This window comes from Staurois parvus, unplaced genomic scaffold (genome assembly GCF_062004578.1).
Source record: "Staurois parvus isolate SC_StPar_1 unplaced genomic scaffold, SC_StPar_1.0 ptg000562l, whole genome shotgun sequence".
Taxonomy (NCBI): Eukaryota; Metazoa; Chordata; class Amphibia; order Anura; family Ranidae; genus Staurois; species Staurois parvus.
In genome coordinates this window covers 6145177-6289355 of record NW_028318358.1, presented here as the reverse complement: position 1 = coordinate 6289355, position 144179 = coordinate 6145177, and the positions used below count along the sequence as shown (strand labels likewise).

The 144179-nt window shown below is 41.5% G+C and overlaps 1 protein-coding gene across 2 annotated transcripts; it reads right to left on the bottom strand.

The window, feature by feature from the left end:
- Positions 1–74460: 74460 nt before the first annotated feature.
- On the bottom strand, positions 74461–107254 carry SMUG1 (single-strand-selective monofunctional uracil-DNA glycosylase 1). Of its 2 annotated transcripts, XM_089691419.1 has the most exons (4): positions 107171–107223; positions 99739–99921; positions 90964–91246; positions 74461–81584 (listed from the first exon to the last, which is right to left on the bottom strand). In XM_089691419.1, the coding sequence occupies exons 3-4, from the start codon at positions 91225–91227 to the stop codon at positions 81060–81062; spliced, it is 789 nt and encodes a 262-aa protein (XP_089547545.1). In that variant the 5' UTR covers positions 91228–91246; positions 99739–99921; positions 107171–107223; the 3' UTR covers positions 74461–81059. The 2 variants fall into 2 exon arrangements, with proteins under 2 accessions (XP_089547545.1, XP_089547544.1); XM_089691418.1 differs by lacking the exon at positions 99739–99921 and having other exon boundaries at positions 107171–107254.
- Between the last annotated feature and the right edge of the window lie 36925 nt (positions 107255–144179).

The window sequence follows — 144179 nt, the reverse complement described above, 5'->3', positions numbered from 1 at the left end:
TACCAGCACTTTATCCATCACATTTGTTCCACTTCCAGCCTATTCCCCCCTTATAGCGTAACCCCCATAGGCACACCAATCAACAACAGAAAAGATATCCATTTCATGCAAGAGTTTGTCTTGGGTATTTTCAACCATCAGTGGTAACTACTGCCTTGTCGCCATAACCCGTTAATAGAAAGCGAATCTCCAAACAGTTCCCAGGACTTCAATATACAGAGTCAGTGCCCACAGAGGTATAATAGAAATGCCAGAGAGAGGTACTGCCACGCACAGTTATACACACTGATATCTCTGGGACCCATTTGGACAAAAACTATAATAAGCATGCTACTTAAAAACACAATTAAAGTGACAAATTACTAATAAACAAGATAAGATCTTAATAAAAGTAACTAGTACGACAAAGCAGGAAAGACTAACTGCAAACAGTGAAAAACTTATCAGCCCAAGTAGCCGTATAAATAAAAAGTACAATTTAATGTATAACAGACATCTGTGGAAAAGAAGGAAGTTTGTACAAATTCGCCCAGCTGCTTATCTAATCCATGATCCTAAACAAATGGAAAATAAAGTTTATGTTGCAAATAAAATTAATCGGGAAACAGTAATGTGCTGCACATATTTTTCTGTAATGTGGTCTTCGATAACAAACTGCTCTAGCCGTGACTGCTTCTCTCTATGGAGGACATAAATAGGCCCAGTGTTATACTATCACATTTTTCTGGGATAGTGGAGTAGAAATATGATTATCTACGGGATCGGGTATAAATATTTCAGTAGTATGAATACCGTTGGACATTTCTAAACAGTTATAATATGTGTACAGCATGGAAGAGAACATCATATACCACTGATCCTCTACTGGTGGCCCCGGGGCCACAGGTCTCTCCAAACTTCCCCTGTTTTCTTGAGGCCATGTTTTTATTCATCGTATTTATTGTATTACTACATTCACTCACCAGTTTCTACTGTAAGGTGGTGAAAAGAGCAAGACAAGGGGCAGTATTCAGCACCCTTACTGCTCTTTTGTGGCCTTTATTAGTTTGACAGTTTGTCACGGGATTTTTAGAATTTTGTGTTTGTGAAGATATCAGGACATTTGCCTGAGGTCATGTTATTAACCATAATGAAAACCACAACAACAATAAAGCCCATTTACACCAAGAATTTTGGAGCTTGAAAGCAGTATTAAACCCAAAACCAAAAAATGTAACATATTGCAGGTTACCAATCATTAGACATGGTGGCTACATTAGTTTTCTTTTCTTTTAGTCTTTTTTCCCCTCTGTTTTCACCTGGTGATCTGACCAGTAACACTCCTCCTGTATTAGAGTGCCTCCACTCTGGATGAAGGTGCACAAGGACACCTTTGGGCAGCAGCAGGGGCGGACTGACCATTTGGAAACTTGGGCACTGCCCGAGGGCCCGGGGTCAGTAGGGGGCCCCATGAGATGCCCCTGGTACCTTTTTCATAGGCTTTTTTGAGTTTGGGCAAGGACACAGGGGCCCCATGATCCCCTATTGCCCGGGGGCCCCATGAGTTGTCAGTCCACCCCTGGGCAGCAGCATTGTCAGTCTGGTGGTAGGGGAGTAGTAGATGTATTAGCAGATTTAAATACACCATCAAATTGCAGCCAAACTCCTCTTAATACTTTATAAGCAGGTACAGCAGCAGTTTTAAATAAACAAACGAAACCAGCGCTGGAGTCTTCATGCAGACTAGGATAACTTTAAATGCCATGCGTTGAGGTGCAGCCCTTATAAGATCGGGAAATGTTGGTACTAGTGGACAAAAGTAAAACAGGGTGCACGCTCATCGTGCATTACCGTGGTGAAACACAAATTTATTTAAAAGCATATACATGCATACTCACAAACCAAAGGGGGATAAAAACAGAGAAGAAGAGCCAGTAATAACAGTCCAAAGTGACAGTAGACCCTTGGTGAGGTAAGCTAACGCGTTTCGGAAGACGTACTCCCTTCTTCAGAGCTACTCCCCGGAACCGTTTGCTTACCCCTCCGTCTACCGTCATTTTGGACTGTTATTACGGACTCTTCTCTGTTTTTATCCCCCTTTGGTTTGTGAGTATGCATGTATAGGCTGTTAAATAAATTTGTGTTTCATCACGGTAATGCACAATGAGAGTGCGCCCTGTTTTGCTTTTGTTCACAGCAACCGTTTTGTTTTCTTTTTAGGATAAAAGTTTTACATAAACCAATAAAAGCTGATTATTGTAAGCACTAAATGGTTTATCTCATTCCTGTAACTGATACATCTGCAGGAAAGCTTGTTCTTTTAAAGAACAACAAACCTACTGGCTGGATCACCGGGGGGAAAATAAAAGGAAGAAAGCCTAAATAAGAAAATAAAAGCAGCCATCACATCTAAGAACTGGTACGCTGCAATATAATAAATGTTTGCTTTTGGGGTTAATGCCACTTGAAGCTCCAAAATTCTTAATATCCAAAATCCCATAGTTTTTAATTGTGCTTGTTCACGTGTGCACAGTGCTGCTTGAAGCTTGTGGCTTGAAGAAGGTACATGAGTTTCTTTTGAGTTACAAACTTCAAGCATTTTTGGCCCCAATAGACTTCAATAGGAGTGCCTAAAAACATGTGAACACAAGCAAAAAAAATGCGCCTACAGTATCACTAATTTTTTCCATAGTAACTAGTCTCTTATTGGCTAAAAACTATTACAAATTAAAATAATAAAACCTCAGGCCCAAGCAAAAAACGCCCGTACAATCGCTAAAATAAAAAAGCTTGCAAAATGACTAAAGATGCTCAGATCAAGTGTAGCCAATTTAGAATGACCCCAGTATTCTAGATGAATACCACAAATCAGCTGCAGATTCAATAATAAATGTATAAATACTGTGTATATTTAATGGATACCACTAATGGCAATTAAACAAAATTGTTAATACTATGCATATCAACAGAATACTGCAGCTAGTAAAGTGAATCTAAACCCTAACTAGATATTTGCTTGGATCTAATGCACTAAAGCACAGTGCATCCTAAAAATGTTTAAAACTTTTAAATTTTTGGGGTAAAAAAGATTTCACCAAAAGAAAGCCTTATCCCACCACCACCCAAAAAAAATCTACTTATCAGTTTGGTATCATGAGTCAGGCCTCAAAATTTCCACTCGCCTGCTCACATTTATTTCTCCTAGAGGGTGGTAGGCAGGGCAGTTTGTGTGGGGTCCCCTCTGATCACCCCCCTGAAATCCTCCTAGCTGAGGGTCTCCTTATTTTGGAGAGGATTGAGCAGGGGGGTATGTGTGGGGGTCCCTTCTGATCACCCCCTGCAGTCCTCCTAGCAGTGGGTCTTAGTTTACTGGAGAAGGGTAGGTATGTGTGTGGCTCCCCTCTGATCACCCTCTGCAGTCTTCCTAGCTGGGGGTCTCCTTCTCCTGGGGGGGTCTGTCAGTGGGGGCAGTAGTTGGGGGGTGGGGTCTGTCAGTGGTGGACTAGAGGAGAAAATGGGATGGAGAAGATGGTACTGGAGGAGGACATGGAATGGATGATATGGGACTGCAGGAGGACATGGGATGGAGGAGATGGGACTGGAGGAGGACATGGGATAGGGGAGATGAGACTGGAAGAGGAGGATGACATGGGATACATTGCTTTATGTTAATATTGTTAAAGTTGTTGTTGTTAATATTTTTCTTTTTGTAACTTTACTCTGCGTAAAACATTTAACAGTGTAAATTCATGAGATAATTTACAAGGGTGTGTTTGGGGCAGAATTAGGGGCAGGGCAGGGGTTGGGTGGGGCAACTGGTGGCTAGTATCTCGGGACTTGAAATTTTGAGCCCTGTCATAATTAATAATAAAAAAGTTTTTACCAAAGTCAATAAGCACATACTGTATCTAAATTGGAAAGACTGATCTAATACACAAAGGGTTAACAACTGCCACTCCTAAAGTGGTTGTAACATTAGCAATTTATCAGAACTGAAATATTAAAGCCCAGCTGCAGGAAACTTGAAAATTCTCTCTTGCGGTGGGGTTGTGCTCACACTGCATGGGTTAGCTACGCGTTTAGTCTAAAGGAGTGTAAAAGCACTTTTACTTACCGCATCCTCTGCTCCCTTGGCAGAAGGCAATCATTGTCCCTAGATGTCCTCATGTCCAGTGCAAGGCTATGGACCCTGCATCAGTCTTGACAACATCAGAACTGCCTGAGTATGGGGGAGAAGACATTGTGGGGACTGGTCTAACAGCAGGGGACCAGTCTAGAAACTGCAGCAGTTCAGTCCACATGGCACAAACCTGTAGTTAGTACTTCCAATGTCCTGACTCTTGGGGTGCTGTAATACACAAATATCAATACTTCCGAAGGGTCAGTGTTCACAAGCTTTAGTTTGCTTCACAACTGCTATTCTCCCCACATGATGGGAACGCAAAAGCAGCTTGAGGTTGGTCAAATGCATGTGAAATGCACATGTCAAAGAATTCTGAATGATGTCCAAACAGATCCTCTAATATCCTGGAGTTGGACTTACTATTTCTCGATATCATTTTTAATGAAAGAAAATAATAAATTATGCAAGGTAATATTTACAGAAAAAGAATATTACAACAGGATTTATTATGTTTCGAAATTCCTTCTAGCTGACCTGTCAATCTGTCTTCAAGCTGGACTCTATGGTATGGGCAGCACAGTGGTTAAATGGTTAGAACTTCTGCCAGGCAGTACTAGGGTCATTGGTTTGAATCCCAGCCACAGCACCACCTGCCTGGAGTTTGCATGTTTTCCCTGTGCCTGCGTGGGTTTCCTCCGGGTACTCCAGTTTCCTCCCACACTCCAAAGACATGCTGGTATGTTAATTGGATCCTGTCTAAATTGTCCCTAGTATGTGTATGTATGAATGTGAGTTAGGAACTTTAGATTGTACACCCCTTGAGGGTTAGGGACTGATGTGAATGTACAATATATGTGTAAAGTGCTGCATAAATTGACGGCGCTATATAAGTACCTGAAATAAATAAATAAATACAGTGTTACTTTCCTAAATGCCTAGCACAAACGTGAGCTTTAAATCTGACCGTTTTTATTATTGACTTCCAAATTTTGGAAAAACAAGGGTGGCATTGTGTTTGATATGATTTTCCCATTCTCTCAACTCGTTTTGGGGTACAAGACGTGATTATTGTCACACCCAGGATTGAAGACACCCATGAAACTGAAGAAGACATCAAAAAGTATGTGATCATTGTAGTGCTGCAGACTGTTCAATACCTTTAGTGTGCTGACATGTTTACTAAAAAAAAATCAATAAATGAGAAATACTACATTATATACAGACCATGTGTGCCCATGGCCAGGCTACAAACACAGTGCGATGTGCAGCCAAGCAGTAAGATCGCTCTATTCACTTCAAGGCAGCTTGTAAAGAGGACACATACATATGTTAATATAATGAATGAAGCGATCTCCCTGCACCAATCCCACAAATGATCATAGTAAATGCATGGAGAGAAGCATACAGGGAGATCACTCATTCATCACATTAATATATTTATGTGTCAGGAAACTACCCGTGCTAAACCCTCTCCCAAAACAAGGAAACCTATTTAGCGCAGGAGATGTAATGGAGATGAGATCAGAATGGATGAGTGAGTAGTGTGGCAGTCTAGGCAATATTAATAGTTTACATATTTAAAAAAAATAATAAGGAATCCAGTCAGGATAAAAAAAAATCAATACACATGCAGTACATATTGTCAGGTGGGGAGCATTCAGTGGTTCTTTATATAGTATAATAATCCTTAAAATATATACTTCCAAAATTCTCTAAATGTTTTATCATTGGAAGATAGCTTTCCTATCTGTCATGCCTACCCCATTTTCACATTGTTATGTTTCCTATTTAATGTGTTTCGTTTACCTTTATGTAACACCCTCCTAGATAGGTGCCAAGTTAGGTAAATGTAGTCAATAGCTCAATGTAATCAGTTGAGCTGCTTGTGATTGTTGTGGGCTGTTCTGTATCTCACTGGTAAGAAGAGTTGAAATTGAAGCGCCACACCACTGTTAAGAGGTCCAGATACAATTTTGTTATATTAAAGGTCAGGGAACAATTTATAATTTGAGAAGTAGCCAATGCATTTTAGGGGTCCAAGTACCGCCTTCGTCAGGGGTTGACTGGTGAACAGACCAGAAGTGAACTGGACCTACAATGGTATTTATTCCAGTGTGAATTAAATGCAAAGGCCTAATCGGCAGCTTGTCTGGCAGCCTGTAGCTCAGTGGTTGCAGGTTTGACAGTTTCCCCCTGCTTTCTGGAGGATTCTACTGCTACCATAGACGAGGTTGCTAAACTTTTTCTAATGCCCACCAAACAACCTGGCCTCTGGATCCTGTTCCCTTGCAAATGCTACGGTCACCCACTGATTCTATCCTACACTCTCTAACACACATGTTCAATCTCTCCCTCTTGGCATCTTCCCCAACTTTCTAAAACATGCACTAGTCACCCCTATACCTAAAAAGCCCACACTGGACCCCATCAATTTTAACAACCTACGCCACATCTCCATGCTCCTCTTTTCCTCCAAACTCTTTGAAGGTCTGTTCTACAACCAACTGAGCAACCACCTCACTGAGAACAACCTTCTTGATCCCCTTTAGTCTGGATTTTGTCCTCAACACATCACAGAAACTGCTCTCCTAAAACTCACAAACATTCTACTGATTGCCAAAACCAATAGACACTCTTCTATACTCCCACTCCTGGACCCTTCTGCTACCTTTCACACGGTGAACCACTCCCTCCTCAAAAAAAAAAAACTCTTCTCCTTTAGTCTTTGTGATTGTACTCTTCATTGGTTCTCATCCTACCTATCCTACTGCACCTTCAGTGTAACATACAATTCTACTTCCTCTTCCTTGCTCTTTAGGGTCCCCCAAAGTTCTGTTCTTGGACATCACCGATTCTCGATCTACACTTCCTCCCTGGGTTGGTTAAAAATCTCCCATGGCTTCAAATACTATTTCTATGCTGGTGACACCCAAATCTATCTCTCTACCCCACAGCTCACTCTATCAGTCTCCTCATGCATCACTAATTTACTAACGGACATATCAGACTGGATGTCACACCACTTTCTCAATCTATCCAAAACCGAGCTCATAATATTTCCTCTTGGGACCTATACAGTGGGCCCTTTGGGGAGTTAGTTCTACATTTACAACTTAAAAAAAGCAGCTTTCAGTACCTTCTCTGCCTAAATGCCAATAAGTTCTGACTGGGCAAAGCTTTGGCATTTCCTGTTAGCACCAAAGCTTGCTCACCCCTTCCACCTCCAATACATATTGGCCATCGAGGTAGACCATCCTGCTAATGGGCCAACAGGAATGCATGAGGCTGGAAGGAAATCAGAACTGCCTAGCTATCTGGCTTAGAAGGTGCACTGAAAGCTACGGCAGATGTGTACAGGCACCTATAGGTACCTACTCTACATACCTATCTGCAGCTTTTTTTTAAAGTGACAAAGTCACTTAGGCACATGTAATAATGAATAAGTAAAACAAATGTCAGAGCAGAGATTTGCTTTTCAGGTAGCACCTTCAAAATAATTCAATAACATCTTGCAGCAGTCTTTACACTACTAGAGTTGATATATCAAGTTATCCAGCCAAATGTGCCTATTTATTTGGCAGTAGTGATATATGCTAGGTTGCTGGCTGCACCCATCCAGAAATTACTCAGCTGATACTTAGCAAATATACCAGATCATACTTAGCATATTTGAAAAGCGTTTGTAGTTAACCGGGTTTTTGTTCCAAACATTAAATGCCATTTAATAGGAGGGTAGGGTATTGTTTAAAGGAGATCAAACTTTGTAGAGTTGAACGTTTAATAGATATTCCAAATGTCATCACACATTTTTTATATCCTGAGTAGGGTATTTTAACCATAGAAGCTCCTGGATACAAAAACAATGGCTCAAACATACCTAAAAATTAACTTGTGTCCTGAGTACTGTGGCCCAAATTGTGGGCCACATTATACATGACTTTAAGGGCTGGTTCACACTATACAAACACAGTCCACATGCATTCTGGATGTTTTTTTTGCATGCGTGTTTTTTACGTGTTTTTTATGTGTTCCAGTGCATTTTTTATGCATTCCAGTTAATTTTTCCTCTCTTTCTCTTTTTCTTTATTTAAATAGAGACATGTTCGTTCCAGTGCGTATTTGGTGTGTTTTTATGCGTTCCAGTGCATTTTACAGTTCTGTACAGAAAAAATGCAGCCTATTCTACTTTTCTGCACCCAGAACGCACTGGAACTGCAAGCACTGATGTGAACTATGACATTGACAACCATATAACCTACTTTCTGTGCATTCTGGATGCAGAAAAAAATGCAACTGAAACACATGTAGTGTGAAGCAGGCCTAAAGGAAAACTCCACTTTCACTTAAAATTATATAATATTTTTAAGCCGCACAGTTTTGTAATTATACTTATTAAAAATTACTTTCACATTTCAAACCGCAGCCACTATGATCCTAAAGCATACAAAAAATTCAATGTTGCTACCATGCATTTATAGCAACCAGTTGATAAAAGGAACAGTGTGTGTGCAAACTGCCCCCATGCTACCTCCAACAAAAACAAAAAAAAAACACCACATTTTCCTCTCATGGTTGGCTCACTGCTTCTCCAAATGTCTGCAGAAGTCAAATTATTTGAATCCCCTGCAATAAAAGATTTTTTATAAGAAAATGTCAAAGAATCATTCAAACTAAAAACAAGCTGTTGGTGCTATATAAATCCTGTATAATATTGATAATTATTATTTTTTTGGGACAAGTGATGGAATGAGATATGTGAAAATGTAAGAATGAATAAGGCCCTTTTCACATGGGGCAGACTCCAATTAGATCAGTAAGGGATCAGTAAGGGATCATTTTGTAAAGCGCTGCACAAACTGTTGGTGCTATATAGATCCTGTATAATAATAATCATCATTGAGCGGCCCTACTAAATAGGAAGTAGAGGTTGGTATGTAATGAGTAATAATGACTATCGCCTTGAAAATATATTATTTCACCTTGTATATAGAAATCATTCTTTTAAATATCTTTGGCGTGGTGGGAGGAGATTGCACATTTGCCTCAACCTTATAAGTTTGGGCTTCTTACAGGGCTGCAGCGGCTTATCTAGAAGATGGGCAGGTTCAGCAAACATTTGACCAGAGAGTACAGTACCTGCTAACCAGCTTTCCTCTGTATCACGGTAAACAATAGTATCTAAAAAGTGAATCTGTTGCTAATTTTAAACTCATAAAAAGTTAAATCCTTCCTTTATTGGCATGAAACTCTCCTCTATGTGCTCTCTTGATTTTATTCTGGATATTTAACAATGGTTTTCGCATACAATTCCAATGTGTGTTGATATTTAAAAGAAACCTCCCACTTTACATGCAGTCATGGTAAGGCTAGGTTCTCATATGTGCCGGTGGTGTGGCTGCGGATCCGCACGAAACTCTGTGCAGCCGCACCACCCGCACAGTGGAACGTGGACCCGCGGGCGGGTGCCATTAGTTCTAATGGCACGCCACCCACACTGGAAAATGCAACCGTACTAGGAACTGAGGTTCTTGTGGGGGCTGCGTTTTCAGGTGAAGTGCAGGGACTTCCCTACATGTCACGGGGCACGGGAGTCCATTCAAATGAATGGGTTCTCGTGCCCACGCAAAACGTGGCCAGCACGGCCGCATATATGTGAACCACCTCCTGCCTGGAGTTTGCATGTTCTCCCTGTGCCTGTGTGGGTTTCCTCCGGGTATTCCGGTTTCCTCCCACACTCCAAAGACATGCTGGTAGGTTAATTGGATCCTGTCTAAATTGGCCCTAGTATATGTATGAATGTAAGTTAGGGACCTTAGATTGTACATCCCTTGAGGGTTAGGGACCGATGTGAATGTACAATATATATGTAAATCGCTGTGTAAATTGACGGCGCTATATAAGTACCTGAAATAAATAAATAAATACGGTGTTACTTTCCTAAATGCCTAGCACAAACGTGAGCTTTAAATCTGACCTTTTATATTATTGACTTCCAAATTTTGGAAAAACAAGGGTGGAATTGTGTTCAATATGATTTCCCCATTCTCTCAACTCGTTTTGGGGTACAAGACATGATTATTGTCACACCCAGGATTGAAGACACCCATGAAACTGAAAAAGACATCAAAAAGTAAACCAGGGGTAAGACTTCAGTTTCATTTAGAACAGAGTGGGTAAGAGTCTGCAGTAAAGTTTGCTGAAATCCTGGAGCGGAAAAAAACGATGCTAAGGCTAGGTTCATGTGTATGTGTTAATAATTAATAGTGCTCTTGTGATTATGGTATGTGTCAAGCGTGTTGATTGATATACAATATATCTACTATAAATCAAACATCATTTGTTAAAACACTAAAATAGTTGCAGCAGTCTTTAGGGTGTATACTACCACCAAAACGTAAAAAATATATATGCTTAGACCGCGCATCTCAATTAGATCTGTGAATAAGTGCCCGTGTTCCAACTTAATTACAGTGCTTCACTTATTCAGTTTGGTAAGTGTTCTTGCATGGCAAGACCACCTACTGTTATCTCACATATATATTCTTATTATTATAGCAAAGTTTACCACCCTAACTCCTCCCACAGTTTTTACACTACATAGACAGTAATATACCGAAACGTGCAGATTGTTCCCGATTGGTGTGCTATTACTTTGTGGAACGTTTCGCGGAATGGTTCACGAAATATCAGCGTTTTTGTGGTGAAATTGGTCCCATAGGAATGAATGGCAGAATGTTCAAAACTACAGTGGGAGCTGATAAAAGCTAGAGTGTGAGCTGAAAAATCAGGACATGATTTCTAAACTGCCACCACTCCCTCATTTTTAAGCCTACCTACACAAATCTTATATCAAAATGTTCAGCTTTTTAAGAATGGTCCAAACAGTTGTTTTGGCCACGCCTAATGTTTTTGCTATCTCTCTGATGGGTTTGTTTTGTTTTTTCAGCCTAATGATGGCTCGCTTCACTGATAGTGACAGCTCTTTGGATCTCATCTTGAGAGTTGACAGCAACAGATTCCAAATGCAAATAGCACACTTGAAATGAACTCTGGACCTTTTATCTGCTCATTGTAATTGGGATAATGAGGGAAAAACACACACCTGGCCATGGAACAGCTGAGAAGCCAATTGTCCCATTACTTTTGGTCCCTTAACAAGTGGGAGGCACATATGCAAACTGTTGTAATTCCTACACCGTTCACCTGATTTGGATGTAAATATCCTCAAATTAAAGCTGACAGTCTGCAGTTAAAGCACATCTTGTTCGTTTCATTTCAAATCCATTGTGGTGGTGTATAGAGCCAAAAATGTTAGAATTGTGTCGATGTCCCAATATTCATGGACCTGACTGTAACTAACTATTTCAGACATTTTGAGAAAAATAGAGAGAGCAGAAGCAGAGAGAGCAGTATGTGTTGAGGTGTCTTTTCTGGTTGTATTCACTATGGAACCCATCATGAGCATAATGCAGCACGTTCTACCAATTTTTCCTTCACTCAAAACCTGGAACTGACTGCGCTGGTGTACCGGGTCCTTTTGAATACATGGAAAACACTTTGCATGCATTTCTGATGATGAAAAAAGGCTCTGAACAGCATCTGGATATGGAGCAGTTAAAAAACACTTCTAAACACAAACGCTTATAAACACGGTTAGCCACATTTACACGCATTTACAAGCGCTTGAAACGCTGATAAAATCTAATCCTGAACGCAAGTTTGGTGCGTTCAAAAAAACGACTGTAAACTCAACTGCCTGTAAATGACATAGTGTACATAGACACATAGGAAAACATTAGGGAGAGTTAAGGGGCTGCTAAAAAAACAAAAACAAAAACAAAAAAACGCAGAAAAACTCCTGAACATGAGTTTATCAGCTGCAGTGTACATGAGCCCTAAGGGGAACTATTTTGCATGAATAAATGAAATCTGATCATTTTAATTACCCCTGCCAGTGTTAAATGATTTGGCTTATGCCTGTAAACGGATCCATTCTGCTGGAGAACTTGAGCTTTTGAAAAACAACTGACTTACTGGCTGGATCACAAGGTGTAAGTAGAAGAAAGCCTAAAAAAAGAAAATGAATGCAGCCATTACATCTAAGAATTGGTAAGGTGCAATATATTACAGGTTTACTTTTAGGTGTAATACTGCTGTAGCAAAACGCTCATTACATTACTAACCATGCGTTAGCACATCACAAACATTTGAACCTGGCCTAAAAGGGTATGTGACATTTACTAAATACTAGCATTACATGTATTAACCACATTCAGCTTTTAGAATACAACATTTCATGCTTGTGGGCATCTAAATATTTCTCTTCCTTAAATATTTGTAGTCTAGAGGCCATTAAATGATAATATAAATTAACCAAACATTCCAGAAAAAAATGGGAATTTTATGTTTAATTTTAAATCAAGGTGCATAAATTTTCAATCATGATAAAAACAGGACTCTCCCTGGAAATTAGGGGCAGTTAACGATTATTTGATAAGCACTAGGGAAGATACAAATCCGCTATGGGCTCTGGGGCAAATTTAGAATGAATGTATACAATCTCTCCATGTTGATGTACAACATAACAAAGTAACAGAGCTCTAGGAATGGAATCGATAGGCAACCCGTATAACACACAGATATTGTGCTGTACTGTGACAGCAAGACCAATGGCCCAATTTAACTCTTTAATGAGAGGCCTTGCGTTTCAATCTGCTCATGCATTCTCTTCTCTATCTATAATATATATCTTTTATTTCATTATTTATGTGTCTTTAATGGATTTCATATTCACCATGCTGTGACATTAGCAAAGTCAAAGTGCATAACTGAAATCCTCTCATGTTAACAGTCAGTAAAGAAAATCTGGATATATTTAAGGGTAATTATTTTTTGGTCATATAAGGTATGGCTGTATCTGATATCAGATAGCAGTTTTTTTAATTAAAAATCACACGGGCTTATTTACTAAAGCTGGAGAGTGCAAAATTAGGCTCATGTATGCATAGAAACCAATCAGCTTCCAGGTTTTAGGCTCCATGCACATGGGGCGTTTTAATAACGCTGGTAACGTTAGCTATGTAGTCACGTTAAAAACATGAGTTTTTCAGTGTTTTTGTATTAGTGTTTAGCAGCGTTTTTTGCTTTTGTTAGCATTTTATTTGCTCAAAAAAAGGTCCAAAAATGCTGGTTTGCCACAATTTACTGAGTTTTTCCACGTTAGAGCATTTTTACAGTTAAAAAACTCCTCTAGAAACCCACTAGTCCTGGGTTTTTTTTCCTGCCAAAAAAACACCCCTGCCAAAAAACGCCGATTACAGTCTATGTGTACATGGACACATAGGATAACATGCTGGGGAGTTTACTGGCTGTAGAAAAAAACATCAAAGCCAAAAACAGCCACTGTAAAACTGTCCAGTGTGCATGAGAACTTAGGCCAGCCATACATGGGTCAATTTCCGAGCGATTTTTCATTCAAAAATCAGACCTAAGAATAATCGACTGATTTTCGGTCACATCAAAGCCGATTTTAAAATTGTGTGACTTACAGTGAAGTTGCACGATTTCAAAATCGAGTGACCTGCCGATTCCCTTGCGATTTGTAAAACATTTGACACAGATGTCTACGCAAATCACAACAAAAGTAGTGCATGCGCTACTTTAGAAATCGTAGGTCCTGGGGCAGGGGCGGACTGACAACTCATGGGACCCCCTGGCAATAGGAGATCATGGGGCCCCCTGTGTCCCTGCCCACTCAAGCCGCACCCTCACAAAGCCCCACCTACATATTACACTGCCCGCAATACATGCATTTGTCACAGAATTTCTCTACAGTATGTTCAAAATAAATGTTTATTACACAAAATAAAGAAAAAAAAAAAGCTTAAAGAGAGCGCAACAATGGTACATTTCAAAATGAAGGTTTTATGAATTTTTCCTATTCCTTCCACTGACACCAATGACGGCACTATTCCTCCTGCCGCGACTCTGCCCCGTTGCAACACTTCCTTTTTTCCTCTTTTCAGCAGCGGCATATCCAGAGGACAGACTGAGCCTCTCATGGGGCCCTCTAGTGACCCCGGGCCCTCAGGCAGTGCCCAAGTGCCCGAATGGTCAGTCCGCCCCTGTCCTGGGGGTGTAGAGGTACTCACACTGTCTCTTTAATCCTGCTGCTTTAGATAAGACTGCTGTTTGGGCTTTCTACTGTGCTAGTCTTCCAATGTTCGACAGGGTGTCTCTTGAATAATGCCCCGTACACGCTATAAGAAAATTGTACGAATATTTTCGTATGAGGACCGATCGTCCGATAATCGGATCATTAGTACACAGCTTTCGAGAGCCGATCACGACAATTCGTACGACAATATCCGAAGGGACAAGCGCAAAAATTGTTCTCGTACAGTACCAGATCATACGATTTTCGTGTAATCAGTACAGTAGTCGTCTGAAAATACAATACAAATACAATACAATACATGACATCACTTTCAAAATTCTTTTCTTTCATAGGAGAATTTTTGTATCTTTAGTAACCTTTTCACTTTCGATGTGAGACTAGCAGGCGAAAAAAAAACGGGCGATCGTTCGTCCGATATTCTCATCGTGTGCATAGGGCTTAAGACTGTAGGATAGTGAAGATCCCTTTCTCCAGTTTCCTCTCCTTCCTTCCTCAGCTCCATGTAGATTACAGTCTATGTGTGCATGGACACATAGGATAACATGCTGGGGAGTTTACTGGCTGTAGAAAAAAACATCAAAAGCCAAAAACAGCAGCTGTAAAAATGTCCAGTGTGCATGAGGACTTAGGCCAGCCATACATGGGTCGATTTCCGAACAATTTTTTGTTCGAAAATTGGACCTAAGAATAATCGACCAATTTTCGGTGACATCAAAGCCAATTTTGAAATCGTGTAACGTACAGTGAAGTTGCACGGTTTCAAAATGGGGTGATCTGCCGATTCCCTTGCGATTTGTAAAACATTTGACACAGATGTCTATGCAAATCGCAACAAACGTAGTACATGCAATACTTTAGAAATTGGTGTAGCTCCGACCAAGTCAGAACCGCACCGATATGACCGCTCTAATAGCGGACAATAGGGCGCGACTTGGCATAAGATTTGCAAATCGCATGCCAAGTCGCACCTGATGTGACCAGGGTGTTATTGCCAAAGCTGAGGTTAGAAGTTGATTGGCTACCATACACAGCTGCGCCAGATTCTGAGTGCACTAGTTTGAGTAAATCCACCCCACAGTGTCTTTCACTGGATGAGCTGATGAATCCTGCATCGATGCAGGCCATACACGGGTTGTTTATCGGCCGAATTTTCGTCCGAACGAAAAATCAACCAATATTCACACCGTTAGTGGGGCAATGCCGTCGTCCATTTTTCACAGATCTTCTTGTTTCTTGTTATCAGTCATGCTGGAAAATCTACGAAAAACGGCCATTTTTCGTAAGCATTGGTGGCAGCATCCATGGCAGCAAGGACCGATTTTTCGTTTATCGGCTGACAATTCGGCAGATATACGGCCAGCCTTAAAAGTTTAAATTGGGATTGCTTTAGAGAGGTCATACAGGTGTGTGACAGGGGGGAATTGTTTCAAAATATATCACCTGCAACATTTTATGAAAATGATCGTTCTCCCCTATGCTTGTGTGATGGGAGTGGGATCACAGTTCAACCTATTCTGACTTAATGTGACATTCATTTGCTCAGTGGGAGAAAGGATATGGCAGCTTTTCATTTTGACAGTCTCATAAATATCCATCTGACAACATCCTACCACCTAACATCGAACTAAATGAAAAACGTTTTTTCATGTTGGGTGGAGTAAGGGAGGGTTAGCCTGTGTTTTTCCGAAACACGATGCATAGGTGTTCCGTGCATCCACGTGCAAGCAGACCCATTCATGTTGATTGTGACGTAGATCCTGTACAGTCACAGCCGCTCCTTCCGATTTGATATCAGTGCAGGCGCATGCAGGTCCCAGAACACAGACACTGTGGGCCTGGGGACCCTCGCACCCGAATGCACCCACATGAATGTCAAATTGGGAGCAGCAGCTGTGTCTGTGCAGGAGCTGCATCACTATTGACATGAATGGGTATTCCTGCATGTTGATGCTCATGTAGTGCTACCCCCTTGATGGCTGGATTATTGGGACCCCCTATTCCTGTATATCCAGGAAACACACATTTTTCAACAAAAAAACTTGGATGGGGATAGAGGAATATGGGATGCCCAGCTTGACTTGGTAGAACAATCTCAGGACAATCTTCCTTTTCTATGCACACAAAAATGCAGATCCTGGACTATACTCCCTCCGGAATAACACCAGTCTCTAACAGATCAATTTCAAAGATTCTATAAGGAACTCCCTGTCCCCTGGGTGAAACTCACAAAGTTCCAATACTTTGCAGAAAATACCAGCCAACCTGGCTACCTTGTGAAGTGTCCCAGAGCAAGGGATTTAGGTTAGCTGTGACACTGTCTCAATGAAAGCATGCTGGATATTGCATCTGGCAGCCTTCTCCCTTGTAGGTCCTGGGGGTGCAGAGGTACTCACACTGTCTCTTGAATCCTGCTGCTTTGGATAAGACTGCTGTTCGGGCCTTCTACTGTGCTAGTCTTCCAACATTCAACAGAGTGTCTCCTGAATAAGACTGTAGGGTAGCGAAGATCCCTTTCTCCAGCTTCCTCTCCTTCCTTCCTCAGCTCCAGCCTGGAGGCAGAGATCCCCTTCCCTGGGGTCCCCTCCCAGGCCTCACGATCCTCGACACTCCATCTCCCATCCGACCACAGACTAGACTGACACAGGCCAGGCTCTTCAATATTTATGAGCAGATCTTACCACCATGCCAGGCCTCCTTCCTGGGGATTGGTCAAACTCCCATAAATACTCAGATCCCTGCCTTTGTACCTCCCCCCACTAGTTTCTAGAAGTTTCCATGGACCTCCAGAACCAGGGGGAGGCAACAGAGGCCAGGTCTGCAGAGCCTTCCAGTCTGGACTTAACCACTGCCCGTCCGGCCCATGTAAATAAACGGCCAGATGGGAGCAGTGCAGGGTGGGTGGCCATTTATAAACGTCCTCCCTGCTCCCTGCTTGTGCACGCTCCCTGGGAGCACGCGCACCGCGATCTGTGTGAGGTCCCAATCACATGAAGAGTAGTAAGCAAGATGTCACTTCTGACATCATTGCTTACTACATGTGAAATCTGTGAATGATCACAGAGATCACATGGTACAAGGCTATTCACAACAGCCTTGTACCATGTGACAAGCTGTGACCAATCACAGCTCACACAGTATATCTCAATGGCTGCAAGAATGCAGCCAGAGAGGAGAAACAATTGCTTTTATAGCCTTTATAGGTGTAAAAGCAATCAGTGTAAAAAAAAAATAATTTTCAACAACCCCCACAAGTAGTACAGTATCACTATGGTGACACTACTGCTAGGGTGACAGTATGTTAAAAAAAAAAAACATAAAAAACATAAATAATAATATAAAAAAAAAATAAAAATGTAAAACAATTTTTGAAAAATTATAATTTTGGGTTATAAAATAATTTGGGTTATTTTTTTTTTACTAAAAAGATAACTGAATAAATTTTGGCCAAGATTTATGAAGAAAGATTATTTATTTGCAAAATTTTATAAGAAAAACACTTTTTTAAAAACATTTTTGGATTTTTTCATTTATATAGCAAAAAAAAAAAAAATCCCAGTGGTGAATAAATACCACCAAAATAAAGTTTTATCTGTCTTAATAAAAAGCTAAAAAATTCATATGGGTACAGTGTTGCATGACCGCGCAATTGTCATTCAAAGTGTCATTTTCACTGAAAGCTGAAAATTGCACTGGACTGGAAGATGGTGAAAGTGTCTGGACATGAAGTGGTTAATGACTAATGTGAGTCAGCATAAATTTACCTAACCTAACTGTACACTAGAGGGTACTACACTCTGAACCCCTGTGAATCCCACATGGGTTTCCGTTAAGTAGGCTCATGTGAACGAGGCCTAACTCTCCCTTACTCTATTCAAAATGAAAAATGTTTTTCATTTAGTTCATTCGGTTATAGGATGTTGCCAGATGAAAGTTTTATGGGGCTGTCAAAATAAAAAGCTACCATGTCTTTTCTCCTGCTGAGTTCACACTGTCTGCATTCAGGAACCCACACACACCTGCACCTATACAGATGTCAAATTAGGTGCAGCGGCTGTGTCCATGCAGCTACTGCGTTCCAATTTTCTGTCCAATTTCTGCCCAATTTCCTTTAGATTTACGTTCATCTATGTAGTGCAAGGGCCTGCCTAATTGGATACAATTGAAAGTATTGTTAGGTTTGACCTCCTATTATATGTTTTTTGGTAAATCTGAACCAAAAATCTCAAAAAAATTGTATAATGTATGGCCAGACTTAAGTATGCCCGTGTGAATGAGCCCTTATAACTCCAGTCAGATTATTTTTTGCCCTCTGTGTCAGCGTTTCAATCTAATAGATGACAGTTGAGAAGCTGGGTTTGACATACTGTACTTTGCACTTTGGATGCAGCATATCTTATGGAGGTGCTTTTGAACTACAGGCAAAGCAGACAAATGCAGCCTTTTCTTGCCAAATGACGTGTTTTCCATTCAAATTAGAGTATTTGAGCAGCAGTGCATTCAAATAGAAAACATGTCTATCTACATACAGTGCCTTGAAAAAGTATTCACACCCTTGAAACTTTCCACATTTTGTCATGTTACAGCCAAAAACGTAAATGTATTTTATTGGGATTTTATGTGATAGACCAACACAAAGTGGCACATAATTGTGAAGTGGAAGGAAAATGAGAAATGGTTTTCAACATTTTTTACAAATAAATCTGTGAAAAGTGTGGCGTGCATTTGTATCCAGCCCCCGAGTCAATACTTTGTAGAACCACCTTTCGCTGCAATTACAGCTGCAAGTCTTTTTGGGGATGTCTCTACCAGCTTTGCACAGCTAGAGAGGGACATTTTTGCCCATTCTTCTTTGCAAAATAGCTCAAGCTCTGTCAGATTGGATGGAGAGCGTCTGTGAACAGCGATTTTCAAGTCTTGCCACAGATTCTCAATTGGATTTAGGTCTGGACTTTGACTGGGCCATTCTAACACATGAATATGCTTTGATCTAAACCATTCCATTATAGCTGGCTGCATGTTTAGGGCCGTGGTCCTGCTGGAAGGTGAACCTCCGCTCCAGTCTCAAGTCTTTTGCAGACTCTAACAGGTTTTCTTCTAAGATTGCCCTGTATTTGGCTCCATCCATCTTCCCATCAACTCTGACCAGCTTCCCTGTCCCTGCTGGAGAAAAGCATCCCCACAACATGATGCTGCCACCAACATGTTTCACGGTGGGGATGGTGTATTCAAGGTGATGTGCAGTGTTAGTTTTCTGCCACACATAGCATTTTGCTTTGAGGCCAAAAAGTTAAATTTTGGTCTCATCTGGCCAGAGCATCTTCTTCCACATGTTTGCTGGGTCCCCCACATGGCTTCTCGCAAACTGTAAATGGGACTTCTTATAGCTTTCTTTCAACAATGGCTTTCTTCTTGCCACTATTTAATAAAGGCCATATTTGTGGAGTGCATGCCTAATAGTTGTCCTGTGGACAAATTCTCCCACCTGAGCTGTGGATCTCTGCAACTCCTCCAGAGTTACCATGGGCCTCTTGGCTGCTTCTCTGATTAATGATCGCCTTCCCCTGTCAGTTTAGGCGGATGGCCATGTCTTGGTAGGTTTGCAGTTGTGCCATACTCTTTCCATTTTCAGATGATGGATTGCACAGTGCTTTGTGAGATGTTCACAGCTTGGGATATATTTTTATAACCTAACCCTGCTTTAAACTTCTCCACAACTTTATCTCTGACCTGTCTGGTGTGTTCTTTGGCCTTCATGATTCTGTTTCTTCACTAATATTCTGTAACAAACCTCTGAAGGCTTCACAGAACAGCTGTATTTATACTGAGATGAAATTACACACAGGTGGACTCTATTTACTAATTAGGTGGCTTCTGAAGGCAATTGGTTCCACTAGATTTTAGCTAGGGGTATCAGAGTAAAGGGGGCTGAATACAAATGCACGCCACATATTTCAGATTTTTTTTGTAAAAAATTGAAAACCATTTATTATTTTCCTTTCAATTCACAATTATGTGCCACTTTATGTTGGTCTATCACATAAAAGCCTAATAAAATACATTTATGTTTTTGGTTGGAACATGACAAAATGTGGAAAATGTCAAGAGGTATGAATAGTGTTTCAAGGCTCTGTAAGTACCCAAGCTGCACAATTTGACTTTGCTCCAACTTCCAAGTGTATACAGCTTGAGCAACTTAGTAGTTAACCACTTGTTGCACACCACAGTACATTTATTGTGGCAGGGTGGCAAATGCAGGCACAGTCGTGTATATATACATGAGTCAGCCTGTTCTGAGTAAGGAACTCTCCCCTCCTGGGACCGCTGTGTCTACCAGACACAGTGGATTACTGTTACCGGTAATCAGGTATCGTGTGATTGCTATGATAGGTAGCAATGCAAACAACCTGTCATGAATGGCTTTCCATTCAAGAAACAGCTTGCTTACCGTTGTGATCTGTGATTGGCTCACAGAAATCACATGGTATCTGGCTACCTGTGCCATGTGATTAGATGTAGCCAATCACAGATCATAATCATAAGCAAGCTGTTCATGAATGCGAAATTCATTCATGACAGCTAAAACTTTTGCTTATACAATATATAAGCAATACCATTGTAAAATCCCTGATAACCCCCAGAGTAGTACAATGTAAAAAAAAGTAAAAAAAAAGAAAAACAATTAAAAAAAAAAAAAAAAAAAAATAGAATGTATAAAAAAAGTAATAAAAATGGTTTAATCTTAGTTTTTTTTTTACACACTGTCACCTGTCAGTATCCCTGATTGTTGCCATATCAGTCATATGATGATGCTGTACTGCATTCGTTACAGTATGTATAAAATATTTGTGAACAAAAAAACTAATTTTATTTAATTTCTTCTATTTCAAAAAAATTGTGACAAAAAATTACAACTTCAAAAAGATCGCCATGCCTCTTATTAAAGACCGCACGCTGTCTACTTTCCAAAAGGGGGTCCTTTGGGGGGGGGGGGGTATTTGTACTGTTCTGGCATGTTAGGGCCTCAGGAAATGAGATAGGCCATCAGTACATCAGGACTGATCAATTTTCAAATACAGTGTATGTATATATCCTAGTTTGTAGACTCTATAACTTTCACACAAATTAATATACACTTACTGTGATTTATTTTACCAAAGACATGTAGCAGAATACATTTTGGCCTAAATTTATGAAGAATTTAAATTTTTTTATCGGAAATGTCTTTTAACAGAAAGTAGAAAACGGGTTTTTTTCAAAATTTTCGGTCTTTTTTGTTTATTTAATAAAAAAAATTTAAAACCCAGTGGTGATCAAATATCACCAAATGTAAGCACTATTTGTATGAGAAAAATTATTATAAATTTCATTTGGGTACAGTTTTGCATGACCGCACCATTGTCAGTTAAAGTAGCACAGTGCTGAATATCAAAAAATGCCCTCGTCATGAAGGAGGTGAAACCTTCCAGAGGGCAAGTGGTCAAAGCAGAACTAAAGTCCAGCATAAAAAATTGCCAGCAGTTGTATATTTCCCCCATCCTGCTAGCAAGTCCAAGAATGAGTGAGCAGCCAGAAATGATGAAACTCATATGTAGAAGTTATATCAGTGGCCATCTGATGGTCCAAGGAGTGTCGTAAGCAGGTCTCAGTGTTGAACGGAGTGGCCTGAACTTGTCATTACAGTAAATGGGCACACTGAGAAGTGACTGGCAAAATGTGCAAGAATAATTGTAAGTATGGCAACAGGTCACCCAAACACATCAGAGTTCAGCTCCATTTTAAAGAAAAGATGGAAGTGGAAGTCAACACATACACATTGAACAGTGCATGTGGATGTTGGTTAAATGGATGATCATCTGATGGAAGATATCTTGGAAAATAATTATTTCCCAAGCTGTGTGATTCTTTCCAATATAGCTGGTTTTATGTGGAATAATGGATTGTGATTCACTCAAAGAGTAGTTCCACCTTTTCTAGAAATGGTATATAGTGTGTCAAGACTATCAACTCTGAAAATGACAATGATGGCTTATTGTGCCAAGTTATGTCTGTGCAGCCTCAGTATTAAAATATTGCTTGTTGGCACAATGATTTTCTTCACAGTTTTTCCATTTATCTACATGGTCCCACTGTGAAAAATTATCATGCTACCAAAAGTTTTCTATAAGCACCCAGCCATAAAGTCCATGCAGATATTACAGATGCACAAACAAAAAATAAAATACATCTAACATACAGAAAATGTGACATACTTATGTGTTATATCTATACAAACAGAATAAGGATGTATATCAAGAATATTTCTGTGGGGACTAGCAGTGCATTGTTTACTTGTAAGGATCCATGTACATGGGACACTTCTGAACAATGGAAAATGTAGGTTAAAAAACTGTTTAGCCACATTTGCATACCGCGTTTATGCTCATTTATGAGCGTTTGCATTTAGAAGTGTTTTTTAAAGATAACCTCAGGAGACCTTCCAAAATGCCCAGAATGCACTGAAAAACATTACAAAATTAACTATTTCAGACATTTTGAGAGAAAGCAGAAGCAGAGAGAGCAGTATTTGTTGAGATTAGTTACGGACGGCCACCTACTGTATATCTTCCCTGGCGGATTGATTCTTATGTAGAGCTGCTCTGCTCCCTCAGTAAGTCCCGGAGCTGCAGCCTGAGACTGATGCCGGGTGGTCGAGGGCCGCAGAAAGGACTAATCCCAGCAGTGGGTGACAGTACACTGGCTGACACACTAATCTGGATAGAATCCTCAAAGTCCCTGTGTGCTTATGATCATTGTTATGATGATCCCAGCACAGCGGGTGGTCTATGGCTCTGTCACAGTGTCACATGGTTGTTGGGTGCTGACGTTGTGAACTGTAAGGCCCCAAGTACATGGGACACTTCTGAACAATGGAAACTGCTGGAAAACGTAGGTTAAAAAACGTCTGTTTAGCCGCGTTTGCGTTTAGAAGCGTTTTTTAAAGATAACCTCAGGAGACCTTCCAAAATGCCCAGAATGCATAAAAAAAACCAGTAAAAATCAACCATTTCAGACATTTTGAGAGAAATAGAGCAGAAGCAGGGAGAGCAGTATGTGTTGAGATTACCTGTCTTTTTTTTTGTTTATTATTTGGATGTGTTGCAGCTCATTTCTGTGCAGAAATTATTGCAGCAGTGTCTAACATATTTTCTTTCATGTGAAACCTCAAAGTATGGTGTACCAGGTTCATTTGAGTACTGGGAAAATGCTTTACATGCATTTTACATGAAAAAAGGCTCTGGACAGCATCTGGAAATGGAAGAGTTAAAAAATGTTTCAAACGCAAACGCTTATAAATGTGGTCAGCCGCATTTAGCCGCTTTTACAAGCATTTTGCTTTTGAAATACTGATAAAATCTACTCCTGAACGCAGGTCTTCTGCGTTAAAAAAAAACAACTGTAAAGTCAACTGCCTGTAAATGACGATGTGTACATGGACACATAGGAAAACATTAGGGAGAGTTCAGGGGCTGCTGAAAAAAAATGCAGAAAAGCTCCTAAACATGAGTTTATCAGCTGCAGTGTACATGAGCCCTAACACAATAAAGCCATAACAAAATCAGTACCCAACAACTATGTGACACTGTAATTAATTGTAAGCCCTCCACTGGCTTCCACTAACCCAGCGTATAAAATTCAAAATACTAACCACAGCTTACAAAGCCATCCACAACACTGTCCCTAGCTACATCACCAACCTCATCCACAGATACCGGCCAAATCGCCCACTCCGCTCCTCCCATCTTCCTCTCTAGCTCCCTCATCACCTCCTCCCACACTCGCCTCCAGGACTTCTCCAGAGCCTCTCCCATCCTCTGGAACTCCCTACCACAGCATGTCCGGTCAGCCCCCACCCTGTCTGCCTTTAGGCGATCTTTGAAAACTCACTTCTTCAGGGAAGCCTACCCCACCTCTACCTAAGAACTGTACTTTAATCACCTCCACCAGATCATCCCCCGCAGCTATCACCTTTTGTATCACCTACCTTTAGATTGTAAGCTCCACGAGCAGGGCCCTCCTTTTCCTTCTGTACTGAAATATACTGTATTTGTACTGTCTCCCGTTATATTGTAAAGTGCTGTGCAAACTGTTGGCGCTATATAAATCCTGTACAATAATAATAATAATAAATAATAATTAATTCAAGTAGGACATCACCGAAGGCCTAGGTGTGAAATGTAGGGCACGCCACTGGAACGCACACATTGAAAAAAAATTAATATTTAGGGTAACTTATACCTTAACCACTTGCCCTCCTGAGGATTTACCCCCCTTCATGACCAGGCCATTTTTTTTGTTACGGCGCTACGTTAATTTAATTGACGATTGTGCGGTCATGCAACACTGCACCCAAATGAAATTTACGTTCTTTTTTCCCCACAAATTGAGCTTTCTTTCACTGGTATTTGATTGTCTGTGCATTTTTTATTTTTGGCACTATAAGCAAAAAATAAGAGCCAATTTTGAGAAAAAAACTATATTTTGGACTTTTTGCTATTAAACATGTCTAGTAAAAAAATTTTTAAAAATCTAATTTCGTCATAAATTTACACCAAAATGTATTCTGTGGCATGTCTTTGTTAAAAAAAAATCCCAATACGTGTAAATTAATTGGTTTACGTGAAAGTTCTAACAGTATAGATAATGGGATTTTTGTGGGGGGCGTTCAAAGGGTTAACTGTGTGCTGAGAGTGTTTTACTAGGAGGTAGGGGGGTGTGTTCTTCACTGTAAGCACACTGATCGGGATGGCTGTACTGTGCGCAGCCATCCTGAGCAGGGTGCTCGAGCTGACAGGGAGGAAGATTGTTTGTAAACAAAACAATCTTCCTCCATGTCGGTGATCGCTGGTAATCACCGGACACTGGCAGGTAATTGCTGGCTGGGACCCAGTGATTGACATCTGCGGCCGCAAATGGCAGCACGGGTAGGGCGCTGGCACACGCTCCTTACCCGGAAATGCGAAATGACGTATATATACACGTGATTCTGTGCACAAGTGCCGCCCTGTTAGTAGTATATCTGCTATAAGGCCAGGGGTAGACTCATGGGGCCTCCCGGCAATAGGGAGTCATGGGGCCCCTGTGTCCTTGCCCACACTCAAAAAAAGCCTATAAAAAAGGTACCAGGGGCATTTCATGAGGCCCCCTACGGACCCCGGCCCTCGGGCAGTGCCCGAGTGCTCGAATGGTCAGTCCGCCCCTGTATAGGGCTGTCCTTAAGCTGTTAATTCTTGTTAGAATTTGTTGCTCACTCTTGCATAAAAAAGGTTATAGGCAGTGTGGCTCTGATGCCAATAGAGGGAACTGCTGGACAGCCTGCATGTAGTTAAACTTTTTTTTTTAAATTACAATCTAGTGCTGCTCTCCACCAACAATAAAAAGCAATATAAAAAACAAACTTAAATCATCTACAAATAAATGTCCATGCAACAATATAATCCATAGTTTATATCCACTGATGTGCAGAGATTGAATGCTTCTTAGTTCACCTCGTGCAATATAACCAATATGTGTACACCTCCACCGGTTGTGCTCTCACCTTGTGTACATAACCAAACCACTAAGTGAGGTCATATATGGTATGTATCCCTTAGGTGGACTATGGTAGGATGGTTGTGCTGTCCAATGGATCTGGGTCTACTTCACTGTCCTATGTGGGGGTTAGCTCAGGTAGGGGATCACCTTCCCTAGGTGGTGTTTGGGAAGGTCTCCTGGGGTTATCTTTAAAAAACACTTCAAAACATAAACGCGCATAAACGCGGTATGCAAACGCGGCTAAACAGACGTTTTTTAACCTACGTTTTCCAGCAGTCAGTTTCCATCATTCAGAAGTGTCTCATGTACATGGGGCTTTACAGTTCACAACGTCAGCACCCAACAACCATGTGACACTGTAACAGAGCCATAGACCACCCGCTGTGCTGTGATCATCATAACAATGATCATAAGCACACAGGGATTTTGAGGATTCTATCCAGATTAGTGTGTCAGCCAGGTACTGTCACCCACTGCTGGGATTAGTCCTTTCTACGGCCCTCGACCACCCGGCATCAGTCTCAGGCTGCAGCTCCGGGACTTACGGAGGGAGCAGAGCAGCTCTACATAAGAATTATTATCTGCCTGCACCCAAAAATGAAAAAAAAAAGTACCTTTTCTCCTCTCTCTGACCAGTCATCCAATGAAGGGACATGTCGCCAACTAAATCTGATTGGTTAAAGCTACAGTTTCATTGCCATTAACTGTAAACTACAGAAATTACCGCTGTTGATTCTGAAGGCCTCAAGGTAGATTTCTTTGACCCTAGCAACACATGACAGCAATCATGGCAGGAATATGACTAGATAAAAGCTCTAATATAAACATACTCTTTTGGAAACAGTAAAACCAAGCGAAAAGCTATGAAATGAAGAGAATAGACTACTGGAATAACACATTCATGGGAAAAATATATTAAAATGTAAGTCAGTGATTTTGATAGTGTAGTGCTAGCCTTGTGAGGACCGCTGTAAGACATGGGCCCCCAAAGGTTGCCCTGACCTTGCAAGCCACCCAACACCTCTGACACCTTGGGTTCAGACATAATGCACACAGGAAATAATTGCACAGACACTGGAATACAGTAATGCAATTGAGTATTTACTAAGAATTATTCAGTCAGTATACAGTAAATAACATTTATGAGAATACCTCTTTAGGCAGTAAACACCTTGCTGAGAACTTGAAATGTGAACACAGGTGCAATTCAAAAAATGTCAGCAACAGGAAAATACAAAAATCTTCTTTATTGCCTAAAGGAGTCAAAATATTATTATTATTATACAGGAAAATATTCCATGGCAAACTTACACTAACGCGTTTCAGTCTAAAAAACAGACCTTCTAGCTCATGAAGCTATGAATAAGGTCTGTTTTAGATTGAAATGCATTAGTGTAAGTTTGCCATGGAATATTTTTACTCCTTTATCCAATAAAGATTTTCGTATTTAGCTGTTACTGACATTTTTGGACTTGGACTTGTACTTATAAGCAGATGGAGACTGCTAGTCGGGCGCAGTGAGCTTATATGCTTTAAGCCTAATACAATTGACCGGTAGTAGCAAACCACTTCTGTTTGGATTTGCAAGTGAACACAGGTGGACTTGACAGAGATACACACAATAAATCAAACAGGGTTTCAAATATGATTAGTAAGGGGCCTCTGACTTCAGGGAGAAAAAAGGGAAGAGGAAGAATTTATGGTGCCAGCCTACTCCCTCCGAATCCCGATGCCACAGGTCCTGAAAACAGCACACTCAATATATTAAATGTATGAGCTATGCTATAAACAGTTTTAAATAGAGTCCCTCTTTAACATATGTACAAGATAACTACAGAGTTCTGGGATTGAGGAGTATCAAGGAGAGTCCTGGTGGAAATGATGTCTTTGGTCTTCAGTTAGCTCAACAAGGGCCCAAAGGATTGCTGTGCAATGGCGACCAGCAATAATAGTTATTTTATGTAGATGATTCCAGGTAAAGGTGTCAAACTTGTAAGCAGGTGTAAAGTATAAAAGGTGTCTGCATGCAGTGTCCCTTAGTGAAAAGTGTACACAGTGTGGGCTTCTGTCCACTCACCAATCCTGATGATATTGTGGCTCAAGAGATCTGGGGTGTCCTGGAAGGCTCCAGCAGAATCTGCACCCGGCAAGGGACGCTCGGCCTAGCACCTAGTGACACTGGGATTCTGCTATGGATGAGACGGTGACAATGCACACATCTTGGCTTGGTCGCATCTGCCAACAGGAAACTGCAGATGGGTGCTCTGGTGGATAGTCTGTAGCTGCCATGCCAAAGACTCCCGTTCCGTCTGGACTGCGTGGTCTGCTCAGCTCTCCACAACAGCCGGGCCTCTGCTTGCAGCTTCAGCCTGTAGTCCCAAGAGGAAGAGCATTCTCTGGAGTCCGCCTTATATATCCTCCCCCAGCATTCACCTCTCCTCCTCCAGCCAGCTGGAACCTGTAGTTCCCAGCAGCATCGGTTCCTATTAAATCTCTCACATCCAGACTACATGTGCCACAATCCTTGGCTCTCGGTGGGATCCTCCTCTCTTAAGGTGCCACCGAACACAATGTCACTTTTACAGCTGGACACAAGAGGGGGCATTAATTCAACACAGTCATTATCATCAATGTCTGGTGGTGGCACAGATAAGTTGACCAGCTCTGGGTTACAATAGTTTAGCCAGTGTTTAGACCAACAGAAAGGCCTTGCTGGCCTTGACAGCCCACCAGGGGTGTGTTCACATATGTGTATTTTAAAAATGATAGTCTCCATCAATTTCATGTATTTCTTCCATCTGAAGTACTTTGTTGATTCCTGCCAGTCACTTTTATTCTGTTCTAAACTGATCACACAAAGCACAGAAGCTGATTGGTGTAATTGTGGTCAGTTTTCATCCCCTGGCCAATCATTCAGAGGTACAGGACACTGTGCTTACACACAGCATTGGGTAGTCTGTTCATCCACCACACCCCCCTCCCAATTACATCCTGCCTCTTGCTCACCCCCCCTCCTAATCACAACCTACCTCTTGAACATGCCCCCTGCTCAAGCACAGCCTGCATCTTGCCTCAGCCTGAACAGACTAAGGAATACAATCACGCTGTGTCTTTACACTGTACTGTAACCCGGCCCCCACTATCTGGAAGAAGAGATGCATGGTCACATGACAGAAATTTTTAACCTTGTAAAAAAAGGTAAGAAAGATAATTTCTGAAACTAAGCTAAAGCAGTTATAGTGTCTGCATAGTATTAGAAAGTGTATATAACATTGTAGGTTCATAACTATTTTAACAATGAGGGCAAATATAGGATAAAAGCAATCTAACAAGTAAAGTCTGAAATGTGATAACTGCTTGAGTGAACATAACTGGTGTTTTTTCTCAGAGTGAAAAAGGTAAGTTATATTTTATAAATTGCAGCTCTGCAGGCAAGTGCAGAATAAACAGTAGGCTGACAGGGTAATATATGCAATTCGGAAAATGAATTAGTAGGGAGGATAGCATTTGCTCTAAAAAATAGGGCATCAGCAACATCTAACAACTGTCAGCTCTGCTGCCTCATTTTAAAAATGGAGAGAGAAGTGACTTAATCCCCTCTTCCATGTGACTGTGTTCAAGTCTAACGATTGACCAAATACTGCATCATGGTAGGAGCTCCAACCATACATGGAAGCAGTGGAGACTTTACACTGGCTGTAACAGAGACAAGGGTGGGTGGAGGAATCACCGGAGAGGTGAGTATAAGTGAGCTCACTTTGTCTTGAATTAGCAAAGTGACAAAGTCTTTTTAATAGTAGTAACAGCCTATAGAGTTAACCAAAGGATGTCAACAATAGCAACTCACCAGCAACCAATCATTTGTCTAGCTAATTTTCTTTAAGTGTATTTTCACTTTTGCAATCAAATTTGAGAACCCCCCACCATATATGTGTTATATGTTCTCATCCCATGGCATGCCTAAAAATAATTAAAGAATGATTTCTTACTTTTCTAGTCATTTATTTGGAGCAGGTTTATATACAGGATTCAGGCAGCTTGATTTGTTCAGAGTAGCTTCCAATGTGCAATTAGGGCACCTATAGAGGAACCATTTGCATTACCATGCAGAGTACCATACACATCTTCAGATCTTTAACCCTTTATTACAACTGATAATGTGATCTGCCAGCACAGTACAGGCAGAGTTGTTTTGGGTAAACATAACTTCCCAAGCCCCTCCTGAACATAGATGAGGAAAGCTAGGTAAGATTTTTAAATAAAAAAGTAAGCAGCCATTTATAAATATTTTTAAGCTATGCTATTGTACTGCCTTCCAGGTTAGTTAGGTAGCTTTATGTTAGATAGAGGCCTGGGGATGAGTCATTCTGCACAATCTCAAGGCACCCCATTCTAAAATGTAAAAAACTATTCTAATAGTTTTACATAATGCAACAACATCCACATGCGTAGAACACCCAATGTTAGAGGCGATTTATTCTTCCAAAGCAAATATTCCTTTGCAAACTGGTAGTAACTTGTATTCCAGTGTTTCTCCCTTAGTTTCTCTCCTTCGCTCAGCCAATGTGACCTCACTGCTGATAAAGAGGGGTGGGGAGGACCACACAAGGATGCTGTGCAGGTGCCTAACATCCTTCTTATCATCTAATGATGTAATTAGTTGTTAGGATGCTGGCAATTGACAGGCTGTAAAAGTGCGCAATGAAAACCTATGGCTTCGTGTAACTAAAAGGCAGGCTTGATCCACCTACTAGCTTTTGTACAATATGTGGGCAGTTTTTAAGCATATTGCCAAGGCACCCCTGAAAAAGCCTGAAGGCACCCATCAAAAAGCCTGAAGGCACCCCAGGGTGCCTGGGCACCCTGGTTATGAAAAACTGCTCTAACAGATTAGGGTTTCTGGAGCCCTCCCACCTTTCCAGAAACCTGAGAGCTTTCTGGAAGAGGGGTGGAGGAGAGGAGGAAGCCAAGATTTGCATGTTTGAGGGACCCTGGGGAATCCCCTGGTAGGAGGCAACCCTAAAATGTGGCAGAGCCTGGTGGGAGATGTGCAGTGTCAGGTGGAAGATGGATTGAGAAAGGCTGGAGTGTGGAACCTGGGAGAAGGCCCCAGGGAGGGGAGCCCACGTACAGGCAGGTCGCTGGGAAAGAGGATCTCCACTGCCTCAACGTTATCCAGGGAGGATAGCCCGTGAAGCAGGGAAGGAGCCAGCCCAGCATAATGTCTGAAGGCAGCCACTAACCCACCAAGCTAACAGGAGAGGACAGTGCGAGTACTCCTACACCCCCTGGGCCGGATAAGAGGAAAGGGCAGTCAGGTGCAAGACCCAACTAGATTCTTATCTTGGACGTTTCTAACTTAACAGCTCTTGGGCCCCCTTGCCCAGGGAATACCCTCAGTACAGGTGGGTGAAGAGGAGATACACTAGAAAGAGCACTTAGTACTCTTCAAAAAGAGACCGGTGCTATCCACATTTTTCATGCATAGTTGCTAAGGAGTTTGTCCTCAACTTCTGCAGTTCCTCGGCATCCAATATACTCCTAGACCTCATCCCATTTCTTAACCCCTTAATAAAATCACAAAACCAAGCTCAAGGACTGTTTAACTGACTCCAGTGTGCAAGGTGTTGCTTGGCCGTACAGGGCTTAGGGGGACCCAATCAAATCCAGCGACCATTACGAGGGTAGTGCTACACTATGTGAGTGGGAGTATATAACAAATATAAGTTAGGTATTATCCCAATTTTGTTGCAAAAATGGAAATACACTTTAAATTGATATTTGCTTATTACCAAATACGAAAGCAGAACCCAAGTTGAAGATAACATTTATACTGATATCTGTGAAGGAACTACAAGTCCCAGACTGCCAGGACCCTTTTTTAGTCCACTTCATGGTAAACTTCCTCGGCATCCTTCGGCCGTGAGCACTGGCAGCATACCTGATTATTAACGGGCAGTAGCATAATTCTTCCACCATTTATCCTAACAACAGGGAAAAGGTTTTGTCTTGTTTTTAGCTGTAGATTGGGGGGAGGATAGAGACTGGTGAAAAATGAGGCCAAGTGCCAAATCATGTAATAAAACTAACTTTGCATATTACTTGAAGCTGCCATTCCTTCTAATTTGCATGAATCACAGATCCATTCCGCTGAGCTCGGCATTTTGATGCAGTTATGGATGAGATGGAAAATGTAGCAAGACAATGCTTTAGTGAAGAGGGCTCTTGTGCTGGCTCCCTGTGCCGCTTCTGTCTTCCATTTAGATTTCCACCTTCTCCTGGCATCATCCATTTTATTTTGCTGCTTGGAATCATCAGTCCTTCCCCTTTGTATCTCAGTCAACTATTTCCTTTTTATCTATCTTTTCTACTTTGTCCCTCTCAGTGTCTTATTGGGAACGTGGTCCACAATCTATTCCTGAGTCTCCCGATGTTTCTATTCAGGCTCTCCCTCTATTATTCTGCCAACATTTTATTCTGGTTTAATATATACCTGTAAAATGAATCCTCTACATAAGCCTTCATTTATTAAAATACTCCCGCTTAAATAAGTTGAAAATAATAGAAAAAATGCAGCATGCAATTGTTTTCACAATTTCCTATGATCCAACCAAAGGAATAATAAATCACAAGGTGTATAAAGAAATGAGGAGGAAATACTGGAACATGCACATAGAGTTGACTATAGCAATCACCTACATACTGTGAAATAGCTGTTTTGTGGGCATAACCAGTGACACGAGAAGACAACTTATAAATTCCACAGGCAGAGGTGTAAATAAAGCCACAGGAGCCCTTCTACAAGATTTAAATTAGAGTTTTCTCCTAGAAATAAAAAAAACCTTTGGCTGACCTGTTTAACCCTCAAGATGCCACTAAAGTATTGTAAAACTTAAAGTAGATCTAAATGGGTGACATTTAGTTAGGATTATGCATGTTAAATAACTGCTTTGATTTTTTTAAAAAGATAAAAACAAATAATTTTACCTATTATATGAAAAAAATAAATTTCACATATTAAAATTAAATAAAAATATTTAACTTATTTTGCTTATCTTCATTCACTTCCGGTCTACATGTACTCAAGCACTGGCTGCACATTCATCCTTTTCTTGTCTACATGCACCCAATCCAACATTGGTTACTTGTGATCAGGCTGAAGTGTGGTGTTTCGGCGAGCAGAGATCACAAAGAGGCCGAGGTGAGTGAGAACAGTGTATTACAGAAAGTTCCAACAAGGTACAACCAAGCTCTGTGGGTAGACACAGCTGCCCGGAACCACTTACAAAACTGTAGCAATGAGAAGTGGGAATGCGGTCTGGCCGGTCCACACCCAAACGGTTGCTTCCTAAAGCAGAGGATAGGTGTAGTACCTATGCTGTCTCTACACCTCCAGAACCTCTCTCTAATTCTCAATACTCTCCCTTACAGATGGGGAACCTGTCCCTACAATAACCACTCACAAAATGCATGGCAACCTAGGGAGCCAGTGCCTTAAATAAGTACTGCCTGCACTAAAGATGGCCATGGGGGTCAATCAGGGCACCAACGTCCAATCAGACAGCTGATGACAGCAGGAAGTCGTAGAGAACTTAAGTTCCTCAAACCCTCCTTCCCCTTCTGCATCGTTGCTAAGCCAAACACCACCTACAGAAAGGAGTATAGACTGCACCTGCCTAAATGTTCATTCATCTACTTCTTGTCTACATGCACGCTCTCCAGCATTGGCTGGCAATTCATTCACTCCCTGTCTATATACACTCTCTCCAGCATTGGCTAGTATTCATCCACTTCCTGTCTACATGCACCATACTCCAGCATCTGCTGTACATCATTCTTTGTATCAATCGTGAAAGTGACGATGGTAGACCATACCTGTACAATGTGTGTCCATACGGCCATCTGTAGTCTCAATCAGGGGTGCTTGTGACAGGATAACAACTCTGACACGCAAGATGGAGATTTCCATTTTGTTTAACTGATGATATGTGGTCTACTATGCCAAAACTTTACTTAGCCAATCCTTTGTAGTATAGTCCAATGATTCTTATTCTAGTTTTATGTATTTATTTGTCTATTCAGTTCACTAGGCACCAACATTAGTCCCAGAGCATTGTAAACTGACAGACCTGTTCAGACAAACCCTCTCCCTCTTCCAATGTGTTTGTAAACAACTGACTTTATCAGGGGTCTCCCTTGATAAAGCCTGCTATTGACAAAACAGGGGGCTATACTATACACATATGTGGATTCTTCTTTTGGTCCTGGTTCCTAAGAGTAAGTCACCTTGTCCTACCTTGCAGGGTGTTAATACGCATATGCAAGGAGCAGAGCCCTCCTATCCCTCTTGTATTGAACTGTATTGTTGCTGTATTGTCTCCCATTATAGTGTAAAGTGTTGAGCAAACTGTTGGCGCTATATAAATCCTGTATAATAATAATAATATGCAATATAACCTGAGTCTGCTCCCTTAGCCTCATCATTCTGGTACGTGGGTACCATACCACCTCCCCCAACTCAGCCTGCACCTTTCCTCCCTCCGATTTTTCCCTTATTCTCTTCCTCCCACCTCTTTTCCTCCACACTACACTTCCCTCCCATATTACTTTCCCGTATCCATCTTGCCACAACATATCCTCATAGCTCTTTACATCCTTTACAACCTTTCACTTAGTGAACTGATACAAAAGTAGCTTTGTCCTCACTATTCTTAACCTTAACTATGGAACAATCATATAAAACATATGGCCCTTATCTCTCTTACATTTAATAATGGTAAACCCTATAACTCATATCATCATCATTATTCTTATCCTTAAAACAGAAATATGTTTTTTTTGTTTTTTGTTTTATTTTTTGAAATCATACTTACCTAGGTGGATTCAGCAAAGATCCAGTGCTGCATCTGTCCCCCCCCCCGCTGGCTCTAAAATCAAACACCATTGATTGCACAGTTCTCAGTGCTCTGTGAGCAGAGAGCTGGTGACTGGCAGTCACCGCTCTCTGCTTTTCCCTCTCCTCCCCTCCCGTGCTCACTGGAGTGCGGGGCTGTAGAGGAGGCTTAGGCTCTTAGAGGATTGCTGAAAGGCTGAGCCAGGTGCCAGTGGAGGCTCCTGGGTGGTTCCGACCATATGGTCGCCTGAAATGGCTTTGTGATGACAGCCGACAGAGGACTTTAGCCGGCTGTCAGCTGAAAATGGGTCAAAGGAGTGCAGAACGAACAGCCAAAGCTTGTACCTCTCCTTTAACATTAGATTCCAACACCATCAATACAGCATATTATATTCATTTCCACAATGTTAGGTTGTTTATTATTTTGTCGTATAAGCAATTTATGTCTTTTCATATTTATGTAATTGTAAAGTGGAAACTGTATCGTATTGGAAATAATTTTGTCAAATGTTTTAAACTGTATGTGGGATACTAAATAAACATAAAAAAAAAAGAAGAAGCTGGTGGGGCATTTCTGCATATGTAAATGTGAGTGAAATTATTTTTATTATTTTTATTAAATGGTTTTTAAAATGTTACACTGTAAGACATTTTTTTTTCTTTGCCTTAGCTGAGACTGCAAGCATTTAAGATCCATATTAAGGAGTACAAACAAGCACTAAAAGACCTTTTTACAACAGAAAAGGTCATTTTGCTCCGGTGAGTTTTCTGTGTGCACAGGGTGTGGGATTCTCACACTAACAGATTGGATTTGCATGGTGGTGAAGTCATATCATTGTTTACAAGAACACACAGAGATTGTCCTTTGCCTAGCTGTGAAGAGTTGCAAGAATTTTCAGAGACTTCTGGATGATTTAAACTTTCGAGTTACATTCATATATAAAGGAGATGTAATATTTCATAGAAGAGCTTTCTTTTATTACACAGTAACAGGATTGTTGTCACATTTGTTTCCTAATCTGTCACCTGTCTACCCCCAGCCTTCACACTAGACAATGAGTTAGCATCATCGCTGTGAACAGTAATGCTAAAAAAGTAAAAAATTTGGCAAAATTATAAATAATCTGCCAGTTAAAACAGTATGTGTATATTATATATATTGTTATTTATATTTGAAATATGTATTTAGCTCTTTTTCCAGAGCTCTACTTAAAGCTTAAGTTTACTCAAAAACAAAAAAAAATCAGCACAAGGGACATTTCTTATGATCAGTGCCGTATGTCCTTGTGCTGCTATCTCCTCCTTTAGTAGAAATCCTCCTGTCATTACCCCCCTACATTGCAATTTTTTGGTGCGTCAGAGGTTAATGGAGTTCATGGAGCTGTGACAGAGCCTCAACAAGAGTGTCAACTGTGCACGTCTTTTCTGTCCACCTCCTCCATTCATAGAAGTTGTACTATAGTTTCTATGAATTAAACAGGATCTATGAATAGAGAGGCAGTCATTTCAGTCATCCACCCTTCTTCCATTCATAGTTCATGTTTCTTTCATAGAAGCTGAAGTTACGGAGGGAGGTGGAATGGTCTGCATAGTCAGCACTCTTGATGAGTGCCTGTCACAGTTCCATTAGCTTCACGAACCTCCGTCAAACTGGAAGATTCCAGTGGTAGATGGATGGGGGGATAATTGGAAGAGTAATATTTTTACTAAAGGCATAAACAATAAATAGCACAAGGGACACATGGCATAATTAATTTCCCTTGTGCTGATTTTTTTTCTTTTAAGTAATCTCATGCTTTATATACGAGGTTGTTCTATACGTTAGTGCATGAAGTGCTTACTGGGCAGTCTAATAATAATTGCCCAGTACTATTGATGACTCATGATCTACGGGGCTGTGTCCCTCCATTGAGTCATTCAGACGACTTTTGCAAAGAAAAAAAAATGTTAAAACGTAAAGAAACGTGTAGAGAACAGTTCATCAGTTTTCCTTGATAGCATCATGTGTGGTTGGTATAGGTACACAGATCATCGTTCTTGTAATTATTATCATTATTATAAAATGTTGATGATGGGATTCACACTTTTTACTTATTTATAACTGGCCTATCTTATGTTCTATTCATGTCATTTTCTCATACTGTTTCAGATTCCATATTTAATCTATAAAGGGTTCAGCCTAGAGGACAATGTTGATTTGGTTTTGCTCTCATAATCAGGGAAAACCTTTAGTTCATCTTGTATTCAATATACATAATCAGTATACAGACACCTAGACGCATAAAAATTTTGCAGTAACCTAGAGGTTAATCTTTTTGAACCAAGGCCAGATGTAAATTTATAAATAAAAATAATAATTACCGGTATAGAATTCATTTTCCAGACATTTTTGAAATACGGAGACAAACATGTAAACTGTTAATAATTTTTTCTTTTAAACTGCTTTCACACTGCCCCATTGCAAAAACACAGTAAAAAGGCATATGCGTTTTTGCCGTGTTTTTTGTGTGTTTTCTGGGTGATTACCCAGCATGCCCCGGTGAAACTTGGACATATTATTCAAAAAAAGCACAAAAAAACAATGCAGGTGTACTTTTAATGTGCTTTTGCATCATTTTTGATGCATTTTCTGTTAATTTCAATGGGGACCTGAGTTTTTTCTGCGGTTTTGAAAACCACACCAAAGATGCAGCATGCAGGACTTTTCAAACTGCACCGCACCCGCAGGATTTAAAGGGATTGCATTTTTTGTGTTTTTAACACGGTAAAAACGCATCACAAACGCATCAGTGTGAAAGCAGCCTTAAAGGTGAAAACGTATTTTAGGAAATTATTAGGAAATAAATAGTTAGAACTCTTTAAGTTTTATTTCTGTCTGTTTCACCTTTCTGAATTTTTTTTATTTGTTCTGTGACCATTTCCACTGGTACTGAAATTGAGGGAAAATCGCAGATTTTGAACAGGCACAAGGGGAAATCTTCCAACGGGGACCTTTGAGGTGACAACTGTATAAAAGGGCATTTTCTTCACTTAGGAGTGTTTTTCTTTCACTTCATGTTGTGTCTACAGGACAGTTAGTGAAGGAAAATCTTTCAAATGAGACACAGATGGTTATAATATACTGTGAGGGAATTTAACTATTGTCTACTCCAGAGTCTCCAAACTACGATATCCAGCCCACAGCTAGGGTCAGTGGCATATCCTTAATGTATACAGATTGAGGATTCAAGTAAGCAGAAGGTTCCCTGTGGACTCCACTCCCCCCCAAAGTCTCCAGCATGGGTTCCACCCTGCTGCACTTTCATCTTCTCCTTCGTTGGTTGCTAGGACCTCCGGCATCTTAGGAACAAATGATGTTCTTACCCTAGCATTCATAGGTCCTCTGTCCAGACCTGCTCCACTTCCCAGTTCTGCTGCTACAGCCACACTGTAAGTCTTGCAATGGTAAGGGGAACTCTAATGGTGACTCTAACGTAAGGGGTGACTCCGGTGGGGACCCTGATGTAAAGAGGAACTCTGATGAACACCTTGATGTAAGGGAGGACTCATTCATTTAAAAAAAGTTTTTTTTGGCCTACAAATATTTGTAAAATATACAATGTGGTCCTTGTACTGAAACTTTTGGAGACCCCTGCTCTACAGCTTGAAGATGAAAAAAAAAAAAAAGAAATGCGCTTATAGGTATACTTTAGTAGTGTATCCTCTGATGTAAGGGGGACTCTAATGGAAACCCTAATGTAAATACCTCTGATGTAAGCGGAATATTGATAGGGACTTTAATGTAAGGGAGAACTCATTCATTTCACCTCTTCTTGACAATGCTATAGCCAAAAGACAGCTACAGCGTGGTCGTTCAGTTCTGGGAGGGCGTTTGTAGACGTCTTCCCAGAGCCATGCCCCCCTGCGTGACCTCTCGGACAAAGCTGATCCCAGATCACGGTAAAGGGCCAATCACAGCGGCCCTTTACCATGTGCTAAGCTTTGTCTAATCACATTGATCATGTTGTAAACAGACTTGCTGGTTATCGGCGGTTGTTGCTGCATGCATTGTCACAGCGTGAGGAGAGCTAGTAACCAGCAATTCACACAGGGGACATTTACACTGATAATCAGGGCACTGATTATCTGTACCCTGATTATCAGTGCAGCCCCATCAGTGCCTATCAGTGCTGCCTAATAGTGCCCATAAGTGCTGCCTCATCAGTGCAGCCTATCAGTATCCATCAGTGCAGCCTCATCAGAGAACAAAAGTGAAAAAGAAAAATTACATAATTGCTAAATTTTATAACAGAAACGAGGTAAAACTTTTTCAAAAATGTCTGGTTTTTTTTTTTGTGTGTGTTTAAGCAAAAATGAAAAAAAAACAGTGGTGAATAAATACCACCAAAAGAAAACTCTATCTGTCTCAAGAAAATGATAACAATTTTGTTTGGGTACAGTGTTGCATGACCGCACAATTGTTATTCAAAGTGCAACAGCGCTAAAAGCTGAAAATTGGCCTGGGCAGGAAGGGGGTAAAAAGTGCCCAATATTGCAGTGGTTAAAAACAGACTTTTTAAAAATATCCAATGGGGGACCTTGTACTGGAAAGTTTGCAGACCCCTGTTCTATTCTATCAAGAATGAAAAAAGTTTTGGCCATAGATGTACTTTAGGAACATAAAGATTAACTTGATGCGGACAAAACAATACTGCTTAATTTAGTTATGTATTCAGAATGTACTGTGTGAAGATTTCCTATTCCTTTAGTAAATTAGTCTCATCTTGTAAACACCATCAGGGAAAATGAATAACTGCATGAATATGTACTCTTTTTGTTTTACATGAGTGATAGTAATAGGGATAGAAGGCAAACAATAGTGAAAAAAGTATTAAAAAGTATATGTATTGAGGTGTAAGTGTGGCAGCAATGGGGTAAAAGTTATTACCGGCAGTGATAGAATTATTTATTTGTACTGGAAAGGGCTGGCTGAAAATGGTCAACTATCCAGTGCCGATTAATTGGGCAAATAATAATATGTCTAGGAAGCTAGACTGATACACCCTGAGGTAAAATGCAATCTAGTGCACCAAGTAGATCCCTGGAAGGTGAGCAGAAAACACCTGAGTGGCTAATTGGCCAGCTTGGCATTTTGTCCAGTTTGCATACCCAGTGCAGCACTGGTTATGGTAGGAAGGCCTTAGAGGTTCAAGGAAACCATTGTGTAGGAAAAAAACTCTGTGAAGTGATACTAAACACATGCTGTTTAATTTACATTATCCTTTACTCTTTCTGTATGTGTATGATGGAAGTACCTTTTTCCTAATTGATATACAGCTGTCACATGACCCAGCTCTTTCCCAGCCTATCTATAGGGAAACAGTGGCAGGAGGAGCTGCTAGTCCTCTGCTGCTGCTCACAGGTCAAAATAAAAAAAAAAACAGCTTTTGGGATACAGAGTATAAATAAATATTTAATGTCAATAGACCATTTTAAATTGTTATACAAATATATATTTGAAATAAAATCTTTATTCTTTTTGGCATTAATTTGGTGTGAGCGGATTTCTGCCAGCCACAGGCTTTGTCTCACTCCTCCAGCCTGTTTCCTAGAATAACATGGAGGTGAAACCTCCTTCACCCAAGATGTAATATCCCACCCCATAGTGTTTAGCTCATTAGTGGGCATAGAGGAGGCAGGAAGTGGACTGTCATTTACCACTGTGTATACATCCCCATGTGTGACTCTGTAGTCACATGGGCTGCGCAGATGTGATAAGAAGGAAATGCTCAGGGTACAAAATACACTGCAAATTGAGGCTGTGCACTAGCTGCCAACACTGCATTGCAAAATCCCCAACTGCAGTGGGGACATGGACAGAATAGGGAGATAGAGAACAGCAGGATCAGCCAGGTTTTCTGCAGAAAACAAATCCCATGGTAACGGAGTATGAACAGAATGTAATACATCATGTATTGCTAGTTTTTAATGATATGAGTTTAATGACACTTCAGTGGTTAAGAAGCGTGCTTTATTGTAGCAAGGGAGCTAGAAAAAAAGATTTCCATCATGTCAAACCATATTTCAGAGTTCTGCTACTATTACTTGTGTTGCTGATTTTTGCAGTGCTGGCACAGGGGTAGACCGCAAAGGTGGTGGATGTGGGAAAGGGCATCCTAAATGTAAGAAGAATCTCCAATTTTGCTACTATAGTGATGGTCTAAAACGATGGTTATCTGCTATCCCAGTCTCTCTAAAATAGTGTTGATATTTCTATTAGTTGGAAACAAGCAAAGGTGCAGCGGGCCAACTTTGTATATTCTAAGGATGACCATAGATCACAGGTGTCAAACTGGTCAGCCCTCCAACTGTTGCCAAACTACAAGTCCCAAGAGGCATTGCAAGACTGACAGTTACAAACATGACTCACAAAAGCAGAGGCATGATGGGGCTTGTAGTTTCGCAGCAGCTGGAGGACTGCCAGCTTGACACCCCTGCCATAGATGGATCTTTTTTTTGGATCAATCAGCCAATGGTTTCCCTCATCCACACTATCGAGGTGGATGAAGGAATCCTACCAGAATTGCTGCTGTATTCTGATAACAGGACTCCTCCGCTGCCTAAATACACTTATCAGCACTGCAGCTGACTGGTTGCATGCACTGATCGAACACAAATTTTTCAATAGTCCCATTCCGGATGAGTCAATCACTAGGTCGACTCCTCTTGAATGGGAATGGCCATAGATGTATTCAATCCATATAAGGCCAGCTTAAGACCACAATTGCGTTATTCCCTACCCCCCTGTGATAGTGTGCAGGGATTCCTTACTGCTGCAGCCGCTAACACATTGAAAATTGTCTTGGCTATGCAGGGCTCCACCCATATAGCCATGTCATTCATTCACAATGGATCTGTGAATGTATAATAACTCCTGTCTGCCATGGAGTTCTTAATCACCTACAAGTGTAGTAATTAATGCACTCGTAGTCCATTGACACTTCTTCAGCTCCCTAACTGAAAACTTACAGAAGAGTATGCAGGAGCCTGACATTGCACCCGCGAGCCACTGATTGTGGGTACAAAGTTGAACTTAGCCTTATGGAGTTGATAATGTTCCTGCTATAGTTCTTCCTGTTGATGAAACTAGTCTTTTCTTTGAAAGGACCTTAACCAGTGCCATATTTCTCTGATCAGATGCCAACACATGAGCTCAGAGAAGCAGAGCTCGAGGCTGTCTGATAGATAAGGATGTCACAATCCAATCGAGAGCAAGCACGGGTCTAGAGTAGGGGTCTTCATACGTTCCAAAAAAAGGGCCAGTTTACGGTCCTTCACTTTACGGGGGTGGGGGTGGGGGATGGATTTTGACCAGTGGGGGGAAATGTCCCTGGAAAATGTCCCTAGCCCAGCATCAGTAAGATGGGATGAGAGTAAAAAATTTCTCAGGTGTGGAGTTCAGTTGCATTGTGCCTGTGGTCAGTAGGAGGAATAGTGCTTTATTATTTGTATTAATGAGACAAATAGGGCCCCATCGTTGTAGTCAATGGGAATAATAGTGCCCCATCATTGTTATCAGTGGGAGGAATAGTGCAAAGTGCTACAGTTGGAGACCACTGGTCTAAACCCTTACCAAAATCCTACCTTTAATCCGATTGGACAGGCTGGGAGAGTGGCAGCTCTATTGTGGTCACTAAGGTATAAAAATGACTTAGCGGCTGTCGGCTTCTATTTTTCAATGAATTACCACGGCGCTGTGGAGCACCGTGGTAGTTCACTGAAGCTTCCTGTCAGTATATCTGCTTGACCGTACATCCCGTACAGCAAGCAGATATTCTGACAGGTCTGCAGGAGACCTGCATGGCATCAGCAATCTACTGATCGCTGGTGCAATGCTTTCCAGGCTCCTTTGGACAAAAATAATAAATGCAAATTTTTTGACCTACAAATCTTTATCATTTATGTCCAAAAGGTGAATGTATCCTTTAAATATAAAATTAAAACCTGGTTTCTGATTGACCAAAAGAATGCACAAATCTTAAGAGACTATCAGGGGGATTTACTAAAACTGGTTCAAACAAAATCCGGTGTAGCCAATCAGCTTCTCAATTCAGCTTGTTCAATTAGGCTTTGACAATGAAAACCTAGAGGCTGATTGGTTTCTATGCAGAGCTGCCCCAGATTCTGTGTGCACCAGTATTAGTAAATACCCCCCCCCCCGGTGAGTTAGTGTCTGCACTAACTATAAGTGATATTTCTTGGGTTAGCCAACTGCTAGTGAGAGCAAAGTGTGTGATCTGTGAAGGTCTGTGGGCCAGTCTGCTTCAGTATAGAGTATCCTGACTGGAAGTTCAGGCATAAAGTTTCTCACAAGCCTATAAGTTGTAAATGGTGGCAGCTTGGATATTAGTGCCTATGTGTTATATATGGTCCTTTCCTGTGTTCAATTTGAAGAATTTGGGGTTCTTGTGATAATCTGCCAGAGTGCTGGTCAGTTTCTGAGGACAAGTGGCAGATACCAATACCCTGCCCATTGATCGACCTTCCTTGTCCCTCAACCCTCAATATCGTGATCCATGACAGAGAAGACTGCCTAAAGCCTGTTGTTACACCTACACTAGCAGATAAAAAAATTTAGTTCATATTCACATCTTGAAAACCAAAAGTATTAGTTTAGTTGTCCATTTTTCCTTCTACTGTTTCTTCCCTCAGAAATGTTCTTGGAGATTCTTTCCCACAATCTTCTTGAATTGCCAAACCACAGCATTTCCAGATATATTCTCAATACGCCAAAATATCACTCCATATTTACTGCTAAAAACAGTGCCTTATCTCATGAAAAGCTTATTTTTTTAAATAGGTATATTTCTTCTACTAATTATAAATGTAAAGGTTCTAGGTTACCTTCCACCTTTTGGCCACTAGATCACTGCAAAGGCAATTTCTGTTATTGTAATAGACACCAATATGTGAAAGTACAAAAAATGGCCACTGCCCCAGTCTATAACTGGCCTTCACAGCAAGGAGGACATGGAAGGACAACACATGTCAAACAACAAAAGAGAAAAATTCCCAGCTCAAATTGTCAACCAGCCTGCAAACAAACCGAAATAACTTGTCTATCAGTATGCGTTAAAAACAGGTTTATTTATCACACATTTGCAAATACATGCGTAAGCTACAGAGCCTCGTCACGGCACCCCAGTATTATTATTATACAGGATTTATATAGCGCCAACAGTTTGCTCAGCGCTTTACAATATAACAGGAGACAATACAGCAACAATACAGTTCAATACAAGAGGGATAGGAGGGCCCTGCTCCTTGGAGCTTACAATCTAGGAGAAATTCTGTAGTTCCTAACTCTACAAATTTTAAGAGCCCCCATAGTAGAGGTACATGTATTTAATTGATGGACCAAGGGCAGGTGGACCTGAGGGAACCCACCCCTCCTTAAAAGGTACAGGAGCGCACTGGACACCCAGCATGTAGCACAATGGCATCTAAGGTGTCCAGTGCACCCCCTCACCAACAATTCAACAGTACAAAAAAATGGCCACTGCCTCAATCTATAACTGGTCTTCACAGCAAGGAGCACATGAAAGGGCGACGCATGTCAAACAACAAAAGAGAAAAATTCCCAGCTCAAATTCCCAACCAGCCTGCAAACAAACCGAATGAACCTGTCTAACAGTATACATTAAAAACAGGGGTTTAGTTAGCACACATTTGCAAATACATGTGTAAGCTACAGAGCCACATCACGGCACCCCAATATTCTGTAGTTCCTAACTCTACAAATTTTAAAAGCCCCCCATAGTAGAGGCACATGTATTTAATGGATAGACCAAGGGCAGGTGGACCTGAGGGAACCCACCCCTCCTTAAAGGTACAGGATCACACTGGACACCCAGCATATAGCACAATGGCATCTAAGGTGTTCAGTGCACCCCCTCACCCAATATGTGAAAGTAACCAGTATGACATAGAACCAAACTCTGTCATTCACCAATCACTGAGTGCCTATTTAACCCCCTTATCTGACTTCAGCAATTCCCATACCACACTACAACCAGACCGTCTTCAGGTTTAAGAATGGACAATTACAATACAGCTTACTGGAATTCCCCACCAAAGGGAGATATCTTTCCATTTTAAATAATATATGGAGCACATAGCAAAGCTATTAGCATCATTTGTTTACCACATGTTTATTAGTCAGACCGGAGATATAGACATTACTTGTGTGATTGCCATATATCTGTACGTGTACTATTTGCCTTTATGGTATACTTCATGTAAAACTAACAAAATAACCACTTGTTTACTTATAAAGCAATGTGAGTACATAATATTACCAATACATTAAACTATACCTAATAGATTTCCCATGGTATAATATACAAATGATTTTGAATCTATGATTTATTTATTATTACAGGTACTAGTGCAGTCAATTTACACAGTGCTTTACAAATATATTGCACATTAACACCAGTCCCTGCCCTTAAGGAGCTTACAAACTAAGGTCCCTACCTCACATTAATTTAAAAAAAAAAAGAACCTCACAACCACCTGCCAGGGTTGTGGGGAAGAGGTCCTTGTCCCCATCAACATAGGGACAAGGTGCTTTGGAGGGGGGAGATCCCCTGCCCCACAGCACCCCCCTCCATGTTGAGGTATGTGGATTGGTATGGTTCAGAAGTGGGGGGTGTTAGGTTGTTCTCCCCTTTCCTAACCTGCCGGGCTGCATGCTAGGGGTCCGGTACAGATTTTGGGGGGTACCCTGCGCCATTTAAAAAAAAAAATTGGCGTGGGGGTTCCCCTCAGAAATTCATACCAGACCCGAAGGGCTTGGTATAGATGGGGTTACTTTCAGCTGTCAGTGGGGAACCCCGTTAACAGCTGAAATATTAACGCATGTTTTCACTTAACCACTTGCCCTCCAGAGGATTTACCCCCCTTCCTGACCAGGCCATTTTTTGCGTTATGGCACTGCGTTACTTTAACTGACAATTGCGCGGTCATGCAGGGCTGCACCCAAATTAAATTTATGTCCTTTTTTCCCACAAATAGAGCTTACTTTCAGTGGTATTTGATCACCTGTGTGGTTTTTTTTATTTTTTGCGCTATAAATAAAAAAAAAGACCGACAATTTTAAGAAAAAACAATATTTTTAACTTTTTGTTATTAATTTATTATCATAAATTTAGGCCAAAATGTATTCTTTTATATGTCTTTGCTAAAAAAAATTCCAAGACGTGTAAATGAATTGGTTTACGTGAAAGTGATAGCGTTTACAAATGGCGGTATATATACTGGGATTTTTAAACATTTTTTACTAGTAATGGCGGCGATCAGCGACTTATAGCGGGACTGCAGCGGGCATTCTGACACTGGGGGAAACTGACTTGGTGTCACTGACCTCCACAGTGACACAAATACAGTAATCAGTGCTAATAAAAAGCCCTGACACTGTACTAATGGCACTGGCCAGGAAGGGGTTCACATGAGGGGCGATCAAAGGGTTAACCGTGTGCTGTTTTACAGTGTGCTGTGTGTATGCTTCACTGTAAGCACACTGCTATGCATGGCTCTACTATGCAAAGCCATGCATAGCAGTGTGCAGGAGCTGACAGGGGAGAGAACTTTATTGTTAACTTACAGTTCTCTCCCCGGTCGGTAATGTTCCTCGATCACCGGGTGCTGGTGGCACCCAATGATTGACAGCCGAGGCCGGGAATAGCGGCGTGGGCAAGTCGCGCAGCCCCCTACCCAGAAATGGATAATCATGTGTACTCTACAGCGCTCCAGGAAATAAATTGCCAAAGGGAGGCCAAGGGAACCAGGACAGGAATGGCCTACAGAAAATGCTTCAGGGATACAGCCCTCCTCAGACGGGGTAAATCAACCACTGTGGAAAAGAGCAGACAGGTGGCACAAACACCTAGTGCATTATCCAAGATTTATTAAACGATGTAAAAGACAAAAACATGCTCACAGACATAGCATGTATAAAAAGGTTTGCATAATGGAGATGGCCGCAACAACGGGCAAGGTGTTGTTGTCCTTGTCAAGTATATATACATATTACTGCTATAGGGCCTAGAGCAGCAGTTCTCGAACGACACTTTCCCAGGGGTCGCCTAAGACCATCGGAAAACACATATTTCCGATGGCCTTAGGAACCGAGACACCGCTCCTCTGTCCGTCTCCAGGTGTGGGCGGGATGACATGCAGTCCCTGTCATCCGGACACACCCCCGGGATCAATCCTCGTCGGTGATTGGCCGCCGGAACTGTAGCTCAGGAGAGGCACACAGGCGGCCAATCACCGGCGAGGAGGTGGAGCTTGGAAAGGAGGAGCCGAGCGGCACCGCGAAGATCGAGCGAGTGAAGAGGAGGAGAGCGGCCGGAGAAGGAAGACATCTGACCGGTAAGTGTCTGTACCATGGGAGAGGGAGGGAGCGAGCGAGCCCAGGCTGGAGCAGGGGTCAGCAAGGTAAGTATCATTGGTGTCAGTGGGAGGAATAGTGCCCAATCATTGGTGTCACTAATACCAATGATGGGGCACTATTCCTCCCCCCACTGACACCAACGATGGGGCACTATTCCTCCCCCCACTGACACCAACGATGGGGCACTATTCCTCCCCCTTTGACACCAACGATGGGGCACTATTCCTCCCACTGATACCAACGATGGGGCACTATTCCTCCCACTGACACCAATGTTGGGGCACTATTGCTCCCCCTGATACCAACGATGGGGCAGTATTCCTCCCACTGACACCAACGATGGGGCACTATTCCTCCCACTGACACCAACGATGGGGCACTATTCCTCCCACTGACCCCAACGATGGGGCACTATTCCTCCCACTGACACCAACGATGGGGCACTATTCCTCCCACTGACACCAACGATGGGGCACTATTCCTCCCACTGACATCAACGATGGGGCACTATTCCTCCCACTGACACCAACGATGGGGCACTATACTTCCCACTGATACCAACGATGGGGCACTATTGCTCCCCCTGATACCAACGATGGGGCAGTATTCCTCCCACTGACACCAACGATGGGGCACTATTCCTCCCACTGACACCAACGATGGGGCACTATTCCTCCCACTGACACCAACGATGGGGCACTATTCCTCCCACTAACACCAACGATGGGGCACTATACTTCCCACTGATACCAACGATGCGGCACTATTGCTCCCCCTGATACCAATGATGGGGCACTATTCCTCCCACTGACACCAATGATGGGGGCACTATTCCTCCCACTGATACCAATGATGGGGGCACTATTCCTCCCACTGACACCAATGATGGGGCACTATTCCTCCCACTGATACCAATGATGGGGCACTATTCCTCCCACTGATACCAATGATGGGGGCACTATTCCTCCCACTGACACCAATGATGGGGCACTATTCCTCCCACTGATACCAATGATGGGGCACTATTCCTCCCACTGACACCAGTGTTGGGGCACTATTCCTCCCACTGACACCAGTGATGGGACACTTTTCCTCCCACTGACATCAGTGATGGGACACTATTCCTCCCACTGACACCAGTGATGGGGCACTATTCCTCCCACTGACACCAATGATGGGGCACTATTCCCCCCACTGACACCAATGATGGGGCACTATTCCCCCCACTGACACCAATGATGGGGCACTATTCCCCCCACTGACACCAATGATGGGGCACTATTCCCCCCACTGACACCAATGATGGGGCACTATTCCCCCCACTGACACCAACGATGGGGCACTATTCCTCCCCCCACTGACACCAACGATGGGGCACTATTCCTCCCACTGACACCAATGATGGGGCACTATTCCTCCCACTGATACCAACGATGGGGCACTATTCCTCCCACTGACACCAACGATGGGGCACTATTCCTCCCACTGACACCAACGATGGGGCACTATTCCTCCCACTGATACCAACGATGGGGCACTATTCCTCCCACTGACACCAACGATGGGGCACTATACTTCCCACTGACACCAACGATGGGGCACTATTCCTCCCACTGACACCAATGTTGGGGCACTATTGCTCCCCCTGATACCAATGATGGGGCACTATTGCTCCCCCTGATACCAATGATGGGGCACTATTCCTCCCACTGACACCAATGATGTGGGCACTATTCCTCCCACTGATACCAACGATGGGGCACTATTCCTCCCACTGACACCAATGTTGGGGCACTATTGCTCCCCCTGATACCAACGATGGGGCAGTATTCCTCCCACTGACACCAACGATGGGGCACTATTCCTCCCACTGACACCAACGATGGGGCACTATTCCTCCCACTGACACCAACGATGGGGCACTACTCCCCCCACTGACACCAACGATGGGGCACTATTCCTCCCACTGACACCAGTGATGTGGCACTATTCCTCCCCCTGACACCAACGATGGGGCACTATTCCTCCCCCTGACACCAACGATGGGGCACTATTCCTCCCCCTGACACCAACGATGGGGCACTATTCCTCCCACTGATACCAACGATGGGGCACTATTCCTCCCACTGACACCAACGATGGGGCACTATACTTCCCACTGACACCAACGATGGGGCACTATTCCTCCCACTGACACCAATGTTGGGGCACTATTGCTCCCCCTGATACCAATGATGGGGCACTATTGCTCCCCCTGATACCAATGATGGGGCACTATTCCTCCCACTGACACCAATGATGGGGGCACTATTCCTCCCACTGATACCAATGATGGGGGCACTATTCCTCCTACTGACACTAATGATGGGGCACTATTCCTCCCACTGATACCAATGATGGGGCACTATTCCTCCCACTGACACCAGTGTTGGGGCACTATTCCTCCCACTGACACCAGTGATGGGACACTTTTCCTCCCACTGACACCAGTGATGGGGCACTATTCCTCCCACTGACACCAATGATGGGGCACTATTCCCCCCACTGACACCAATGATGGGGCACTATTCCCCCCACTGACACCAATGATGGGGCACTATTCCCCCCACTGACACCAATGATGGGGCACTATTCCCCCCACTGACACCAATGATGGGGCACTATTCCCCCCACTGACACCAATGATGGGGCACTATTCCCCCCACTGACACCTATGATGTGGCACTATTCCTCCCACTGACACCAATGATGGGGCACTATTCCTCCCACTGACACCTATGATGGGGCACTATTCCTCCCACTGACACCAATGATGGGGCACTATTCCTCCCACTGACACCAATGATGGGGCACTATTCCTCCCACTGACACCAATGATGGGGCACTATTCCCCCCACTGACACCTATGATGGGGCACTATTCCTCCCACTGACACCAATGATGGGGCACTATTCCTACCACTGACACCAATGATGGGGCACTATTCCTACCACTGATACCAATGATGGGGCACTATTCCTCCCATTGACATCAGTGACGGGACACTATTCCTCCCACTGACACCAATGACGTGGCACTATTCCTCCCACTGATACCAATGATGGGGCACTATTCCTCCCATTGACATCAGTGATGGGACACTATTCCTCCCACTGACACCAATGACGTGGCACTACTCCTCCCACTGCAAAATTACAGTTATGAAGTAGCAACGAAAATAATTTTATGGTTGGGGGTCACCACAACATGAGGAACTGTATTAAGGGGTCGTGGCATTAGAAAGGTTGAGAACCACTGGCCTAGAGGAAGTGGTTAATAAAATAACTCATGTGGTATTTTAGTAGTGGTTTTTAGTGGATGCTGTTCTTTTTAAAAAAATGTTGTGCGGTATCTTACCGCATACTCGGATGCGGTAGGATATCACTTAGGGAATTGTCCTCAACGACCCAAAGCACTCGTCAAAAAAAACCTAGAAATGGTTTCAGACAAAGTGCTGGAGAGTACTGAATGGCCAGCAATGAGTCCAGATAAGAATCCCATAGAGCACCTGTGGAGAGATCTCCAAACAGCAGTTGGGAAAAGAAACCCTTCTAATCTGAGAGACCTGGAGCAGTTGGTGAACAAAAGAAATACACATGAGCATGCCTAAACATTTGTAATTGCAACAATTTTCTGGGCGAAATGGTGCATTATCTGACAGAAATGCAGGGCTGCCAATATTTTTGGCCATGACTGTACATATACTAGGGCCAATTTATATAGGAGCCACTTAACCTACCAACATGTCTTTGGAATGTGGGAGGAAACCCACACAGGCATAGAGGGAATATGCAAGTAGTGCCGTGGTTGGGATTTGAACTGACAACCCTAGTGCTGCTAGACGGAAGTGCTAAAAAACTTAGCCACTGTGCTGCCCATTTGTTATTTGATTTGATTAGACAGTAACATTAGAAATAAGAAATGTTATATAAATATGCTACTTATTATTGTTAGTTATTTGTTTGGGTGTGTAATAATATGCAGTATTTGATAATATGTGTTAACACTGTCAGTTTGATGATTGGGGTTACAGAAACAGATAGATCGGCCGTACATGGGTCAAAATTCAACCGATTTTTTGTCTGGACCAAAGAATAATCAGCTGATGTTCGCTTTATTAGTGGGTCAATGGCACTGGCCGATTTTCGTGGTTCTTCCCCTTTTCAGTGATCGGGCATGTTGGAAGATTTGTGAAAAATGACAGATTTTTGACTGAATGATGGTCAAATCGTACGATCGTTTTTCTGAAAATAATATGCGCATGAGCCACGACCTGGAAGAAATAGAAGTTTCGCCTGTTATATGGGGTGAACTTTATGACTTGGTCGGCCAATTTTCAAAATCATTGATGGCACCATCGGCTTACGGAGCGAACAACGTTTCTGATTTTTGGACGAAAAATAATTCGAAATTCGAACAATGTATGGTCTGCATTACTCTTGGAAGAACAACCACCCACCTGCTGATAACCTTCCCCATGCTTATTCTGCTGCTCCACTCCACTACTAAAGCCATGAGTCTAAATCTCAAGTAATCTTTTTGTCAGATGGAATCAGAACTTACATGGGGTTATCTTCTTCCTTCTTTTTATACAATAAATTTTGGGTCTGGCAACTGGCTGCTCTGGTTGGAGCACTGCATCCTAAGAAGAGGTCACATGCTCCCCCATACTCAGAAGTTGTGGGTCTTCACTGAGTGCTCAGCAAAACATGGCAAAGGTCTCAGCAGGTGAGGAGTTTCTCTGACAAGAGGACCTGTCACTTTGCCCATCCTCTTTAAGTAAGACCTTCATAATAAAATGATGCATCTAGCACAGTTGTTGAACAAACACATTAAAAATGAAATCAATTCATAAACTGAATTAGGATTAAGATTTTTTTCTTCCAGCTAATTTCCAGCTGAAAGATGCATAATTACACATTAGTACAGCATGCAAGAAGATGAAAAAGCAGAAATATGCCCCTAAACTGAGTACATTTACAGCTTTTGTTACCTTGGTTACCATGAATATGCACGGTGTTATTATTCATCCTTTTTGTATGTGACCTCCATAATTTTGGCAGCCTTAACAGTCGGTTGACATAGCGCAGCTTACTTAATCAGAGAGCAAAAAGTAAATTGTATGAATTAACTTTGTTTCATTTCCAGGTGACATTCTGGCAACAAAGCATGAGAAATTGAGCGCCCTCTAGATGAAAATCTAGTCCATCGCCTTGGTATTTCATCAAGCTGCTACACGGTATAGTTGATTAAATGGTATACACAGGCATCAGAAGTTCAAAAGAATAATAACCAGAGGCAAGAAGCTGAAACACACTTGAAAGTAATCCTGTTGGCTAATACATGTGCATTGCTGCCATCTGTCCATGATTTCCAGGGCCATTCCTTGATTTTAAGGATTTGTTTGTGGAAATGTTTTAACCTTGAAATGTCCCTGGTTTTTAAAACTTTAGAGCTATGGCATAAAAGTCTCCATTTTTTGGAAATCAAAGCTAAATCCTTATACATAAAGCCTTTTTTTTTTATAGAGTAGTTTTTTGGAGGGGGGGGCTATTGCTGTGTTCTATAGGGGAGATTTTTCTTCATGTCCTGTCCCCTCATCGCCTGTTAGGTCCCATGCAGACTAATGCAGACCATAGACGGGGCGAAAACCAGATGTTTTTTTTTAAAAAACAAAACAAAAATCGGTCGTTCAATCGGCCAACATTACCGCCAACGGTAAAAAAGATTTTTGTCCCGTCTACAGCCAGCAAATATAATATCGGAGTATTACTTATGTCCCTGCAGAGAGCTCCGCTATTATATTTGACATTAAAAAGTATTGCGGTTGCAACATTGTATCTATTTGTATCCATTTTGGATACAGATGTTTTTATTCAGATACAAATAGATACATTGTTGCAACCGCAATACTTTTTAATGTCAAATATAATAGCGGACTGGAATTCTTTTTCTTCTTCTTTTTTTCTTCTTTTACTTCTTTTTCTTGCAGGTCACGGCTCATGCACAGATTTTTTATCGGTAAAAAGATTGGCCGATTTGCCGATCATTGCCGTGAAAATCGGCTGATTTTTTTCCAACTTTACCGAGAAAAAAATGTGCCAAAATCCCGAAAAATGGCTGACCTATTACCCACTAACGATCCGAAAATCGGCAGATTTTTTTTTCAGCCGCAAAATCAGCCGATTTTGACCCATCTATGACCTGCATAAGCATTTAGCCCTGATGCATGAGGCTCTGGTGTTTCGGTGCAGGTGGTGACCACAAGTGTACCATCTAGAGCCGCTGCTGGCAGCCTGTCAAACTCTATGACAGGCTGACCGCTACTGCAGCTGGATGTTGCACCCAGTGGTACTACCATCTAGAGGAGTATGCCCCCAGCGACAAATGCCCCAAATGCAGACTGCTTGCATTCAGGGCATCAGTCCCTGGGTGCATACTATCCTAAACATAAGTACTACCAGTTGCACTGTACAGGCACGACAGCTGACAGCCTCTCAGAGCTTTACAGGCTGCTGACAGTGGGGCTGGACAGTGCACCTGTGTCCACCATAAGCACCTTATTGCCAGAGCCTCATGCACTGGGTTTTAGGACTCTTCCACCTAAGTGCTTATTATGATATACCTAAAATATTCTTCTGTCTCCAAGTCTGGCAACCTTAAAGAGGTCATAAAGCCTATTTTTTGTTCTCATAAAATAAACATGGTATACTTACCTACTCTGTGCATTTGTTTTGCGCAGTGTCCCTAAACCTCCTCTTCTGGGGTCCCCGATCAGCGCTCTAGGCTCCTCCTATTCTGTGTGCACCACCATAGCACGCGGCTAGCTATGGGAGAACGTGTGTGGGCTCACTGCCAAGTCAGGCCGTGTGCATCCATAGATGCACACAGTGAGGTTCGGCCCTGACCTCCCACAGGCTTTGGCTGACAGCAGCAAGAGCCAATGACTCCAGCTGCTGCCTAATCTCCTGTGAGAAGTGAGAGAAGGGAGAAGAGCAGATGGGTCTCATCCCTTTAAAACTGAACACATTTCACAGATTCTGTGGCTGATTAAGGTGGTAAATAAACTCACGTGGTGCCTTATCTGCATTCAATTAGCCCCAGAACCCGTGTAATGAATATGTATTCGGTTTTAAAGGGATGAGGTGGCAACCCTAGATGGTTACAGCGCTGGATCAAGATTGGGTTCAGGTAACTGTTTAAAAAGGATTTTTACAGAGAATGCATTAGAGAATAAGCTCACCTTTGGGAACGTGTTACTTGTTCCACCCATTTTTAGGGTGGAACTGTAACATGTTTCCAATGCTGCACCCGCTGCCTGCTGCCCCCCTCCCTGTGACAGAAGTATGGGGAGAAGTTCCCCATACTAACTGTCACTTTTTAAAAACAGTGCGGCCGTTCGGGGCTCTACCCACATGATCACATTATTCATTCAGTGTTCTGTGAATGAATGAACTACAAGTCCTGACAGATTTAGTGGCTGTCAACTTGTAGTTCTCAATAAACTACCATTACACTGTGGAGTGCCATGGTAGTTCAGGGGTGTCCAAACTTTTATCAAAGAGGGCCAGATTTGATGAAGTGAACATGCGTGAGGGCCGACTATTTTGCAGCAAAAAAAAATAAATGGGTAAAGGAGCGGCTGATACTGGTCATGACATATTTGAAATCTGTACTTGTTTCTCCCCTTAAAAAAAAAAGCGAAATTACTCTCACTGATTTCCTTCAATGCTTGAGAAGGGAGCGCACCTTTGCCTTTCATTGACCTCGGGCATACTCCAAAACGCGTCGCATTGCATGCTGGACATCCCTACATCATCACGCTGACATCAACGTTGAGCTCCAGGGTGGACTCCAAACACCAACTTTGGATTTCACACATGCCGGCCGGCTCCCTGTGAACATCCTGAGTCTCGTCCAGTGCTTACTACAGCGTATACATTGAGGACACGTCCTTCGCTGTCGCCACATATGCCTAAGCCTTTCGTTTTCTTTCATCATGTGTTTCTCATTATGTTCCTCAATAAATGTACCACATATTGTACTTAGAGGAGCTTTTTTTCCTTTTTAGATATTGCCAAATTACCTGTGGGGCCGTATTAAACTGGAACAGGGGCCGCAATTGGCCCGTGGGCCCGGCTTTGGACATGCCTGCTCTTGTCAGTATATCTGCTTCTCTGTACATCCTGTATGGATGTACATCAGATATACTGACAGGTCTGCAGGAGACCTGCCTGGCACCAGCGATCTACTGAGTGCTGGTGCAATGCTTTACAGGCTCCTGCAACCAAAAATAATAAATGCACGTTTTTCTACCTGCAAAAAATGTGCATTTATTATTTTTGGTCAAAAGTTGAACTTATCCTTTAAAGTAAAAAAACGTTTGCCTTTACAACCACTTCAAGGTGCAAATAAACAGTTTTTTTATTTTCTTTCTTTTTTTGCATAGATGTACAGTAAAGTGTCAGTAAAGATCCCAAATAATGGGGTCAAGTAATAAGGCCCAGTATTTACATTCAGTTTAACCCCTTCTACGCATCCCCTGACTTTGGCTCTATGCGGCACAAACAGCCATGGTAGAGTCATAGTTAATCTCCCTTCTTCTGGAATTTGCATACTCATTACCAGAGACAGCTTGGCTGTTAATTGTAAACATGTAACGAGCTGCGGTGCAGATTGCAGAGCACCCAGCCACTGCCAGCTCTGCATCTTCATCTGTGATAACATTTTATTCCAGTGCCAGATTAACCCTTTGCCATCGGTGACCTGACTATCCAACAGCAAAGACCCCCCCCTCCACCCTAGTTAAAGCCATAACTGGCAGAGAAGAGCGCAGCTTTAATTGTTACACCTGCTAAAGAGACAGCTGTTGGCTATGATTTGTTAATTACACTGATTCCAATCTTATATACCCTGGACAAGATCTCAGGATCGCATGAATGAGAATCTAAAATCCCGCTAATGGGGTAGGAAGAAAGACTTTGTGGCAGAAATAGATTGATTATTGAAACGTTGAAGGCTAAAAGCCTTGTGCCCATAGTGTGACGAGGCTCCTTGTCATTTCCGAACAGAAATATATCAATAATATAGAATTCTGGGGAATAGGGGTATATTGCTTTTATATTACCTGCCAGTATGAACATATATATTTAATGGAAGTCACAAAAGTCTAATAAACCCTCTCTTTTAAATATGATGGAACATGATAAGATTGATGAATTATTAAAATGCTGGACATTATTGCACTGAGAATTTAACATTTTGTTCCGGGGAGAAAATTGTATCTGGTACCCAATCGGTTAACTGCTGTACTATGGTCGATTTTTTGCAGAATATCAGAAAGCAGAGCATTACAGTCTCCTCTGGCAAAGAAGTGGAATAGCTGCTTGTGACCTGAATTTCACCCCGCACCTATGAAATTCAGTGCACACTCCTTCTGTAGAGACATTGCTTCCAAACGAGTCAGAGAGGAGGTGAGCTGCATGCTAAGCAAGGCCGCTGCAAGCATCTGCCAGCAGCCTCGCTCTGTGTTACTGGCACATCCCAGCATTCTCTCTTATTTTCAGATCAAGTGCTGAGAATGCAGCCTGAATTACATTTATTTGGGGGCTTTGTTTACACAGAGAGCGCCTGCATATTAAACTCCAGTATCTCATCTCTGCAAACATGCATTTCTTTGCCAAGTTGTGCATTTACAAACAGGCATTTAATAGCATAAGCCAGAGGGGATGAACCACCCCCCCCCCCCCTTCCGTCAGCATTATTCAGACAGGTTTGTCCTGTCTGCAAGCCGTCCATCATGCCAGGCTGTAGCTGTGACATATTTGTAATGTTGAAACCCTGTGCACTGAATTGTTCAATGCCAATGGAATATTTCTTTATTAAATGTCCGACATAATGACTACAACAAAGTGCATTGCTGTCAGAGAAATTAAAGGAGCGGTATCATCAAACAAAAATTAAAAAATACAAATTGGCTTAACCTATGTTTGCTTTCTTATATGTCTATATCTGTTTAATTGCATATTTGCTTTTATGGAAACATTTAAATATATAGGCGTTAACTAGACAGCTACATCTCAGCCTACACATTTACATTTTTAAGAATCACATTCCAAAATTATGGTGAAATAGAATAGCGTTACCCAGCTGTCCACATTTTTGGATGACTTTAGATCAGAAGGTTAATTTAAGACAAGAAAAAAATGATGGTGTTACAGAAAAAAAAAATGATGAGTTATTATCGAATAACATCTTTTCCTTGAATCCTCCAGGGTGGTTCACGAGATGGCTCTGCACCCTGCAAGAAACACAATGGGGTAGATTTACTAAAGCTGACCATACATGGTTCGATTTCCAAAATAATTTTCTTTGGAAAAACTTTTCTAAGAACTTTCGTTCGAATTTCGCACCATCTCTTAGATTGTAAGCTCCAAGGAGCAGGGTGGTTCACGAGATGGCTCTGCGCCCTGCAAGAAACAATGGGGTAGATTTACTAAAGCCGACTATACATGTTCGATTTCCGAAATAACTTCCTTTCGAAAATCTTTTCTAAGAATTTTCGTTCGAATTTACACCATCTCTTAGATTGTAAGCTCCAAGAAGCAGGGTGGTTCATGAGATGGCTCTGCACCCTGCAAGAAACACAATGGGGTAGATTTACTAAAGCCAACCATACATGGTTCGATTTCCGAAATAATTTCCTTTCGAAAATCTTTTCTAAGAATTTTCGTTTCAATTTCGCACCATCTCTTAGATTGTAAGCTCCAAGGAGCAGGGTGGTTCACGAGATGGCTCTGCGCCCTGCAAGAAACACAATGGGGTAGATTTACTAAAGCCGACTATACATGGTTCGATTTCCGAAATAACTTCCTTTCGAAAATCTTTTCTAAGAATTTTCGTTCGAATTTTGCACCATCTCTTAGATTGTAAGCTCCAAGAAGCAGGGTGGTTTATGAGATGGCTCTGCACCCTGCAAGAAACACAATAGGGTAGATTTACTAAAGCCAACCATACATGGTTCGATTTCCGAAATAATTTCCTTTCGAAAATCTTTTCTAAGAATTTTCGTTTCAATTTCGCACCATCTCTCAGATTGTAAGCTCCAAGGAGCAGGGTGGTTCACGAGATGGCTCTGCACCCTGCAAGAAACACAATGGGGTATATTTACTAAAGCCAACCATACATGCTTCAATTTCCGAAATAATTTCCTTTCGAAAATCTTTTCTAAGAATGTTTGCTTGAATTTCGCACTATCTCTTAGATTGTAAGCTTCAAGGAGCAGGGCCCTCCTAACCCTCATGTATTGAACTGTATTGTTGCTGTATTGTCTCCAGTTATATTGTAAAGCGCTGAGCAAACTGTTGGCACTATAAAAATCCTGTATAATAATTAGTGCCTGTATAATAATTAGTGGTTTACAGAAATGAATGATTTTCATGTGACCATCGAATTTGAGTTACAGACATGTTGGAAATTTTTTAAAAAATTAATGAATTTCGAATCAATGATGGGAGAATTGTGCGGGAAATATAAATGAAAAAGAAATTAACATGAGATGTGACCTGGAAAGATAAGAAAATTCTTGGCCGTGAAAATTCTTTTCTGTAGCAGCATGAGGTGAAATAAAGGCTTGGTTGTTTGAATTTTGAAAACAATGGTGGCACCATTGGATTACAAAACACACAAAATTTCGGATTTTCTAAAGAAAATTTGGTCAGAATTCGACCCATGTATGACCTGCATAAAGTTGGTTCATTCAGAATCTTGTGCACCTGTGCATGGTAGCCAATCAGCTTCTAACCTCAGCTTATTCAATTAGTCTTTAGCAATAAAACCTGGAAGCTGATTGGTTTCCATGCAGAAGTGCACGTGCTTCTGAGTGAACCAGCTTTAAATAAACTCCAATGTAAGAGAGTTTTAGACTCCTTTCACACTGATGCGATTTTGCTGCGCTTTTCCAGGGCAACAAAAGCACATGAAAACTATTCCCCATTAAATACAGTCATGCTCAAAAGATTCCACACCCTGGCAGAAATCATGAAACATTGATATTTATATTGCAAATCTGACTGATGCTAAAAAATTGTTTTATTTAAAAATAGTGATCATTTGAAGTCATTTATTATCACATAGTTATCTCAGGTTAAAATGGCAAATAAAGGTTAATTTCCCACATGTGTGACTTTTTAAATTGCAGTTAGTGTCTGTGTATAAATAGTTGATGAATTTGTTAGCTCACATGGGTGCACCAAGCAGGCTAGATACTGAGCCACGGGGAGTAAAAAAGAACTTTATAAAGATGGAAAAGGATATAAAAAGATATCCAAAGCCTTGATTATGCCAGTCAGTACTGTCCAATCACTTATTAAGAAGTGGAAAGCTTGGGGATCTCTTGATACCAAGCCAAGGTCAGGTAGAGCACAAAAGATTTCAGCCACAACTGCCAGAGGAATTGCTCTGGACACAAAGAAAAATCCACAGGTAATCACAGGAGAAATACAGGCTGCTTTAGAAAAGGATGGTGTGGTTGTTTTAAGGAGCACATAATGACAATACTTGAACAAAAATGAGCTGCATGATCATGTTGCCTGAAAGAAGCCTTTAGTGCACCAATGCCATAAAAAAGCCAGATGAGGCACGTCAAGGTGTTGTCGGGCATATTGTAACCGGGGTATGGTCTTGTGACCCTAGTGACTGGCTTCCAGGTTTGTAGCAGAGTATTGATCACTTCTTCAGGCAGCCTTTTGTCCTTATGAATTGCCCATTTAGGATCCAGGTTGTCAATTGGTGTGAGATGTGATGCTAAGGATGGAGCTATACCTTGTTTTGTAGTAGAAACAGAGGTTCTTCTGCCATGGCATGGAGGATTGAGAACCAAGATCCCCTCATCTATAGTAAAGTGATCAGGATGACTTTTCAGTATTCCATGCTGACCTTCTTGGTTACTATTTCTAGGTGCGCCTCTGTTTAGGGCTGCCAGGTCCCAATTGGCCACAATTAAAGCCTTTGGCTGTCAAGAGGGAGGCCCTCGAACAACTGCAGCTAACCCGAGGGGGAAGAAAGAAACAAACTAGGCGCTGGTTCACTAGAGTGTAGGAGACACGAAACACATGAAAACACATTAACTGAAGGGGACAGCTTACTGGGTACCTTTTAAACGCTCTCATCTGGATCCTGGAGGATGAATTGGAAAAACAACTTTTTGTGTGGAGGACATGAATGATAATGCAGGGGTACTGAGAAAACAATCACATGGGATCTAGAGCAGTGGAAAATTCCAAATGGCCAGTTTTGATGACTGTACCACTCTGTACCTGCTATGCACTGCAGCTAATAACAGGGGTCAACAAACATATACAAAATATTTTATTTACTGTATATATTACAGATGTACAGAGGCATCCATAGTGGTTTAAGCCTTTTTTCAAATCTCAGATATCCATGTTTGGACATCATAAGCTGTTCAGACTTTAGAAAGCATGAATTGTTTGATACAGATATGTATGCACCTGATGGTAGACGAGACTGTATATGTAAGGGAGGCTGGGCAGGCAGTTTAAATGGAATAGTTTAAATTATTATTATTATTATTATACAGTATTTATAAAGCGCCAATAGTTCGCTCAGCGCTGTACATTATAAAGGGGGACAGAACATGTGACAGAACAATACCAATACAATGCAAAACATGAGGGGATCGAGGGCCCTGCTCTTTCAAGCTTACAATCTAGGAGAGAGGGGATGGTGGCACAGGAGGAGATAGCTGTGGGGGATGGAGTGGTAGGAAGAGTGGAGGAGGTCGGCAAGTTAGCAGGGGGCGGGGTAGGCTTCCCTGAAGAGATGGGTTTTCAGGGTGCGCCTAAAGGAGAGGAGAGTAGGTGATAATCTGATGGGTTGGGGCAGGGAGTTCCAGAGGATGGGTGACACCCTGGAGAAGTCCTGGAGGCGGGCATGGGAGGAGGAGACCAGGGAACTAGAGAGGAGGTCTTGTGAGGAGCGGAGTGTGCGTGTTGGGCGGTACTTGGATATTAGGTCAGAGATGTAGTTCGGGGCAGTATGGTGGACAGCTTTGTACGTCAGCGTTAGGATTTTGAATTTGATCCGTTGCGCAATCGGAAGCCAGTGGAGGGATTGGCAGAGGGGGGTGGCAGAAACGGAGCGGTTGGAAAGGTGAATGAGTCTGGCAGCCGTATTCAGGATGGACTGAAGCGGGGATAGCCAGCGGTGAGGCAGGCCAGTGAGGAGGGAGTTGCAGTAGTCGAGTCGTGATATGATGAGGGAGTGGATGAGCTGTTTAGTGGTTTCTGGAGTTAGGAACGTGCGGATTTTGGCGATGTTGCGGAGGTGGAGTCTGCACGAGTTTGTTAAAGAGTGGACTTGGGGCTGGAAGGATAGGTTGGAGTCCAAAATGACACCAAGTACTCTGGCCTGCGGGGCGGGTTTGATGGTGGCGTTGTTGGACATGATGGAGAAGTCAATGGGGGGTGGTGTCCGGGCTGGAGGGAAGACAAGAAACTCGGTTTTGGAGAGGTTCAGTTTAAGGAAGTGGAGCGACATCCAGTCTGATATGTCGCTCAACAGGTGTGTGATTCGGGTGGAGACCGAGGGGGTGAGGTGGGGGGTTGAGAGATAGATTTGTGTGTCGTCGGCATAGAGGTGGTAGTTGAAGCCGTGAGAGTGTATGAGTTGGCCAAGGGAGGAGGTGTAGATGGAGAAGAGAAGGGGCCCGAGGACAGAGCCTTGAGGGACCCCAACAGAGAGGGGGAGTGAGAGGGAGGTGGTGGCATTATAGGTAACGCTGAAAGAGCGTTGTGACAGGTAGGATGAGAGCCAGGAGAGAGCAGAATCTCTGAGGCCGAGGGAGTGTAGTTTTTTGAGGAGGAGGGGGTGGTCGACTGTGTCGAAGGCCGCAGAGAGGTCAAGGAGTAGGAGCACTGAATAGTGGCCATTAGCTTTGGCGGTTAGCAGGTCGTTGGAGAGTTTGAGTAAGGCAGTTTCGGTGGAGTGTAGGGGACGGAAGCCGGACTGTAGGGCATCGAGGAGGTTGTTGTCGTTGAGGTGAGAGCATAGGCGGGTGTAGACTAGGCGCTCGAGGAGTTTAGATGTAAATGGGAGCAGGGAGATGGGTCTGAGGTTGTTCGGGTCATTGGGGTCCAGGGAGGGCTTTTTAAGTATGGGGGTGATGTGTGCATGTTTCAGAGGGGAAGGGAAAGTGCCGGAGGAGAGGGAGAGATTGAAGATGTAAGTGAGGGAGCGTAGGATGGAGGGGGAGGGAGGTTGTAGGAGTTGTGAGGGGATAGGGTCAAGGGGGCAGGTGGTGAGGCGGGCATCAGAGAGGATCTTATACTTTTCATGAAAAAGTCAAGCTTTTGCCCAAAACTTAGTGAGTGAGATGAAGCTCTACTGATGTCCATCATCCAGTCATGTACAAGCAAAATAGTGCTTTGGATTTTTTATTTTTATATATTTTCCACATCACCAAGCTCTGGGAAAAATGTCCTTGTAAAGTATTTCCCTGGAAAGTGAACAACCTATTTGCCTTTATCAAATCAACTGCAGGTAGGACAAAGAATTTTGTAAAGATAAAAATTGAGATTCCTATATAAATCCAATAAATTTATCTCTGAATCTATTGATCATTTTGATATAATTTTGTAAACCAGACAAAGCATGGTTTGGCTGTTATTAATAAATTATTCTCAAAATGCAAGTGGCAGCAATGTGTGTGTATGTGATAAAACTACCTGCCATCTTGTTAGTTCAGAGTTAACATTTACAGCATTTACTTGCACATCAGTCCTCTTAACTGTACATTAGTGTATTTTATATGATATGACCTATACTATAATGTCTTAAATCTCTTTATCCATTACATCCACATACATGCTTCCCCTACAGCTTTTCTGTCACATATCCATGTGAAATGTGATCAGATAAAGTTAAGAAATCAATATATGATTGCATTGTCAGTAAATGGTTCCCAGATCAGCTATGTGCCTCTGAGCACTTTGATAATATATAATAGATTTGGCTGCAACTTTTGTTTTAGGATCTCATCTGTCGTCATGTGGCCAGATTACATCCTACATTAGAAAATCTACTGATTTTAGCCAGACAAAGCTCAAAAGGCAGAACACCTATACATCCGTAATAAATGCAAGCAAAATTATGACATTTTGATAATTTCCAGTACAAAAAAGTGCCAAATGTATGTTTTCCATTTTTATTTATTTTTCTTTTTTAGTAAGAATATGTTTTTGGAAGGCTGCAATATGTATGTTTTGTACCATGTTGTGTCATCACAGGTTGACTAGAGATTCCTCTGCCGATCTTTCATCAGATCGCGGCATGCCTCAGTAAACATACATTTTATGTGGCACAAAGTGAACAAGACATGTGCACAAAGGAAACAAAATACACTCATGTGCATTCACTGTACCATGAGCATTTAAAGATCTAGCAAACACAAGGAAGAAACCCTCCTTTCTCTAAAGAGTCTGTTTAGCCTAAACGTAAAGTGTTACTAAACCCAGGACCCTGCATTCACTCTATCTGGTCTCCCACAGTACACACAACATGGAAATGCAATTATTTTAATAAATATTAACTACAGTTAGATCAGTCTTTTGCCTTCCATCAGTGTCCAGCAGAGCACTGGTTAAAGCTTGTAGGAAGAATTTTCTTTCTGCTTTAGGAGGATGCAGAACCCCTGACCTCTATCTGGGCAGTGCTGATTGGCCCTGTGCTGATCACATACACTCTCCCGCCCCCCCCCAACAAAAAAAAAAACCTCTCTAGCAATACAAGCCAAACTGAGAATGTGCAGAGTGTCTCCACATAGTATGTCTTATCAAGAGATCAGAGGGGGACACTGGAAGAAGGGGAGGATTAGAAAAGTCAGGATCAAACAGCATTTTTGCACAATGCAGAGGATTAACCCCTTAGATTCCACAGTGAGTATAACAAGCATGCTTTACTATATGTATAGACTGATTTTACTGTTGTGGGTTTAGTAACACTTTAAAGTGGTTCTAAAGGCTCAAGGTTTTTTTACCTTCATGCATTCTATGCATGAAGGTAAAAAACCTTCTCTGTGCAGCATCCCCCCAGCCCCTCCTACAACTCAAGTAGGCCCCCTCTCGATCTATTGATGTGTACTGGAGTCTTGGCTATCCTGGGACTCCCTCTTCTCATTAGCTGAGACAGCCAGGGATCCAGGATGCTCAGCGCAAAACCAATGCATACAGTAGGTAAGTATAGACATGTTTGGTATTTTTCTTAAAAAAACCCCAAGCCTTTGGAAACACTTTAATTCAGCATCTGATGGATTGTAGGAAACAAGCACCAACTGCCATCTTTTGAGACTTCAGTAAAAGGATCTTCTTAACCATATGCACCCTATTAAAATGTTTCATTCATTTTATGCTGTCTTTCTGTATTTCCCATAATGCCTTCAGAACAGCTAGGACAGATATCTCCAATGGGAGATTTGAGATTCCACGTTTGAGCTAGATTTGCTGAGACATATCAAGTCACCAAGGATTCGACCCACTAGCATCTAGGCTCAACTGAATAATACGTTTTATAAGTGAATTGATATATTAAAAATTGAACATTTAAAAAAAATACAAATAAAACTGTGTTTTACAGTTTCAGAAATGTAAACTAGTTTAGTGAGTACTGAGGCTGTTATTTAGCCTAACTTATTTCTGCCAAGATCATATTGCAGGCCAATGGTGCGGTCTGTGCCGAGTTGGGAGCTTGGATGGTAAGGTTACTAGTCACCCATAGTAGGCATACATGCAAAAAATACTTTTCTAACAATGTATATTTTCCATATATACTAAAGATGGGCAAGCCTGTGAAAATTTGCACGCCCAGCACATCTATTTAACAGCTTGGATATAGACCAGTTCTATGGTTTTTATAATAAATAATATTACCCCAGTGATTGAAATTGGATGGAAAGTTCTTTTGGATACCTTTATCAGTTCAGGACATTTTAGCCACTAATTTTACATTAGTATGGACCCCCAATCACCTTTCTCTAGTCACCATTAGCAAGAAAACCAATGAGACGCACTGTTTGTGAACATCGCAATTATGTTTTTTACTCCAGAGGTACATTTCGTATCGGGTACCTGATGCCATTATTTATGAAAGCATAGGAATCCTCTAGGATTACCTGTGCTGTCAGCCATAAACAAAAAAATCTCAGTGATTGAAATCTGCAGGCACTAGGCTGACTGGCTCACATCCACCCTGGTTCTAATACAGGGACCACAGTTTGCCACAAAAAATGTCATGATAGTGTTCTATGACAAGATGTAGCTATTAGCTGTTTGATTTTTGTTTTTTTTTAATCAAACTAGGCATGATCATTTGCTTATAGGAGTTCCAGAGGACCACTTTAGGAGCACCTTCAGATCTTTACAGTCTGTCTCTGCATGCTTTTAACATGTAGTATTCTGGATTTTGGAAGGGATCAAACTGACTATGTTGCTAGTAGCCCAAATGATGAAGTTACGACTGTCCTATTTTAGTCACACTAACAGAAGGGAGAGATCACTGGAGAAGGAAATAAAGTTTGGGAAGATCCGAAGGAACCAGGCAAAGAGGGAGACAGACTACTAGGTGGTTGAACATATTGACTACAGCTGTGGGGATGACACCGGAGGATCTCACAAGTCTAGCACAAAGCAAACTACTTTTTAGAGCTCTTATTCATCAAGGAGCTAGGACTCACACTCAAGTTGATGGTGCCTAATATTAATAACAATAATTATGCATGTTAACATGCATTGTTAGGACAGAAAATTCATATTAAATAGGGTAGCATTTTTAATGCAGTGCATTGTATGTGCGTTGTGTTATGCTGCCATGAGGACTCACTGACACCTACTGTACTTTGTTGAGTGCTGTGCTGTATATGGGGGGGGGGGGGGGGGGGAAGGTGGGGGGTGTAAGCACAGACATTATAGAGGGCTGTTTTGGCAGGAATTACTTCTGAGGCAAGTTCTAGCTTGGGCAAAACTATTCTCTCATCCAGTTAAGGGATTTTAGACTATGATTTTCAAATTAAAAAAGATTTGCCTTAGTACAGGTATTTTATCATAGAGAACGCTTTACATACAGCCTACATTTATACTTTCTCTATTTTTCACACTAAAATCCATAACTGGTTTGGAGAAGCTTCATTCTGTTCCTTTAGCTTGTTTAAAGCTGGTGATTAGCAGTCAGTAATAGGATTTTACTACAGTTAGTTTTTTCTATTACAGCAATACTAATGTACATATTTCCGACAGGGTTAACAACTCTTCGAGGTTTGGCAGCTTGAAAAGGGTTAAGTCAATTCCATGTGGATCCATGGCAGATTATGAAGCAGTGAATTAAGTTAGCAGGGAGTGCTGATTGCCTTTGACCAGCACACTGCACCAAAGGTCATCCATCACTTTTCTCTGACAGCACTCAAGACTGGCAGAAATAGCAGTGCAGTATCACTTAGATGGGACCTGCAACAGCATTACTGCTTGCGAAATGCTATTAGTAACCCATGTGTAGATACCACAAACTTTTAGCCTTGTCTGAAATGAGAAAGCCCATCTGGTCCCTGTGGTAGAGATGTTGGGAGATGACAAAACAGACAATGCTTGTGTTGGGAAACTTGAAAAACCAATTCTTCATGGTTTAATACATTGACAATATCAGTAAAGCAAGCTAGGATGCATGTGTAACTCTTGTCAGATGGTGCCCTGTAAGAAACTGCCCTTATTGGCAGCTGTTGTACAGTACTGAATGACAAGTTTGTTGGTCATTGTGCTTAAAGAGTTCAAATGTTGCAGTTCAATTTATAGGGCTGAAATCTCCACTTTTGCCAGCACAAATGTTACATGTTTACAGGTGCACTTAGATTGATTCATGCACACACTGGACCAGGTAACCCCTCCCCCTCAAAAAAAAAACCGGATAAGAGAACATTTACATACAAGTACAGTACATGAATAATAAAGATATTGTTTTCCAAAATGTTACCTGTATCCTCTCTGATCACTATTTTTATTCTCTTACCTAGTGAGTTGCTGACCAAGAAAGCATAGAGGTTTGGGGGGTCCACACCAGACCTAACATTAAAAATTTAGCAAAGTTTCCTTTAGTAGTAAGTGTTAGGATCCGTTCTTCCTTGTTTCTTGTTCAATGAAGTGCTCTACAGGTACACATTTGTAACAGTAAAATTCTTCAAACCTTCATTGAAGAAAGGCTATTTAAAAATTATTATGTTGATGCCCAATCCCAGCCAAAAGTGAGTAGGGAACAGTGAAAACCTTTGTCAGGTTTTTACTACTATTTGATCAGCCTTCAGGATAGCATGTAAAGAGGAGAGAAATTCTCCAAAAGTGATGAAAGCAGCAATATGGTTCTGATAGAGATTCTAACCCAAGGTTGTTCAACCTGCGGTCCACGGGACGTATGCAGCCCTGCACAAAATTGTAAGCTTACTAAAAAATGTAGATTGGGGGACAATTTTTTGTAAAAATGCATTGACATTTAGCAAACACATGTGGCTGAAGAAAAATTTGAGTGTCTCTTTACTGAACTTTAACTTCCCAAAGAAAAATATCCCACTCTTTACAATCACGCCTTATTCAAGTCATCAGTGTACGGCTTTATATATTTTTGAGCAACTATTTTTGAAGATGAAGCACACAAAAGGCAAAATTAGAACCAAAATATCTAATGAGTACCTTGAGAATTCATTGAGAATTGCTACATCCATCGAATCAGATATTGTTACATTAGTTTAAAAACAGCGTAAAATATCTCACTAGTTTTGTTGCCCTCTTTTATTTTTATAATAATTTTTTTTTTAAAAATTCACTTTTATTACTCCTATAGGTACATTATCGACAGTCATGGCCAAAAATATTGGTATGCCTGCATTTCTGTCAGATAATGAAGCACTTCGCCCAGAAAAGTGTTGCAATTACAAATGTTTAGGCATTCTCATGTTTATTTCTTTTGTTTGTAGTGTTATGACTCAAAAAAGTGGAGAAACAAAAAGCCAAATCTGACACATTCATGGAAAAACTCCAAAAATAGACTGGACAAAATTATTGGCACCCTCAAGTTAATATTTGGCAGCACATCCCTTGGAACAAAATACCTGAAATTAGTCACTTCCTGTAAGCATCAATGAGTTTCTTACACCTTTCTAATCAGGATTTTGGATCACTTATCTTTCGCCAACTGCTCCAAGTCTCTCAGATTAGAAGGGTTCCTTTTCCCAATTGCTGTTTTGAGATCTCTCCACGGGTGCTCTATGGGATTGAGATCTGGACTCACTACTGGCCAGCTCAGTACTCACCAGCACTTTGTCTTAAACCGATTCTGGGTGCTTTTTGACGTGTGCTTTGGGTCATTGTCCTGTTGTAAAACCCATGACCTCTGACAGAGACCTAACTTTCTGACACTGGGCCCTACATTGCACCCCAGAATTCATTGGTAGTCTACAGATTTCATAATGCCAGGCACACAATCAAGACATCCAGTGCCTGAAGCAGCAAAGCAACCCCAAACCATCAGTGAATCTCCACGATGTTTGTCTGTAGGGACTGCATACTTTTCTTTAAAGGTCTCATTGATTTTTCTGAAAACAGTAGAATGATGGGCTTTACCAAAAAGCTGTAATTTTGTTTCATCTGTCCACAGCACATTTTCACAAAAGGATTTTGTCTTCCTCAGGTAAGTTTTGGCAAACTTTAATCTGGCCTTTTTGTTTCCGTGTCAGCAGTGTGGTCCTCCTGGCTCTCCTACCATAGCATCCCTTTTCATTCAGATGGAGATGTATAGTGTGAGCTGACACAGTTGAACCCTGTGCAGCTTGAAGGTCAGCTTGAATTGGTCTGGAAGTTGATCGAAGTTCTTTAGCCATCATTCGAACAATCCTTTGTTGCAATCTTTGATTAATTTTTCTCTGTAGTCCACATCCAAGATTAGTTACAGTGCCATCGGCTGTAAACTTGACAATGTTGGGCACAGTGGACACAGGAACATTAAGATCTCTGGAGATGGATTTGTAACCTTGAGATTGTCCATGCTTTTCTACGATTTTTGTTCTCAAATCCTTAGAAAATACTCTGCTGCTCGCTCTTCTCCATGTAGCACACAGAGACATACAACAAAAAGGTTGAGTACATTTTTTGCCATTTTAACTGGTTGCCCATGTGATTTCTATATTGTCAGCACCGGTTATTTTGCATGGAATGTGTCAGATCTGACCTTTTGTTTCTTCACTTTTTTGTGTCATACCAATACAAACAAAAGAAATAAACATGAGAATGCCTAAACATTTGTAATTGTCCCAATTTTCTGGGCAAAGTTGTGCATGATCTGACAGAAATGCAGGGGTGCCAATATTTTTGGCAATGATTGTATATCACTGATCGTTAACTTTTGGTCTGCCTGACTTTTTCTGCTCATCAGCTATCCTTTTATTTATTTCAGGTACTTATATAGCGCCGTCAATTTACGGAGCGCTTTACATATATATTGTACATTCACATCAGTCCCTAACCCTCAAGGAGCGTACAATCTAAGGTCCCTAACTTACATCCATACATACACATATTAGAGGCCAATTTAGACAGGAGCCAATTAACCTACCAGCATGTCTTTGGAGAGTGGGAGGAAACCGGAGTACCCGGAGGAAACCCACACAGGCACAGGGAGAACATGCAAACTCCAGGCAGGTGGTGCCATGGTTGGGATTTGAACCAGCGACCCTAGTGCTGTCAGGTGGACGTGCTAACCATTTAGCCACTGTGCTGGCCAGTGTATTTTAACCTAGTGTATTTTATGTGTGGCCCAAGACAGTTCCTCTTCCAATATGGCTCAGCAAAGTCACAAGGCTGGACACCCCTGTTCTAACCCTTCCCTGCACTACTTAAATTTTTTTAAAACTGTAGTTTAATTGCTCTGTGTTCTCATTAGAAAACTTCCCTGTAATTCTGTCTTGGGCAGGAAGCTAGGGGAAACCTATCTAATGCAGGCACAAAGTAAAAATACAAAAAAAAAAAAAAAGTCCCTATCAAAAATTCTAGACTTTCCCTGCTGCGTTTGAAACAAAGATGGTTTAAGTTGTGTTTTAAAAGTATTAGTTCTTAATCTCACTAAAAACAACTATTTAACATTTTATCCATTTTCTTTGCACTAGAAGAGCCAATATGCTTTTGGAGCCACCCTTATTTGCGCTTTGATCAGATCCCCCACCCCTTTTCTATATCATAATCATTTTCCACTTACCCAGCATTCTAAAGTGAGATGTTTTTCTTATTTTCCTGAGCCACTCAGGACATTAGAAAGAGGGGACAAAGACACACACAAGAATAAAAATTCAAAGACCTGTGCTTGTTACTGTATTGTATCCAGGTCACATCATATCAAAGATTGATTTAAAATAAAGCGTTGTAGATTTACTGCAATTATAGTAATGCTATTTGCTCTATTCAAGTAAATCTAACACGCTGAAAGTGTCAGGCAAAGTAACAGTCTCTATAACCCAGTTCCTCTGCTGTTTACACTTAAATTACTCATGCTCTCCACCACCGTTTGCTAATGGTAGTCCTTGGAAATACCTGGCACTTCTGTGTATGGGTAAGCATGTGGCCTTCTATATTTACTCTGAATATGTGCTGCCCAGTGCCTAAGTAGCCAATTGTCGGGCTTAAGCACTGTCATATAGAGACAGGAGGGAAGGCCCCTCACTTTGTGTAAAACGCGATACATATGGCGCATATGCAGTGGAAGGGAACTGACACAGCTGGAACTCCACTTTAAAAGCCTTACTCCAGGCAGATACTACCATTTTTTGCCCCTACCCCAAGACCTCCTTTCCCATTTTTGTTTTTAAATGTGTATACTTACCTATTTTTATGAGGTGTCCAGTGTTGTGACTTTATGGTTCCACTATCTCCTCTGGCAGTGGGCAGTCCTAAATAATATAGAGAATACTGTTCCCTGAAGCATTCTTCTGTCAGCCCTGGGATGCTTGCTGAAATACCCCAGGGGTTGTGTCCTTATTGCCCTGGGCTCACAGTAGTGGGACAATTGACACTGGTCATCATTTATTCTACAAGAGGGCTGGTGCTGAATTTTAGAGCAGCAACTCTGTGTGGAACAGGGCTTTGAAATTGCTGTGAAATGTACAGTATAATTCTAGCCCTACTCTAAATTCATAATGTCTCCCATTTAGTGGAACCCTCACTTAGCAATAGTAAAGGGAACAGAAAACACAGAAATGGGTTAATAGCCACAAATGCAATTTATACTAACTACATTAGAGTGACATTACATAATGTGTGCAGAAAGTAGGGACACCACAAATCTCAGAGCAATTATATCATATAGAATGTATTAAACTCTAACAAATCTAGTATATCTAATATCCCAGTCTCATATGACTGACCCAAGTTATTACAAACACAACTGGCCATAAATGTTATTAAGCCACTTGTACCAGCAGAATACTGCAGCACATTTGAGAGACAAACAGAAGTTCTCAATACACAAATTATCAGTTAAATCAGAACTCCAGGCAAACAGCTAAACAGTTAAAATACATTGATCAGCCATAATTTTATGACAGCTGATATGTTTAACATTATCTTGTTTCAATGGCATCTGAAAGTCAGTGGGATATATTGGGCAGCAACAAACGTGGCTTGATGTGTTGAACGCAGAAAAATGGGCATAGCAGTTTGTTGTGTATGGGACTGCATAGCTGGTGCAGATTGGTCAGGGTGCTCAGCTGGCCCGTGTCCACAGCCAAAAGCACCTACACTGGGCATGTGAACATCAGAACTGGACCAAGGAGTGGGAAGAGGTGGTCTGGTCTGATGAAATCGCTGTTTATTTTACATCATGTAGATAGACAGTTGCATGTACGTTGCTTACCGGAGAAAGAGATGTACCAGGATACAGTATGGGAAGAAGGCAAGCTGACAGAGGCTGTGTGAAGCTTTGGGCAATGTTCTGCTGGGAAACCTTGAGTCCTGCCACTCATGTGGATGTCACTTGACATGTACCACCAACCTAAATATTGTTGCTGACCAAGTACACCCCTTCATGGAAATGGTATTTCCTGATGGCAGTGGCCTCTTTCAGCAGTTTAATGCTCCCTGCAAAAATGGTTCAGGAATGGTTTGAGGGAGACAATGAGTGATGTGTTCTTGAACTCCAAATTCTCCAGTTTTCAATCTAACCAAGCATCTATGGAATGTGCTAGAAAAACAAGCCCAATCCATGGTCACCCCACCTTGCAAATTACAGGATTTAAAAAGATCTGCTACTGATGGCTTGCTGCCAGATACCACAGCATACTTTCAGAGGTTTAGTGACATCCATGCCTCGATAGGTCAGGGCTGTTTTGGCAGCAAAATGGGATCTATTCAAAATGAGGTTGGTGGCCATAAACTTACGGCTGATCAGTAAAAGTATACACATGACTGCTTTACCTGGTAAGGATTTGTCACCCTGTACCATATCTGGCCAGACAGCACAATCATACTAGTGAGCTCACTTTTCTCCACTGGGTTAAAGTTACTCTGTCAAAGTATGGGGGCTGCCATTACTGACCTATCCTCTGAACATCTGAGAATGTTGGCAGTCATGATGCTTTGTTCCAGGCAAAAGACTCAAACTATTGAAACCAAAATATAGAGATAAATAATTCTAGCACTCATTTACAAAAGGATTGTTCCAGGTGCGTTAATAAAAAAAAAAAAAGTATGAAAGTCAGACACAAGCCAAATATTATTTTCAAAGGCGCTTCAGCAAGGACAGACCCATTTTTTTTTTCTCTCATGATAGAGGGACTTTAAGCAATATAACTTAGTCACCAATTCTCCCCCCAATCTACTGATTGTGTAATGAAAATGAATATCCATGCCAATAGGTTATCAGTCCGCTCTCTCAGCAAGTTCCCAGTGATAGAAAGACTGGCAGAGCATGACTGGCTCTAAAGACATGCTAATGGTTTAACCAACTCCTGTCTAAATTGGCCCTAGTATGTTTGTGCATGTATGAGTTGGGGCCCTTAGATTGTGAGCAGGGACTGATTAGAATGTACTGTAGGTAAAGTGCTGTGTAAATTATCAGTACTATATAAATGCTTGTACTAAATAATAGAAAATTCACCTCCCTTTCCTAGTCCAAGCCATGTTGTGTTGGGGATAGCAAGAGGCAAATATAAAGACCAAAATTTCTTTATGCCAGTTGTTAAAAATTAAAAATGATATATTTTTTAAATACAGTACATAACCACATGAAATTATGTTTTTACTATTACCCTGGAGATCAGCTTTTACTGTTCTAAAAAATAATTATTTCACCTGTATGTCTGATCAGAAGCTAAATGGAGTGTGCGCGCGCACACACTTAATGATTTCTCTGTCTCTCTAATAATAGATATTCCCAAACTTTGCATACATCCATTCACCCAAATGTATTTATTAGGTGATACTTCTACCTGCATACATCAATGTATAGCCACATAGCCCCCTGTGCTCCAGGCCAGAAAGCAAGTTGCAAGCTCTGCTTTGAGGTAAACTGTAGTTACACACACCAGTTTGTTGGTAATAGCTTGTGATAATACCATCCCAGTAAAGATGCCTAAATGCATACAAACACATCTGCAAATGTCCTTTACTTCTAAAAATTCTTAACATACAATAGGCATATGACATTTTTCTATAAGTCTGAAGTATTAAACAGGAAGAAAATCCTAACTAACTATTTTTAAAATGAATCCTGCCTAACCTGTATATTAAAAAAACAATAAAAAATAAATGGATGTGTCTACTTACCTATTTTTATTCCGCTCCGTTCACATGATCTACAGCTCTGGGTCCCGTGTCAGTGAAAGCTGCTGCAGGGGAGCGGAGGGAGTGCCATCAATAGCTCGGTCATGGGTGACATCAGGGCTCCCAGAATTCACAGCTGTTGAGCGCTCCCTTTACACAGGGCTACAGGATCATGTGCCTTGACCAAATTGAAAATGGCCTGTATTAAATAAATCTGTGTGTTTATCCATGCAGGATAGGTAGGAGGGGGGAGGAAACATTTTAAAGAATAGTTATAGTTAGGGTTTCTTCTACTAAGTTGCTTTGCTTCTATTGTGGAGGCATAAAAAGATATCCAGAGACAACAAAAGAACAGCACTAATTTATTGACCAGATCAAAACATGTAGCGGTAAGGTTGAGTTTATTTAAGCACAACATGGTTTTAAACTGTGTTTACATAGCTGTACCTATTACAAGGGAATACATATACAATGGACAGTTTTATGCAATCCCGACAATACAATACAAGAGCACATAGTGACCATGCCCATTTTCATCAATTTGCTGCTGTATGTCATCTGGTCCTACTTCTTCCATCTGAGACTATTTCCCCATACATTAATGTCAGGCACAACTTAGTCACTAAAAAAGGTACCACAGACATGAGATGATTGTCACCCAATCCAATCGATTTACTTCAAATCCATTATGTCCTATAAGCATCATGAAACTGCAGTGGACTCCTGATGATTCTTGAGGAAAGTAGTGGTTATCTGTATAAAAAAAAATATTGTTTGCCAACAACTACAGATTCCACTGGGATTTAGCAAGAACTTCGGTTATCATTAGAATCTAAAAGTTCAGATGAAGGGAGTGAATGCTGGAGTGGGGTAAGCGTTACATCTTATTCCTTAACCCATAAGGTTAGCAAGCGTTTAACCATTACAGTGCTGGGAGGTCCCAGTGCAAGAATAGTTTTTTTGTATTTCCGGAATTGGGTTTTCACAAATTATATTCTCTAAGCACAGGCTTACAGGCTCACCAGAAAACATAAAAATCAGAAGGAAACAAGGACATCCCTCTACCAGATAAACTCGTTAATTAAGTCAAGGAAAAAAAAAAAAAAAAATTTCATTTACACACGCAAACATAATGCTCACAATTTTTTTTTTTTCTATTTTAATATGAGCTCCATAATTCCCTCTACTGAAGTATAGCAATAATGTCCCAGCACATTTCAAACAGTTACATCTGTGAGCACTTTTGCCTGACACAGACTACAGTGCCTTGGGTTATCCTCCAAAAAAAAAAAAAAAGTTACTACAGCCTAAAATATGGAGTCATCATTATTCCATGTCCATGAAGCTAAAATCATAATAGAAAAACAGCTATTCTTATGGCTTACTTATTACTCTATATTGTCTAGTTCTCTACCAAGCAAAGCTTTACACCCCGGTCACACCAAACCCGACTTTGAAATTGCGCGACTTGCAGTGAAGTCGTACGATTTCAAAGTCAGGTGACATCCCGATTTCAGGTGCGATTTGTAACACATCTGACACGGATGTCTATAGAATTTGCACCAAAAGTAGTTCATGTACTACTTTAGAAATCGGTGCAGCTCTGACCAAGTTGGAACTGCACCGATATGACTGTTGTAATTGCGGACAACAGGGTGCGACATGGCATGCGATTTGCAAATCGCATGCCAATTCGCATCCAGTGTGACCAGAAACTTAAAGTGGTTGTAAAGCCAGAGTGTTTTTTTTTACCTTACTGCATTCTATTCTGCATGCAGCATCCTCTGCAGCCCCCCCCCCCTAAATACATACCTGAGCCTGATCTCGATCCAGCGAAGTGCATGAGAGCCTCTCTTACTCCTCATCGGGTCAGATACAGCAGCAGGAACCATTGAATCCCACTGCTGTCAATCAGACCCACAGATGAGGGAGCGGGCACACAGACAGAGCAGGGCTTGGGAGCAAGCATGTACGAGTGCCCCCAGAGAAAACGGAGGGGGGGCCGCAGGGGGAACCATGAGTGCCGGTGGGAGACCCATATAGAGGAGGATCAGGGCTGCTCTGTGCAAAACCATAGAGCAGGTAAGTATAACATTTGTTATTTTAAAACAAAAAACCTAAGCTTTAATATTACTTTAACAACCTAGCCCAGGCTTTGACAGAATGCGCCATACACGCCTAGTTTGACGGATCTAGACATTCAACAGGAACAGACCACCAAGTCTGTAATTATTATGAGGACAGCCAAACAGAGCATTTTTTGTTGTACCGACTTTCCTCATGGATGTCTCACTTTAATAACATGTCAACAGTAAAAAAAAAAAAAAAAACTACCAAATATTTCAATGATTATATTGTCATCTTTCAATATTTACATCAGATACATATGATGACATAAAAATAGGGTTAGTATACCTCTAGCAACTTGGTGCAAAAAGCTATATTATAACCTACAGAATTGAGAATACACTCATTTTCACCAATCCCACGTAAAAATACTAATGAAAGCAGAATGGGCCTCATGAAAGCAGAAAGTGCCTACAAATACATTGCCTATAGCAATCAATCAGAATATTCATTTTTTTTTCTTTTAATCTGCACTACAAAAATGAGAACTGGAGTCTGATTGGTAGCTAATGGCAGAGCAGCTACTACCCTTTCAGACACTATTCATACACGGGGCCCAATACTGTTAGCTTTTAAAGGGTTATAACACTTTTCAGTACAAAGGATAACTAGTTCTGAAGCTTTCACAATATACGTATGTAAGGCATTCAATATATAAACTGCATTCACCTAAAGACGTTACAATAATGTTTCCAGGCAGCTATCAAAATAACCTGCCAGCAGTGTACATCATAAAAATAGAAAGCTGACTTCTTGCTTTACAAAAACGCACAAGACTTTCTACACATACATAACAGTTAGTAGGTCCCAGGTTAAAACACTGCAAGTCTCCAAAGAGGTTGTCCTGCAATTTCGACAAAAAGTCAAACTGGTAGAATCGGGCTCAGTATACCAGTAATCCTTTTTTCCTTTTAATTAGAAGAGAATGGTTTAAATAAGCAATGAGGCTAGATGGGCTACTTTATTAGCACAATAAAACAGTCTGCCTGTGCCCCTTGCCTCACTGCATCTTCCGCACATATATTAGACCTCCAAACAAGCCGTCCGCTTCATCTTGCAGCATTCCAGACTCTTCTCCGCACACATCACCTCCTAACACAGAAGATGCCAATAGAACTGCATATGGCAACGGCAGGCATAAAATTCACCTGCTGCCAGTGAGACAGTCTCTCCCACCACACAGCGGTGGCTTATGAACCAGCAGAGGTGATGCTTTACGATTTTTAGGAAAAGCCATTTTAGTCACTACTGCCTATTCAAAACTTGATCACACAATTTTGATTACAGAATTTTATTTTATGTTTCTGTGAGGTTTAATTTCCAGTTGCACCACTGGATCAATATAACACTACATGTAATTGGTTACTACGGGGTCAATTTATCACAATTTTTACTCAAGAGTCACAACATTCACCCAAGAGTCACACATTTTTCAATTCCAATTGAAAAATATAAATCTTGAGTGGAAACTGTGAATCTTGCATAATAAAATTGATAACTCCATGTGTAGAAAATTGTAGATAAAAGTTATAAAACATGCGTGCTAACAGCTGCAGTTGAAGCCACTGCCTGCAGAACACTTCAACTGCGCTCAGTGATCTGAGTGTGAAATCCACAGGCTCCTGCAGATTCTTCCCTAGCCCAAGCTCATATGGAGGTACAGACCTTTTGTTAGAAGGCTGAAGTAGGAAATCAATGAACAACAAGTATAGTGACGTCACTGCACTTGTGCTCTATTGAGATTGTGAGTCCCTCTGCTGCGGGTGGAACATAGGACTTGTAGTCTTCCATTCGCATATCCCTTTGCATGGACAGTCATGGGACATTGCCTGCACCAAGCTTAATTTCTAGCCACAGGCCCAAAAAGTGAATCATTTTGTCTTATGAACAATGTACACAAACAGATGACATACGTAAAAGAGGAGTTCATTTAGTATAGACTGTAAACCAAGCAAAGTGTATGCTCACCGTGCAAAGTGAACATTAATCAATAAGGTGAACCTTTGCTCACTCTGTATACCCAATCAAATGCAAGGCAACTTAAAGCAGAAATCCAATTTCAACATAAATACTTGTCATATAGCAAAAAGGTGGTCATTACAGTTGCAATATAACTTCTTATTGAACCAGCATTTTCTTACAGATGAAATCTGACTTTTAACATTTCAATCTGTGCTTTGCTTTCATTCTTCAAGTTCTGCAATAGTCAGTGTCACACTGCCGTTTCCTGTCTCTGCCGTCCATCTTTTCAACACCCCAACGTAGTTCGCTAGACTATACTGATGACGTATTTACATTATTCAGTGTCAAAGCATGCTTCCTTGCTACCCACCCATATTGAGTGGTACCTCTATCTTTTGTATCTGATGGGTGTTGTAAGGAGAACAGCACATACTTATGGGCCTCTTGCTAAACCCAAACAAATACTTACTGCTTGAGGAGCAAGGCATTATGGGACATGTAGTCCTTTGTGCAATGCATTCCTCTCTAGAATGTGGAAGTTGTTTGCCGTCACCATTGCCAGCCATGAGACGGAAAGAAAGATTAAACTGGTCATGTGACTTTTTACTTCTTTTTAAAAGGCATTTATGGAGGCTTGTTCAATGCTAGACATACGGATACCTGATAAGGAGGAGGGGAGGGTTTCATTGTAGTTATTAAAGTGGTTGTAAAGGCTGAAGTTTTTTTTTCCACAGCCAGTGAGCCAATGAGGAGAGAGCAGGAGGGCGGGGCTGAGCCACGGTTTTATATATCTCATGAATGTTTAGAGCAGAGACAGGAGTGACCATGCACCAGTGTTCCTATAGCAAGTAGCCTGCTATTGGGGGCACTGATAAGGGGGAGGAGCCAGGAGTGCTGGTGGGGGACCTAAGAAGAAGAGGATGTTTACTAGTATGATTAATTATTAAATGTGAACAAGCTTCACCTTATTCATGAATATTCATTTTGCAAAATAAACAAACACTTTCTAAAGTGAGCAGTTTGCTGAGGGAACAGCCTTCATTCCTTTAGTAAACCAACCCCAATGTTTCACTATGTACACATATGACTGTTTTTTCTTGCGAGAGTTCTCACACGGTCGAACAGCAAATCAGTCATTCAACAAATTCAAATGTTTAATATTCTCTAGTTTTCCCACTGTAATGGCAATGAACCAGGGTCATTAACTGAGCCGTCACTGTTTACCCTACATTTTAAATGGAAATAAACCCATTGTCCTACAACACCTGCTTGTTGATAAGATCTTCCAAATAAGGAACAAAATCTCCTTTGGCCAACATCATTGCTTCATACATGTCCTTGTTGCCATGAGATTCCCAAAAGGCCCTTCAGCAACCCTTGAAATTTCAGGATGAATAAGAATGAAAAACCAAAAACCAAACACTTTTCACAACATCAAAGTTGCATTGTTTAAAAAAAAAAAAAAAAAGCCTAAACTAAAAACAGACAATACTGTTTAATCAAAAGATCATTTCTAGCTCTACTACAATTTAAAGATTAAACATAAAAAAACTTCAAAAAGGTGCAGTCTGTAAACATAGGTGTCCTGTTTCTGTCTAGCAGATTGTACATAGTTTGCACTGCAGATCTGTACTGTAGAGGCTGGACTTCTGTAGTAGTCTGCTATGCCAACCAAGAATGCTGAACAGCTCATTAGTCAGTGGCCAAAACAGACTAAAAACAAGGCAGGGACATCAACAAGACGACTTGGTAGTGGGCAGGATATAAACAATCTGTAAATGTCTGCCTCTTCAAAAACAAAAGTTGCATGAACAGTAAAGCTTACTGTTCTAACTTATAATGTGCACATAAAGAGGGCAAGAACTATATTTCTTGTATAAACAGTTACACAAAGCAGTCACAAACTGGATGCAGTTGGTCACGGGGAGCATAAAGGAATGGTTTCAAGTCTCCACCAGTAAGTCCTTAATGGCAAATTCCTTGGTCCTTGGATACGTCAAGCACTGATGATATGCAACTTCATTTTATCTTAAGACGACATATTACGCTAGTGGAAGGATATTCTTCCGTATAAAATGTACCTATCACAGGTTGGCTCTTATTTTGTACCTTGAACCAAAAAAGCAGTAAAATGTAGGAGTTTAGTCTGTAAAATGACTGATATCATGGGATGAGGAAACTGCTAAGTTGCAACTGTGCAAAACAAAGTATGCGAAAATGTTCATTGAGACAATACTACTCTGTCTTTAGACATATCATAAGCTACAAGCTATTCTACAGTACATTGTCTTGAAGAAGACCTAGGATTAACAGTAACTGACCAGGGAAAATGAAGGAGACTTTCTTTTTCTACATTCATTACACCGATTCAGGATATTCACCAGTAGGGAATAGCAAAATTGTGAGATAAAGTAGCTGATGCCATCTACATAATCAGAATATGTTCATAAACCCACAGGTGTGATTCTTGGGATTTGTTTTACACGACATGTGAAGGTCAGACAAGAATAGTTAATTGTATGAAATGTTCCATCTGTCCTTCGATGCGTTCCAGCACCACTTGGCAATCCTGCACTACTGACATTTTCGAAAGGCTGTCTTCAACTGAAAGTGCAGCAGTAGCTTAGCAATCATTTTAGGAAATGTTCTTTGTTATGTTTAAAATGATTATAGCTTATTTTATTTTAAACGGTTTACTAAATTCTACAGTGAATATAAGTGTTTTACATATATAATCCATTATTACAGTCCATTCCATTTCACTGCATCGTTCATACAAGTGTTGACATTTGAACAAGGCATAGTGTGGTACAAACAATGAAGCAAACGTAGTTATTGATGTAGTGTATCGGTAACCATGTAGTCTAATTGTAAAATGTAGGTCCTTCTGTCAATCAGACAAACAGTGACAAAACTCCCAGGTCCTGGAGCTGTGTCCTTACCAAGCTGTCCCAACCTTTATTGGCCTGAGGGTTCCTGGGAGATGGGTGCATTATACCCGTCACTGTAACATCTGATCCCTCTCCAGCCAGCGCCTTCCTAGCACGCTGCTCAGAAAACTTGCCCACTCCAACCACCAACTTAACCCCAAGTGCCTTGACAACTTGACATAAGGCTTCATCACAGATATCCAGAAGTACATCTCTCTGAGCTTTAGGAAGATCCATTGGGGTCAGGTTTTTTCCCGCCTGGTTCATGAATATGAGAGGGCAATGGTTGTGGACAAAGCAATGCTGGAAAAAGTGTTCAGGCTGCCCACAAAGGGATTTGAAAAGACCCCAAAATCGAGCACCACTGACTTCACTATGGGGGCATTCAAATCCACGAATGGGCCTTTTTGGATGCTCAATTTCAGGCTTATAAACGTGGCCCTCAATTTGAAGCCAGTCACGCACGTGTTTAACTTCCCCAAAAGGAACCTGAGAAATGAAAAGAAGAAAGTTAATAGCTGTTTGATAAACTTATCATTAGTCATTCAAGCATAAAATAAAATTTATGTTGTAGGGTTAGTAAACATTAGGCCCCTTTTGCACCGGGCGGAATCCTTTTTTATCCAGTTGGCTCAGCTATCCGCTGATACCCCACCAAGCATAGCGGAGTGGGCGGATGACCAGTCCGGGTCCGCTCCATTTATGCACAGCAGACATGGACTCATGGACTGCTCTATGGGCAGTCGGATGTAAACAAATTGGCTATCCATTTACACCCGACTACTTTCCAATCTGATCTTGCCAGATGGAGAGGAAAGGATCCCCTTATGTTTGTTTTTGCCAGATCTGAAGATAGCTGGGTGTAAACGGATGCATGTCTGTTTACATCCAACTGCCCACAGAAGAAAATAGAGGGTCCGGTCAGGTCCACCTGGAAAACTGCTCCAAAGTAAAAGCTAAAATCTTAATGAATTATATGGTTTTTCTGCACTTTTAACATTAACACTGCTGTTACCAGTGACTTAAAAGTGACCTTAACCCCTATATTATACTAGTGAAATACAATATCCAAAACTTCCAGGTAAGGGCGAGCATGTGACTTATCCCCTTCCCTTCTACGCGACATTGCTGGCATCTCCTGATTTTCCCAGCACTCTCAAGAAGTCCATGACCTTGTGAAAGCTTGTATAAAAGCTCACAAAGAGTCTTTATTTCCTTGGTGGTGGTGGTGGGGAGGAGATGACTAGGGTGTGTACAGGAGAATATATATGCTGCTGGAGAGGTTGGAGAGTAAAGTGACCTTTTAACTTTGCCCTGCATGAGTAAAGAAATGGGACACGTTAAATGGAAACATTAAAGAAAAATAGGGCCTAATGTCACCGACCACTTTCTGAAAATTCTAGTTTCCTGGTGGTTATGCCGACTATATTCAACAATTTCAGACATACTAACCGAAAAATACACAAAAGATTAGACGTTTTTCCTTCTGCTACATAATTATTCAGTGTCTGTGTCTCAAATGCAAGGGTAGTTTTGAAATTTCTGCTTCAGCTTTGATAAACAAACCTTTACATGCATATGCGGCTAGCAAAAAAACCCCAAAACCTACTTCTTGGAGTCCTTTGAAGGAAACAGGAATTCAGATACAGCTGGGTTATACTGCTACTTATGGGGCTAAAACCTGTAAGTAAGCCTCTGTATAACCCCTCCATCCAGGATGGCTCAGTTTTGAGTAAGCGGTCCCAAGGGCAAGAGAAGACGACACAGAGAGGTGGGACCTATGTAACTCAGTGGATTCCTAAAAATTTAATTTACAGTAAGTATAAAAAATAATTTTCTCTCTTTCTCATTTATTGATGGGCACAGAAATTCAGATACAGTTGAGATGTCCAAGAGCAGTCCAACTGAGGGGTGGACACCGCTAACAAGCCAACAAGAAAGAACTAGGTAAATTAATAATAAATATTAATAAAAATCAATAAATTAATTAATGTGATATAGTGAATGAAAAATCAAATCATGAATATGCTAAATTGTGCCATTAGTGCTCAAACAATATTGTCCATGCCATATTCCAATTTCATGATTAAATAAAGAGTCTTTTATATCTTTGTGCAAAGGTGCATACAGAAATGAACAGTCTTATATATCTTTGTGCAAAATGTGCAATGTACAGGTGAACTCCTTAATCCCTCTTTCCAGGTGCCGTGTAGTCTCAATATGTGCTCACCTTAATATTTGCCCAAATAAATTTAGGCAAATAGACTTGTAGTCCTTCTAGGACTGGTGGGATAGTGCTCCTTTATGCAGTATTCCAGATGGATGTGCAGACCTGCTCAGATCCTCCTCCTATAATCTCCTCTTAAATCATCCACGTGGCCACTCATAGATAGATTTTTGAAAAGGGGGTATCAGTATCTCCTATTTCCCCTCCTGGGGACACCTCCTTCTTATATCCACCTTTCCTCAATGTTGAGTATATAGATCAGCAGATCTTTTTTTTTTTTTTTCTCCATCTGATCTATATACTCAACATTGAGGAAAGGTGGATATAAGAAGGAGGTGTCCCCAGGAGGGGAAATAGGAGATACTGATACCCCCTTTTTAAAAATCTATCTATGAGTGGCCACGTGGATGATTTAAGAGGAGATTATAGGAGGAGGATCTGAGCAGGTCTGCACATCCATCTGGAATACTGCATAAAGGAGCACTATCCCACCAGTCCTAGAAGGACTACAAGTCTATTTGCCTAAATTTATTTGGGCAAATATTAAGGTGAGCACATATTGAGACTACACGGCACCTGGAAAGAGGGATTAAGGAGTTCACCTGTACATTGCACATTTTGCACAAAGATATATAAGACTGTTCATTTCTGTATGCACCTTTGCACAAAGATATAAAAGACTCTTTATTTAATCATGAAATTGGAATATGGCATGGACAATATTGTTTGAGCACTAATGGCACAATTTAGCATATTCATGATTTGATTTTTCATTCACTATATCACATTAATTAATTTATTGATTTTTATTAATATTTATTATTAATTTATTTAGTTTATTGATGTTTATGAGTGATATACAATACATTATTAAGTATTTATAGTAGGAGCGCGGCATTATAAATATGTCTAATCAATTTACATATACACAATTAAGTGAGTTTGTGAAAGTGCCAGCGCACCTAACACAACAGGTAGTTCACTACCACCTATTGCACATATTATACTGAACATCTGAGACATAGTGGCTCACAAGTATTCACTTTTTAATTGAAGAAAGAACTAGGAACTGTCTGATTAAAAAAAAAAACAAAAAACCAAAAAAAATTTAAAATCTGATTTTTTTTTTATTTTTATCAAATTTATTTTTTCAATAAACGGTGTAATGACTCCACCCAATAGAACATTGAGCCCGAACCAGTGAGAGGCTGTAAGCTAAAAACCCTAAAAAAGAAGTAGAGCATCATAACTACCTGATAAAAAGGAATACACAGACCCACAACATGATGTAGTCAAAAGAATAAAACACTGGGATTAGTCCCAAGGAAAACAGGTCCCCAGAGGGAACTTTGGACAAAACCAAGTCTACAAACGAAAGCAGTCTACACAAAATTATTATTATACAGGATTTATATAGCGCCAACAGTTTGCTCAGCGCTTTACAATATACCGGGAGACAATACAGCAATGATACAGTTCAATACAAGAGGGATAGGAGGGCCCTGCTCCTCGGAGCTTACAAAATGGTTCAAGCCTTAAGACTCCCAACCATTGGAATTCAAGGAAGGAGATCTACCTAGTCAGGCAACCAATCTTACTAAATAAGATATCCGAAAACCCATAGGAAACTGAGAAGTGACTACGTGAGAGCAGTAGGGAACTCAGGGCTACACTCCCGCAAAGTCAGCCTTGACTGAAATAAGTAGGATGTATGAGAGACCCACCTACAAAGATAGTCGGGCTTTTCACCAGACTAGTGAAATGCAGCATGAGAAGCAAAGGAGGATAAACAAAAAAAATCATCCATTTAAAACACCCTGAGGAGTCTTTGAGGCCAGACAGAAGAACTCTACAGGACTTGCTTAGCCAGGTCCCCAGTGAAGAGGGAACTACCTTTTCTTCGGAGCCAGGCTGCAGGTCTAGGTATGAGGACTCCCTGGCCAGTGGGGTTCCCTCTGGGGTGCGCGAAAAGAGACATCCCTGATTCCTTGAAGAGACTGAGGATGCCAAGTGGCCAGATCCTTGTTTCGGTAGAGGACAGTCAGAACTAGTCCTGGTCGACCCTGTAGTTTAGAAAATCCCTCTGAAAAGAAGGGATGCTGCAGGGAACCCCCTACTACAAGAAATTTTATAGTACCAAAAGGACAAAGATTCTCCTGAGGAAGACAGTGAGTGTTTGGATGGGGTGCATCTTCAAAGCCACATTTAGACAGGGAAATGGAGTCCCAGGATGTAAAGAACCCAGGGAAACCTGGAAAGTTGCATTGTTTTATGCAGTAGCACAAAAGATTTAGTGAGGAGCAGCTGAAGGAGATGCCAGAGAAAAGGGGTTAGAGCGTGGGCTAAAAAGGGGTGTTCTCTGCACCCCACGAAGTAGGGGAGCACCTTAATGCAAAAGGCTTTTCAAAAGAGTTACCTATCCTCTGGTTTTGCAGCCAGAGTGCCCTGTGCAACTGTATAAAAATCAGTTCCATGAGACACACAGTTTGCCTGTAACATGCAATTACAACTGACCACAAGGCTCAGACTTTTGCTCTATCTGCTCCATGAATCAGGTACCTAACTTTGCAGTGGAGGGATCCCTTTTGAGGTAATACGCTCATTCTGATGCAGTTTGACAGTTTAATGTTACCAACAAAATGGGATGGAGGGTAGGACCAGTCACTTGAAACTGAGCTTTAAGGAGGACTATAGATGTCAGTGCAAACTCAAACTTTCCTTAACCAAAATGCTAGTGATCCTGCTAAGGTGGGCCACTAGTGTATCCATGGTGGGAAAAGACCTCTGGCATACACACGCCCTCTTAAAAGGAAAACGTTCAAAACACACTCTCAAGAGGACCCAGGACCCTTCAGGTTGCTTTCTGTTCCACACAGATGAATATTTCAAATAGACATAATGAAAAGGTTTTTGCAGGTGTAGAAGCTGTAAAAATCCAAGGCATGAACAGCAGGCTGATCTTTCTGATGCAGGGTAGTACGCACTGCATCAATAAGGTTTGGAACAATCCCCTGTACATCTGAGGTGACAGCAGGAGACGGTGGTGCCTCTAAAACACGATCGATCTCTCTCTCACACACACACCAGGGGCTGTGTCATTGCTCTGGACCTGGAAAGCGCTTTGTGGCCAGCACAGTACACTAAGGTTAAGTTCACACTAGCTTTGTTAGCAGGCCTTAGACAGGCGTTTGGGAAGCGTTTTTAACGCTCCTCAAACGCCTATGAAAATTCTACACATGGAAGCACACAGTGCTGTTCACACTGAAGCGTTAGTGTCGCTTCGCGGCAAAATAGATTCATGTCCAGTCAGGAGGAGTTGAAGCCTCCCATTCAAGGCTAAGGTGACGCTCCTCAAACGCCTGGCAGGCATTTGCGAGGCAGTTGCAAGGCGTTAATACCATTAAGCTTCATTATAGGCGTTTGTGGTTTGATTTTAACGCTTGGCAAATGCCTATCAAATGCCTCAAAAACACGCATAAGGTGTTTGGGTAGCGTTTAAGGAGCGTTAAAAATGCTTCCTAAACACCTGTCAAATGCTATAGAAGTATTTGGCAGGAATTAGAAAATTGGTCAAGTGTGAACAAGCCCTAAGGCCTGGAAAGCATCACAATGCAATGCCCAAACACCACATTCCAGCGGGGTGGTTTGAGGTAACCCTGAATAAGACACTTGTTATATTGAGACCAGATCCAGCAGCAGTGTGGTAAAATATCTTGACTGAAGTCACTGATAATGAAGGGCAGAGGAAGTGTTATACAGGCTTACAGTTTTCTTTAGTTTGCTAGTATCCAAACCTCCTGTAGGCAGCAGTTTTATTGAGACTGTATACAAATTCCTCTGTCATTCATTGGACGAGAAAGAAAATCAATTTTGTTTAGCAAGAGCCTATTCTAGCATTTGTGCACTATACACCAGAACAAAACAATTATCAAGAAAAGACAATTACTCATGTCTTTCAATTTTCACATCGTAATGAACTTCCTGGTATAAAAAAAAAAAAAAAAAAAAAAAAAGCCATTTTTACATTTAGCCAAACAGTGGGCCCTGACATACAAGACCAGGAGAAAAGGCAGAGTGGAGTTGTTAACTGCTAGCTGTAGGTGCAAGTAACCAACTGACTGCAGTAAACAAAACCTTCTACTGTTCAACTAGCAAAGTCTATTTACTCACAGGGTCCATAACATTAAGAGCTGATGCACAGCGTTTTTACAGGTGTTTGGCATTTTTTATGTCAGTAAATGCACCTTTGTGTTAGCCTGTGTGTCCATGCATATTAGAAAAGGAATGTCTACAGGCAGAAGAAATAACCCATCACTAGCATGTTCAGTAGAGGAGCTTTTAGGCAGCAAAAAAAAAAAAAAGAAACGCAGAACTTGCATAAACGCCAAGCACCTCTATGCCTGTTTGCACGTTCTAATGAATATTCTAAGTGAATATTCTAGCTAAAAATGCATTAACATGCATCCATGCATAAAGAAGTGTAATATGCGTCTTCTATTGTATTTTTTAAGGAGCCTTCTCCTACCAGGAGAAAAGACATTCAAAGGAGCTGAGCAAATGCTCTGTGTGCATGGGGGCATGTCTAGCAGAAAGTCTTCATAATGTTTTTGTTTTTTTGTTTTTGGGGGGGGGGGGGGGGTGACCACATGATTGCATCAGCTGTGGGTAGGCACCTAAATCCGGGAAGATGATGTGCAGGGTAACATTGAAATTTGCATAGCAGCAGATCTGGAAGGCAGAGAGGGTGCAAGTGGCACTGCAAAGCAGAGACTAATATAAGATATTAGTTTATTTAAAAAAAAAAAAATACATTTTGATATTCATGTATATATGTAATGGTTCAGTTTCACATAAAAAAAAAAAAAAAAAAAAGTAATTCATGTTTGCATTAGGTATGCATTATCGGTTTAGGTTTAAGATATGCATTCTCAGGGCAGGATCATTTTTAGGTGCAGATCAGATATTTGTGATATACATGAGTGGAAGTTGGTTCTTTTTACCATCAGTCACAAACACGATGTCAATGGATGTATACTTTTCTTCCCATAAGCACTAAAACATACTGTGTTTCAGATGTATATACCATAATACGCTATCCAAGTCTAATAATAAATGGTTTTTAGTTCATTTGTAGTTAGTCTAAATTACCTGCAACACACACACAAAGACAGTCAGAATAACACACACGCACCAAATGGTTGTTTGTGACCTTTGCAGTAATGAACTCTTGGACGGATATTTGCTAATGACTGCAGTGAATGTCACATCCACTGCTTTATACATACTGTATGTCCCTTGGAGTGAGTTTTTAAGCTAAACTCCAGGCATATAGTAAAAAGCCCAATAAATGTAGTTATACAGCAGGCACAGAAAAGAATCACCCACCTTTTAAAATAATTATATTTTATTGCTTTGCAGGCTGAAATGAACCAGATACAGTTTATGTTTAATCAACTGTATTTACTCGGTGCAACTTATAACATCCAAGTGAAAGATATAACACCAACATGTCAGAAATTTATTTTTTTTAATTCAAAAACAGAATCACTGAGTTGGAAAAGGGATCACACCCTTGTTTCAGTATTTTGTTGAACAACCACCTTTTGCTTTAATTCCAACCTTTAATCTGTTGGGATGTATCTACTAACTCTGCACATCTAGACTTTGCAATATTTGCCCACTCTTCTTTGCAGAACTGCTCAAGTGGTGAGCTGTATTAAACTTCCACCAGACATAATGTTTAGTGTTGAGGCCAAATAATTAAATTTTAGTCTCATCTGAACATAACACCCGTTTCCATGTGGCCTCAGAATCCTCAAGGTGCATTTTGGCAAAGCTCAATCATGACTGCATGCTTGAGGAGTGTTTTTTTCTTTCAGCCCTCCCATACAAGCCACATTTGTGGAGAATGTGATATTGTTGTCACATGTACACAATGACCACTCTTTGTCATTAATTTCTGCAACTGCTTCAGAGTTGCTGTAGGCCTCTTGGTATCCTCTCTGACCAGTTTCCTCCTGGCTCTTTCATCCACTTTGGAGTGACACCCTGATCCAGTGAGGGTCTGTGTTGTACCAAATACCTTCCACTTTTTAACCGTTCACTATTTTTGTATCAATCTCCTGACTTGTGCCTGTCCACAACTGTAACCCGGAGATCTTTTGACAGTGCCTTGCCACCCATAGTTGATGGTTTGATTAAGTTGCACTATCAGGGACTGAAATGATCTAGGAAAGCTCTTCTCATGCTGTGCCAATTAAAATGACCACAGCTGAAAATCAAAAGGCGTTGTGTGCCATTGAGAAGGTGATTAGCTACATCTGATTGAGTTTACAAGTCATTTTAAGGAGGGGGGGGGGGGTGATCCTTTTTCCAACTGCTTTTGATTTTTTTAAAAAAATTTCTGACATGTTGGTGTTCTTTTACTTGGGTGTTATACGTTGCACTGAGTAAATACAGCTAGATAAAACAAAAACTATGCGAGTATTCATTGCGGGCTGCAAAGCAACAAACTGATTATTTTAAGGAAAGGGGCATATTCTTTTCTATACCCACTGTTCATGTGTTACAACATAATTTAGTACATTTTAAATGCAAATTGTAGAAAATACCTGAACTTAATTTCAATTTCTAGTAATCTCCCTGTACAACAGTCCTCAGACTGGGAAAAGGATTGGCAGAACTAGGGGCCAATCCAGTGTCCTGCATTCACATGGAACATACTTACAGGAGAAGGGAGCAGAGAGATGACCTCATCAGTCTGTTGCTGCACTACAGTAAAGAAAAGTCAGGTCACCAGGTGTCAATTGTAATAGAAAAAAAAAAAAAAAATCAGGCTGTGATGTCTGCCAGGGCTGTATAAATCTCAGAAAGGGGTAGATAAAATTACATTCCTTTGGAAGGTAAAACTACTCCCTTACATGTATTTCAGCCGTGAATTGCACAAGTTAACATACTGACCTCTTTGGGGAAGATTTGTTGCCATTTAGGTTAGTGGAACAAAAAGAAAACTAGCAGACTCACAATTAGTAGAAGGTTATAAAGAGATTCCCACATGCTAATTCTGTAAGAAAACTATTTCTGATTTGGCTAGCAGCTTGAAGTAACACGTAGCCACATAATTCTTTCCCATTGCTGAGGTAAGGCGCAGTTTGGCATGATCTCAAAATGATCACACAGCTTAATAAAAGAATGGGGCAGAGAGGTGTAACCAATTATCACAGCCAGCAAGACTGTCTGACCTTTTCATATAGTGTCACTCCACCCACTCCCAGTCAGTCGCTCCATCAGCCATTAACAGATTTTTTTTTTTTACTCTTGAGTGGCAGTCTCTATGTCAAGCCTGGTATTTAATTGAGCTGCAGATACAAGCAAGTAGGATAGTGTTGGCAGACCTGGTATATGGCAGGTATAATCTTAATGAAGTAAACCATGATAGATTTATTACAGAAAAAGGGATGGATGAACAAAAGCTGAACAAGTGTCTGTATCAGAGATGAGTTAAGGGTACAAAATGTTGAGGACATCTTTAATTGAGCAATTTTATGCAGGTTAATATGGCACTAATGCAATTAAACTTAACAAAAAAAAAATCAATCCCTACCCATGGAACAAATTAACCTCATTTGATAAGGATCTTACCCCTGTCTGAGCCATGCCGTACGGTCCCGGATTCATTCCTAAAAAAAGCACTTCCTTTTTTGATTGGCAATAGGTCCGCACAAACCTCTCATGTGGGTCCCAGGCATAGAGCAAGGGATTATACACATACTTTACTGGATCCTGAAATACTAGATTGCCCAGCTTCAGATTCAGTTCTAATTCCACTTGTAGGAAGTCATCTGCAGGATTTTCCTCATCAGAGTTGCTGGCATAGGCGCCAGACTGAGCCTGCGAGAGAATCATTCCTCCACCTTTTCACTACCTGTGATGATAAAAGACACAGTTCCCTTCCGTAAGTGAATTACTGACATGGACATCTTATAATAAATGAAATACAAGCACATAAGTAATAAAGGCTTTATTGAAAATCTTAAAAGTATAACTAAAGGCAAAACTTTTTTTAGTTTTGGATAGAGTGAAGATGGATTAGAACACCTGTCAGTTTTTACTGCTGTCCACGCCCCGTTAAGGAGATTCACCCTCTACATGTGTCCTGTCCCAAATTTTGGGTTGTCCCCAGAAAAGTAATAGGGAAAATCTTCCAATGGGACACTAGTTCTAGTGACTTGGGGGTCCCCAAGGAATTCCCTTAATTCAGGGATTTCCTCTCACTTCCCGTTTGGCTATTGGACAGGAAGTGAATGGAAATCTTCGCAATAGGACACAGATTGTGAAACAAATCTGACAGGGGTTATAACCCTCCCTTACTCTATCCAAAATGAAAAAAAAGTTTTGGCTATAGTTCAACTTAATACATGGATGGAAGCAAGCTAACAGACCAGATCAGTGACAGAGGAGTGTAAGCAACAGAATGCTAGGATAATCACAAATACTAGTGACATGGAAGTAGTAGTAACACCACAAGAGAAGTGTTATTTTTTTTTCCAGATCATCTAAGGAGCAAACCTACAAGCATATGCTAGTAAGAAAGAAACAAAAAAGGAATATGAAGCAAAGGGGAGCAGAGCATAAAAAAGGAGCAGAGCATATTCACTTTGCACAGCACCATTCAGTTCCAGTTTGGGAATATTAAACACTTATTCTAATCAAAATCCTAATTGTCACTTTAAAATGATACTAAAGGTTCATTTTTTTTTCTTTTTAAATAGCAAACATGTCTATATTTACCTGCTCAGTGTAATGGTTTTGCACAGAGCAGCCTGGATCCTCTTCGCGAGTCCCCTGCAGGCTCTCCTGGCTCCTCCTTTCTGTCAGGTGTCCCCATAGCAAGCTGCTTGCTATGGGGTCACCCACTGCTCCGTGTGTCCATTCAAACATGGAGCCACAGCTTGCTTCCGCTCCCCCTCACTGGCAGACTGGCTGTGACTGACAGCAGCAGGAGCCAATGGCTCCCATCTTCTCCTCCGTTATTTGCAGTTGATGGTCAGCTTTCTTGTAAAAGCCACTTGATCGCTATTACAAGCGGTGGGAGGGGACGTCCGCCCTAACACTTCAACCCCAAGCCCCCCCGCTTTAACATGATCTCCTGTCCCACCCGGAGTCCCAATCAACCAGTCGGCGCTGCCGCTGGCTAGTCATGGAACTCAACAAAGATGGGATTACCTTTGTTCAGTGCCATTAAATAGTAAACGGGAAGCAATGACCTGACATCACTTCCGATGTACTCGGAAACAGTCAGCACCATTTTTAGGGAAAAAAAAGCATTTACTCACATCAATCTTGGTGTGATTGAATGCTTTTAAGGGCAAAAAGGAGGGATTTGGGGAGATCCCTCCATAAAGAGTATCTGTCACAGGTCTATTGCTGTCACAGTGCCCCTGTGTCCCCCCCGTGCTTGCATGCAAAGGTGAACACAAGCAAACAGCTATGGTCCCACACATGTGAGGTATCGCCACGAAGGCTTATTCATGGGCAGTAATTCTAGTACCAGACTTCCTCTGTACATTTAAAGTGGTAACCTGTGAAGGCTTTTAAAGCGTCGCCTATGGATAGTAAAATTTGCATCGTGCAGGCAAGCACAATTTTAAAGCGTAATAGGTTGTCCATGGTTGTCTGAGCAGTGATCCTTTCCCTTCTCCCCCCCCCCCCCCTTTTGTGGGGAACTTTTCTTTTTTTATTATTGATGGTCCTGGCTGTGGGGTACGGTGTGTGCTACTTTGTTTTATTATATTATGTCTGTCCCATAATTCTCTGTGTCTCCCCCTTCTCTTTTTCTCCTCCCCACTTTTTTTTCTGTCCCTTCTCTCCTCTGCTTCCCAAGTCTGCCCTGTCTGCTTTTGAGAGCAGAGATCAGGGGTCTCTCTCAGTAAAAAGTACCTGTCACTGCCCATAGTATCACAAGGGATTATTTTCATCCCTTGTGATAGAAATTAAAGCAACAGTTTAAAAAAACACTTCCACTTCTAATCACCTAGGCCAGCGGTTCTCAACCTGGGGGTCGCGACCCCTTTGGGGGTCGAACGACCATTTCCCAGGGGTTGCCTAAGACCATCGGAAAACACATATTTCCGATGGTCTTAGGAACCGAGACACCGCTGCTGTCTCCGGCGATGTGTGGGCGGGATGATACGCTGCTCCTGTCACCTCCGGGATCGCTCAGCAGCTCCGCCTCCTCGCCGCTGATTGGCCACCGGAACTGTAGCTCAGGAGAGGCACACAGGCGGCCAATCACCGGCGAGGAGGTGGAGCTTGGAGAGGAGGAGCCGAGCGGCAGCGCGCGGAGATCGAAGAAGACCGAGGGAGCTGCCGGAGCGAGTGAAGAGGAGAGCGGCCAGAGAAGGAAGACAGCTGACAGGTAAGTGAGAGGGCGAGCCCAGGCTGGAGCAGGGGTCAGCAAAGTAAGTATCATTGGTGTCAGTGGGAGGAATAGTGCCCCATCATTTGTGTCACTAATACCAACGATGGGGCACTATTCCTCCCCCCACTGACACCAACGATGGGGCACTATTCCTCCCCCCACTGACACCAACGATGGGGCACTATTCCTCCCCCCACTGACACCAACGATGGGGCACTATTCCTCCCACCACTGACACCAACGATGGGGCACTATTCCTCCCCCAACTGACACCAACGATGGGGCACTATTCCTCCCCCCACTGACACCAACGATGGGGCACTATTCCTCCCCCCACTGACACCAACGATGGGGCACTATTCCTCCCCCCACTGACACCAACGATGGGGCACTATTCCTCCCCCCACTGACACCAACGATGGGGCACTATTCCTCCCCCCACTGACACCAACGATGGGGCACTATTCCTCCCCCCACTGACACCAACGATGGGGCACTATTCCTCCCCCCACTGACACCAACGATGGGGCACTATTCCTCCCCCCACTGACACCAACGATGGGGCACTATTCCTCCCCCCACTGACACCAACGATGGGGCACTATTCCCCCCCCCCCCTGACCCCAACGATGGGGCACTATTCTCCCCTCCACCACACTGACATCAATGATGGGGCACTATTCCTCCCACTGACATCAATGATGGGGCACTATTCCTCCCACTGACACCAATGATGGGGCACTATTCCTCCCACTGACACCAATGATGGGGCACTATTCCTCCCACTGACACCAATGATGGGGCACTATTCCTCCCACTGACACCAGTGATGGGGCACTATTCCTCCCACTGACACCAATGATGGGGCACTACTCCCCCCACTGACACCAATGATGGGGCACTATTCCTCCCACTGACACCAATGATGTGGCACTATTCCTCCCACTGACACCAGTGATGGGGCACTACTCCTCCCACTGACACCAGTGATGGGGCACTACTCCCCCCACTGACACCAGTGATGGAGCACTACTCCCCCCACTGACACCAATGATGGGGCACTATTCCTCCCACTGACTCCAACGATGGGGCACTATTCCTCCTACTGACACCAACGATGGGGCACTATTCCTCCCACTGACACCAACGATGGGGCACTATTCCTCCCACTGACACCAACGATGGGGCACTACTCCCCCCACTGACACCAATGATGGGGCACTATTCCTCCCACTGACACCAGTGATGTGGCACTATTCCTCCCACTGACACCAGTGATGGAGCACTACTCCTCCCACTGACACCAGTGATGGGGCACTACTCCCCCCACTGACACCAGTGATGGAGCACTACTCCCCCCACTGACACCAATGATGGGGCACTACTCCCCCCACTGACACCAATGATGGGGCACTATTCCTCCCACTGACACCAATGATGGGGCACTATTCCTCCCACTGACTCCAACGATGGGGCACTATTCCTCCCACTGACACCAACGATGGGGCACTATTCCTCCCACTGACACCAACGATGGGGCACTATTCCTCCCACTGACACCAACGATGGGGCACTATTCCTCCCACTGACACCAACGATGGGGCACTATTCCTCCCACTGACACCAACGATGGGGCACTATTCCTCCCACTGACACCAACGATGGGGCACTATTCATCCCACTGACACCAGTGATGGGGCACTATTCCTCCCACTGACACCAGTGATGGGGCACTATTCCTCCCACTGACACCAGTGATGGGGCACTATTCCTCCCACTGACACCAGTGATGGGGCACTATTCCTCCCACTGATACCAACGATGGGGCACTATTCCTTCCACTGACACCAATGACATGGCACTACTCCTCCCACTGCAAAATTACAGTTATGAAGTAGCAATGAAAATAATTTTATGGTTGGGGGTCACCACAACATGAGGAACTGTATTAAGGGGTCGCGGCATTAGAAAGGTTGAGAACCACTGACCTAGGCAATCGCGGCAGAATTAGGAGCGGGAGTGGGTACCTGTCAATTTCAGATACCCCCTCCCCCCCCACTCACCAAAGGTGCTAATCCTTCATGGGGAGCAAGGGACTTGTCTCTAAAGTGGAACTTCCTCTTTAGCGTGAAGCTCCACTTTGACTTCAAACTGTTAAAATATAAAGGCTTTTAAAGCATTGCCTATAATTACTGTAATTGCATAGGTATGAGCAATTATAGAGCATAACACGTTAGTTATTTACTCAGCATAGCATCATATTTTATATGTTACCAAACATAGTGTATTATATTATGTTTGGGTGTACTAAAATTCATTGAAGTGTATTTTTACCTGAAAATTAACAGATAATATGTTGCTATTGTGTTTGTATGTGCAAATATTGTACAGCATAACAAAATTGCAACCACCACCTTTTTGTTTCAGAAGATCTGCTTTAAGTAAATATATAATGTTTGGGGGCTCCAAGTCATTTTCCAGCCAAAAAAAAAAGCTGATTTTATCATGTATAGGAAAAAAGTCAGAATTGCCCCGAACTGGAAGTGGTGAAAGTGACAAACTATATCCTTATTCTCCAAAAATAATCCATACACATGCACTACTTATTTGCCCTGTAATCTATTTTAATTAAATTGTTTCTTACTGTGTTTTTCTGCCTCCTTGTAAAGTCTTCCACAAGCTCCACCCCTCTCTTTTCCCTCCTCATTTTCCATTTGTTTGGAACAAGTGGTGCACCTAAGTTGTGGTCATGTGCACTACACATCCCATAGTCCAAGGGTGTTGAATTAAAATTCACAGAGCTCCGGTCAGTAAAATGATTTGCCAGAAAAGGTGTCATGTTTGTTCTATGACCAAGATTGTTCATGTTGCCCTTACATCAGTGTTATCACTCCTTCCCTTTACATTACAGAACCCCCTGTACAACACATGTCCCATTTATATCACAGCCCAACCTCATTACTTCACAAACAACACCCCCCTTACATCAGAGTCTTCAACCCCCACCTCATTTTCCAATCACAGCCCTCCTCCAACCTTTCCAATCCTACCTTAAGCAGCCCATAGATTACTTGATTTTCTTTCCTTCCACTGCCAATATTACACAGAAGGTAGAAGGCAAAAGACACAGCTACCCAACTTTTCATGCTAACATGTGGGTGATGGGTTGCTAGGTCCACCCTGCTTCCTAGCAACAAACCACTGGCTTGAAACTTGAAAAGTTGGCCAGCTCCTGCCCTCTGTCCAGACATGCTGTAAGGATGAAAGCTGTAGCAACAGTGGGGGAAGCAGGATATCACCCGGGACAGGACACCGAGGATGCTAAGCGGCAGAGCCATGGTCCAGATAGGACTGTCACGCAGTCTGCCATTTAGTGATGTCTGCAATAGTCCCCTAGTCCACCTTAGAAGTAAGCAAGATGGGGTGGCTATGTTCCTATGTACACTAAGACCATGGAGAACGAACTTCACCACAAACAGGAAGCCTGATCACAAAAAAAAGGGGACATTTGGAATTTTGAGAAGGTTGAGAGCATTAAAAGTTACTTTGAGTAAAGAAAACACTCAAATACATATATATTTTTAACCAGAGTTTAATGTCCATTAACTATGGAGAAAAGCAAGTCAACAGCAGTAGGATCGGATTCCATCCATCCTCTATATACTGATTTTGTATCTTTGAGCATAAAGAAAAAACAATAGTGCCGTGCAAATAAATGCCAAGAAAACTGGTATGATACAAATAGATAAAATCACATTAGGGGAGCTTTACACTGATCCACTGCATTTTGGTTTTTGTGTGGGTTAGCTGCGGTTTCCCAGGTTTTAGAAAGTGCACCAAAACTGTAGGACATAAAAGAAGTCTATGGGAAAGCCTAGCTAACATGCACAAAATCCGCAGGTACACTGTACTGTAGCCAAAGCGCAGAGTGGGCAGTGTGACAGCATCCTTAGAACTGTGTATTCAGCTTGCCATGACCCATTTATGAAACTACGCTTAATAAATCCATCATTCACGTATAACTTAAAATAAAAAACTTTTTTTTTGCAGATTAGATAGACTGGTGATTAGTTAGAACCACTGCCCCGGTTATGAAGATTCACTCGCTCTAATTGTCCTGATTATTAAAGAGGAATTCCAGCCTCCCCCCAAAAAATTAAAAAAAGTCAGCAGCTACAAATACTGTAGATGCTGAATTTTACTATAAGAAAACTTCTGTCCAGGGATCCAGCACTGTCATCACCCAAGCTAGTTCTTTTCACTAGCCTCTGGGTTCCTGGCGCTGGTATTGCAAGTAAGGGCAACCGGAAGTGAAGCCTTGCAGTTTCACAGCAAGTTTGCTACTGCGCATGCACGAGTCGCGCTGCGCCTTGTGATTGGTCCTGCAATCTTCTGGGACCTGTGAAGTGTCCCAGAAGATGCGGGGGGAAAGAAGGGGGGCCAGTGTGAAAACCAGGTACCCGCTCCCCCCCCAAAAGTGGCAGCGGAAGGGGCAAACAAGTGGAGCTTCACTTTAATGTCACTAGGAAAAGAAAAAAAACCCAAAAATGTCAGCTTTAACCTTCTGCTAGTCTATAAATAAATATAAAAGGTTGTATCTTTAGATGTACAATTCAGACTGGAAAAATGTGTAAAAAAAAAAAGTCAGCAGAACCTTTCTTACATGAACTCCACTTACATTTACAAACAATGTGCTTATTTCATATATGGTAGTTCTGTTATTGAAAGCACAAAATATATACTGACCAGAACCCAATACACAGACCCTACAAAGAAATGACACGGCTAAAGCTTAACTTCAGGGAAAAGAAAAGTCCTGCATTGCAGTAGAGCTCCATCCTGCATTAAAAAGTCAATGTTATTCTTTTATGGCCAGGGTGCCAATAACAAGGACTTTTACTTACCGACCCCCCCAGCCTCTTCAGTAAAGGGGCTCCAGGAGTCACAGGCACCCATGTCAGAGGGCAATTCAGGGCCAATAGCCCTGCACTGCATATGAGGGAGCCAAGGGATCGCCCACAAGCCGGAACACCAGGGAGAAGAGGGTAGTGCTGACTGCAGGGGATTAGACAAGTAAAAGTCCTTCTTTACTGGTACCATGCAACAGGAGCCCCACTGCAATGGACAACTATTTTTTTCCCCAGGGTTCAGCTGTAAATTATAATTTATGATACAAACAAACCACCACTCTCAAAAGTAGTATTAAACCCAAAACTGTAAAATATTGCAGCTTACCAATCATTAGATGTGGTGGCTGCACGTGTTTTTTTTGTTTAGGCTCCCCCCCCCCTCTATTTTCACCAGGTTATCTGGCCAGTAACTCACCTCCTGTGTTAGAGTGCCTCCACTCTAGATGAAGGAGCACAGGGGGCCACATCTGGAAAGCAGCACTGTCAGTCTGGGGGAAGGGGAGTGTGAGATGCACTAGCAGATTTAGATACACTAACAAATCAAAGCCAAACTCCAGCTAACTCTTTATAAGCAGTCACACCAGTTTTGTATTTCTTTTGGGGGTAAAGGTTTTACATGAATAAATAAAAACTTTAAGCAACCCTGCTAGAATTAAATGGTTTGCCCTAACCCTCTGACTGCTACATCTGCAGGAAAGCTTGTTCTTTTGAAAAATAATACTTACTGGCCGGGCCACCAGATGAATATAGAAAAATTAATGTGGCCATCACATCTAAGAAACCGTAAGCTGCAACATAATAAATGTTTGCTTTTGGATTCATTACCACTTGAAAAATGATTGTAAAGGTTTCATTTTTTTTTTTCAAAAATAACAAACATATCACACTTACCTGCTCTGTACAATAGCTTTGCACAGAAAAGCCCCAATCTTTCTCTTCAAGGGTCCCCTGCTGGCGCTCTTTGCACCTCCCCTCCCACGAGTGCCCCCAAAGAAAGCTGATAGCTAAAAAAAGAAAGGGTTCCCCCTGCAAGGTAATATAATATGCTAACATGCATAGCATACTAACACATTATGACAGATTTACCTTAGAACAAAGCCCTCCAGAGGCATGCCATCACAGCTGGCAGGGCTTCCATCTTCACCCGGTCTTCCTTCTGGGGTTGCGCGCTGCAGCGGTCTGACTGGCCGAGCCACGATAATATCACTCCCGCGCATGTGCCCCAGGCACAACATGGAGCTCTGAAGAAATGGCACTGGTATGCGGTTCCTACAGAACACATGCACCAGTAATGTTACTAGCTACTGCTCACTTGAATATCTCCTAAACAGTGCATGTTTAGGAGATATTCATTTATGATGAAGTTTAACTGTTAGTAAAAGTGGAAGAATGGACTTTACTACCAATTTATAGTTTACCTTTCAAGGTATAATTCGGTTGTAACATGCCCCAGACCTGCTCCCTGCAACCGTTGTCATATTTTGTAAGTAGCGTGACTGTGCAGGGTTCTGCCCACACAGCTGCGTCATTCATTCACAGCAATCTGTGAATGAGAGAATTACAAGTACCATCAGCCATTGCAGCTGATGGCTTATAGTTCTCAATGAAAAGCAAGGGTAGTGGTGATCACTCCTGTAGTTCATTCACAAGCCCTGCAGCTAGATAGTCAGCCTGTATCGGATGCATGGGTTGAAAGCTGCGGGGCTTGTCTGCAGGAACCTGTCATTGCACTCCTGATCAACGGATCATGGGTGCAATGCTTTGTAGGCTCCTGAGGAAAAAAATATTACATGCACACTTTTTTTCCTGCATAAAAAAAAAAAATGTGCATTTATTATTTTTTCCCAAAACGTGAATAATGTATTAAGATAAAAAAAAAAAAAAAAAAAAAAAAAAACTTAGAAGCTTATCCTTAAAGTGGTTGTAAAGATCAGTTAAAGATCATAAATTAAATATGGTCCATTCTGGTTCTCTGTACCCTTTCCTGTGTAAAAACATACCTACCTTCCAATATACACCATCTTGGAAATCAGTGATCACGTTCTGCTGTTGCCCCATAGGCAGAAATTAATTATAACCGATGGGGCATGTGCAAGGACAACAAACTTTGTGAATATCTTTTAGGGCTCATTTATGCCTGTGAGATTCTGATAGGCGGTGAGGAGGCGTTGTATCACCACCTCATCGCCTGCTTTAACCCTGTAAATACTGGACAACTGAGCCACAACCACACAAGATGAGTGTGGCCCCATCTACTTGAATGGGCCACGCCAAGTGCAACTGGGGTAAAACTGCTGCCGCTGCATGTGTACAAACCCGTTGTTGCCTCTGCAGCAAAAGGTGGGAGTGGTTGAGGGGCAGGGGTGTCTATCAGGTTGGCTATGTAGCACTGGCTTCTAGTTCTGGGTGACATTTGTCCAGGACGGATTTACACAGAATAGACAACGTAAAAAACATTGTCGACCAGCAGCTATAGTAGCCGATTAGTGTATTCTGACAGCACAGGGCCTCACTGTCAGAATATAATATCCTGGTTGGGGGTTAGCTAGCATTTATTTCATTGAGCCCTCTGGCTGAAAGAAAAAAAATTGCTCATTAACCGCTTGCTGACCCACCGCAGTGTTTTTACTGCGGCAGGGCGGCACCTGTGCGCATAGCGCCGTCTTTTGACGTCGCTGTGCAAAACAGGTAGGGGGCGCACGCGAGGCGTGTGCCCGCCCTACCCGTCCCACCGATCTTGGCAGCGGGTGTCCGTCACCGGGTCCCGGCGGGTCATTTCCCGCCGGGTGCAGGCGATTACAAGTAATCACTGACAGATAGCAGAGCTGCAATGTAAACAATGCAGCCGTGCTGTCAGCTCAGAGCACACTGAACCTGAGAGAAGAATTTATCTCTTGGGATCAGCGTGTTCATGTGAAGTACACCCTGCCCCCTACTAAAACACTCAGTTAACCCTTTCATTACCTAATAGAAGTTAACCCCTTCCTCCCCAGTGCCATTAGTACAGTGTCAGTGTTTTTTTTTTTTTGCACTGATCACTGTATTGGTGTCACTGGGGATGTCAGTGACCCCAAGTCAGTTCCCTCCCAGTGTCAAAATGTCCGCCACAGTCCCGCCATAAGTCGCTGATCACTGTCAAATCACTGAACACCGCCATAAAATCGCTGATCGCCGCCATTATTAGTATAATAAAAACAAAATCCCAGTATCTTTCCCGCCATTTGTAGACGCAATAACTTTCACTAAACCAATTAATGTACACGTATTGGGATTTTTTTTTAAGCAAAGACATGTCGCAGAATACATTTTGCCAGAAATTTATGACTAAATTTGATTTTTCCATTTTTTTTTCACTGGACATGTTTTATAGCAAAAAGTCCAAAATATTGTTTTTTTTCCTCAAAATTGTCAGCTTTTTTTTTTTATAGCGCAAAAAATAAAAAAAACCGCACAGGCGATCAAATACCACCAAAAGAAAGCTCAATTTGTGGGAAAAAAAAAAAAAAGGACGTAAATTTAGTTTGGGTGCAGCATTGCATGACCGCGAAATTATCAGTTGAATTAGTGCAGTGCCGAGTAGCAAAAAGAGGCCTGGTCAGGAAGGGGTAAATCCTCAGGAGACAAGTGCTTAAAGTGTGGGGTTATGAAAAAAAACAAACATCCTTACTCACTTCTATGCTGCAGCTATCCTATGATTGATGGCACAGCTCTCAGTCTGCTTGAAGTAGACAGCAGTGACTGTCAGTCATCATTCTCTGCTCCTCCAGTACTCACTGGGGCGCCGGGCTAGGGAAGGCGCAATTGGCTCTGGCTCTCAGATGCATATTAAGAGGTGGAGCCAGCTCTCAACCAGTGGATCCCGACAATATTATAAACAGACTTGTGTCTGTTTATATCAGGCTACCTCTGATACATTATATTTAGGTCTGAAAAAAAATGGAGGACGTAGTCCTACCTGGTTGGACTTGGAGGTAGGTGGATGTAAACAGACACAGCCTGCCCATGGACCCCAGTGGGGATTCTGCTCAGGTCCCCACGCAAAATGGACAGGCAGACCTGGTTAGAAAGCCCACATGAACAGGCACTTCTGTGATTCACAAGAGAAGTATGATCCAAAAAAAGCTTTGGCCATACTTCTCTTTTAATGGACAGCTAATGAAATGCCTTGCAACCATTGCTTCTGTACATGTACACAGGATATGGGTGTAAAGAGGTTGCAGATGATCAGCAGCACCAAAATGTACAAAAGGACAAAAAAAAAACAAAAAAAACATTTTATTAACAAGCATGGTGATTGTCAATTCAGCAAAGTAAATGCCATCTGCTAGCATTGCATCTACTTATAAATCTTGTCTCAGCATCGCACAACATGACGGTCCAACTCCTGCCATCTTCCAGTCACTCGCTACAGGCAAGAGAATCAAACATCAGTGCACAGAGGAAACAGTGCTGACCCCAATTTATTTTTGAAAACACTGAGCAAACTGTGTGCACTATATACATCCAGTATGATCATATTTAATTATTATACAGGATTTATATAGCACTAACAGTTTACACAGCGCTTTCCAACATAAGGGCAGACAGTACAGCTACAATACAAATTAATACAGGAAGGATCAGCTTACAATCTAAGAGGGAGGGTCATACTATAAGAAGAGCAGATAGATGAGGATACATCCATGTAGAGGTGGAGAAGTACTGTATGTACAGAAATGGTTTTCAATGCACTGATCACCATCATATTGTTCACATCTTAGCCTAAGTCCCCGTGATTTGTAATGCATGACAATTCATTTTACATTGTTTTTTATGGGGCCTGTTCAGATCTACACATTTCCTGCAGTGCACGTTTTTGAAGAGGTGCAGACCCTTATTTTGGTGCAGGAAGGTGTGATTTTGGCACCATAGACGTCAATGGAAAATACATATGCATGCGTTTTTAGTTATTTTTGGTAGGCTTGTGTGTTTAACAGTCTCCTCGTCTGCCAAAAAACAAAAAGTACATGAATTCGCTTTAAAAACACGCTTAAAAATGTGCAAAAATGCACAAAAAACCCACATGAAGAAGCACATGCACAGGTGTAAGCCTAGCCTTAAGCCTCACTCACAGCTGAGTGTTATGTAACTTGAAGCTCAAAGCTCCAAAACACTCAAAGCCAAATCCCAATGTTTTCAATAGCCCCAGTTCACCTACAAGTATCTTACTGCTTGTAGTTGGACATCTGTCGCTCAAAAACCTACACAAGCTACTTTTTAGGCAGAATGAAGGATTTTTGGCCCCACAGACTTTAATGGTAATGTCTGAAAACACTAAATCTGAGCATTTTTCAGGGTTTTTTTTTTTTTAGCCCATATTAAAGAGTAACTCTACTTTTGGTGAAAGAAAAAAAAAAAATCTGTGTATAAACAAAAAACCGACAATTTTGAAAAAATAAAAAACGACTTGACTTTTTGCTATAAAACATATCCAGTAAAAATGTGGAAAATGGGGGAAAAAAAAAAAAAATGGCACAACTGCTTCTAAACTTCAGTTTAGCAGCTGCAGTGTACATGAGCTCTTAAAGGCCCCATTCACATCCAAGCATTCTCAGAATGCTCGAAAACCACGTCGTGCTGGCAGTGCCATTAATTGTTAATAGAACCCAAACACGTGTTCTCACATCGCAAAAAACATACAATTCGGAATGCGAAAACATGCTCCTCGACTTCAATGCATCTGTTGTGCATAGGGCAGCCCATACACGTGAAAGAACTGCCCTAAGCTGCCACCGGGGTGGGGGGGGATGCACCACGGGTGTGAATACAGCCTTAGGGCTCTATTCACACCTGCATGGCCTTTTATAGCACATTTTGCCCAAAACCATAACAAGTTATGCAGATGTGAATGGGGCCCTTTTTTCACTTGCCAAAAAAATGACAAATTAGCTCCATTACCTATTTTTGACACTGAATCAAGTGCATTTTGTGTTTCGCTTTTTTCATGAGACTTCTACTTGCACTCTCTTAATGGTGCAGTTAAGAATTAACGACACTACAGTCACATTTCCGAGAATGCAGACAGAAACAAAATGTTTCTGCCTGTCTTCCTGGAATGCTCAGGTGTGAATATGGCTTAAAGGGTCCATTCACATCTGAATGTTCCTGGATCTTGCATAAAAAAAAAAAAAAAAAAAAAAAAAAAAAAAAAAAGGGGAGGGGGGTGTTCCTATGGTATCATTCAGTCCCTGTTTACACAAGAGCATAGCAGAAACGCACACAAGAAAACTGCACAGGCAGCAAATCGCTGAATGTGTGTTTAAGTGCCATTCATCATAATGCAAGTCAAGTGAATAAGCTGCCCTACACTGCCATGCTAAAAAAAAGTAGGGGGGGGAAAAAAAAAAAACGCTAAAAAAAAAAAAAAAAAATTGGTTAAGCTTTGTGTCATGCAGGTGTGAACAGTTCCCGCTCCTGTTTTTTTGTGCATCACATATTGGGCAGCCTATTCACTTGAATGGGCTGACCTAGACACACCAAAGCAGCTCCGGAATCTTTTTTGGGTGTGAACCAACGTGTGTTTTTCCAATGCCCGCTTGCCACATGGCAAACTGCGCATCACATTTGCTAGCCATGTTTGGGGTGCCATTAACAGATAAACATAGAAACATGCTGCAAAACACATCATGTTTGGGGTGCCACTAACAAGTGCACATCCTGTTTTGGGTGCAACAATCCAACACTGTTGCAAGGGCACATGATGACATGATGTTTGGGGTGCCACTAACACACAAAACACATGCTGCAAACACATCAAGTGTGGGGTCCCATTAGCGTTTAAATGCAGAAATGTGCTACAAAGGCACCTCATGTTTGGGGTTCCACTAACAAATGCAGAAATGCACATCATGTTTAGGGTTCCACAAGCAAATGCATATCATATTTGGGGTGCCACAAATGCACATGTATGGGGTGCAACTAACATGCAGAAACGAGATGCAAACACATCATGTCTGGTGTGCCATTAACAATTAAAGGCAAAAACGTGCTGCAAAGGCACATCCTGTGTGGGGTCCCACTAATAAACACAGAAACGTGCTGCAAAGGCACATCCTGCGTGGGGTCCCACTAATAAACACAGAAACATGCTGCAAAGGCACATCCTGCGTGGGGTCCCACTAATAAACACAGAAACGTGCTGCAAAGGCACATCCTGTGTGGGGTCCCACTAATAAACACAGAAACGTGCTGCAAAGGCACATCCTGCGTGGGGTCCCACTAATAAACACAGAAACGTGCTGCAAAGGCACATCCTGTGTGGGGTCCCACTAATAAACACAGTAACATGCTGCAAAGGCACATCCTGCGTGGGGTCCCACTAATAAACACAGTAACATGCTGCAAAGGCACATCCTGCGTGGGGTCCCACTAATAAACACAGAAACATGCTGCAAAGGCACTTTGCTCACGGTGCCACTAACAATCCCAGAAATGCACCACAAACATATATCCTGTTTGGGGTGTCACTAATAACTAAACACAGAAATTCCTGTAAATGCACATCATGTTTGGGGTTCCACTAAAACGCATTGCAAAGGCACGTTTGGGGTGCCATTAAAACAAACACACGTTTGGGGCACCACTAATTAAATGCACATCATGTTTGGGGTGCCACTAATGACACTGCAAGCATTATGTGCGTTGGCAGCATGTGCCTGAAACGTATGATATACACATTGAACTACGCATTTCCTGTGTGTTACACGTTTAGGAAACACGAAGTATGAATGGGCCCCAATTGTTAACGGCACCCCAAATACTGCCAGGAAATGCACATTTTGTCACACGATAAACAGTAAAAACAAATAAAGAAGCACACTGGAACATGGCAGAGTGCCCTGTGAGCTACGTTGCTGCTTTTGTGGCACACAGGGCAATGGATCTAAGTGCATGCCGTTATGCAAAAAAAAACCAAAAAGCTGAAAACCACACATTAGCGCATCATCCAGGTGTGCAGGGGCCAGTGTGTGCAGGCAGGGAGCCCCTTTAGGGTTGCCACCTCATCCCTTTACAACCAAACACAATCATTACACGGGCTCTGAGGACAATGTCATGCAGATAAGGCACTAGGTGCGATTACCACCTTAATCAGCCCCGTAACCGGTGTAATTAATGTGTTCGGTATTAAAGGGATGAGGTGGCAACCCTAACCCTCTCCTCCTCCAGGACACGTTTACTCAGAAATCCTTCACCATCCATAGAAGTCAGCCGTGGGCAGGCGGAGGTTGCCGGGTAGGGTGGCTCCGCTGGTGCCCGGGCTCACAGGATTTCTCAGTAAATGTGAACAATGCTGGCTCTTCCCAGCCATGCTCCCACAATGCACCGCGGATAAACATTCCTCACTACACAGGCTCCTACACCACAATGGCCGAGTCTGCGGCCGGGTATATGTGGCGGTGAAGACTGCACAGAATGACAGCTCCCCGGCCCTCAGCCTCTCACAGCCCACGTCCTTGTCATTTATCTCTATGGCATTTACCTTGCACTTCGACAACAGCCGCTTCCCAGCCAGCATAAAAAAGGGGGCCTCGGTGACGTCGGGGTCATGTGACCGGGCCTTACGTTGCCGCGTCACGTGAGCCGCCCGCTCTAAGTGGCCGGAGGGAAGACGCGCCAGAATTGAACGGGGGTGGGCGGGCTCTGGAGTGGCGGTGTACAGAACACGCGCGATGTCAGTGTGATTATTACACTCAGCATTATAGGGGGGGGGGAAGTAGACACAGACGGGTTCACTGCACAGGGACAGAGGTAGCCTGTACACTATTCCCAGCAGCGCATGTACACATCCGGGACTATTCTCTGTAAACACAATGCCGCTCTGGAACATGAGAACTTCCGGCCGCACAGAGTATCCCTGCGCCGTCTGTATCTATGTATCCTTCCACACTGCCTGGGGAGCCAACACACGGAGCTAGAGGAGTATAACCTTCTTATGGCGTCACATCACATAGTATCTGTGTATCACCTCCCTGTGCTAATGTCCTGCCGCTCTCCGCGCCCATTTCCGCCCAGCCCACCTCCCCGTGTCTACAGCCGCTGCTACTAGCTCTGGGAGCACGGGGAGAGGAGGAGGCCTGGCTTTGTCAGTATCCCGCCCCCTTTTCCTGACTACAACTCCCAGAGGACTTTGCAGCTACAGGAAGTGTACAGACACAGCTGAACTGTTTTTTTTTTATAGGGAGGTCTAGTCTTCAGAGCAGGGGTCTTTAAATTTTCTAATCAAAGGGACAGAATATAGTCCTACAGAATTTATGGGGGGTCAGACTGTGTCCATTGGTAGAAAAGGTCCTGACCTCAGTGGGAAGAAACATTGCTCTATTGGGTGAAATTGTGCCCCATCGTTGGTGTCACTGAGAGGAATTGTGCCCCATCGTTGGTGTCAGTGCAGGGAATTATTCTCCATCATTAGTGCCAATGGATGAAATAGTGCCGCAAGGGCCAGATAAAAGCAAGCAGAGGGCCGCATCCAGCCTCCAGGCAGCAGTTTGGAGACCACTGCTTTAACCACTTCAAGACCAGTCATCCCCTTTCAGTCCAGACCCATTTTCAGCTTTCAGCGCTGCCACACTTTGACAATTATTCAGTCATGCAACACCGTTTGTGTTTATATATATCAGTGGCTTAGTGGTTAGTACTTCTGCCTTGCAGTAATTGGGTCATGGGTTCGATTCCCAACCATGGCGCCTCCAGCATGGAGTTTGCATGTTCTCCTTGTGTTTGCGTGGGTTAATTGGCTCCTGTCTAAAAAGACCTGGCAACCTACCCTGTAAAATAATTGCTAAGAAAATTCATGGAAAAAGTCGCTTACAAGTGACGGTCCATGCAATCGCCAAGGGTCGGATATGACTGAATTGATATATATACAGATAGAGCTCTCTTTTGGTCACCACTTGAAAATTTTTGAAAAAGAAACTTTTTTGGCCTAGTTTTTGTTATAAAATTTTGTAAGTAAATCTTTCTTCATAAATTCAGGCCAAGTTGTATTCTTCATTTTTGGGTACTGGCTGGTATGGGCTATGATGGTGATCAGGGTGCTGGTATGGGGTATAGCAGTGATCAGGGCGCTGGTATGATGCATATGAAGATCAGGGCACTGGTATGGCATATGGCGGTGATCAGGGTGCTGGTATGGGGTATAGCAGTGATCAGGGCGCTGGTATGATGCATATGAAGATCAGGGCACTGGTATGGCATATGGCGGTGATCAGGGTGCTGGTATGGGGTATAGCAGTGATCAGGGCGCTGGTATGGCATATGGCAGTGATCAGGGTGCTGGTATAGCGTATGGCGGTACTTTAACCACTTCCCATTGCCTATGGACAGGAAGCAGTGTCAATGTGTGCCAACGTACATGTACGTCATCCCGCTTTGGAGGCTCACAGAGTGTGCACTCTGGGTATAGAATATGGCGATAACAAGGACATTGGTTTGGTGTATGGCTGTGGTTTTGTGAGCACTGGGCAGGTGCTAGCTGTATTATTTATTAGGGACTACACTGGGGCAGTGATCAGGGACACTAGGGCTGTCTGGCATGGCAGTCTGTGAGTGTACATGCAGCCTGAAAGGCTGCTGTACACTCATAGGCTGCAGCATCGCTTCTCTGCTCTCAAAGTGTGAACAGAGAGAACCAATCTTTACTTTCTCTATTGTTTACTATGTGATTGGACATAGCAATCACATGGTAAAAAACCATGTAACCATTCAGACACAGTAATAATGTGATTGTTGGACTCATGGTGTGTGCACTGAAACACGCAGGAGCCGCCGATTGAGGGCTGACATACAGGTACGTTAGTGCACATCGGCACTGCATGCTGTCTACTGTCTATAGGCATTGGGTGGACGGGAAATGGTTAAAGTATAACCACACTGCATCTGAGTACCACAAAACAAAAATGAAATTTACTTTATATTTCAAAGCAAATTCAATCATCCATGTGTAGCGCTACCCCTGGAGAGGCCGCTTGATAATGCTTGTCCCCAGTGGTTGCCCTGATTTTGCAAGCCTCCTGACTCTCTGGGTCCAGATATATTTCAACAGTATGAAATAATAATGCAAGAGGCATGATTATTAAGCTCGTCCAAAAGAGTAGACCACAGAATGAAGGATTACGAGGTGCATCCCCAATTAACACATAAAAGTAAAACTCTGATAAAATGATAACAACCAAATAAAAACGGTTAACAGATTATAGTCACAAATGGTATGTTGTAGCTATGTAACTGCAACACCAGCAGTAAGAGGGGAAGGAAAAGGATTGTTGACTTATCAGCTCCCTCTGGGCCATTGACGTCACAATAGGAAATGCAAAGAATTATATATATATATACTGTATATATAATTTCCTTTAACTAGAAATAGTCTTGAGATGTTTAAAGTTCCTGATGTGATAGTAACCTTCTGCTAGTAATGGTGGGGCCCATATACAGTAGTGAGTAATGGTAATTCAGGGAAGATAACAGGCTGTGGTAAATGCCCAAAGCAAAGATCTCTTGGTACTGAGGTGTAAAGGCGTCTGCATGCAGTGTCTCTAGAGTCAGAAAGAGTTTGGGCATCCGATCACTTACTAATCTCATGGATAGCACGGCCTCCTGGGAACAGATTTCCCGTACGTCGCTGTACTTTCAGTGCTTTTACTGGGATGATGCCTGCAGCTGCAGCTATTACAAGCAGCAGGAGCACCTCCCTCCAGCTTCTGCGGCTTGCTCGGGCTTTCCGGTTCCACTGGGCGACCCAAGCGACCAGCCAGTACATACACTGGCTGGCTGGACAGCCGAACAAAGCTGGGATCAGCTCTCTGTCATAGTAAATCGGAAGCACTGACCTGACATTGCTTCCAGTTTACGTGAAAGTAAACGGCACCATTTTCAAAAAAATAAAAGCATTCAGAAACACAGATCTTGGTGTTTTTAACGTGCAGAGGAGGGATTTGGGGTCTTATAGACCCCAGATCTCTTCCTCAAGAGCACCTGTCACATGCCTATTGCTGCCACAAGGGATGTTTCCATTCCTTGTGACGGTAATAAAAAGTTATAAAAAAAAATAAATTGACAGTGTAAGAATTAAAAAAATACATGAATTATTAAAAAAAAAAAAAATGAAAGTGCCCCCTGTCCTCCCGTGCTCTTGTGTGTTTCTCCAGTGCACACGCAAACAGTGATCGACCCATGCACATGAAGTATCAATGCAAATGTCAGATCATGGGCAGTAATTCTAGCATCAGACCTCCTCTGCAAATTTAAGTGGTAACCTGTAAAGGCTTTTAAAGTGTTGCCTACGGGTAGTAAAATGTATGTTGTTTGACGCCATTGCACAGGCATGCGCAATTTGAAAGCATGAAATGTTTGGTATCTATCTATTCAGCATAACATCATCTTTAATATTTTACAAAAAATGGGTTATGTATTTTTTTTTTTTGTATTAAAATTTTAAGAAGTGTATTTTTTCCCCCAAAAATTGCTTTGAAAAATGGCTGCGCATATACCGTGTGACATAAGAAATTGCAAAACCCACCAATTTATTCTCTAGGGCCTCTGCTTAAAAAAATATATAATGTTTGAGGGTTCTAAGTAATTTTATAGCAAAAAATACTGATTGTTACATGTGAACAAGAAGTGCCAGAAATGGCCTGGACTGGAGGTGGTTAAAGTAGTAGTAAAATCCACTTTTTGATTTACACCTACAGGTAAACCTATGATAATAACATGCTACCGTTTAGGAAATATTTACATTAGTAGGAGCTGGTGACGTCACTGGCGCATGTGCACTGCACTCTGAACGGAAGGTGCTGTCCATGCAAAATGCTGTGCTGCAGCCGTGACTCCCGTGCATGTGAGTGAGATCATCATGGCTTGGCCATTTAAGCGGCCTGAACTGACCTGAAGGAAGACCAGGTGAAGATGGAAACCCTAGCAGCGGTGACAACGTGCCACTGGAGGGCTTCATTTTAAGGTAGGTCTGTCAGAAAGTGCTAGTATGCGCTGCATACTATCACACTATGACATCATCCTGCACTATGACATTATCCTGGGTGTTTTTGTGCGGTTTATTACTGCTTTAATGCATTCCCTGTATTGAAGTGGTTGTAAATCTCACACATGAAATATGAAGAAAGCATATCCCTTTATAGTGTGTACTTGTCTCAATTAGGAGCAATAGGTATCATTTCTGTCTCTTGCTTCGTTCCTCTGCTATCACCATGAGTCCCTTCTACCAAATTTTCCAGACACCAAGAGAAAAATGGTGATAGCAGAGGCAGCTCCAGCAGATTGACAGCTTGGAGCCTGTGGAGGGGGATGTGTCTCTTCGCTCCAGTCAGCTCTCAGAGCTCACCTCATTGAGCGCTGCAGAGTGTAGTTTCAGCTCCCTCTCTCTCCGCCCCCTTTTTTCTGAATTTTCAGACAAGCTTTTAAAATTCAGCACTTTGAACAGATGTAGAAAAGACTGCCGATAGACGGGTACAAATTATGTAGGAAGAATTGTGTCATCTCTGTGTAGCACCTGAGGTTATCAATTCACGGGATATACTGTATGTAGTGGTTTACAACCACTTTAAGGTAAAAAACAACCCTTGCTATCTTTCCTATCCCCCTTCCCCAATCCCTAAACACTTGCTGGCCTTCTCCCACCAATCCAATGCTGTCCCAACTGCAGCACTGCTCCTTCCACGTCCTAGTCTCACTAGAGACACTGAGGATAATTGTTTTCTTCTGTATTTGTTCTGTTCACATTTATATGCAGTCAGTGAGCTGCAGTCAGTGAGCTGCAGTGCAGTACAGCTCCTTTCCTCTCTGTGTTTCTGTGACACACCGTGGTGACATTTCAATAAAGTAAAAAAAAAAGTGAACAGTACTCTGCGGTAGGCATAGCCCACAGTAATCGACACTTACCTTCACAGTAAAACATGGCATTTTACTAGTACTGTAAACCAGCCCTTAGTCTAACTTTCACTGTAGATTTTTTTTTATATCTCTATTAGTGAACTATAATTGGTTAAATATATCTTATGTTTGTCATAGTCATACTTTTTGAAGAAAAACATGGAAACTGATTAAATTATTTTTAAATTCTAAGATAGCCCAGACTGCTAGGGTACTCTAGATTTTTTTTTTTTAATTTCTGTGTTTCAGGATGAGGCAGCTGCTGGTCAGTCGAATGTGAATGAGTTTCATCGTGATACCGATTATTCAGATGGTTCTTGTGAGGTACAATTGGTCTCAGCATTTTTTACAATCACTTTTAAAATTATTGCTAATGACCCATCCTGAAAGAGGTATATTGAATTTTTAAATATTTAATTCAATATAGAAAGCTATCGAAGAAGAAGAATCCAGGGATGAAGAATGTTTAACCTCAAGCCCCAAACTCGCACATTAAGGATCATGAGGTAAAATTATATTTCATTAATATGTTCACTCATAATAATCATCTATCGAAAAGAAATAAAAATGTGTAATTCCTTTCATTTACAAGGATTACTGTTTACCTCAGGAGTCTGGGTTTTGGCATAGCCTTTTTATCTTCATTTCACATGAAGCATAGTAGAGCCTTTTTAAAACAGAGGTATTTACTGTACATGTCTAACTTTAACCACAACTCACAGAAATAAGTGGTATATTCCCCATTTCAGGATATTGGTTGGAGCCAGGGATATCATCCTTTTTGTCCTGTGGCCAACTGTACACTGAAAATGTCTGGTTCATGGCACAGGCACAACCTAATATTATAAAGTAAATTAATCAAAACTGCATATAACAGTTTCATACTTGTTGCCCATCATCAGTGCAAAGCTTTGAAACTAGTTTTATTGCAGCAGAGCTTGTGGAGCAACGAGAAGGTCTAACTGAACTTGTTATGGTGAGGTGGGCCAAAAGATTCCAGAAAGCCCTCCACTGAACTAATGTGAAGGATAGAAGCTCCCTACAGCAGAAGGCAACTATATGTCTTACAACACAAAACTAAAAACAAAGGGTTCATTACTTATTTGAGAATAGTGGCCAGAGTCATGCAGATAATTTCTTTCTGTTCCTTGGCCAGCTGTACATTCATAACCACTGGTTGCTGGACAGTTGATCCCTTTAGACCAGGGTTTCATGGAACCCTAGGGTTCCTTCAGAGATTGGTAGGGGTTCCTTGAGCAATGAGCAATTTCTGCTTGTCAGATAAGTTCCCACTGACACCATTGATCTTTTTAGCTATCCATAAGGGGATAATTCTTCCCAATGTCCACAGGTGTAAGGAGCATTCTTCCCACTGACCATCACCTTCTTGTATGTATTGAGCCAGTGCTGAGGTCTATCCTGTTAAATGAGCAACAGGTAAATACTAAAAACCAGATGCATTTCTCCAGTGACTAACACTCCACTAATGCCCTTCTCCCCTGAATACCACCTTGGAGTTGAACAAACTGCTTTACTAAATTTACTAAAGGCAAATATACTGTGCACTGCAAGTGCAGTTGCTCTAGATCTGAGGGAGGCTCTGAAATGAGTGAAAGCTCTGCTGATTTCTTTCATCCCTTCATGTGCAAGCAAAAATGCTGATTTTTATTTTCCTTGCATGTGATTGGGTATTCTTTGCAAAGTGAAGCTTTACCTCATTTACTAAGCTCTGGAGCAAGTACACTTGTAGTGCTTAGTATATTTGCTCTTAGTAAATCCACCCCTGTTTAACGCTAAAAGTTCTGTGGTTGTGTTGATTCCCGTTCAAATGTTCTGTGATTGTGTTTATTCCCATTCATAAAATGCATTAAAAGAAAATTATTAGTTTAATACAAAGTTGTGCAATGGTGCACCCCTACCTCCCTATATTATACATTAGCAAGATTACATTTCTCAAATCAATGGGCAACAATTGCTGTGTTGTGGCCAAGGACAGAATGGGTGGCACTTTCATTATATGCAGTACTGACAGGACACTTGGCTCTGTAGAGTTGATACTACAGAAGATTAAAATGACTTCTGTCCTATCCCAAGGCACAACAGCGGCAAGGGATATCCTACTGATCATGAGGGGTAAATTCAAGGGTATGTGGTTTGTGAAGGAAAGGTTAATACTAGACATTATCTTTACCATCTGCTTTATTGTAAACAGTTGGACAGTGAGTGTGCATTTACATAACAAAAATATCAAAATCAGTATGCAATATGCTATGCTGCAGTGCAATGTCTTTCTGATCCATTTTAGCACTTTAAAAATAATTTAGCACTATGTCACTGTCACATTACTACACATTTCTCTTTTATCTCATCACATTGGTATATCCCTGTCTTCTCTTGTTTCAGGGTGCTTTTTTGCAAACTCCAAGAGGGCATTCATGTGATTTGCACTGAGGAGAAGCTTCCCACCTAGCTACTCTGCCATAAAGCCCAGATCGGTGGAGGACTGCAGTGATGGTTCCTTCTGGAACTTTCTCCCATCTCCACACAGGATCTCTGAAGCTCAGTCAGAGTGACCATTGGGTTCTTGGTCACCTCTCTTACTAAGGCCCTTCTCCCCCAAATGCTCAGTTTGCCTGGGCAACCAGCTCTTGAAAGAGTCCTGGTTGTGCCATACTTCTTCCATTTGAGAATTATGGAGGTCACTGTGTTCTTAGGAACCTTCAGTGTTGCAGAATTTTTTCTGTAGGCTTCCCCAGATCTGTGCCTTGCAATAATCCTGTCTCTGAGCTCTGCAGGCAGTTCCTTTGTCATCATGGCTTTTGTTCTGGTACAATATGCATTATCAGCTGTGAGGCCTTTTATAGAAAGTGTGTGCCTTTCCAAATCATGTCCAATCAATTTAATTTACCAGAGGTAGACTCCAATCAAGGTGTAGAAAGATATCAGCAATGATCAAAAGAAATGGGAGGCACCTGAGCTAAATTTCAAGTGTTGTTGAAAAGAGTCTAACTGCTTATGCCAATGTGAGTTTTCAGTTTTTCCATTTTAATAAAATTCAAACATTTCTAAAATTCTGTTTTCACTTTGTCATTATGGGAAACTGAGTGTAGATTAATGAGAAAAAAAAATAATTTAAACTGTAGTATGCTGCAACATAATAAAATTGAAAAAAGTGAAGGGGGTCTGAATACTTTATAAATGCACTATATCTCTAGGATCTGCTCTAATCAATAAATCCCTCAAATTTATACTCCGCCTGTATGTGTTCAGAGGGGTTTTTCTCACATCTGCAAACAATTCTGTCACGTCCTAGGATGTGTACTCTATGGGGTTTATTTACTAAAGCTGGAGAGTCCAAAATCAGACTCCCTTCTGCATAGAAACCAATCAGCTTCCAGGTTTCATTGCCAAAGCTTCATTGAACAAGCTGAGGTTAGAAGCTGATTGGTTTCTATGCAGAAGGGAGTCTGATTTTGGACTCTCCAGCTTTAGTAAATAAACCCCTATGTGTCTGTTTTAATCTTTTTAATGTGCTCCAATGAAAAAAATATATATTTCCGAAGTCAAGGTTTCCCTTTGTTGGATTTGGCACATTGTATACAATTTACAATCCTTTCTAAAATTTGCAATTATGTGAAAAACAAAACCCCCTCTGCTAAAAGTGAACCTGCCACTATACCAAAATCTAGATAAAAATGCGTACTTGTAAAATGCAAGTGTATAGTACATACCTTTCACTGTGCTTTTGGTGTGGTAAATATACAATTGAAAGCAGTTTGTTCAAATGCATAAATACGTGTTAAGCCTGAAAAACAGTCAAGTGCTGTCCTGTGTACTTTGCAGCATTATCTCAAGAATTGTTCTTAGCACTGTCAAGTTTATCTCTGTGATCTACAGAACACCTCAGTAGTCCTAGCCCCTTGTCCAAGAGTGACAATGCTGCTCCTCCAAAGATACACTGTGGCTCATGAGCTTTGCCACACTAGCTTACATGTGTAACAGGCAGGGATGTTGGTAGGTTGGGCCACATGAAGAAAGGCAGAGGCAGGGTTTGAAAGCTTGTATCCACTGGATACCACATTCTGGACCCAAATATCTGAAATGTTCAGGAATCAAGTGGCTTGTAAAAGCCAGCAGGCATCCCCCACTCTCACAATTGAGGACGTCCCCACATTGAGAGGAGGACTTTCTCGCAGGTTTGGAGGATTCAGGGCTTATGGCAAAAGTTTTGGGTTTAGCTTTGGACTTACTCTTGTCCCCATGACATCCTTGATAAAGTTGTCCAGGAATTTGCCAAATAGACGTTCCCCTTCAAAGGGCATATACAAAAGACATTTTTTGCACTGATTGGAGCCAAAAATGTGTACCGAAAGGAGACTCATTTTACATATTTGACAAATAATATCCACCATCCCTTCAATGCAGGAGAGCAGTGTGACAGGCTTGAGCTGCAGTTGGTGGGAGAAAGAGGGATCTGTGATAATGGACCCAGGATCCCGAGACATATCCTTGGATCAGACAGCCAAGGTCTAGCAGATGGGCATATTAGCAATTGCAGGTTGTAATGCTGGGATAGCAAGGAAGAATAAGAACCTGGAAAGGGCTTCTAGCTTCTTATCAGCTGGGTCACTGAAATGTCCACTAAAGGGACAGTCAAAGTCTCTCTAAGGTCAGATCTACAACAGAGACAGCCCAGTTTTTAAAGAACCCATCCTAAATAGGGTATTGCTGGGTAAAATTCTTGGGAGGAATAAAAACCCCTTAACTGTGCAAAAAGGGCTGTAAAAGTGAGTGCACAGGAAATGTTTTTGTAACAGATATTTTTAGCAAACGAAAGGTTTTAACAGGATGGGGGTTTTTAAGAAAACCCAGGATGGTAACCTTAGGTTAGACAACACAAGTCAAGGCACGTGCATATCTAAATTGTATCCTTAAGCATAGAAGCCATATCAGAAGACTGAGACTCCTCATGAACAGAGATGGACTCTGGAGGAGAGGATATGGAAGCATGCTTGTGGTCCCTACTTTCTGAATCAGTAACCATGGTTGAACTCTTTCCAATGAATTTTGACATACGGTAGTTTTTCCTCTTTGCCTCAGAAGGAGGAAGGAGCCACCCTTGAAGGGGTTAAAGAGGACTCTTGTGAATGTTGTGACTCAGGCAGGGGACAGTGATACAGACTCTTGGTGTTAGGTCCTTCAGAAGGAACACTGCAAGCGCCCTCAAAACTGTTAGAGGATGGTATGTTGGCAAGACTCCTGTGACCATTGCTTTTGCACTTGTGATCCATCATGCAACACATGCAAGTGTGTGACACTGGCGCAGAGCATCTCTCTCACTGCCAATCCATGACCAAGATTGTTGTAGCCAAGATTTTATTGTGAGATCTCCCATAGTTAACCCATTAGGGTACTCAGCAAATGACATGCACACCTAGGCTTCTATAAGGGCAAAATATCTAACTGACCACAACAGTGATGTAAACCCATTGATCATGTTAGGGCAACATGACAGATTTAGGGAACTGCCCTGTTTTGTCAGTCTTCGTCCCTTCAGGAAGCATACCCCCTTGTGAGGGGGTCTATAATTCTATTTTTGTTCTTGTATGTAAACACGCACAATACCACTCCATGTCGTCTTCATGCATACTGGATGTAATTCTCAGTAACTGTTCATTTGCTGAGGGGAGCCTTCAGCTGGCTTCGTTTTCTCCACAGGTACTAATCATAGGATAGAGAGGCCGGGATTCTTCCAGAATCACTGAGCAGACTGTACACTATATACAAACTTAACTCTTTCTGTTCAGACCCGAAAGGTCCTATGTTGACTGGTGTTTGTAAAGGTTGGTTTTGCTTTCCCATCCTAGTCTATGGGAACGCAAAACCCACTGGAAGCAGGTCAAATGCAGGTCAGAAGGAGGTCAACTGCACCTGTCGATGAATTCTTAATGATTTTAGAAGCGATCCAAATGGATGGTATTGACAAGCCTAAAGTCTGTCAACACAGGTCCTAACACTCCTAGTGTCTGTTAATCTGGCATTGCCAGTAGGATTATGGAGGAGTTAATGTAACAACTATGTCAGCTCACCCTAAAATTAGTTTTTTTTCATAAGTCCCCTTTTTACTGGCAATATTTAGCCTATAATCCTTCTGTACTCCTATTATCCTACTCCTACTTGCTGCAGATGCAGGGAGGATCTGCACCTCCCCACATCACTATGATATTTATTTGATTATATTGGGTTTATGAAAAAGCCTGATGTGGCCCAACTGTCTGTAGCATTTTTACTTTGAATTTGGGGTGGGGTGTGGGGGCAGAGCCTTGGGCACACAGGAAGTGGGTTGAATGATGTGGGGCTTTGTCTAAGGGCTCATTCACACTTGACTAATTTCTAACTCTTGCCAAATGCCCCTATAGCATTTGACAGGCATTAGACAGGTGTTTGGGAAGCATTTTTAATGCTCCTCAAACATTCCCCAAATGCCCTATGCGCACTTTTTAGACTTTTTCCAAGCTTTAAAACCACACCACAAACGCCTATAATGAAGTTTAATGGTATTAATGCTCCACAACCACCTTGCAAATGCCTGCCAGGCGTTTGAGGAGTGTCACCTTAGACTTGAATGGGAGGCTTCAACTCCTTCTGACTCCACATGAGGCATCAATTTTGCTGTGATGCTAATGCTTCAGTGTGAACAGCACTGTGTGCTGCCATGTGTAGAATTGTCATAGGTGTTTGAGGAGCATTACAAATGTTTCGCAAACACCTGTCTAACGCCTGCTAAACAAGCTAGTGTGAACTTAGCCTAACACAGAAGAAGACTGATGAGCAGGTGAGTGTGCAGGCTGCTGGAGGATCCAATTAACAATTTTGGTCCAAACTGGAGTTGTGCTTTAAAGATAAGAAGGTGAAGATTATTTGGGTGGGAAGGCAGAGCTTTAAAATATGGAAGGAATGGATTAGCATAATCCTTCCAATGGTTTGCCTGTCAGCCTTACCCATATCCATTGCAACATTTTGCTTTCTGCAACATAGACATATGCACTTAGTGTAGACTTAGTGCTTAGAAACTCTATTGATCAGCTGTTCTCCACTTTGAATAATCTGCTGTAATAATTTCTGAGGAGCTGAATGTTAATAGGCTTGGGTGTAAGAACCCCTGCTAGTCAAAACAGTGTACAAACCAGGGCTTTTTCATTTTCTTTCTGCAAGTGGAACCCCCTTTAGAACAAGATCTAAAAATTATTTCACCTGCTAGTGCATTTGTGGAATGTATACCATGTACTATGTATACATAGTCTTGATCTATTATCCAAACAAACATGGGTAATAGGTGTGGGCCATAACATGAATCTAATCAAGTAATTCTACTGTGTATAGCATGCCTGAATAGCAACCATAATGATAATAACCTAACACAACTTGGCTTTTTTCAATATACTGAAGTGAAGTTACTGGAACCTGGTCTGTGTTTGTTCACTAAAAAAAAGTTGGCACATCTTCAATTCTTAAATAAAGTGAAATGTGTTCTTCCCATAAGAACAGCTACTGTTAATAATTTCATAGTGGGTATGTTATAGTTCCTATATAGTACTATTAATTTATAATCTAGGACAGAAACCCAGTACCTTGCAAATAGTAAATACCACTTGTGCCCATTTTGTGGTCCTTTTGGGATTTGTTTTGTGACTCTGGGCCACAGCAGTCAGTAGTGGGAGTGATGATTATTTCTAATGGGACTGTAATGGCAATGATCTTTGGCAGTCCCTTGTAATATGTTCCCGTGTATTGCAGTATGTGCTCAGTCACCAACAACACCTGCATTATATATACTGAATAATATGCACGACCTATTGGGGATGTCAAGAGCTGCAGTTGAGGTCTCTGATACCTTGTAAAATGAGCACCATTTGCACAGGCAGTTATATATTCGGATCCTTTCTCATGGTGCTGCTCTGCTCTGTTCAGCACTGTATTTGTGGGCAGATCCCTAGCTAAATCGGAGCTTAATGGGACAGATGTCAGTTTTTTTTTACATCTGTGCCTGTTCAGTTTGTGTCCGCATTTACGTAGTGGACAGAGGTGGACCCATGATGGCTCTATGGGAAGCCAGATGTAAATAGACTTGTGTCCGTTTACATCAGGCTATCTCCGATCTGTCACGTTTAGGTCTGGAAAAACATTTTTCTTTTTTGGACCTGGATGGACTCTGAGGTAGGTGGGTGTAAATGGACACAAGTCTATTTAATGTCAGCCTGCCCATAGACCCACATGGGGCTTCCGATCAGCTCCACCTGTCCATTTTTTAGGCTCCTGTGAAAGGGTCCTTAGGATGCAGAACTTGCAAATAGTTGAGTTTATGATCCATTTTGGGGAATACATTTTTATAAATTAACACACGCAGCTCCATTTTTTAGAGTATGAGAAGAAAGAACATTACGTATGATCTGACAGACTCCCATGAGTACCTGTGGAGTGCCATGAATATAATTTTTGTAAGATGTCCTGAATTTTTTAGCTGGTGAGTTCTGAAAAAGTACTTGATTGCACCAGCCACTTTTTACCCTTATAGGTTGCGAGACTATTTACATTTCTCCAGCTAATTCTGATGCACATTCAGTCTAGAATCATACTAGTGCTGCTGCATAATCTTGCGTTTTTTCAGTGCGATTTCATGCTTCATGTGTTTTTTTGTAGGAGGAGAAAACTGCTTGTTGAATAAAAAATGCATCACGAGTTTATCATGATGTCCCGTTGAAATCTAGGGGGACAAAAACTCACTGTGCTGCACCAAAAGAAGTACCTGCACTTTGAAAAAAAATAAATCACACTGCGCTATGTTGCATTAATGTGAACAGGCATAATACAAAATAATGTGATTTGCATTGTCATGCATTGCAGCACGATGGCAGGCACAGTAGAAATTGTGCTTGTGGGAATGGGGCCTAAAGTGTATAGACAGCCTGGATCAGCCATTGTCTTCAAATAACCTTAAACATAACTCTAAGATTCATACAGAAACACAGACTATTTATGAGAGGAAACTGGAACCTTCAGAGAAAAAGCATGGCAGTGAATACAAACTCATTGCAGATATTATTCCTACAGGAAATGGAACCTAGATCTCCAGTGCTGCAAGGCATGAATGCTAAAACTAGCCATATACTTGAAATTTGAGCCATTCGTGACCTTATTGGCACCATAAGCTTAACAAGTCTGTAGGTGAGGTGTAACTCGGTGTGGTGGCAATAACACACACTGTCCAGGAGCGATAAAAGAACTTGTATTGGAGCAATGCGGACAGTCAAAACAACCTGATGGGAATACATCCCAGCTGGAAACATTCATGGGTCCCGACAGCAAGTAAAGAGCAGGTTTCAGTTGAACTGACAGCACCTGTGTTGAGGGGCAGAGTGCAACATGGCCATCTTGTACCTTAGTGGGAAGATGCTCAGAGAAGCTGCGAGTCCTTTGCTTTCCCTCCTTGTCGGGAACCTTTCCCTGCCTCTAGATCTGTCCCTAGCAGGCATAGTACCTGATCCTGCTCTACCCACATGCAAGTGCACTCCAGAATTTGGGGGCAGTGACCTACAAAGCCTCTGCTGACCCAAGATGGCCACCAAGGGTCTACCCACACGCAAGTGCACTCCAAAACTTGGGGGCAGTGACCTACAAAACCTCTGCTAACCCAAGATGGCCACCAAGGGTCACTTGAATGCAGCGCAGCCAACCAGACCGCTGCCTTCAGGGGCCAGGAAACCATAGAGAAACTAGATTTCTCCTTCTGACTTCCTCTCCAGGCTGTGGTACAGCTCAGGGAAAGCACCACCTACGGTGGAAACAGCGGACTGCACCTACTTACTGGATTTTATCAGATGCAGACACTGTTCGACAGCGTCATTGTATTCAGGTAGCCATGGATGCTGCGGCTGTCTGTATACAGTGGCCAGCAGTGCAAATTCTATAAATGTAGAAATCTAAAAATGTATGGGTAGCTTTACTATTATAACCCCACACTGCCTAATGCCAGGTTTCATAAGTAGCATTGCAAGCGATGAACTCTGATAGAGCGGTGGACTTATGTGAATATAAATGCTTTTTGTATGAGCTATATTGTACTGGCTTGGACAAATTTAGTTCTCTGTAACAACATAAATAGCCACACTATACTGCTGCTTAGATCAGAAAGAATATGTTGTTACTTGGGAAGATCACAGTTGTGTAATTTTCCTAAAAAAAAGTGTTAGTCCTTTCGGATTACACCCATTAAATTTTTCTGTAACGCTCTCCAGGTTAGCTAGATAGCTGTTTGGTTTTTTTTTCTTTTTTAGGCAGAAGCTAAGTAGCAGCCTGGGGATGAGTCAGCCTGTGAGTGAGACATGAGTTCATCTCAAGACAGGCTGGAAGGCTCAGGTCAGGTTTTCTGGAGCCCTCCCACTCTTCTAGAAACTTAGAGAACTTTTTGAAAGAGGGGTGGAGGAGGCTCAGATCTGTATGTTTAACGGACCCTGGCCAATCCCCTGGCAGGATGCTGGGCATGGTGTTCAGGGCAACCCTCAACCCTCAAAATTGGCAGAGCCTGTGCAGAGTCAGGAGAGTGTCATGCAGAAGATGGAGTGAGAGGCTGGAGTGGGGAGCCTGGGAAGGGGACTACCTACAAGCAGATGCTAGAGAAGAGGATCTCCACTGTACTACTGTCTCCAAGGGAGGACATCCTGAGCAGCAGGGAAGGAGCGAGCCTGGCGAAAGGCCGGAAGGCAGCCACAAACCCACTGAGCTCTCAGGAAGAACAGTGTGACACCCCCTGGGCCACATAAGGGGAGAGGGCAGTTAGGCAGAAAACCCAACTTACTTCTCATTTTGGGCTGCTGTGCTAAATTGGCAGTTTCTGGACCCCCTTGCTCAGGGAATACTCTCAGTACAGCTGGGTGAAAAGGAGGATTCATCTGGGGTCTGAGGAGGCAAACCAAAGCGCTGGAATGCTTTTAACCACTTCCTGACCACCCTATAGCAGAAATATTGCTACAGGGCGGCACGGGTGCGCAAAATCACATGTATATATATGTGATTTTGCATTTCCATTCACGCCACCATTCACGGTCATGACTGTCAGTCACTGGGTCCTGGTCGGTAATTACTCTCCCAACAATCACCAACGGGAAGGAGGACTGTTTTGTTTACTAAGAGTCCTCCTCCCTGTCAACTCAGGCACACTGCTCTGGATGGCTATAAGTTGCTGATCGCCGCTATTACTAGTAGAAAAAAAACTTTAAAAAAATTCCAGTATCTATACCGCCATTTGTAAACACTATAACTTTCACGTAAACCAATTAATTTAAGCGTATTGGGATTTTTTTTTAGCAAAGACAAAGCAGAATATATTTTGCCTAAATTTATGATGAAATTTGATTTTTTAAATTTTTTTACTGGACATGTTTAACAGCAAAATATCAAAAATATTGTTTTTTTTCTCAAAAATGTCGGTCTTTTTTTTTGTATAGTGCAAAAAATAGAAAATGCACAGGCGATCAAATACCACCAAAAGAAAGCTCAATTTATGGGGAAAAAAGGACGTAAATTGCGGTGTTGCATGACCGTGCAATTTTCAGTTAAATAAAACAGCGCCGTAATGCAAAAAATGGACTGGTCAGGAAGAGGGGGAAATCCTCAGGAGGGCAAATAGTTAAAGCAGAGATTATTTTTGTCCACATCTGTACATGGTTGCTAAGGAGTTTGTCTTCAAGTTTGCAGTTTCTTTAGGCATCCCATACACCCCTCAACCCCATCCAGGTGATTAACCTATTAATAAAATCACTGAATCAAGCTCAAGAACTGTTTACTGAATCTGAATGCAGCGTGTGGAAGCACAAGTGTGGAAAATGCACGTTGCCTGGCTGTGCAGAGTTTTAGGGGGACCCAAAACTCCTAAGGGGGTAGTGCTACATTTGTTATGGCAGTTCATTTATTGGCAGTACTGATTTTTGACTTGGATATTTATGGATGAGGCAGAAAAGTTGCAGTTTTACAATATACAATTCTTTACCTAACAAATGTTGTCATTTGTTGTCAATGTTGAAAGGCTGTTTTCACACAGAGGAGTTTTTGAAGCGCTTTTATGTAAAAAAAAACTCAAGAAAAGAGAAATGCTTCCCTATGTATGTCTATATAAGTATTCACACTGGTCTGTTGCGCTTCCGTTGCGGTGTAAAAAACCCTGCTTGCCACATTTTTGGAGCATATTAGGTCCAGTAAAAAAAACACACCACCCCATTGTAATGCATTGAAAATGCGGCAAAAATGCATCACATCTGTGTTGCGGTTTTTGAGTCACATGGCACTCTAAAAAACACTGCGATCGCAATAAAAACACACATGCTTTTTTACTGTGTTTTTGCTACGGATCGGTGCCCTAAAGTGGAGCTCCAGTCAGCTAAAACAATGAAAAGTCATCAGATACAAATACTGTAGCTGTTGACGTTTTGTATACAGACACTTACCAGCCCAGGGATCCAGTGCTGTCATCACCCATTTCAGTCCTTCACCAGTTTTTGTGTCCCTGGCACCACCATCTTGCTTGTGGGAAGACATTGGTGACTTCCTGGTGTTTCACAGCCGGTTTCCCACTGCGCATGCACGTGATGCACTGTGCTTTCTCAATGCTCATTGGTTGGGAGCAGGGAAGGGGGAAGGCAAACTTCTGCTCTGCTCTGCTCTGCTTGCCAAGGTGAGCAGAATGGAAATGTGAGGGGGTGCCTGTCAGAAATAGGTGCCTGCTCCCAGAAAGAAAAACTTCCAATGCAGGCAGAGGAGGTGGAGAGGGAGGAGAATGAGTTGAACTTCCCTTTTCAGGTGAGGTTCCGCTTTAAGCCATTAGCGATCAGTTTGTGTCATGCAGATTATTACTTGAAATTTTGTATACCTCTCCACTTTCCAAGACTGGAAAGAGGGACACATTATAGCAAGCAAAGCATACACCTGTCATGCCATGGTTCTATAGACTATAAAATATTAATGCACAAAAGATAAGTGGTTATACCCAAAAGTCCTTTTTTGCACCACAACTTTTTTATACTAGACTCTCAGAAAAACAAATGCAATAATTTAGGGGTTGGATAAAAAGTTTATCACAGTAAAACATTTTGATAGCCAAATATTTCATTTTTCTTTTACAGAGTTCTATTCATCAGAGCAAATGGAGGTGGAACTAAGAAGGAAAGAGGGACAGATGGATTTGGTTGCAAATGAGAAACAGTCCCTAGAAATGAAGGTACAAGTATGTTTTTGCATTAATTAATAACATGACAAATCACAATTACAAGAAAATGTTTCTAGCTAAGGAAAAAAAGTCGTATCATATGGTAAAAAGGCCTTTGGTTCCACTCTGACTGCCTATACAATTCCTTGTGAAGGTGTAAGACAGAGTAAGGGTTAACCCCTCCCCCTACACAGTGTACTTACAGATGCAGTATAACTGAGACCCTGTATTGTACTTAGAGCGCCATCTATTGACTAAGACTGCTGAGTTGTTAAGGGCTGAAGCCAGGCATCTGTGTCATTTTCTGAGTGACTGGAAAGAGGCGTTCACATGAGAAAATCAGAGCAAGTTAATGATTTTTAGAATTTCAATGCTAATATAAATGAGTATTAAAATCAGAGCAAGTTAATGATCTTTAGAATTTCAGTGCTAATATAAATGAGTATTAAAGTGAGGATTTCTGAGAAGCATCATAAAGGAGAGGATGATATAGCACCGTGTTTTTCAAAGCATGTACTAATATAAAAAAGCCAGTGTATATCAATACTCCCTAGTATAGAAACATGGATGAGTGACAACAGAAGAAGACCAAGTGGTTCATCTAGTCTGTCCCTTTTTCTTCTTTTTTTTTTTTTTTTTACCTTTTTGTGGGGAGTATAGGTCTATATTTGTCCCAAGCGATTTTAAATTCACTTACTGTTGACTTATCCAGTACCCCTGCTGGAAGACTGTTCCAATCGACTACTCTTTTAAAAAGGTAATCATTTCTAAGGTTAGTTTGGAACTTTCCTGCTAGTTTGAGGTCCATGTTCATGATCTTTAGCTTCATATTGAAAATACAGCCCCCCTGAACCTTAGGGGTTTATTTACTAAAGCTGGATCACTTAGAATCTGGTGCAGCTGTGCATGGTAGCCAATCAGCTTCTAACCTCAGCTTGTTCAGTTAAGCTTTAGCAATAAAACCTGGAAGCTGATTGGTTTCTATGAAGAAGTTCAGGAGAGTCTGAGTGAACCAGCTTTAGTAATTAAACCCCTTAGTGTCTTATGAGTCATTTTGTATACAGTATATCAGTATAAATATTCAGCTCCTTATGTTCCTTGTTCACACCTGTTAGATTTGTTGCGCTTTGGCCATTGTGTGACAATGTATGACAAGAGCAATCTAACATTGTCTTTGGGGCCCTTTCATACCTATGGAACCTTCTTCCATGAAGGCAGTTATTTTGCTGCATTTATTATTTATTAAAAGTACACAAAAAACATTTCAAACACACACAAAAATGCATACAAATGCAGATGCACAAGTGTGAACTTAGCCTTAAAAACTACTAAGTACTTTTCCTACCCAGAGAGATCTGAGTGGTTAAATATGCAGGCATGATCCAGTCTTTCTATAAAGAGCCATGGTTAGATCACCCAAGCATTCACGTTTATTGGGAGATTAGAAAGAAAATAGAGAGTAATACCCGCCAGCACAAGCTTATCTCGTGAATACTCTAAAATACACAACATAACAGAAACAGCTATACCCACAAAATTAATCCTGGGGGTATACATACTGCTAGTTGGAAATCTGTGTCATTCCATATGCCAAAAAACAATAGTTACATTATTTTCATTAGTTTTTCAAACTGCATGTTGTTCATTTGGAATAAAATTTTACATTTATCATGCGACTAAATTTACAGATCTCTTTTGGTACTACCACACAGAAATAGGGCACTCTTCATGTGTTGTGCCCTACCATGTGCAGGTATGGCAGGCTTGTTTTCTGGCGTCCCAGTGTTTTGTGGTTTCCACACCACTCTTTCAACTTTCCATGAAGTGTGTAGTCTGTCCATCTTCTTCTGCTTAGAATTTGTTACTATCCCCCTCTTTGTGCCGCCCCACAGAGGAAGTGCAATGTGATGGTGGCCATGTCTTTTTGCCAACAAAGAATTGATTCAAACAGATCAATGAGATACAAAAAGATAGACAGATGAACTAGAAGATGTACCCTGTATGCCAGTAGCACACCTCCTGTAAAGGTTTTGCGTTTTTCATAGTTGCTATCAAAGTTATTAAATATTGGTGGGTAAATGGAAAAAGCACCTGCACACCACAGTGAGAAAGCTTAGTAAAGAATCCAGCAGCTAGGGAGCACCAAAACACAGTGCTAGAAATACTATAATATTATGTATGTAAATCATATTCAGATATGCAAATGAGTATGCTTTACATCTCCCTCATATTCTTCCTCTCTCACTCCCTGCTAGTTATCAGTAGGTCAGTGAGGATTAAACAATGAATCATCATTACTGAAGAATGATTTGGCTTTAAATATCCAAAGTTTAGATGGACAAGCTTTGGGCACATTGCTGCACTTAATACTGAATTTACTGAAGGACGTGTAAATAGTCAATAGACTGAGTACTTCTGGGCTATTCAAGGGATTATTATAATGTAGTGTATGGATTGTGTCTTATTGCTGTAGTTGCGTATGTCCAAATGGAAGTGGATCATGATTGTCAAACAGCTAAGTCATGTGTAAAGTGTGGTACTTTAGTCTTAGATACATTAAATGTGAGATAATTCTGTTCAATGTTTCGGAAGGAGACTTTTCCCTGATTTTGTGGAGACGGGTGACACTTGTGTGTATGTCAAGTGCGTGACAAGGGCTGAAAGCATGCAACTGTTTCTAGTGGAATCAAGAATCGTAGGTACGTGGCATTCCTGACTGTTTGATGGGGTGTGAAGTATGTGCCCCTGGTGAATCACTGCAAGGTATGTGTCCTTGATGGATCTCTACGATGGAAAGTGCAAGAGATCTATGCCTAATGAACGTGTAGGAGGAGAAGATTAAGGTCTGTATGTCCCTTGTGTGTCCGATAGATGTGCACACATATGATATACACCTGGAATTTGAAAGGGTGTGACTCAGACAGAGATGTGATGAGTTTAGGCTGTTCAGGTGCATTTTGGGTCTGTGCTCTTGTATCTTCAGAAGGTGAAATGAGAAGTTCGTGTCCATGACTTATCCAGAGTATGGGCCAGAGTCTGGAAATGTGTTTTGTGCTTCATAACAAATGAAATGCATATGTATTGGATAACACACTCTACATATTTCATCCAAACCTCCGAAGGGGGAACAGCAGACCATTTCACAGATAACCCATTTGCAGCAGAAACAATACAGATCTCCTTGTGGGTCTTTACTCATTGATTGCTACCAAACCTTCATTGGAGTTGATTAGAGAGAAAAAAGAGCGAGGGAGGGTAAGAGTAGAAAATTGAGAAAGGGATGAGAAAATTAAGTTGGTAGAGGAAGAGATGAGCTTAATGAAAAAACGAAGAGGAAAGCAGAAGAGGAGAAGTGAGGAGGAAAAGCTGAAGAGGTGGGGGTGAGCGCTGCAGGGAGAGCGGAAAGGAGATGGATAGCTTTGTCCTGCAGATGAACCCGCCCGGCAACACGGAGGAAGTTATGAAGGATTCATCAGTCAACACACGTCCCTGCGCTTCCCTGAGGTGCTGCTCCCCTACCTCCAAATCTCATTTATATCTCAGAGGGCGGAGGGAACAGATACGCAGCTCAGTCTACCCATGGACACCCTTTTGCATTTGGGGCACGCTACCCCCCTTTTTTTTTCTTAGTATTTAAGCTTTGTTAGATTGTAAGGGTTTAAAGGCCATCAAGCACTAACCCACTAATTCCCTGAGTCAAGGCACTGTTAAGCAGATTTGTGACTAAGACAGTACACAGAACTGAGGCACTGCAATGTTGGGTGTCCTCCCTAAAATCTGCTCAACAGCCCTGGGGTTCAGGACATACGTAAGTGACTTCTTCAAGGCTTCTTACCACTCAGAATTTGCCCTTTCTTATCCAAGCCTTAATATAAAGCAAAAAGATTAGTGAGCAGGTGTTTTTGTGCCATATGTCTCTGGCTGAACTGTATGTGTTAATTAGCGGATAGATGTGTGTTTGTACAGGCAGACTGATAATACCCGGGTATGTGTCTCTCTGTCTCAGACATGTTAGCTAAGCGTGCCTAGCCTTCTTAAATATCACACAGCTCCTGTGCTGCAATTATATATTGGATAGCCGGACATGTAATGACAAGAAGTAGCATTCTACATGTTCCTTTTATATAGAAATTATGCCTCACATTAACTATAGGACAGACACCTTGCTTACGTAGACTTTTTGGTCTTGTAGTTGCTTATTATCGCCGATATTTGTGAATGGCTAAGACTAGGAACAGGCCTCAGTAATCTTTGTATGTCATTTGTCTATGAAGTTCAGCTCTGCTCTTCACCTTTTCTTCTGCTTTTGTACATGCATTAGTAGCAGTTGAAGTTTGCTGCCATTGCCTTTGATCTGCATGAAACTGGTGACTTTTTTATAACTTTATGAGTCGGCTTTAATCTTTGCGCCTCACGATGTAAATAACAATATTTAAAGTGCGAGTCTTGGCCTGGTGTAAATGTAGACTCTAGGCTAAAAAAATAAATACCCCTTGAGTGTAATTCAGGTGAACTTTTGCACTATAAACAATAAAATAAGGTTATTACTCTCTATTGACTTCTTTCCCCTGCATTTCCTAAGCAACATTTTCTGCTTTCAATGTCTCTGAATTATTTTGCCCCTTGGTTTGTGTGTTTTTATTCCACAGTACGCGTTTTCCTTCTGACGTTACTATTTTGCGGCCACTTTGTACTGTAATTGAATTTCCTCTGCTTGTGTTCTCAGCTCCCTGGAGTCATGGGGTATAGAATCTCTTTCCCCTCCTTGCCCTGTTTCCTATCCTGACATCAGTGCCCATGTATCTGCCCAGTGGAGAGGAATTGGTCTCTGCATTGAGGCCATGACTGAACTCTTGAACCGACAGAAGATAAGTGAGTGGTACAGGGACCCATCGCTCCTGCTTCTCTCTTCTGCTCATTTGTCTCTCACTTTGCCCCTGGAGGGGATTATTTCAGCTGAAAAGATGGGAGGGGAAGATGGAAACAAGTGTAAAGCTGCTGTGAACATCAGTTGGCAAATCTTACTGGAATGGGTTAATCGGTGACATGCATCCCAGCAGCTAGGGGGTTAATTAGTCTTCTTCCCCAGATTCATTAAATAGAGCCCTGCGGCATCCAGTCTACCTCCTGTTTTCTCTGTACAGTGTTAAATGTTTCTCTTTTTATAATATTGGTGATTTTTAACCTTTAAATTGGCACCTGTGACGGTTAGAGCTCTGCACAGTAATACAATTTGAGTATCCGATAGGATAAAGGTCCCTTTCTCATTGCTGCAGCTGTTGATATCTTTCTGTCCAAAGTCTTTGTTTTAACCATCTATCCTCAAAAGACAAAAAAAAATTCCATTTTCATGGGTCTGAATTGACAAAAAAAATTTAAACTGAATAATTTCATCCCAAGATCTCCCTGCTTCCTATTACTGAAAAATGTCAAATAATGTTAAATAATCACACTTTAAAATGTCATGTGCATCTATCTCTTTTCCCATTCATTAGGTAGGGTAAATCATTTATAATTATTATAGAGGGTCTAATATTGATTAAAATTTCTTAACACATAGTATAGATAACGCACTGCAATCTAATGTTATCCGAAGAACATATCAACAATATTATTAACTCAGCCGCTGTCATTAACCTAATATCCACATAAGAGGAACAAAGATGCCAAAACTTTTAAGATGTACATATAGTACATACTGGCAAAACTTAAAGACAGATGCCATTCATAAAGAATACTGTAGCAGGTTAGAAGTCCTTAATTATACACTGGTTAATTTGTGACTTATATCATACAAAATTGGTAGTGAGGTTGTGCATTAGGTACGTGAAATAAGATACGGGAGGGACCATGAAGTTTAACCCGTCATTATTAAAATAGTTCAAATACTGATTTTCTTTATCTCCTACTTTACTCACTTTTGAGTGTCATGATGAATAATCCCACAATAGCCCCTGCTGTCACTTTTCTAACTGGTAGTCATTTGGTGACACTGACTTCCAGGTCATAGACCTGTTTGCTGGACACAGAACAAAGGCTTTTCTAGCAGCTATCAGTTGCAGGACAGCTCCTCTTTGGCTATACATATTACCTCAGCAGTGTCTAGTGGACAGTGTTACATGAAATTAGAGAACAAATATGATCTATGGTGACCATTTCACTTAAGAGCTCATTAGTGGATCTTTATAACAAGGTTTAGAGATCACTTCTCCATTGTTCAAACTGATAAAAGATTTTTTTTTACCCGTCCACAGGTATAATGGCTCAATAAGGAATTATTTTATCACAAAACAGACAGGAAAGTAAAACTTTTCTTATAATTCCAACACCTTGTTGGAAAGAGCTGTTCGAAAATCCTTTAACGACACATTTATAATTAATTTTGCGCTATTAAATCAACGTTATCACATTGGTTTATTTGCTAGAGTTGCAATTGACCTGTTAGGTGCTTAGGCGTTTCAGGTCAGACATGAGTGTCTTTTACCACTGAATGTTGGGTTTACACTTTCTAACAGGTGTATGGGAAATTGGTATTTAGACATGCATCAAAGCAGACTTCATTTAACCTAAATATTTGGCTCCCTGTGTCATATTGTGACAGTTTTCTCTATTCTCTTTATTGTTAACATTAGCTTTTGATTTAGACAAATGTTCTGTTTAGTTGTCTTTACCAGGGTCTCTTAACTCTGGTCCCCAAGTACCCCTAACAAGTCATGTTTTGAGGATTTCCATCTGTGAGAACAGATAGGATAATTTCTGACCCAGTCAAACAGATTACTCCACCTGTGTATGATTAAAGATATCCTCCAAATCTGACCTGTTAGTGGTTTGTTAGCTTGGAGCTCAGAAACTGCCCAATACTTTTTCCATGACCATCAAGAAAGACTTTTTTGCAACCTCTAGCCTTCAAATTTTCAATATTTCTGGCTTATGGTGTAATGCTGTCATTCCGTTGTAACTATTATTTGTTTTTTCCCTAGTATTAAATAAGGTAGTATATTACTTTTATAGTTAGATATAAAAAGCATAGGAATACATATATTGTACAGTTTTATGCTAGATCCCAGCACCAAAACACCCATCTTCTTCGGTCATACATATTTTCATGCCTTTTTTTTATCCGAATAAGGCTTTCAGGTAATCTTGAACATTTTGTTTTGTTAAGATCTACTCTTATAAAATTTGCAGCTTGGTTTCATAGATTGGTAGAACATTCTTTTTCTTGAGTATTTTCCAGCTTTTGTTCAGAGCATTATATCATCTCTGAATTTCACTAAGTGAAATTTTGCTCGGTATAAGAATTCCAAAATCGAATTTCGTGGTACAACAAGGTAGTTTAAAAGCAGGAAACTGCAAACATATATAAGTGATATTATAATGCACAGTTGTAAATTTTGAAAGTTTTCATTTAATTTGTAAATTATTTTTAGTTTAAGCATATGTAAAGCTAGTCAGTCGTTGGTTATATATTGACACGCTAACTTTTCCATTAATAAGAGTACCTTGATAGCATCGCAGTGGTGAAGCAACTTTTGTGGAGTGGTTGCAAGAGATAAAATGCTTTATATTTTGTGTGTAAAATACAGTTTTATTACAATAAAAATATAGCTCTTACAATATTCAGCGTAAGTGTAACAGGACATCCTAAACTTGAAATTTTCGCAAATTTAAGGATTTTTATTGCAGTTTTTCTTTAATGACTTTTAATTTCTTTAATTCTATTTTTAATTTGCTTAAAATACTTTATTTTCAAATATGACATTTCTATTTATTCTAGTGGCTGCTTGTGCATAAACAGTCGCTGGCTGAAAATTAAAATCTTGTGTTGCTTTGATCCAGACACCAGCCCAATTAGGGTTGTGAGGAGATTTGCCACTTACAAGCTGTCAAGCTCCCAGTGAGATTTTGCACTTCTTGACCTGTAGAATTTGAACCCCATTGAAGTTGGTGTATGAACCTTGTCAGGAAGGAGAGTTCAACTACACAGATACTGCAACTGAATTTCTCAAATTCTGAGACTCCAGTTGCAGATAAACCAAATCAACCTTAGGCAGACTTTATGTTATATTATGTTCTTAACAAAGTAGTTCCAATTAGTCTTGATTTGTTATTTTCCTATTAAAACTGTTCAGGCATTCCCTTCAATCTGTACAGATAAAAACAGTCACTTTCAGACTGTGCCTGTATCTTCCTTCTGTTATAGTTGATATTAAAACCATGGATTTAGTATAATAAATAATGTGAATTAGTTTTATGAAAGTAATTAAATAACAGAAATATTTTTGTATTGCATTTGAAAAAAAAAAAAAAGACATTTTTCTCTACAGTAGCTATAAGACGTCTTCTACTGGTCAACAGACAGCAGAATGCTATACCGCGTTAGCCATCGATGAATGCACTTCATGAACTGTAGTTAAGAAAAGACCATTTATAGACTAATGTGGATGTTAAATGCAAGAGTAGGGGTTCATCTGGCGTAATACCAAATTTACCAATAAATGCTATCAGTTTAACGCCTAATCTTTCTGCTCAAAAGATGGCATAGGACACATTTCAGGATGCTTAACGATAACCCAGTATTCCATCTTAGTACCTGGTGGATGTTACTTTGCCAATGAAAACTGGGAGAAAAATAGGAACTAGTTTGCTAAGGACAACAGCCGTTCCCTTTATTCACATTTAGTTGATGTAGTAGTTAACCTAAATTTGTTTTTGTTTGAGTTTTGTTTTTAGATGACAATTTTATTCAACCCTTTCATTAAAATCATCCAATAATTACTCTTTGATCAAACCTTCTTCTTAAAGCTCTGACTTGTGCACAGTATCACTTCATTAACCCCGATCCAGCCAGAGACCTGCGCCGCAAAGAACTGGTAACTGGCCGTGCACGTGTCATGTCTCTGCACATCTCTCATGGATCCTCCCTCCGATGCTGACCTCTGAACTCAGGCCCGGGTTCACAGGAAGGTCACAAAGAATGATCGAGACCTAATAGACAAGAGATGGAAGAGTTCACAATAGCCTAAGTGGAAAACAAGCAGACAGATAGAGGAGAGAGACAAATATATAAGGCTACTGGTTGAATGAGATATTGAGCAAACAAATAAACCAAGATGCTTATAGCGTTATTGTTGCAAATAGTAGTATCAGCGGCTGATTTATTTTTTAAATGGCCAATCAAGTAAACGGTCGTTAACGACAAACTTTGGCTATTACCATGTAGGTAATATCTTACATAATGTGGCAACAAGCAAATATGATCTGTCAAGTAGCAGCCAACAAGTAAAATGAGAGATTATATTCTTTTAGAATGTCATTGATTTCCACATAGAAGTTTTAAAGCTTTACATCTTAAACATTTCAAACAACATTGCGTGTGGAATGACCACCATATCGCCTTTTCAGACTTGGACAAGAAAGCACATATTCTTATATTGGAGGCAAACCTTAAAAAATGTTCATACTACTGTACTGATTCAAATACATTTTTCTCTACAGTATCTGTTAGCTGTCATTTCAGCAAAACAGTAGTCCTAAGATTTTGTACCTATCAGCTGTCATGAAATCAGTCTGTAAAAGAAAAATGAATGCATAAAAGGATATTTTTGCTGCAAAACATTTTTTTTTTCAATTTCAGCTTAGTAAAATTTCATCATCAGTTGTTTTAAAGAAACCCATTTAATTGTGTAACATCTCTGTTATCTATTGAAAAAAAATTCCATTTATTCCACAATTTATTTTTAGATGTTGCTTGTGTGTTACACATCTTATTCTTTATAGCCATGAAAACAAAACATGTCAAATGACCTATGTTTGGAGATATATATATATATATATGTATATATGTATGTGTGTGTGTAAAATATTATATAGATATCTATAGCACATTTTCTTTCTTTATAGAGATATCAAGTATATTTTCATCTTTAGATGTTATACTCACTTCTTTAAAATTAACACAGCAGAGGCTAAATTCCTAAATAGTTAATGTATGTTTTTTAGCTGAAACACTTCCCTCTACTGGCCATCGCAGAAATGGCACTGTTGTAATCTGCAGTGACATGTCATCCGCAGGACACGGTTTGCTGTTTCTGGCCTTTGTATTCATAATATGCTTCTTATAATCACTTTAATAACTGTTTATGGATTAAGTGTTGTCGTTTCTCAGTGCTACAGTTTAAACACAAATTTGAAGATTAAATTAGGCTGAGGGAACAAATTGGGCTCGGGCTGCCATGGCATGTTGGGACTAGTAGTACCCCAAATGCACAATCACCGCCGGCTTTACAGCCATGGCTTTTAAGGGAATAATTTGAAGCAATCACTAATTCATATCTATACATTTACATCTGCACCATTTATACAGAATAATATTGAATATTGATTGTGGAAGGAACTACTGTATATTTTTATCATTATTTACCAAATATGATGTAGTAAAATATATGTATGTTAAAGTCCCTTAGTATTACTTGGGATATGTCACATGCTGTAACATGGGCTCTTCAGCAACATGTGGTCTATTGCTTCTTTTTCTTTTCTTTTCTATTTTTTTTTTGTTCATTATAAGACAATTCTGGCTGTGAAGTCATTGAGGAAAGGTACCTTGCAGTGTCATTCAGAGGGCTATGGGACTGAACGTAAGCTTTGTATCTATGTGCAGGAAATCTCCACCCCACTCAATACTTATTTTAAACTTTTTTTTAATATCTTAAATTCTGCTCAGGCATTTTTTGGTATGTCCTAATATGCTAGTAATAGCTCTTTTATATAAGCCAGCTTGCATTTTAGGTTTATTGGTCCTATAAGCAACATCTTCTGTGTATCTACATAATAAAGTCATGTAACAAAGTCACTTTGGAAACATTTCAGTAATGTAAAGTGCAATGGTTTTGTTTACTAGAGCATATTACAGCCAGTTTGAGGAGGAATCTGGTGCAGCATTAATTGTTTTGTGCTGATACTGATAGCGTAGAACTGGAAGTTCCAGTATGTCTTCTGGCCTCCAAGGAAGCATGTAGGAAATGTGAAAATTGTTCACAATTTGCAAGATGGTTGATATTCCTCTTCATCTCATGTTTTAGTTTGATTCACTAAAAAGGTTGCTATGCTTGTAAACGTGCATTTTTATCAGTTTAAACTGATGTTCATTTTGTCTTTCCTTTGTACATACAGAAAGAATACATAATTTGCGTCACAAAACCTGAGAATCCTTTTATTTTTAGATAACTTTCCTATTTCCTCCAATTTTCTGTAATTTACAATGTTTTGTTATGGTGCCCAGAAAAACCTAAATGAGAGGTTAATTTTTTAGAAGACAAAAGTATCGTAAAAAGGCTGCTGCCACAATGGAACACCGACTACACTTGACAGTTTGGGTTGTGTGTCAAACAAAAGCTCTGAATATTGAAAGAATGGTCAAACACATAAACTGCTATGCATATATTGTCGTCTATAAGAATGCTGCTAACTGTATGCACAGTGTCTGAAAAACAGCACTTTTAAATTTTCATAAAACATCAAGGCCTTGAATCACGCAAACGCAGTTTAAGGCAGTCGACTTTTCATAAAATTTTGGAATATCTACACTATCAATGTTTATCAAAGGCACCAAAAACACTGCTCGATAGTCAGCAAATTGTATAGTATTGTTTTATCACAATAAGCAGCCTGTGCCTATATGGTTAACTTCTAGAATGGCGATTTTATATATTTTGTTTTATGTGATTTTGTTTAGTGCCTTCACATGCACGTTGTACATTGCTTTATTGGGGACTGTTTTGACAAAGAGCTGAATAGCCAAGTCTTCTGTGTTTTACCTACCCACATTTGGCTAGATTGGATTGTATCATGTTTTATCTACCCACATTTGGCTAGACTGGGTTTTACCATGTTTTATCTACCCAAGTTTGGCTAGATTGGATATTACCGGCTTACATCTTTGTGTCCGTATTGTATTTGTGGATAACATCACAAACACATTGAAAGAAATTTCTGATTTTTGATGTTTGCCTGTCTTTCAGGATAGCAGTTTACCAGCCTAATTTATTTTAATTTATTGTATTTGTTGCCTGGGGTTGTGTTTCAAAGTACCCCGTCACTAACATCAATTATTTCCTGATTATTTCTTGATTTGGAAAACTTTGCCCAAGTAGGGATCAATTTCAAATTTTGTGCAGCTACTTTTATATAAAAGCAAACGCCCTCCAGTACCTCAATTTTGGGAGTAGTTGATCTGCTGGGCTTTACTGTTAATTTTTCTTACTCTGAAGTAAAACTATTGCTGGGGATGCTTGCTCAGAAATTCCTGCTTGAAAGACCACTCATGTAATGTCTATGGTCAGTTTTGGTGCCGGAACATATTACTGTTGATCATTTACAACTTTGTGACATCTGTTTGGCTTAATGGCAATTATTGACTTTTCAACTATATGATTTTTGTACCTCTCTTAATACCAGGCTTCAAAATAAAACCAATAGTAAATGGCGGTACTCTGGATCTGGTCTGGTATATTAGAATTGCAGAAAATACAGCAAAACACCCAAATTCTCATATCTGACAAAACCAGATCTTACTCATAGCTGCTTGGTCATATATCCATCACTAAAGACTTGTCTGGTCTGAGTGTTGTTTGGCTGTTTTTATTTGCAATAATAATTTCATGATGTTTTTTATCCAGACTGGTCCAGAGTAGTATCACTGTCATAGTAATGCTGATTAGCTGTAGTCAAGGAATGAGAAGCAGTCCTGCACCTGTGGAAGACATTGTCAAATGGGTAAAAGATGAATTGTCTTTACCTCCTTTCTAAATAAAAATGACCATTGGCATTTGATTAGTAACTTCTGGTCTATTCAGTTAAAACAGATTTAGGTGGCTGTTGGAAAGATGTTCAACACAAATTTTATTTTTAGGATTGGACTTTTGTGAACTGTAACCTTTCACTCTGTAACAATTGTTCAGTTTAAAGCAGTATTAAATCCAAAAGTAAATGTTTATTATGTGGCTGCTTGCCAATTCTTAGATGTGATGGCTGCATTAGTTTTCTGTCTTAGGTTTTCTTTCCATTATTTTCACCTGGTAATTCAGCCGGTAAGTCTGTTGTTTTTCAACAGAACAAGCTGTCCTGCAAATGTATCAGTAAGAGAGTTGAGACAAACCATTCACCACTGACAGGGATGCTTACAATGATCAGCTTTTATTTATTCATGTGAATCCTTTATCCCAAAAAGAAAAAAAGCTTGCTGTAATGGATTGCGTAACTGCAATGTTAGCTGAAGTTTGGCTGCGGTTTGTTAGTGTAACTAAATCTGCTAGTCCAACTAACACTCCCTTCCTCCCAGACTGACAATGATGATGTCTAAAGGTGACCCCTATGCACCTTCATCCAGAATGGAGGCACTCTAATACAGGAGGTGTGTTACTGGCCAAATCACCAGGTGATGGAAAAAAGTCTAAAAAAAAACCCCCAAATAAACAAATGCAGCCAACATATCTAAGGATTAGTAACTGCAAAGTGTTACATTTTTGGTTTTGGGTTTAAAACTACTTCAAGGTCACCACAAAAGCCACACAGGAGGAAAAGAGGGCTACCCTCTGCACATGGAATGGATTCTCTACTGTAAAAGCTGTAGTCTCCCATGAGAGCTGGTTCTATTTATCGCGGTAGATTGTTTAAAAAATGAGATGTATGTGTTTCCAAATGCACAAAATAAAATATATAAATGTCTATAAATATTAATAAAACACCATTGTACAATGATAATCCAGGGAGTTACCTGACTGCTTCTTTTGGGGCAATTGGACTACACTTTATATGGGTTTTTGCCTTTATCTGCACAAGCTATAGTCTTATGATCCAATTTTTTTTTTTTAACTTGGACATTTATTTTTTTTCAGACAGTGACTGTAACTGCAGGACAAAAATGATTGACATCTAAAGAATTTATATACATGTGTGTCACGTGACATGATCTTACATATTTATATGAAAAATAGCAGTCTAGCACTCACCAAACGTTCAGTATAAATCTTCTTCATTTAGCAGGATAAAAGACAGTCACACTTGCTATAAGTTGAGTGTCTTTCCATTGTTGAATAAAGTCTGGCTGTCATCTTATGACTATTGCTAGCATCAAGGTTCATGTTCATGAATACATGAACACCAAATACTCATACTTATGTGTCAGTAAACTCCCCTTTTTATTTTGTCATTGACTCTAATATTATTTCTCTGACCATGTGTGATCAATGTACCTTTCAAAAGTATATTGGTAAATACCTGGTGATCCTGCCAGTTCTCTGTGCTTCCTTATTGAGTGGTAACACTATTCCAGCCAATCCTTTGTCGTTTGCACTGCTACTCTAACTGCACCTGCTCCGGTTTTAGCCAGGGAGAAAGCAGTGCACTTCCTCTTTTCTGCCCAACTAGGTGCCCCATGTGACACTTTTGATCGGCTTGTGGCCATCTTTAGCAGTGGTACCTCCAGGGAACCTTGCTGACAGATACAAAGCCGACCCTGGGCAAACGTTCTGCTGTAATGTCTGCAACTAAGCTCTGCCCAACTATCAGACAGTGAGGTGTGGAGGTTAATAGGGAGGATCAGGTGCCGACTATATAAAGTTTATAATAGTTTTTGACATTATTGATATAATGCGATCTATGGACACAGTGGCTGCACAGACACAGTTGCATGTCAAAATCTGACATGAAGGCAGGTGCATGGATCTGAACTCATGGGGGTTTATTTACTAAAACTGGAGAGTGCAAAGTCTGGTGCAGCACTGCATATAAACCAATCAGCTTCCAGGTTTTATTGTCAAAGCTTAACTGAACAAGCAGAAGTTAGAAGCTGATTGGTTACCAAGCACAGCTGCACCAGATTCTGAGTGCACCAATGTTAGTAAATCTACTCCCAGGTGTCCATGCAGTCGTCTGCATCCACTTCTGTGGGTCATACAAGCAGTTCTGAGGTGGATTCACATGCAGCAGACAGCGACTCAGATTGAAGAAAGTCTGATCGCCTGTCTGAATGAGCCCAACTTGGGAGGTGAGATAACTAAAGGCTCGTTCACACTTGACTAATTTCTAACTCTTTCCAAATGCCCCTATAGCATTTGACAGGCATTAGACAGGCATTTGTGAAGCATTTTTAACGCTCTTCAAATGCTCCCCAAACACCCTATGTGCGTTTTTGAGGCGTTTGATAGACATTTTCCAAGCGTTAAAACTGCACCACAAAATCCTATAATGAAGTTTAATGGTATTAACGCTTCGCAAACACCTCTCAACCACTTTGCAAACGCCTGCCAGGCGTTTGAGGAGCATCACTGTAGACTTGAATGGAAGGCTGCAACTCCTCCTGACTGGACATGAGGCGACGCTAACACTTCAGTGTGAACAGCACTGTGTGCTGTCATGTGTAGAATTTTCATAGGCATTTGAGGAGCGTTAAAAATGCTTCTCAAATGCCTGTCTAACGCCTGCAAACAAGCTAGTGTGAACTTAGCCTATGTGAAGGGTTTTTAAAACCTGTTGTTGATTTTGGTATAATAGAAATGCAAACAATTCACTAAGCACTTGTATGTACTTAGAAGGGATGAGCAAATCTGCCTGGGTTCAGTTTGCAAACCATTTCACACATCTTGCTCAAAGTTTGCAGCATATATCATTGAAGTCTATGAGAGGCAAATCTTGTTATCTAATCCTGGCCATTTGTAGGGCTAATGAGAGTAGGAGAAGCGCCTCTAAGTGCAGCAGACCACTTTAATGTAGTAAAAAAGTAGGAACACTCACATTTAGGTAGATATATACAGGCATATTAAATGTAATGTGTAAAACACCAAATAGATCGGATGTCACAGGTGCCCACTGTGTCAGCGTCTCACTGGAAATGAAATGTGAGTGTTCCTACTTTTTTCTCTCCTTAACACACAGAGTCTGCTACAGTACTATATGGAGCTTGTCCTTAGTGCCATAGGGACCCCCCAATTTAAGTCACCCTAACCATCATTACCTACTATCAGACTGTTCCAGACTTGGTTTCAGTATTTGCGCTGATTATTATTTCTCTTTTTTTCATTTGTAGGGCTAATAAACAACCTAATATAAAAAAAGACATAGGAATCTAATCTCAGAAAGTGGCACAATCCATAGTAGTACTATGTACCACTAGTACCACTAGCCATTTAGGTCAACCTAATTCCCCCTGCCTTTATTTTGAGAAGTACTAAGCAGGCATGAGGAATGTCTGCTGGGTGTCCTCTTGATGCCCATTTATACAACGACTAACATATATGGTATTTCAGAGAATTGCCTCATGTTACTATCAAATAAAAGACTCCATTGTGCAGAGTTCAAAGGAACAATGGGTTATCATAAACTAAGAGAAAAATAATGAGCAAAAAGTAAGGGGGTTTAAGTAATGGCAGAAGATTGGAAGGATGTGTGAAAGCTGACAGCCAGCAGTGAGCAGTGCATTAAGGTCGTAGGTGTCTAGGTGGAAGTGATACAGTTTGTGAGCACAAGATTGAAAAGGAGCAGTGAACACAAGCAGAGAGTGAGAAGAAGAGAGATGCCTGTATAAGAGCCTCATTCCTCATGCTGTTTCTGCTCTGCCGGTCAGACAAAAGATGTATTAAATGTCCTCATTAGCAGCATATCGAGTGCTGAAGTGGATACAAGTGCTGTTCCATCAGAGAGCCGTCGGCAAGTGTAGAGGGTGCCCAGGGAGAATATGCATGCAAAGACAGAATGAAGCCTAGACTTACAGTCAAAAGTACCAGCAATAGCTTATGATTAGGATGATGATACAGAGCAGTCTTGTGGTGTGCTTCATGCTCTGCTTTGCCTAATTTATACTTTTACTAGGCAAAAATGTCATTACAAAACACAGACCTCATCCACATTATTGTTACATTTGTTTGGTTTTTCTCTATTTCACTGGATTTAACCTGTTTTTCTGTTCATTCATTATAGGCATTTATATAGCACCAACAATGTTTGCAAATCTAAAAACAGTAGCGCTCCAGAAAGTAAGTCCTGTGGCTGGCGAGGCTGTATGTTTGTACTGGTTGGGATATAAGTCAGGATCAGCTTAAACTACAAGAAAATGGTGCCTGGCTGCATACAGGATCAGTAGACTGTAAAGCTAAAAAGGTAAAAGATGATGAGAATCGTCTACAGCTTGGTTCTCCACCCATAGGAGCACCCTCCTCCCCAATGCATTTCGCTCATGTGTACAGCCATTTTCTTGTAGTCTAAACTATTTATGCAGCCTCATCAGTTCCTGTCCTCAAGGAGCTTACGATCTAAGGTCCCTAACTCACATCCATACATATGCAATCTAAGGTCCCAAACTCACATTCATATATACACATAATAGGGCCAATTGAGATAGGAGCCAATGTCTTTGGAGTGTAGGAGGAAACCAGACTATCAAGAGGAAACCCATGCAGGGTGAACATAAAAACTCCATGTAGGTAGTTGAGATTTGAATCGGTGACCCTAGTGCTGCGAAGTGGAAGTGCTAACCAATTAGCCACTGTGCTGCCCATACTGTTTCACCCCCAGATTCCTTCACTTTCTTTAAATTTGTCACTCTTACACCTGTCTCCATAATGCTCGCTCTTTTAGCACTGAATTCTGGTTATGTACATGATATATTATGTTTAAAACATTAAATAAATCCAGGACTGATCTCTCTGTCTGTTTAGATGAGCACCTGTGAATTCAATAGTCCATTCAATCAAAAACTGAAATTCCTGTTCCTGGTATCTTCACTCTCTTGCAGAGCAAACTGTTGGCAGAATCTTCAAATCCAGCACACCTCTGGGTGTGCCAGATGTCTGTGTCCCCTACCCTGCCTCTCAAGTAGTGACAAAGAGGCCAGCAGGTGGAACCACAGTGCATGACAGGTGGTGGAGGCACCCGACAAACCTGCTGGTGTGTCCACCATGAAGAATCTGCCAGGGCTTTGCTGTGCAAGAGAGTGAATATTCGAGAAACATCTGGCAACACAGGTAAGTAAAATTCTCTTCTTTTAGCATGCTCGAAAGCCATGAAATAAAACAAATCCACCCCTATAGGTCACTGCCTCCTCCCCCGCGCTGCAAGGGTGGATTTTTTTTTTTTTCATGAAAAAAAGTTAAAGACTTACCCTGCGTGTTTTGTCTAGGGGGTTACAAAACAGACTGTATCACTTACCTGCTTCTATGCTCTACCTGATTCCAGCACTCTCCTCCTCCACCCATAATGGCAGTCTGTGGGCCGGGCCTTTGCGTCATCATGTACAATACAGGGACCTTACCTTGTATTGTACGTTTAGGAGTCTGGAGTGCAACTGGAGTCA

Bases quoted from the DNA above. Each gene is read 5' to 3' on its own strand.
- SMUG1 (XM_089691418.1), bottom strand. From the start codon at position 91,227: ATGATTCTCTCGCAGGCTCAGTCTGGCGCCTATGCCAGCAACTCTGAT. The intron at 81,585-90,963 runs GTAAGATCCTTA...TTCATTTCTCAG, and splicing joins ACGGCATGGCTCAGACAGGG to GTTCCTTTTGGGGAAGTTAA.